The sequence below is a fragment of the Quercus robur genome, chromosome 9 (assembly GCF_932294415.1).
Source record: "Quercus robur chromosome 9, dhQueRobu3.1, whole genome shotgun sequence".
NCBI classification, from domain to species: domain Eukaryota; kingdom Viridiplantae; phylum Streptophyta; class Magnoliopsida; order Fagales; family Fagaceae; genus Quercus; species Quercus robur.
This window is the reverse complement of record NC_065542.1, coordinates 25,588,247-25,732,425: the sequence shown is the minus strand read 5'-3', so window position 1 is coordinate 25,732,425 and position 144,179 is coordinate 25,588,247. Positions and strand designations below refer to the sequence as shown.

At 33.6% G+C, this 144,179-nt stretch overlaps 5 protein-coding genes, 1 non-coding gene and 1 pseudogene across 7 annotated transcripts; 3 read left to right on the top strand and 4 right to left on the bottom strand.

Moving 5' to 3' along the window:
- Positions 1-27,868: 27,868 nt before the first annotated feature.
- On the bottom strand, positions 27,869-53,391 carry LOC126700066 (uncharacterized). Of its 2 annotated transcripts, none has more exons than XM_050398045.1 (18): positions 52,959-53,391; positions 48,722-48,780; positions 48,514-48,645; positions 46,814-46,954; positions 46,022-46,078; positions 45,529-45,623; positions 45,052-45,184; positions 44,740-44,916; positions 44,146-44,336; positions 43,888-43,954; positions 40,887-41,020; positions 40,534-40,600; positions 37,686-37,748; positions 37,349-37,593; positions 37,141-37,270; positions 33,359-33,451; positions 29,324-29,509; positions 27,869-28,400 (listed from the first exon to the last, which is right to left on the bottom strand). In XM_050398045.1, exons 1-18 carry the CDS (start codon positions 53,278-53,280, stop codon positions 28,107-28,109), a joined length of 2,586 nt encoding a protein of 861 aa, XP_050254002.1. In that variant the 5' UTR covers positions 53,281-53,391; the 3' UTR covers positions 27,869-28,106. The 2 variants fall into 2 exon arrangements, with proteins under 2 accessions (XP_050254002.1, XP_050254003.1); XM_050398046.1 differs by having other exon boundaries at positions 48,514-48,649; positions 52,959-53,049.
- A 217-nt stretch (positions 53,392-53,608) lies between these two features.
- Positions 53,609-53,682, bottom strand: TRNAT-AGU (transfer RNA threonine (anticodon AGU)). Its single transcript has one exon. It is a non-coding gene; the product is annotated as a tRNA-Thr (tRNA).
- A 1,370-nt stretch (positions 53,683-55,052) lies between these two features.
- Positions 55,053-63,266, bottom strand: LOC126700065 (uncharacterized). Its single transcript, XM_050398044.1, has 7 exons — positions 62,979-63,266; positions 60,982-61,072; positions 57,991-58,106; positions 57,548-57,607; positions 57,399-57,464; positions 55,427-55,626; positions 55,053-55,346 (listed from the first exon to the last, which is right to left on the bottom strand). The coding sequence occupies exons 1-6, from the start codon at positions 63,033-63,035 to the stop codon at positions 55,435-55,437; spliced, it is 582 nt and encodes a 193-aa protein (XP_050254001.1). The 5' UTR covers positions 63,036-63,266; the 3' UTR covers positions 55,053-55,346; positions 55,427-55,434.
- Positions 63,267-72,445: 9,179 nt separating this feature from the next.
- LOC126700880 (myrcene synthase, chloroplastic-like) lies at positions 72,446-85,709 on the top strand (annotated as a pseudogene).
- A 3,112-nt stretch (positions 85,710-88,821) lies between these two features.
- Positions 88,822-92,156, top strand: LOC126700062 (anthocyanidin 3-O-glucosyltransferase UFGT-like). The gene is made up of 2 exons (XM_050398042.1): positions 88,822-89,416; positions 91,095-92,156. Exons 1-2 carry the CDS (start codon positions 88,915-88,917, stop codon positions 91,991-91,993), a joined length of 1,401 nt encoding a protein of 466 aa, XP_050253999.1. The 5' UTR covers positions 88,822-88,914; the 3' UTR covers positions 91,994-92,156.
- A 2,482-nt stretch (positions 92,157-94,638) lies between these two features.
- On the bottom strand, positions 94,639-115,235 carry LOC126700061 (protein EXPORTIN 1A). The gene is made up of 32 exons (XM_050398041.1): positions 114,925-115,235; positions 113,262-113,378; positions 109,470-109,562; positions 109,278-109,349; positions 108,535-108,642; positions 108,376-108,458; positions 107,787-107,925; positions 107,629-107,697; positions 107,457-107,534; positions 107,218-107,280; positions 107,086-107,130; positions 106,274-106,381; positions 106,072-106,173; positions 105,065-105,268; positions 104,400-104,459; positions 103,077-103,187; positions 102,391-102,488; positions 101,976-102,084; positions 100,620-100,685; positions 100,341-100,439; positions 100,175-100,255; positions 99,952-100,041; positions 98,490-98,575; positions 98,328-98,408; positions 98,060-98,242; positions 97,487-97,553; positions 96,875-96,985; positions 96,560-96,667; positions 96,342-96,479; positions 96,095-96,232; positions 95,875-95,979; positions 94,639-95,224 (listed from the first exon to the last, which is right to left on the bottom strand). Exons 1-32 carry the CDS (start codon positions 115,021-115,023, stop codon positions 95,102-95,104), a joined length of 3,234 nt encoding a protein of 1,077 aa, XP_050253998.1. The 5' UTR covers positions 115,024-115,235; the 3' UTR covers positions 94,639-95,101.
- Positions 115,236-131,135: 15,900 nt separating this feature from the next.
- LOC126700059 (ER lumen protein-retaining receptor B-like) lies at positions 131,136-141,868 on the top strand. The gene is made up of 6 exons (XM_050398038.1): positions 131,136-131,338; positions 136,226-136,491; positions 138,474-138,589; positions 141,176-141,249; positions 141,341-141,404; positions 141,566-141,868. Exons 1-6 carry the CDS (start codon positions 131,245-131,247, stop codon positions 141,600-141,602), a joined length of 651 nt encoding a protein of 216 aa, XP_050253995.1. The 5' UTR covers positions 131,136-131,244; the 3' UTR covers positions 141,603-141,868.
- Positions 141,869-144,179: the final 2,311 nt, after the last annotated feature.

The window sequence follows — 144,179 nt, the reverse complement described above, 5'->3', positions numbered from 1 at the left end:
TTATTTTCAATCCACTCCAATTTCTAATCCTTCAATTTCACTTTTCTTTCGCAAATTCAAAATCCCCAATTTTTTTTTCCCTAGGGTTTTCGGTTTTTTCTTAATTGGAAAATGGAAGGGAACAAAGACGACGCTTTGAAATACTTGAGAATCAGTAAACAAGCTATGGAAGCTGGAGATCGAAGCCAAGCCTTGAAATTCATCTCCAAAGCTCGTCGTCTCAATCCCGCTCTTCCGGTCGTCTCTCTCTCTTATAGTCTTTGTTTGGTTGCTCAGAAAATTTTGAATTCTAATTTTACTTTTTGGATGTCATATGATTGACTGAGGTGGTGCTAACTTTTGGTTTGGTTGGTCAGAAATGTGAGGAAACATTTTCATACCCATTGGTTTTTCCTCTTTTGCTAGTTTGGCTTCAAAAGAAAATTCTTTTCTGTGGTTATCTGCGTTTGACGTTTTGGGAGGATTTTGTTGATAATTAGCTTTTGTTTCCTTTTCTAGACTGAATTTGTCAATTGGTGAGTTTTTTGTTCTTTGCATGTTGTTTACTTGTGTTGTCTTGTTGAATTTGTTGTCTGGGTGTGTGTTAGATTTTGATTTTAGAGTTTGAATTCAGCTGGGTTTGTGTTAGATTTTGATTTTAGAGTTTGAATTCAGCTGGGTTTGTGTCAAATTTGGTTTTTGATTGAATTTTATCAACTGGGTATGTGTTAGATTTGGTGTTTGATTGCATTATGGTGTTTGATTCTATATGGGGATATGTCTATTTATAGAGAGGAGTGTAAATGCTATGATTAGTTCAGCCATCATCTCCTCATCCACACAGAAGCTTGAAATGACCACATATTTTAAGTGGTAATCTTCAACCCGTGTGCTCTATTAGTATTAGTGAGGAGGAACCCAGCTTTTTTATATTTCTTTCACAATTATTGGTGCAAGATCCCCTAATGCACTTATTTAAAAATTTCTGCATTAACTCTTTCTATTTCTTCGCAATGAAGCCACAAAATTAAAGTAGCATAATAGCTTAACATGGTTTACCAAAAAAAAAAAAAAAAAGCTTAACATGGGTTAATTAATCTAGTGCCCAAAAAGTAAGTCATTACTCGTATTGGCATGGAAACTTTAAGAGGAAGAAGGCATCAATTATCTTTTCCTCTTGTGGTCCTAAATTTTTTCAAACAGTAAAATGGTTTAATAGCAGGCTCCTTCCATTAATGTTGTATAATTTTTTATTTATTTATTGAATGTTGTATCATAATCACTATTCTCAATCACATTATGTTGTATCATAATTACTTTTTTTAACTAATCTTTCTCTCTCTCTCTCTTTGCAGCTGCCTACATGTCTACCACATCCTCTGCCTCAGCCCTAGCCCCAAGGCCCCCAACTAGCACGACATCAGAATCACAATCGTTGTTTGGAGAGGAAGTTGAGTCCATTCCGGTTGAGAATCCACAACAACAAGGCACTAAAAGAAGAAAAACTTCAGATGTATGGAATCATTTTAAGAAGAAGAATATTGATGGGAAAGTTAAGGCCCAATGCAACTACTGTGGAAGACTTATGGCTGGAGCAAGTACATCAGGGACGGCTCATTTAAAACTGCACATAGCAAAAAGTTGTCCAAGTGCTCCGAAGGAAGCAAGTCCTTCGAGGGAAGGAACAGATATTAGGAGGCAAGTTCTTGTCAAACAACACAATAAGGCAAGAAGTAAAGGGATCTCAAGCCCTAGTGTTTTTAATGAAGAGGATCAAAAGGCTTCGAGGAGGGACCTTGCATGAATGGTCATTTTGCATGAGTACCCTCTTGCAATTGTTGATCATGTTGGGTTTCGGGATTTTGTTGGTGGTCTTCGGTCAAATTTTAAGATAGTAGGAAGAAACACATTGAAACGAGATATCAAAAACATTTATAATGAAAAGAAGCAGAAGACTATGGTAGAAATTGACAAGAATGCAAGTAAAGTTGCAATCACAACGGACTTGTGGACTGCAACCAACAGTAAGAGGTCATTCATGGTAATCACAGCTCATTATATAAGTGACTCTTGGACTTTGGAAAGCCGGGTTATAAGGGTTTTTTTTTCTTTGAGTCATTTTGTTGTACTAGTTTTTAGAGTCTTAGGCAAGCTTATTAACTTTCTGCTTTCTTTAGTTAATCATATTTATGTTTATTTTTTTTAGGTTTATTCGTATGCCATCTCCACATGATAAGTATTCTCTTTCTAAAATCCTTTTGGAGTGTCTTTCTGATTGGAACATTGATTTGAAGTTATCTGCCATAACTGTAGATAATGCTAGCAACAATGATGGTATGATGAAACTTGTTTCGGATAAGCTTCAAGCTAGTTCACTTATTTTAGGTGGAAAATTGTTGCATGTGCGTTGTGCAGCACATATTCTGAATTTGGTTGTTCAAGAGGGTTTGAATGTAATTGGTGATGGTATTGAGAAGGTTCGAAGTAGTGTATATTTTTGGACACAATCACCAAAAAGAACAGAAATTTTTGAAAAAATATCTCGCCAATCACATATTGCAAGTACTAAGGAATTAGTACTTGATTTTAGGACTCGTTGAAACTCTACATATTTGATGCTTTCAACTGCCTTGATTTATAAAGATGTTTTTCCACGTTTACTATGTTGTGAGCCTCAATATCAGTCTGCTCCAACTAATAGGGATTGGGAGGTAGCACAAATTGTTTGTGAGAAGTTGGGTTATTTTCATAAAGTTACTGAGTTGCTTTCTGGTATTGCCTACCCTGTAGCTAATCATTATTTTCCTTCAGTCTTCCAGTTGAAGTTGGAATTAAATCAGTGGCTTTCAAGTGAAGATGAGTTGGTTAAGAAAATGGCAGCAAAGATGTTAGCTAAGTTTGATAAATATTGGAGTGACGTTCATGATATCATGAGTTTGGCTATTGTTTTAGATCCAAGATATAAATTGATGTTATTGACCTTTTATTTTAATAAAATGTATGGTAGTAAGGCTAACGAAGAAATTGACAAGGTTAAGAACCTTCTTTTTGAGTTGTTTGCGGACTATGACTTAGAAAGCATTGATAGAGGAGTCATTTATTCTCAAGCTTCATCTTCTACATCTACATCAAGTGCTGCACATGAACATGATGATACAATGAGGGACTATGATTTATTTGTTAGTAATGCGACTACTAACATAGGCCAAAGGAGTAGGGATATTATATCGGAGTTTGAACTTTATACTAGTGAGAAAGTGGCACCTAGAACTGAACAATTTGATGTTTTGGGTTGGTGGAAGCGTAATGCTAGTAAGTATCCTACCTTGCAACGCATTGCAAGGGATATTTTGGCTATTCCTATGACAACAGTTGCCTCAGAGTCGGCTTTTAGCACTAGTGGGAGATTGTTGAGTCCACATCGTAGCTGTCTTCATCATGATACCTTAGAAGCATTGATGTGTGGGCAGAATTGGTTATGGAGCAAACTTAAAAGTGTATTAAAAGATGCTACCATTCAAAACGTTCTTGATGATTATGAAGAAGATGAATTGGAGGAAAGTCATGCCATGGAGCTTTTAGACTAATGGATAGGTATTATTATCCTTGATTATCCTTGATTTTGGTCTATGTACTATATTCTTGTAATATGTTAATTGATTTGGTGGGGTATAGCTTGTAATAAGAATTGCTAGTGTTGTTTGTTTGCAAACATTGAATAATAATATACATAGCTATATATGTCTTCTTCAACATGGTAACTTGCTAGCCTTTTCAGGCTACATGGTTTATTGAAGTAATCAGGTGCATTCTTAATCAAAGTTGATTATCATGTCCTTTTAACGTTAATGATTTTCTATTGTAAACCTTTGTATTTGTTCTCTCATCTGTAAAGTTGGTTTACCTAGTTTTGTGTGCGCGCATGTGTATGGTTTTTTTTTCTCCTCCAGGTTTTGATGCTTCTAATATTTTTTTAATTGTTTCTCCAATATATTATTGGGTTCTGTTGTGACTTGCTGACATTGTCAGCAAGTTCAAGTGATGAACTAATGGTAATCACATTTTTTGTAGTGTCCCATATATATGGTTTGACCCCCCTTCCTCACTATCTACCCCACACACACACACATATATATATATATATATAGCAACAAAATTGAAAACAAGAACAATACTAATAGTCAGCTAGAGAAACTTGGGGGGAGAGAGTAGTAATAAGATAATTAAAGTACAAATTTAGCCCTTAATAATGTTTGGGATTATTTTCATGTTGACTCTTTTATATTTTAAAATTTTCATTTTGACCATTTTTTGTTTGATTATGTACTTTTCATATTGGCCCAATATTTTTATTTTGACCATTCATGTTTAATTCACTTTTTGATTTGGTCCTTCATAAATATGGAAATTTTGAAACGTAAATGGCCAATATAAAAATGGAATTTTAAAAAAAATGACCAAAATGAAAAGCCAAAATTTTAAAGGCCAATAGTATACTTTAGTCTAATTCCCGACCCAAGACAATTTGAAGCCTAAAGTGAAAATTTTTAAAGGCCATTTTTTATTTATTTAAATGATATTGAATTTATTTTTTATATTATAATATTTTTTATTTAAAAAATATTATTAATTCTTACTGTGGGGTCAGAGAATTTATGACCCCGACCCATTTTGTATTAAGGCCCAAGGCCCGAGCCGAGGTGGGATATAGCCGAGGACATATAATAAAAGTCCAAGTAACCTTGAGACATAGCCGAGGATGACTCTGTCCTCAGCATCCCCGAGGTCCTCCTGAAAAAAAGGGTAAGAACGGTATAGAAACAGTTTTAGGAAAAACCTAAAATATCTGCGTTGATAAACAAAGGACCCCTGGATAGTATGGCGACAAAGGACGAAGGGAAAGCTGCCATTACTGCCATTGAATACTCTGCACCTGACAGAACCATACTCTTCAGCTTTTACAACCACCCCCAACCACTTTGGGCATGGGCTGATGGGACAAATATCAATCCTGGAAAGTCGAACCTACATGTGGACATAGGATAAGGGATACAGGCTAATATAAAAGGAGAAGCAAGCAATCCGGAAAAAGGGGCTGGAAAAAAAGGCCAAGAACTAGAGCCTCCCAGACCGTATCGAGGAGAAAGACTCCTTGAGCGAACATGGCTTACTTTTGTATGAACACCATGTCTAACCACCGTTCGATGACCAAGGCCTAGCCTTTCAAACCCACGCTCTACAAATTACATTATTTGGGCCCTCAACATGCGAACCCAATATCATTTTGGGGTCGTCACAAATTGAGTCCTTACAATTGGCGTTGTCTGTGGGGAGGGCTTGTGTGTTGACACAGGCGGTGGGTCGAGAAAGTCCCCCCATCATTTCCAACAGCCTGTTGTAGTGTCCTAACGTAAAGTTCCACTAGGGGCTACGTTTCTTCAATAGGGGCTACGCTTCGAAGCGCTAGTAACATGGATGGTTCTAGGAGCTTGGCCGAGGAGCCAATCCCCCCAAACCAATGTCCCACACCTTGGCCGAAGGGCTAATCTCCCCAAACTTAAAAAAGCTAAGTTTTGTACAGAACCAAGGTATTGCATGGTCCTCGAACTCAAACCTATGGGGAAACCAACTACTTAAAAAAGCTAAATTTTGGACAGAACCAAGGTATTGCATGGTCCTTGGACTCAAACCTATGGGGAAACCAACTACTTAAAAAAACTAAGTTTTGGACAGAACCAATGTATTACATGGTCCTCGGACTCAAACCTATGGGGAAACCAACTACTTAAAAAAGCTAAGTTTTGGACAGAACCAAGGTATTGCATGGTCCTCAGACTTAAACCTATGGGGAAACCAACTACTTAAAAAAGCTAAGTTTGGGACAGAACCAAGGTATTGCATGGTCCTACCGTTTAAGGGGAATTCTAGATTGCTCAGACCTACGGGAAGATTATTCGCTAAAAGTCGGGTTAAGTCCCAGACGGAGTGAGGATCCCAACCTGTCCTCAGATTCTCAGTTCCAAGGGAGCTGGTGAAAACGAGCGTTGAAGTTCGGTACGATCGTACCTTGGTCCTCGGACCGGATGCCAGAAAAGACTAAGGCTATGAAGGTCATTAGGAAGGTGGTGAAGCACCCTAGTACTTGGCAACCCGCATGGGCAGTTCATTATTGGGTTACCCATCCTTGGATGATTACCTCCTGCACAACACCGAGCATTCAGCCATCATCTTGGTTAGTTTGGGGTATGCAACCCTTTTTCAGGTCGGCATTATTATGCCGGATAGTTTCAATAAACTCAAAATAATATCTGTTTCTTAATAAGGGTTTTTGCCCTAGATATCGTTTTTTCAGGTTGGCATTATTATGTCGGGTAGTTTCAATAAGCTCAGAATAATATCTGTTTCTTAATAAGGGTTTCTGCCCTAGATATCGTTTTTTCAGGTCGGCATTATTATGCCGGATAGTTTCAATAAGCTCAGAATAATATCTTTTTCTTAATAAGAGTTTCTGCCCTAGATATCGTTTTTTTAGGTCGGCATTATTATTCCGGGTAGTTTCAATAAGCTCAGAATAATATCTGTTTCTTAATAAGGGTTTCTGCCCTAGATATTGTTTTTTCAGGTCGGCATTATTATGCCGGATAGTTTCAATAAGCTCAGAATAATATCTTTTTCTTAATAAGGGTTTCTGCCCTAGATATCGTTTTTTCAGGTCGGCATTATTATGACGGGTAGTTTCAATAAGCTCAGAATAATATCTGTTTCTTAATAAGGGTTTCTGCCCTAGATATCGTTTTTTCAGGTCAGCATTATTATGCCGGATAGTTTCAATAAGCCCAGAATAGTATCTTTTTCTAAATAAGGGTTTCTGCCCTAGATATCGTTTTTTCAGGTCGGCATTATTATGCCGGGTAGTTTCAATAAGCTCAGAATAATATCTGTTTCTTAATAAAGGTTTCTGCCCTAGATATCGTTTTTTCAGGTCGACATTATTACGCCGAATAGTTTCAATAAGCACAGAGTAATATCTTTTTCTTAACAAGGGTTTCTGCCCTAAGCACCGTTCAAAATATAAAAATAAAAAGAAGTCATATGATAGCACATCTATTCATGGCATAACCATTGCAGAAAAGAAAGAATACATAGAATAAAATAATGTCAACTTTTATTAATTTGAAGAAGTAGTACAGCGTACAATGGGGGGCTTAAACAAGCCTATACAGGAAGCTAATTACAAAAGTAAAAAAAAAAAAAAAAAAAACACCAATTCTTTCTAAACTCTGCTCCAGTAGCGATCATGTATGAGAGGGTGACCCCCTTTGATGGAAGAGGAGAAGAAGAGGAAGAAGTAAAAGCACCAGGATGGATTTGGTGATGGGAAAGAAGAAGAAGGGAGGCAAAAGGAGGCACTAGTGAAGGAAGTGAAGAGGAAGCAGGGATACTTAGTCCCTGCGTCAGCTCTGACTCCTAACACGCTGGTGCCATATTAGCTATGCTCATAGGAGAGCGGGTGGTACTGATGATGAGCAACCCCAGCTCAGTTGCACCAAAAGTTTGATGCGATTAGCTTCTGCTTCGGATTTTGGCTGAAGGAGGACGAGAAATATCTTGAGTCTCTGCCAATCCTGCCCTGACCGAGCCATCATAAGCGTCGGAGGGACACGGTGCTTTTGGAAAGGATGTGGTCTCTTCACCCCCACTTCTACCTCAAACATATCACACTATAAGATTTGACTGTGCTGATAAGGAAAACTTTGAACGAAGCTGGAGGTTTAAGACTTTAGAAAGATTAAAGGGTCTCTACATAAAGGAAGTAACCTCTTGCCTGACTTTTTATATGGAAGGCGAGTTTGGTGGCATTTAATCCATATAGATTCCCCAGGGGAGCAGTAAACCAGAATATATCCACTTAACTCCCCAACGCCGTCTATAACCATCGAATCTGAATGGTCTCGTAAAGGGAATTTATTAAAGACGTGCCTCGTACACTGAAACGGCAGGAGCGCATCGTGAGTAAATCTAGAAGAATATCTCGTAACCCGGCGCATTTCCTAAGCAGATGAAGAGACACCAACATTAATGAATGGCAGAGCTAAACAAACTGTAATAAAGTCTTGGTATCTCCAAAACCCTCCTCTCCGACCAAGAGGTCAGACAGTAGGATTTTGAGGGACTATTGTGGGGTCAGAGAATTTATGACCCCGACCCATTTTGTATTAAGGCCCAAAGCCCGAGCCGAGGACATATAATAAAAGTCCAAGTAACCTTGAGACATAGCCGAGGATGACTCTGTCCTCGGCATCCCAGAGGTCCTCCTGAAAGAAAGGGTAAGAACGGTATAGAAACAGTTTTGGGAAAAATCTAAAATATTTGCGTTGATAGACAAAGGACCCCTGGATAGTATGGCGACAAAGGACGAAGGGAAAGCTGCCATTACTGCCATTGAATACTCTGCACCTGACAGAACCATGCTCTTCAGCTTCTACAACCACCCCCAACCACTTTGGGCATGGGCTGATGGGACAAGTATCAGTCTTGGAAAGTCGAACCTACACGTGGACGTAGGATAAGGGATATAGGCTAATATAAAAGGAGAAGCAAGCAATCCAGAAAAAGGGGCTGGAAAAAAAGGCCAAGAACTAGAGCCTCCCAGACCGTATCAAGGAGAAAGACTCCTCGAGCGAACATGGCTTACTTTTGTATGAACACCATGTCTAACCACTGTTCGGTGACCAAGGCCTAGCCTTTCAAACCCACACTCTACAAATTACATTGTTTGGGCCCTCAACATGCGAACCCAATATCATTTTGGGGTCGTCACAAATTGAGTCCTTACACTTACTATTTAGTATGACTCATTCAACCAGTGTAGAGTGAGCTGGTGATACTACAAATATTACTATAAAGGTTTTGCAAACTAATGTGTCACTTATAAAAAAGAAGTTATTCAAACATTCATTTATTATATTATTTAAGTTGTACCAATCATATTATTGTCATATTAGTTTGTAAGTTTTTTTGTGGTAAAATTTGTAGTAACTTTAACTTTTTTTCATTCACTTAATGATAATTGGGTTAGATTTATATTAATTCATTTTTTTTTTGGGTAAAAATGCTATAGTTACTACAAAAAATCTTACAATTTGATGTGGTAATGAGGTGACACTTCAACAAAAGAAAAAAAAAATCAAATTACTTCTTGTGATTGGTAACATATCAACTTATAATACCTTCTTTTTTAATAGATAATTTCAACCTATGACATTAATTTCTGATGAGAGCTTTTTATCATTAGACCAAGACGCCAGTTAGTTTTTAGTATAGGTGAAGATCGAACTCCAAATCTCTTATTCGATAACAATGAAATCCAATGATAAATTTGTCAAAATTCTAAACATGCTTCTTTTCAATTTATGAGACCTATGTAATAAAACTTGTAGGATTGCTAACATAGCTCTAATTTTTTGGACTTTCTTATAACTGGGGAAAAAATGTACAACCGACCTCAAATTTAAATAAATAAAACGTTACTGTCCCCCTATATATATATATATATATATATATATATGTTGAGTTCAAGTTAAACTTGGTGTAATTCTAAGTAATATTACACAACCCAATAACTAGTTAATAAATTTATATTTTGAAAATTTCACCATTGGATTACATGTTCTATATGTTCTAAACATGCATACCAATTTTTATACAAATCGGATGTTATTTACCATTCGATCCATAAACTCATCTTTTATGCATTATTTTAAACTACAAAAATTTGAATTTATACAATTGATAGATGGCATCACTATTGATCTTTTATCACCTTGAAATTTTGCAAGCATGGAAAACATACAAAGATAATGTAATCTAACGGTCGATTTATCAAAATTCACATATAGTTAAAAAATATTGATTGGTGTAACGTTATTTAGAGTTACACCAGGTGTAACTTAAACCTAATTCTCTCTCTCTCTCTCTCTCTCTCTATATATATATATATATATATATATATACAGATTTAAGTAATGTTACACCACTTAATGATTTTTTAATTAAATGTGAATTTTAACAAATAAACTGTTATATTACATTATCTTTGTATATTTTCTATGCTTGCGACATTTCAAGGTAATCAAAGGTCAATCATCATTTCATCAATCAATTGTTAAAATTAAGTCTTTATAGTTTAAAATAATGCATAAAAGATGAATTTATGGATTAAATGATAAATAACATCCGATTGACATGAAAATTAGCATGCATACTATGAACATATAAAACATGTGAAGAATCTCATGTATAATTTTAAGTAATATTATACCGCTCAATAACTTGTTATTGAATTTATATTTTAAAAAAGTCACAGATGTGTGTGCGCGCGTGTGTGTATATATATATTTTTTTTTGGATCCATCAAATTGAGTTTTTTTTTTTTTTTTTTAGCTGAATACAAATTGAGTATGTTTGATAGAGTCGAATTGAATGCACAATATATGTCCACTTGTGTGAACAAGAGAAAAGCTTAGACCTAGACGCATGGTACAGTAGTACTTTCCATATATGTACTGGAGTCTGGATCCATTGCATTTTTTTTTTTTGAAAATGATCCATTGCATTTAACCATGTGCAACGAAATGAAGGATCCAATCCAATACAAGTGATGTGCATGTGCCACACCGACCAGTTGTTTTTGCTCACATGGCAATATTAGACGTCGGTTTGGACAGTTGACACATGATTTAAGTTGTACTTAGGATCTTGACTTTATAGGTCCAAGTCCTTTATGTGGGTTTTTTTTTTTTTTTTTTTTTATAAAGAATATAATAAGAACATGCAATTTAATTGTTAGATTTTCAAAATTCACACAAATAAGAACATGCATTACTAGTTTAGAGAGAAACTCTACAAACTTCTCATATATCTCTTTTTTTTTGTGAATTTTGATAATCTAACCGTTGAATTTCATGTTCCTTATGTTCTTAACATGCATATCAAATTTTATTCAAATTGGATATTATTTACTATTCGATCAATAAACTTATTTTTTATACACAATTTTAGATCATAAAAATTTGAAATTTTAACATTTGTTTGATGAGATAACAATTGATCTCTAATCTTTTTGAAATTTTACATGCATAAAGAATATAATAAGAACATGCAATCTAACGGTTAAATTTTCAAAATTTACACTCAATAATAGAGATATATGAAGAGTTTGTAGAGTTTCTCTCCAAACTAGTTTGGAGAGAAACTTTGTTCCTTCTCACATATCTTTTTTTTTTTTTGTGAATTTAAAAAATCTAATCGTTGAATTTCATGTTCCTTATGTTCTTAACATGCATATCAAATTTCGTTCAAATTAGATATTATTTACTATTCGATCAATAAACTTATTTTTTATACATAATTTTAGATCATAAAAATTTGAAATTTTAACATTTGTTTGATGAAATAACAATTGATTTCTGATCTTTTTAAAATTTTACATGCATACAGAATATAATAAGAACATGCAATTTAACAGTTAGATTTTCAAAATTCACTCAATATAGAGATATATAAAGAGTTTGAAGAAAAACTTTGTTCTTAGTTGAATTATAGTTTAATTAGTTGGGTTTAGTTAATAGATGCGCTTTTCTTAACCAAAAAAATAAAATTGGTGCACTTTAAATATGCATTAATCATCTATTTTAATTAGGTCATACGTCTCATTTAATTTTAAATTTTGGTACCAAGTTAGTTTTTGAGTGTAAAAATTAAAAAGTCTAAATCCAATCAAATTTTAAATTCAATTTCAATTAGAGTCTAATTTTGCGTTACATGTCTATCTAATTTTTTAACTTTTGTGACAAGTGAATTATTGGGTATAAAAATCAAAGAGTCTGAATCTAATTAAATTCTAAAAAATGAGAAATTATTATATATTTTAGAAATGTATGATTTTAGAAGGGGGAATTACATGTTGCCTACTTGTAGTTTGCTCGAAAAACACTTTGTCTAACTGTGATTTAAAAATTGACACTTTACTCACCTGAGGTAAATTCTGTTTGTCTACTGTTACCCCATCTCTATTAAAAGTAAAAATAAATTTGTATTTTTGCTACCCTTTTATGTCTTTCCTCTTAAAACATAAAAATAAAAAAAATCAAGCGAAAAGAAGATCTAAAAGGTAAGTTTCTAAAAATTAAAATCTAACTTCTAGATCTTAAACATGATATTGACCCGTCACATACGATGATACCAAAGTTGGCTCGGTAAAAACTATACAACCCCCCTTGCAGGGGCGGGGGGGGGGGGTGTGGAGATGAGCACCATTGGCAAAAAAGGTACAAGAAATGCCCAAAAACAGTACTAAATCCCCCAGGCTATTCACACGTCCAATTCCACAACTCATCTAATTTAGAAATTTTGCAACTAACTGGCCACCCATTAGGCTTAAAGCAAAGAAAGTGGCCATTAGATCTTGAATTACATTCAGGGCTAGGACATATTTCAACCAGAGCCAACCCCCAATCTCTCAAAGCAACTAGGAATATCTCGTGCCGTCTCAGGTTTCAGTAATCGTTAAAAACGTGGCACCATTCCATTTCGATATAGCCGAAAACTGAAAACACTGTAGTAAAATAATTTTTAAATATATAAATAGTACCGTGGGATCAATTTTTAATGAAAAAATTGCTTAAAAGTGATGTTTGTAGGTCTCGTAAACAGTGCACAAATGCACTGTTCATGCTGAAAAGTCAACAAAATCAGCTAAAAAAAACAAACTAAAAACAAAAAACGCAGGAAATGCAATCCAAACCGCACTTGAGAATGCTATAGCAATTCAAATACAACGGGTGATTAATCTAGTCCATTGCATATCTGCAGAGTTGAATGAAACCAATGTCCCACTATAACCTTCGAAAAGCAATTGAAAATACTCACTGTCCTGGCTCAAACTCCTGAAAGCAACCTTTTTTAAAGCCATCGCATGTTCAAGATCTCACCATTTTAATAATTTATTTTATTAAAATATTAATTTATTTGCTGTAAGAAGATCTAAAAGTTAGGTTTTAATTTTTACAAAACTTATTTTTAAATCTTCTTTTCCCTTGATTTTTTTTTTTTTTTAATGTTTTGAGAGGAAAGAGACATAAAAAGATAGTAAAAATACAAATTTATCTCTACTTTTAATAGAAGTGGGCAACGTGAGACAAACAAAGCTTACCTCAAGAGATGCCAATTTTTAAACCATAGGTAAGCAAAGTATTTTTTGAGCAAATCACGTGTAGATAAAATATAATTTCCCCATTTAAAAAATATGTAAGCTAATATCATATATAATATAAACATCTTTTCAAAAAAATGTAACTTTTGAACCATGTGATTGTGAATGTGATTGTGATTGTTTTTAATTGTACTCGTGTATATGTACGAAGTTACACACTAGTAGTGATAAAAGTTGTGGACTTTTTTTTTGTTTTTTTTTTTATAAATATTTTTAGCATTTTTTTCATTTTTTTTTTAATAAACAAACGCGTTGAATTGAGCAACATGACCACGTGGAATTTAAACCTTAATAGAAACTAATTCGCCAAGGAAAATGTTAACACTAACACCTAATTAGTCTTGTGGTCAAGTCAACTGACCCCATGAGTTCAATTCTACCATGTAATTCATGGACTCTATATTTTGGGAATTGCTTATATATTTGTATAATATGTAGAAAAAAAAATTAAGGGCTAATTTATTTTTCAAAAACTAAAAGTAAATTATTGAAATAAAATTGAGACAAAAAGCTATGTAGAACTCGCAAATAGTACATCAAATTTACAAAAGAAAAATCAGCTTATATTCTAATGCCAAACAAACACTTAAATTAACAAAATTTCAGCTTGTTAGTATAAACATTGGCTGCTTTCAATGCAAGGTATATATCATTATATATATATATATATATATATAGACACACTACAAAAAACTGTAGCTATCCTGGCGATTTTAAACCACAACTATAGCCACAAAAAGCGCCGATATAGACCAAAATGCCCTATCCCGGCACTTTGTACTGCTGCCCAACAAGTGTGACAATAGGTCCGACTAACCTATACCGACGGTTTTAAACTGTCAATATAGGTCCCAACGGTTTTAAAATCCTATCCTAGTGCTTTTTTTTAAGTGTTGGGATATCCTTCATGATAGGCCAAGAATATATTGACCTATTGTGATGAATTAATCGATTAATTAGCCAAGTTTATTAATTAATCAAATTAACATGCAATATGCGCGGTAGCATAAACAAATCACCAATTAAACTAAGTATGCAGTGGAAAATAAATTGACATGATGATTTGTTTATGAATGAGAAAAATCTATATGGCAAAAACCCCACCGGGTGATTTCAAGGTCACCATTCCCGAAAATCCACTATTATCGAAACAAGAGGTTACAAGTAAAGGAATTCCTGTACCTTATACCAACCTATAGTTGAACCCTTACCCTAACATTCAATTGGACTTGTTCTGTAGTGACAATCTCCCATTTTCAATGCACGGCTCCCAGTATATGACCAACCAATTACGTGGATCCCAATACGTGACTTAATCACTAATTTGAGAAGAATGTTGGCTGCAAATTTTTTCAATTCATCACACGATGAAGATCACGAAACTCCTTGGTCAAAAAACCCTAAGGTGTACAAACACAGCAGCTTCTTCAAGAGAAAGATGAATTAGGGCATATGTCTCTGGTTCACAATTTGCTTGTGAAAAACTTTTGCATTAAGTTGCATTAGCTGTGACATATACTCACAGATTGAATGAAAAATTGAATTTCATAAACCTTGACAGATAGGCATCTATCAAGCTAGTCGAGTTTTGAGCTTTACAGTTTTTTAAACTTCGATAGATGCTAGTTGTCGAGCTTTAAAAACCTGCACTTTCTCACTTGATTCTTGGATAGACTTGAATGGCTTTAAAACTTGAACTTGAAACCTTGTTTCTTAAAGCATTAAACACATCCTAGATCTACCCAATTACAAGTAAAATGCGTTTTGTCAAAGGATTAGCTAATTATATAAAATGTTGACATATGTTCCTAACATGAATCACATATGTCCTAACACTTCATTAGCAGTTTCAAGACCTATACCGATGCTTTTTAAAAATGAAAACCGTTGTTATAGGTAAACCTATAATAGCGGTTTTAAAATTGTCATTATAGGACTTTTTATATTTTTCTCATTTCACTTATTATGTCGGTTTTCAATACCCTATACTAACACTTCTTGCTTCTTAAAACTGCTATAATAAGCCAGGCCTACACCTGCAGTTTCAAAACCACCACTATAAGAAATTCAAGGAAATAAAAATATATCTTATACCAGCGGTTTTAAAATTGCTGTAATAAACCCAACCTACACTTGTGATTTCAAAACCGCCACTATAGGGAATTTAAGGAAATAGAAATATATCATATACCAATGGTTTTAAAACCACTGTAATAGGCTCGACCTATGCCTGCGGTTTAAAAACTGCCACTATAGGGAATTTAAGGAAATAGAAATATATCATTTTCCAGGAGTTTTAAAACCGCCACTATAGGTATATATACATATTTTTTATTGTAATAGGCAATTTGAAATAAAAATAAATAAAAAATAGGTTAATCAAATATTAAAAACCCAATACTTCTAAAGTACATTTTCTATAGGCTCCAAGTCAAGAATTTTATTGGCGCCAATTCAAATGCGAAATCTTTTTTAAACAGTGGCGGCAAAAAAAAATTACTACTAAATGAAATTTTTTGCAATATTTCATTGCCTATAAAATTCTCATACGTAAGTAGAGTATTCCTAATATTCTCAGAAAAAAGGGTATTCCTAATTTCAATCCAATACTACAATCTTTTCCATTAACCTTTTGCTAATGGGTTCCATGCCAACATAAAACTCTACTTGTTGCTTTGCCTCATCTCCAACAAAAAACTCTATCCTTTTCCATTATCCTTTTTAAAAGAGTTATTATTAATGAGGCAACTAAAAAGGTTCCCCAATTAAATTTATTTTTTAAATATTTTTTGGTTTTCTTCATTTTCAAATGGTTTTGAAAATAAATTAATAATTTTAAATATTAGAAACAGGACCATATTTTGGGAAATACCAAAATGGAATAGAGGACAAACAAACTGTGACGGAGGGAGTACATATATATTTTTTGGCAAATCGAAACCCAAAAGCCAACAAGTCCTCAACCACAACAATGGCAACAACGTAGTAGTTGCATCAAAGGAGGCAACATCATTGGTGGACCCGATCCTCCACCTGCTCCAGATCATATACCCTTTAACACCTTCCTCCTCCATTCCAAAATTTTTTACCTAACAAAACCCATTAACCATCAAAACCCTCTAGCCCTTAAGGATTCATCATCATCTTCACCAAGGTATAGGAAGTGAGGCATTGAGAGGCGTAGACCAACACCATGATGGTGGTAGTTTGCAAGGAGGCTTTGCCTCGTTAGATTGAAGAGTGAGAAAGGGGATACATCAGGTTTAGAAAGAGTAGAGTGGCAGTGGTGACAAGCAACGGCCATGGTTGTTTAGATTGAGGAGAGAGAGAGAGAGAGAGAGACTGTGTTAGACTAAAAGATATAGAGAGATATTTTTTGTGATTGTGTTTTTTTGCCAAGAAAGTAAAAAGAAAATCTGGGTTCTTTCAACTTTTTTTTTTTTATGCTTACAAAATCTTGAAAATAGTTTTTTTTTTCAATTTAAATAATGACGTGGAATTTTCAATTCGGTAGCCACGTAGGCATTTTTCGGAACAAATTGATTGCAAACTGAAAATAACAATGACCAAATTAACTGCTACCAAAATGTAAGAACTAAATTGATCGTGACCCCAAAATATAGGGACCAACTATGAAATCCGTTAGCCATGTAGGCATTTTCTGTTAGTAATTGACGGTAGAGACCAAATTTATTGCAAATTGAAAATAACAAGAACTAAATTTACTGTTACTAGAATGTAGGGACTAAATTGATTGTGACTCTGAAATATAGAAACCAAAATAGTGTTTTCGCCTAAACATTACAATCCATGATTAAGTTTGCAGAACTGGGTTCTTAAAAGACGGATTTGGATCTGATGCATGGGATGCAATTACCCACTTTTCTCTCACAAAATATTTTACCACACTCACTTTTTAACTATTCTTTACTTTACTTTATTTAATGGTTGAGATTGAAAGTTGTTTTTTTAACTCTTAATCTCAACCATCTAAAGCTATTGCATTAGGGGCAATACTCTAGATCACAATCCTTAAGCCCTCGTTTGAGAGGGGGAAAATGACAAACCCTAATAAATAATCTATCATTAGAAAGGACAAAAAGTTTAATGGCTTAGGTGAGTAGTGGAACATTTGAAATGATAACCAGCTATCAAGGTTGTGACGCTAAGGTTATGGCTCACAATCTAATCAAAATCAAAGTTTGTTATGTCAAAATAGTGCTTCGGGCTCTCACATAAGGGGGTGGGCCCCAAATGTGGGTCCCTCCATGGAGCCCAACCCCAATGTGAGAGTTTGGAGCACTACCCCGGGACTATGTAAGTATTGTTCGTTCAAGTTAGGGTTTTCCTGCAAAAAAATTACACACACACACTAAACTAACCTATTTTGACCACCCTAAAAAAATATTAAACACTCTAACTTGATAATCATAAGAATTTGAGTTCAACAAAAATAATAGTAATGCATGTTCACAATATTTTCACAAATAAGTTTACAACAAATCCTATGTGGTAAGCTGACATCACTTTTTTTATAACCAATAACAGCTTGTCACATAAGATTTGTTGTGAAAATATTGTAGACGTAGCATTACTCCAAAAATAATTCTAGCCCCTAAAGGCCTAAACATAATCCTTAACCCCCTAAAAAAATGGCTTAAATAACAACAATTATTAACTCAAACAAAAACAAGACTAGGCCAAACAACAAGTGAACAAATTAATTCAACAAAAATCCTATTAAAAAAAAATACATAATCATTCAAATTTGTAACTCGTTCAACCCATTACATAAAAATAATTGTTAATTTCATTTTTCCTAAAAAAAAGGGGTAATAAGAGAAATACCGTAGTCGTGAGTTCTCCTTGACATAGCCGGCAACTATGCTATCTTTTAGCTTTGCAGTCACAGCAATTTTTCTCTCTTTAGTAATTTGACTCAATTGTAACAAGTATCATCTCTCTCTCTCTCTCTCTCTCTCTCTCTCTCTCTCTCCATTTTTTTCTTCTATATTATCATTTCATACTCTCTCACTTCATTACTTTCAACTCAACATTCTCAGTCTCTACTTTATCTCCTATCAGTCCTTTTTTTCCTTTTCTGTTTGTTAGTAGAAGGAAATTGTAATGCTTTATATATTTGCATTTTTTTGTGACGTTAATATATTTAAGTTATCTCTTTATTAAATTTTGTATCATTGAAGTATTGTGGGGCCCAATAGTTTGTGGCCTTGGCCCATTTATTCATTGGGGTCTAAAGGCCCGAGCCGAGAAGGGTTATAGCCCAGGATCGGTAATACAAGTACAAAATAGCCTTGGGACACAGCCGAGGACGATTCAGTCCTCGGCATGTCCGAGATCTCTCAAGAAGAAAGGGTAAAAATGGTACAAGAACAGTTTGGGAAAAAATCTAAAATATCTAGGTTAATAGAGAAGGGTACGCTAGATAGTATAACGACCAAGGACAAAGGGAAAGCTGCCCTTACTGCCATTCAATACTCTGCACCTGACAAAGCCATAGTCTTCAGCTTTTACAACCACCCCCAATCACTTTGGGTATAGGCTGATGGGACAAGTATCAGTCCTGGAAAATCAAACCCCACACGTGGGCGTTGGATAAGGGATACAGGCTAATATAAAAGGAAAAGTAAGCAATCCGGGGAGAGAGGCTAGGAAAAATGGCAAAAAACCAGAGCCTCCCAACCCGCCTCCAGGAGAAAGACTCCTAGGGCGAAAATGACTTAATCAAGTATGAACACCATGAAAAACCCACCGTCTGGTGACTGAGGCCTAGCCTTTCAAACCCACGCTCTACAAGTGATATTGTTTGGACCTTTTTACGTACGAACCCAATACTGTTACGAGTCGTTACGAATCGCGTCCTTACAGAAATGTTTTAATGACCACTCTAAAAACAATTTATAGAGTTATCATTGATTATAAAAAAAATATTAAAATAGTATAAATTTTTTAAAATTATTTTAATACAATAAAATCACTTTTTGAAAAAATAATTTTTAATAAGAACAGATATAAATTTAATTTTTAGAAAAAGAAACTAAATAATTTTTTTTCCCTCAGTTTCTTTTACCAACCAAAAAAAAAAAAAATACAAGCCACCAAAACAAAAACAAAAATTTTGTTCTCACCAACCAATTAGAACAAATGATTAAATATATATATATATATATATATTTTCTTTCACTTACATAGATTTTCTCCCCAACCAAGGAAGATGACTACATGGCCATGGTAAATGTGAAATTTGATTTTACGTGACACTTGAGTTTTTCAAACTTTTTTCTGATTGTCATGAAAAATTTATAGGGAGGTCAAACAAACTCAACTAGAAAAACAATTTTACTGTCAACATAGAAAATGAAAATCACACTCAAACTTACAAGTCACAATCATATATACTCTCAGATAATCAAGTTATTTGGGCTATAGTCTATGGACTTAAAAGGCACATAAAACCAAGCTTCACCTTTACCGTGGCCACGAAGTCATTTTCCTTTATCTGAGTTGTTTAGTTAAGGAGAAAATACGAGAAGGTGAAAGAAAATTTTATTTTGTTTTTAGTCATTTGTACCTAGTATCTACTTGGTTGGTGAGGAGAAAATTTTATAAAGTAATGTTCCATCCACAATAATTTCACAATAAATTCTAGGTAGCAAGTAATTACTTGTGGGTGAAAAAATGGTTTTATTGGTGGGCTTAAATTAAAACCAATAACAATTTTTTTTTTTTTTTTTTGGAGATGAAAAAACCCATAACAATTTATCACCTAATTAATTAAGATTTGTTAAGAAAATATTGTAGACATAGCATTACTAAATTCTATATTATTTTTGGTCGATTATTTATTTGATTGGTGAGAAAGTACAAGAAATTGGGAATTTTTTTTTTATAATCTTAATCTGTTACTAAAAAGGATGAAAAAGCTTAATGGAGGGACTAGTAGCCAAGTACCAAGGATGTGACGCTAAGGCTATGACGTGCAATCTGATAAAATAAACAAGCGTGTTTATTTTTCTCATGTTTATGTTTTCTATATTAGTTAGGGTAGCACGTGCAAGGCACATGCTTGACGTGGAACGAGAGTAGTAATTAAAGTCAATTCTATATTTTATTTATATTACAAAACAAAGATATAAATCATTTGATTTCTAAAGTATATAAAGATTTACATTAACCACAAGAGACATTAATATAAAGAATTTTGATAATTATGTCATAAAAAGTTAATCTCATTCGTATAAGAATTTTGATCACACGCAAAATTAGGGTAGCTATTTAACATATAAATATCTATTTTACTATAATAGATTTTTAGTACCTATTTGCTAAAGGCAATATATTCACTCACTAAAAACTTCTAAGAATGATAACAAATATCATTATCTTCCAACAATAAGCAACTGATTTTTGCTAAGAAAAGAAAAATATAACAAAAGGCATGTGTCATCAAATTTTTCATTAGATAAATTATAAGTTTCAAAAGTTTAAACCTATAAAATCAATGTTCTTTGGATAACAAATAAAAAACCTTATATTGTCATTCCAACTTTCTATGCATTACTACCATCTAAAACTCAAAATACTTGAAGAAAATTTTTGGGATGTTAAAATTTAGTGGGACTATTTTAGACATTACACAATAAAATATTTAAGAATCATAAGTTTTCATTGGGGTTTAATTGAGAGAATAACATATAGCATGTTGTATATATAAGTATATACACAAATAGGTTATAATAATGATACATAATTTTGGAGAGTATTGTTTTATAAAGATGATAAAATGAAAATTCAAGTTTTGGAATTTTCTAAGTGAAAATTCGAAATTCAGGATTTTTGATCAGTCAAAAATTTGCTCGATCAATCGAAGTGATGAGGAAAATAATCTTGGAGTTTCTGCCTGATTCGATTAGTATTCAATTCTTGTTCGATCAATTAAAAGATCGAAAAGAGCTTTCGATTGATACTCGATTTCTCTAGATCGATCGAGACTTATAAACTGAATTTTCTGCAGAATTTTCTGGTAACTATTCCGAATGTTTGAAAATGTTTCAAGGCTTGTGAATGGTTTTATGAAACATTTTAACTCTCCATACGTGCCTTTTGAAGAAATATAACCCTATGGGTATAAATAGTGGTTTATGTTCACTTGATACACATCTTTTCTCTTCCAAAATCAGTTTTTAAGAAACACAATAAATCCTGTGAGTATTCTCCAGAATTGCTATCTATAGAACCCAACAACTTGGTTGTATCTTGGGGACAAATTTATGATAACTCTTTAGTAATAATAGCGTGGGGGCAAATATTGTCTAAGGATAACAATTTTGTGCCTCCAAGTTTTCTATTTTCTATTTATCTTTTGTGTTAACTTTGTTCTTCCATAATTACCTTGTGTAATATCCCCAACATGACATATTTGCTCTTTTCCAAATATTAAGGGAAAAATTATTTGAATTTAAAGTTTAAGAATAAAATGTAAACTGTCCCAAACATAAAGAATGAAAAGTGTTTTTATCCTAAATTTTTGTTTTTGTATGTAAAACTATGTGTTTTTACTTAAAATGGTGCATAAAGAAAAAAATATACAAAAAATCAACTCAAGAAAACTGTATGTGAAATAGTGAATTTTAGCTCAACAAAGTTGACTACACCAAAAAAAAAAAAAATAATAATAATAATCTAGAAACATAACAGAATGACATAACATTTTCATTATACCTTTATAATTTTCTTATATTTTATTTTGACTTGTAGAGAATTGGCAACTCAGTAGTTTTGAAAATATTGTGACGACAACAAGATATCTTAACATTTTCACAAAAGAAATGCTATGTCCATAATATTTTCATAAAAAATCATAAATAGTAGGTTATTACAGGTTGTTATTAGTGGGCAAAACAGTAATTTCATTGGTAAGTTTAAATTAGAACCAATAACAATTTATCATCTATAATTTGTTATGAAAGTGTTGTAAAAGATGTTGTGAATATAACACTTCTTTTTTCACAATACCTTTATTTTTAGTTGCGGTTGGTTCCAGGATGATATTTTATTTTGACCTATAAGAAATTAACACCTCAACGATTGTGAAAATATTGTGCTAATTTGTTGTCTTAAAATATTTTATTATATTGTGATACAGTATGGATTGAACAAACCATAGCAAAGCTATTGTAGCTTTATGCATTCACACACAAAAAAAAAAAAAAAAAAAAAAAAAAAAAAAAAAGAACGGCCAGTGAAACAGTGCAAAATTGAACAAACCAAAGTACTTTAGCTTTACTACTGTAGCTACGGGTTGTTATTAGTGGGAAAAAAAAATAATTTTATTAGTAAGTTTAAATTAAAACTAATAACAATTTATCATCTATGATTGTTATGAAAATGTTATGAAAAATGTTGTAGATGTAGAACTTTTTTTTTCACAATACATTTATTTTTAGTTGTGGTTGGTCTTAGTATGATATTTTATTAATTTAGTTTTGATCTATAAGGACTTAAAACCTCTAACAATTGTGAAAATATTGTGGCAATTTGTTGTTTTAAGAGTTCAACTAGCGATATTAACAAAAAAAAAAAAAAAAAAAAAAAAAAAAAAAAAAAAAAAAAAAAAAAGAAGAAGAAGAAGGAAGAAGAAAGGGCCAGTGGAACAGTGCCACTTGAACAAACCAAAAGTACTGTAGCGGTAATCATTCACTCTTATTGTGGCAATTTCTTGTTTTAATAGAGTTCAACCAACGATATTAACAACAACAACACAAAAAAAGAAAAAGAAGAAGAAAGGACTAGCGGAACAGTGCCACTTGAACAAACCAAAAGTGTTTGTTTTTAGACCCCTTAAAACACAACCAAATTAACCTAGTTAATTAGTCAAATGATTACTTAGACAAATTAATCAGATCTAGGTTAACACAAATATATCATATCATTGTAAAGTGCATAAAATAAAGAACACAAAGATATGATGACCCAGGAAACCAAACCGGTAAAAACCTAGGGAGGATTTAACCTAGCGGTCTTTAAGGTAAACCTGAATCCACTATGAAAGAATTGAAGTTTACACAATAGCGACTTAGACCACTGACATCCTATTGCTACCTCGAGTAGGAAACTTACTACCACAACCACGTGACAGCTCTGTGTCCACGGACTACTTCCCAGCAATCCCAAGCACTCTCGCTTGTATATCTTTAAGCTCTTATTGCAACAACTGAATCGATCACCAAGTTTTTGACATAATCTTAAATCTTGGAAACCCTAAGTATGTGTGAAGGTAAACACCTCTTGATCTCACAAAAGATTCACACACACAGCATAAAGAGCATCCTAAAACGTGGTTAGAATTTTCCTTTTTATACTTAAGACAAAACATAAAACCCTACACGTCAAACGGGCTCGGGCTGAGTTGGAAAAAACCTGCAGAAAAACAATTTGCTCGGGCTGAGCCTAATTTTCGATCGATTGAGCCTAATTTTCGATCGATCGAGCCAGGCAGATTTACATAATAAATCTTGCAGCTACTTGATTCCAACTTTACATATAACCACATACTTTGAGCAAGTCTAAACAAGACTAAAACATTTTGATCATGGTTTACCAACAATATAAATTGAAGTTCTAATACATTTAAACCTATAGTCTTAGAACCTAACAAAAAGTACTTAATCATTCACTCTTTCTATATATAGAAGAAGAAAGCAAATGTGTCCTACTGTCCTGAATTGAGCAACGTGGGTCACGTGGAATTCAAACCTTCAAACAGAAACCTAATTTGCCAAACACAAATAAAGACTTGCATGCACCCCTAGACAATGGAAATATCATATGTCGGTTTGGACAGTAGCAAATGGCATCCAGCAGATGAGATTATTTAAATTGTACCTTTGATCTTGACTTTATAGGTCCAAGTCCTTGGAGATATATATATATATATATATATATATATATTTTTTTTTTTTTTCATATCCTAATTAAATAGAAATGATTTGTTGGGTTTTAAAGAGAAATGAGTGACAACCTTGGATAGCATTGCAATTAACTGTCAATGTTAGTGAGTCCTTAAGAGCAAATTATATCAATACATACTCTTAACTCCTTGATGAATAAATAATCTGTCCTTACAAAGGACCAAAAAGCTTAATGGACAGACCAGCTACCAAGGTAGTGATGCGAAGGCCATGACGTGCAATCTAATGAAAACCAAAATTGTCATATTTTCTGTTTTGTTTTTATTTTTTAATAAATAAACGTGTTGAAAATTAGATACAATGTTTTCTGTTTTCTCTTACTTTCTTACTAACCAAAAAGAAAATACAAACCACCAAAACAAACAAAATTTCTTCTCACCAACCAATTGGATACAAATGATTATATATATTTTACTTTCTTAGATTTCTCCCCAACCAAGGAAGATGACTCCATGGCCATGTTAAGGTGAAACTTGATTTTTTGTGCCACCTAAGCCCAAACTTGATTTTTCCATAACATTTTTATGATTGTTATGGGAGAGAGGCATTGAGTAAGAGTAATCACCTTTATGTTGTAGGAAGAACATGGAATGAATGGGAGAGAGGTGTAGAGGAAATAGTAAGAAATTTATAGGGAAAAGAAGAAGAAAAAGAAGATTTAGAAAAGGGAGATGAAAATTTGGAGGAAGAGTAATAGTAAGGTGAAGGCTAAAGAATGGTTGGAAGAATTATGAGGGGAAGAAAAACCAAGAAATTAAAATTGATTACTAAACCTCCATTATTATATATTTTATAGATATTATTATTACTTTATATGTAGTATTAAAAAAATGTTAGAAAAAAAAAAGTGATGTGACTAAAGACGTGGCACAATAGGAGTTTTGCAAAATTTAATTCAACCTTCTATTATTATAAAGATAATTTAAAAACGTTAGGAAAAAAAAGTGATGTGACTAAAGACGTGGTGCAATAGGAGTTTTGTAAAATTTAATGCAACCTTCTATTATTATATATGGTATTGATAGATGCTTGTGCATTGTGCTCGTTCATAAATGTGTATAAAACAAAGTTTGTCCATGGGTGTATGGAGACAAATGTATGTAAATTATAGATTTTGCCCACCACTAAAATTAAATCCTAAGCTATGTAGGAAAAAAATAAAGGGTCAATTCCTAGCTCTGCTTCTAATCACATCTTGTCCCCAAACAAAAATTCCTAGTTTTGCCCTTAACTGCAAGACCTTAGTAGTAAAATTTTTGCTATAACTCTAATGTTTTGTGTATTTGACACATTGCAATAAATAATACTTCAAATTTCTGAATTTATTTAGAATGGGCCATGCTTTGTAGAGTTTTTCTCCAAAAATTCTAAATTTTAACAATAGAATTTAGTAGGTAGAATTTTGAATAAAATTCTATAAAAAAAAGTAGGTAGAATTTTTGCAATATCATTCTTTAACTAAAAGACACTTTAACATTTTGAGTGTTTTGTTAAATTACAGTGAATAGGATTTTAAATTTAGGAATTTTGGTACGGCACTTTGTATTTTGACATGATTTTTTTTTTCCTTTTTAAATGAAGAAGGAAATGAGTAGATGAGAGATTATTACCACTAGTCGCACACCTGCGCCTTGTGCGTGATAATTTTTTTAGAGTTATCTCATAAATATATGTATTTATTGTTGTAGGTGCTCAAGAATTCTTTGCCTTTGACTTTGGCATTTTTGGCTTGATTGCCTAGCCTTGCCTTTGGCTTGAATTCCTTTGTCCCACATTGGAAAGATCTCTTTCCTCTTCATGCCATATAAGGCATGAACCAATGGTTGAAGAGTACCACTAGTTTGGTAAATTTTTGGCTTGATTGCCTAGCCTTGCCTTTGGCTTGAATTCCTTTGTCCCACATTGGAAAGATCTCTTTCCTCTTCATGCCATATAAGGCATGAACCAATGGTTACCAAAGATCTTTCCTCTTCATGCCATATAAGGCATGAACCAATGGTTACCAAACTAGTGGTACGTGGGACAAAGGAATTCAAGCCAAAGGCAAGGCTAGGCAATCAAGCCAAAAAATGCCAAAGCCAAAGCCAAAGAATTCTTGAGCACCTACAATTTTTATTATTGTTTTACTTTTGTCTATGTAACTTATGTAAAATTCTTATATGGTAAAATTATCCAAATTATGTTATGTAATAGAATAATATTATATATTTTTTATAATGCAATAGGATAACATTTAACAATTAAAGAGAACAAGAAAGAAAGAAACTTAAAACACAAAACTAAATTGCATCAACTCAAAGTAGAGTTCTTAAAAATACAAAAAATTAATAACCTAAAGCAGAGATGCAAGAAAAATAAAAAATCTACCAAAAAATTGAGAGAGAGAAATAACATTTTTTTGTGAGTGAAAATTATGCATAGAAATATAGAATAGAAAAGATAATGAAAAATTTATAATAAGAGGATAAGAATAAGAAGAACAAAATAAATGAAGATAAATGGAAAAATGAATAGTGATATTAAGGTAGACGATAGTGGGGAGATGAAAATGTGAAAGGAATGAGAAATGTTGAAGAAAGTGTAAATGTTAAAAAAAATGAGTACGATTTTATAAGGAAATTTTTATTTATTTGTATTTAATTAAAACATTATATGTTTAATTTTTAAAAAATTAAAAAAAAAAAGAGAGAAAATATTAATAATTTAATGATATGGAGGATATGACTGAATTTAAATGGTCAATTGTAATAGTGCTATTGATGTTAACTTGAATATATATTTTTTTTGCAACTTGAAAAATGATAAACCCTATCCATGTAACTAAATTAAAGTTACTTTATGATGTTGAGTTAACAAAACCAATTGGTGGTTACTAGAAAGCTAAGCATTTTTTTTTTTCAAAGAATAAACCTGAAAGCTGAACATGAATGGTTTTGTTTTATTGCTTGTCATTTGGGTGAAATTGAAGCCTCGCATAAATTAATGAAGCCTCATTAGACCTATCAACCATTATAGCTCTAAAGAATACCAATAACAAAAACTTAGCATATATCAATACTTACCCTTTGCAAGTCAAGAAGCTACACATACAATCTAACGTACATCATTACCCAACAATGTTTCAACTCACCACACAGCAAAGTAATCATGCAAATGAACTTTGAAATATCCATTTGGTGTTACGATCGATGGTTTGTAGCTTTTAGGAAAAAATATGTAGTAGTGGTAAATTAAACAACAATCATGTTCAACTACTCAAATTTATCACGATTTGAGGAGAACATGAATGCATTATGACCCCTTTGTTCATTATGTTACAGTTGATTTTTAATTCAAATGATTTAGATGACCTAATTAGTAGGGTATATGTTATAGGAAAATTGGAAAGAAAAATGATAATGACGTGGACGCTGATGTGGCTCAATTGGAGCGTAGCAATAATAAATACTACGTTTCAGCTTTTAGTTATATATAGATATAGATTGGTTTGTCTTGGGGGTGCTATAAATTTAACACTAGCACACAGAATCCAGGACAATAGATGCACCGGGGATTCTTCCCCTCAAATGCATAACAGCAGTAAAAATAGTTCATCAGAAAACTATATATCCAAGCATTCCAAGAATTAACGTTGAACACGAATTTTCATTCCATTACTGCTTTAGAAAATTCCATATGTACACTAAAAAATCAAGTACCTATAGAGGGCCTATTTACACTCAAAAAATAAATAAAAATATTGAGTTCTATGCCCCGCATTCTCTTGTTGAACTATCTGTATCAGAAACTATCAAATATTATGCATACTGCAAATTGGTGACAATGTTTCTTTTTCCCCTATCATCTATACTACACAATGTTATTTACATTCTAACTTCAACCACGTCCCCGTCTTTAAGCTCTGTACTGGGTAATACCAACTGGCCATTGACCAATACTAGCTTTCCATCAAGTCCTACTCTTCTAGCAGCATCTGCAGCCGTGCTACCAGTCCTCAACCTCATTATCCCACCATGGGGCCAACATACAATCACCACTTCCCCAAGGACAACCGAGCCAGGATTAACATAAGGTTTTCCACCATGCTTTGGTTGTCCTAAACTTGCTTCAGAGCGTAGTTGCTCTTCCCACCGAAGCATTGTCCTCAATAGACGCACCTAAAATTCAAAACTCAATTAGTTTACAGAACATTAATTGATATCAAGAGTCTATTTGTAACTATCTACGAAAATGTGTGCAGTGATACAGACAAATTGTATTTAAGCCCATGCTGTAATCAATAGAGAGGTGTAGTTGTAGCTAAAATGGGAGCCACTAAATAATAGGTCAAAAGTCGGGACACAATATTTGCCAATAATGCAGTCAACCAATTAACATGTCTTCACCATGAAGATTGCTTTGGGTGCCAAGATCATCCATACACCCATCTTGCAGTTCATTACAATCTAAATTCATCATGTGCAATGCCTTGTGCAACGTCAATCACTGATGTTGCGTCAGCAACTGAGAAAGAAAGCAATGGGGGCTTTGAAGATGCAGTAAAGACTCAAAATGCCCCATGGTTATATTTTGACTAGAAAACTGTTAAACCAAACAAAAACAGAACAATGTTGCCAAAAAAATAAAAGCATCGTTCTTCATAATCTGTCAAAGTTTATCATCCAGAATGTAAGAATGTAGATGCCAACTTATCCTAATTAGTTCATTAATAGAATTAACTAATGGGGGAGTTCCTCTGGCTGAACTCTGAAGAAGAGTATATGTAAAAACATTAAATCCAAAATCATTTAAAACAGTTGTAAGGGATCAGGTATTTTTGATCCCACATTTTCATAAGATCATCCCCAACATATACATAATCCTCCCAACTTTATATATGACACTCAACAAAAATAAGAAAACACCCCTCATATTATGGTCAACTTCAGCCAGGTCATTTTCTGACAGATTGAAGCATTTAGTAAATCAAGCTTGACTAGCAAGCGTGATACAAATAACATTAGATAATTTTCAACAAAGATTCACTTACTAGTAATAAACACAATTGGCTTTCAGAATAATAAGATGATTGTAGACAAACCTTCTTGTTAATGCTAGCTTCCATGGAAGTTGAAGTAATTGATTCAAAGCTTGGCCTAGATGTTACAGAATCGACCTGTCTGCCCTCAAAAACTGCAGATACAAGATCCCAGTATTCAGATTCTTCTTGCTCTGTCAAGTCAATGACTTGGATGAAGGTTGGCAGTAGGCGCCCAAATTGGTCTTGCTGCATGGTCAAAGATAGCTCAATAAATCTTGACATGTCCGATGGAGGTTTGATCATGGGGATTATTTACTAGCAAAATGATAGTAGTCACTTGAAGATTAGTAACTAAATCCCTATTTCAATCCTAGAATCCAATAAAAGTAAAAGCAAGCTGAGATTGATCCTATAAAATAAGAATGCTTGGTTTCCATTGAATATTTTGGCATACTTCTACCCTTTTGCCTTTGAACAATTGGCATAACTCTTAAAGTTTTTGTTATGCCTTCAATAATTTTTTTCATATACCTCAAATTCATAAATATTTTACTCTAAAGCATATTTATAGCTTTTATAATGTCCAAGTAAAAAAAATCAATAGAGTGAACTAGGAAACAGGAATGTCCTGGAAACAGTGAGTAATATGGAATTTCATGAAATTACTGGAAATGTATAACAGAATCTATTTAGGTCTTTAAAAAAATGTATCTAATGATTAATTGAGTTTGTTTGTGGCAAATACATCCAACCCAGTAAAGTGAAACTAATTTAAAATGGGAACTAAATCACTAGCTATAAGCCAAACATTATACATCCATCCTGTAATGTTCTTATATTTGATATAATGCTTCTTATGTGAGAGAGAGAGAGAGAGAGAGAGAGAGAGAGGAGGGGACATATTGCATCAAAGAAATGTAAATTAGCGAGAGTTGGTGTGTGGTACATACTATGTTTTGATGGAAACAAATAAAAATGTTACTTTAGTGGAAATTTAGCAAGAGCTGGGTATGTCAAAGCGCGCACTATATTTTGATGGGAAAAAAAAATTTTAATGTTAGTTCAGCATACCAGATTGTACTAAAATGGACCATTTCCAAAACATCTCAGAGTTTCAGTGTTCCATGAGTTTAGCATTTTAGGAAACAGGAAAACCTTACCTAGGATCTATGAGATGCAAACTGCAGAAAAGATTAACATAGACACACAAACACTAGATTTACATGGTTTACCTAGAAGTAGGGCAAGTCCATAGAGTTGTTATAGTTTTATTATAATTAGTCGCAGACCTACGCGATGCATGAGAATATATAACTAATTTGTAACATGGTATAATGTATAATTTATTCTATAAATTGTACTGGAGATATTATTTTTAAAATTATTTTTCATCTCTCCATCTCTACAAATATATCATTCTATTATTTTGAGTATTTTCTTTTTCTTTTTCTTTTTTGTTGGAAAACTTAGGTGCATTTGATTGATATTATTCCATTATTTATTTTGAGATAAAGATAGATGTACTATTCTTTTTTCAAGTGATTTATTTTTTTCAAACTTTTGTATAGTGTGTTATGGAGTTTTTATTTTTTTATTTTTTTATTTTTTTATTTTTTTACAACTAAAATTTTTAAGTTCCAAAATTAATTATTTGAATTTCTCATTCTAAGAAGATTATCATGATAACCAAACCTCATTACAAATTTACAGTTGATTTTACTCAAATAATTTATAGAGACATTCAAATACATAATCATCTCACTTTTAAAATATCTAAAAATTAACTCAATTCAAAACTATAAGAGCAACCCCATCAGCTCATGCAAAATCTTGCAAAATACAAAAAGAAGTCCGTTTTACACATTTTGAGCAAAAAAACACCCACATCAGTGAGTGTAAATTGTGCATAAATGCATAAGTGCTACAGTAACTCATGCATATATGTACGGTTACTGTAACTCGCGCATTTAATATTTTAGTATTTTTTGGTAGTGTTGGGTCTGTGAGAGAGAGGGGTAGTGAGTGAGGAAATAATAAAAAATTGTAAAAGAATGAATATTTTATTAAATAGATGTGTAAAATAGATAGACTAATGTGGGTGTTTTGTAAAAATGGGTTTGTAAAATAGAAAAAGTAGTTTTTTTTGTGTGCAAAATATACGGAAAGTTTGCATGAGCTGATGCAGTTGCTCTAAGAGGGATAAAGAATACATGTGATAAATAACTCATAAAAGAAAATAAAATTAAAAAGATAAAAAATTAAAATATAACCAAATCATACCAACCTAAAGTAGAGTTAAACATAAAAATTCATCAATCTAGAGAATTAAACATCCACCAAAAGAAAGAATATATATATATATATATATATATAGAGAGAGAGAGAGAGAGAGAGAGAGAGAGTATTCACTTTTTTGTGTGAGCAAAATATGGATTTGGTGGAAGAGAAAATAAAAAAAATTTATAGTAAAAAAAATGGGAGAACAAGGGTCAAAATAAAAGGAAGATGAAGGGATGGAGAAATTAATATAGAGTAGTGGGGAGATACAAATGTAAATGTTGGAGAATGTGTAATTGTAAAGTGGCAAATTAATAATGAGAAAAATAATTTAAAATGAGAGAGAAAATATTGAAAAAAGGTTGATATAGCTCAGCAGGAGTGCAGCAACATTAAACTCTACATTTCAGCTTTTAGATACATATAGACAAGTACAAAATAAGCCACAAGTATTAATATCATTAGCATGTATATACATACACCTTAATACTTTGGGCTTAAGGCAACTAATGTATTAAAAAATACTGGAAATACCCACAATAATTGTATGGGCACAAAGCTTGTGCAATCCAAAGCCATAAAGCCCACACAAAGATCCTCACATTGCATCATTGTGTTTGTCCCCCATGAAGTAGCATCTTTTTCTTTAAAAACTATTTCCTAACAACTTAAATTTTTGGGATAATTAGTAATTTACTATGGTATCAAAGTCGGTAGTCATGAGTTTGAACCATGTCTCCACCCTACCTCCCACTGAAAAAGTTAAAATCTCTCATGTTGGATCCCATTTATTAAGGGGGATTCTAGGCCTTCATGTGAAGAGGAGCGTTAAAATTATAGTTAATTAATTAAACTCATTATTTCCCAGCAATTTAAACTTTTGCAATAGTTGGTAATTTATCATATATATATATAGAGTTTAGAGAATTCTCATATCAGCTTTCACATACAACAAATCACAAGAAATAAATACAAGACAAATATATAGGCCCAGAAGCCAAATGTTCCAAAGTAAGAAGTTAATGATAATTAAAAGAAGACTTATGGGCATGGATCTCATGCAATTGCATGGTGCTTTGGTTTTGTAACCACTCCATTCGAGGTTAATTAAAATGATTGTGCTTCCCTATTCCAAAAAATCAAAGCAAGGGGGAGGTTGGGAGGAAGCGGGGGTTGAGAGAGAGAGAGAGAGAGAATCACAAAGATGAAGGATTTAAAAGGCACAACTAGACAGAAAACTAGATTTTAATGGTATTGAAACTGTTATTGACAGTATATTGTCACTTTCATGGAAATTTGAAGCATGAAACTCTGTAGAGAATGAAGAGGGGCCAGGATCTCCTCTCAACAGTGCTTCTTGAGGCTCCACTCTCCCTTCCCCCCTGAATAAGTAAGACCCCACCATGTCAAGACTGTTAAAGTTACATACTTCTCTAAAGAAAATATTTTCTCATCATCTTTCAGGAATTTATGGAATGGAGGAAAACTTGCACTACCAAGGCAAAGCTTTCTGTTGCAATTGTACTCTACAGTTTTAAGAGATTTCACATAGATAACACTATATACATTGAGACCTCTCCACTAATCACATAAGATCATCCAGAACTCACAGATAAACCCATAGCAGACACTATTACCATATTGAATGGACTCAACATTCATATTTCCAACACCACTCCTTCAGAGGAAAACACAACCATTGTGTATAAAATAACTTTTACACACAATTAAAAGAATAAACTTTCAGATTGAAAGTCACCAAGATATTGAAATTTGAAAGACAGTTATATTTTTCTTAATAAGTGCATGTAAAAGTACCTTGTGGTATATACCATCTCGACAGAGTGTATACTTCTCTAGACAAGTACACCAATCTCCATGTCCTGGTTTACACCACCACTCATCGGACACCTGGAATGCCAAGTCAGTGGCAGTAAATAAAAAAGTTCGTTTGAATTACCATATTAAATGTTACTTGGTCAAAATCCAACCAATACGAACAACTTTGAGCGTTACTTAAAATCTCTAAAAGAATGATCAATCAATATAATGTTTCCATCGCTTCATCAGCACTTAGCATTTTAGCACAATAGCATCGTTACATTAAAGCATGAAATCAAGTGCCCAAATGGTCAGGTTGTGATGATACTATGTGACCTGGGACAGGTGATCCTATGTGAGAGAGGCAAATGTATTTAAGGTGCCTAACTAAGCCCAAGTTGATGATGTCATTGATACATTTTTGAGATATAAGTTTGCCTGGCTTGGAAGAAAATATAAAAAGTATGGTTTAAGTGAAAAGAGTAAATCATGACATTTGTGGGAGGCCTAGAGTTTCCTTTTGTTCCATCACCAAAAACAAACTATGAGAAACAAGCTCATTGCATGCAGCAGAGAAATTATTTAAAATAATGTCATTTCATAATGAAAATTTCAGAAAATTTCTTTACAAAATAATATGGCTGAAATTAATTTTAAAACTTACCATGAGCATTATCATTATCTTCATACAAAATAATGCTTCTAATTCTTACATGGAATAAACAGAAAGAAAAGGACGTTGATCATTATGGATCCAATAAACTTATAATAAAAAATCCACTTGGACTCAATCAATATTAAACAAGGATAGAATCATCATCAATTATAACTTATTCCTGCCATAAGCTAATTCATCCATATTTATGACCTCTCTCTCTCTCTCTCACATATATTCCTGGTCATCAACCATAACTTGTGTCACATACAAACCCTACCTTGGTTGGAAAGGTTTCATAACTTTTGAGGTCCTAAAGTTATCATATATATATATAAAATATTGTCGCCCTTAACATTCCTAAAATTAGTCATTGTACACCACAAAGGTTTTATTTTTATTTTTATAAGTGTAAACCACAAAGCTAACTTGCACAATTATTCCACTAAATAGTACAGTAAAAAATAATTAATACTAACACTAAACATGAAAAAAAAAATGTAGATAGAAACTGCAGGATTTCCTAATCATAACTTTGATTAAAAATTACAATGAACCTTTTGGGCAACCACAGCCATAGGTATCAAAGTGTCATTACTAGCACTAGCTTCTTTACATGCATATGGCTCTTCTTTCTCAAATAAAAATATATTTTTAAGTTTAACCACAAGTAGTTAAAGTTTAAGTATAAAATGTGTCTTAATTTATGGAATTTGAACTTTGTACTTCACGTTTTTAAAACCTTTTTATTCAATATTTTATTTTGAGAGTATGACTTTTTGTGTGGGTGAGTGTGGGATTTTTATTGGGAGTAGAATTTGATTGACAATTTTAAATTTCTCAATTTACCTTTATGTCCTAATTTTTCTTATAGTTAAATCACTTTCAAATAGGTAATAGGGTTATTTTTGGAGGTATAGAAAAGTGGACACTTAAGAGATATGTTCCAATTATATTAATAGATAACATGAAACAAGGTTTAAAACATCAGAAACAATACAAAATCAGAAAAGACCAATACTAATAAACAACCTACTATAGAAAATTTTGTTGACTTGTGCATTATGTGTCGTTGCTGTGGTGAGACAATGAATCATTTGTTGTTAAATTGTAGAAAGGCTTATCGACTGTGGTGCTTTGTCCTTAGGATTTTTGGAATTTCATGGGTTCCCTCATGTACGGTGTCAAATTTTCTATTTAGTTGGTGGAATTGGTTGGGGAAGCTTTCATCTTACATTTGGAACTTAGTTCCGTTGCGTTTGATGTGGTGTATTTGGAAGGAATGCAATCGGCGGACGTTTGAGGATTTGGATAGATCTAAGGACCAAATGCTTGCTCTCTTTTCTGGTTCCCTGTTTGATTGGGCTAGGGCTTGGGGACTCACATCTAGTGACTCTCTTCCTCTATTCCTTAGCTCTCTTTCTTTGTAATTAATGTCTTTTTATGTTTTTTTCTTTTCCATCTTTTTTGTACTTTTGATATGCTGGTGCTAATTTGCATCTAGTAGTTTTTTGAATATATTTTTTCTTACCTATCAAAAAAATACTTGACATATAAAATCACTTCAAATTGCTCTGAAGACTTCCCATGTTAGAGATATATGAAGGTGTCAAACCATTAATATTTTGTTTGTATAATTTACAAATTCTAAAGATCTTACTTTTAAAACCATATTTTTAGGAAAATTCTTCCTTAACAACATTAGAAAAATATGTAAGGTACTTGCTTTAAGTATGCTTCACAAAAACAGAGATTTGAAGATTAGATTCATGAAAAAAAAAAAAAAAAAAAAAAAAAAAAAAAAAAAAAAAGAGAGGAGAGAAATTTTATTCCAAAAATATTTTTCAAAAAATAACCACCATGCAATGGCCATAATAGGATGCAACCACTTTCGCTGATTCTATCATAAACAACTTTTTTCTACTAATTTACAAAGAATAAAAAAACAAAAAAAGAATGAATTAGTGAAGTATGTTCTAGAAATTATTCTCCTTTGCAATGATTAGAAAATGTATTCCGTACATTGTAGAGGGAATTTTTGAAAAGCATATTAATAAATACAAAAAATGAAAAAACAAAACTTTCATAAGATACTAAGTACTAAGAATTAACTACACTGACTATCATAGAATATCACTATGATAATTCAATAACACTACATTCAAATCCTATGAGCCAAAAATAAGAACATGAAGATTTTTTCTACCAGATTTGCAAGTGTATAAAATAATAAAAATATGTTTTAGATTTATGCATGCTCTAAACTCAGTAGTTACTGACAATTTATATTGTATTTTTCAATGGTGCAAGTTATATTGTGATAAAACATATGAAATTTACAATTCAATGAAAATATATGCCGAGTTTATCACTGGAATGAACTACACTCTTAGTCACACTTTTGTTCAAACCCTATGAGCCAAAGATAAAAACATGCAGATTTTGTCTATCCAATTCGCAAGTGTATAAAATAATTAAAATAATATTACATTTATGCGTGCTCTAACTCAGTAGTTACTGACAATTTTTATTGTTTTATTTTATTTTAATTTTTTATGGCGCAATTTATACTGTTATAAAACCTGTGAAATTTACAATTCAATGAAAATATATGCAAAGTATATCATTGGAATTAACTACACTCTTAGTCACACTTTTTTTTTTTTACATAATACACATACAACCATATTTTGCCATTTAAGTTGTCTGTAAATATTAATTAAAATGAAACCAATTGAATTTAACCAAACTCTAACAGAACAAATTAAAAATTAAAAAAGGGCCTTTAAATAGCACATTTTACATGATAATTAATTTTGATTCTATGTTCACCTTAAGTCCAACCATACCAATCAATATAAGGTTATTTGCCAATAGGACCCCTATTTGAAGCTACAACCAAACGTTAGCATTCACATACACTAGACCAAAATATAGAGATTCCTTTAGAGCTTATTTCAGATTCTTATGATAACAATCTCCTTCAGAATACAATCACAGGAAATTGAAAAGAAAAAGTACATCATTCCTTTAAAAATTTAAAGAATTTTTAACTTCTTCCAATGAATAAATTTGAGACTAATTATAATAATATGATCAAGAAATTTAAGTAAAGCAACCCGACCTTTTTGTATAACCTTGCGTAGGCCTCCCATCGCTTTATTTGGAAAGAAGATCTTCTGGCGGCTACTGCTTCCGAAGCAGGTAGTCCAAAGCTCACAGCAACAAGCAGTTCTCTGCCATCATTATCTACTCTGCAAACATAATTTTGATGCAGAAGTAGAAGATATATGATACAAAGTGAGAAAATTATACACAAAGTAATTATATACCTGATAATAACAGCAGCAAGCAAGTGACTTCCTTCAACTCTAAGGACTGGATGTCCAACTTTGAGGGAACTATACTTATGAAACAAGTCATCTACCATGGAATTTTGATTGTCCATGTCTTTAGAGATATAGGAGGATGCTTCTATTTCAGATTCATCCATGCTGCTAATGGAAGGCAACTTGTTGCCAGTTTCCTTATAGAGCCAATGTGCAGCAAGTCCATGTTCAGCGTACTCGTGCATCCTCTAAAAATGTGAAAGATAATATCTCTATCAGTTAAATCTAGTACATGGACAAGTAAATTTTACCTCATACAAAATTGCTAGAAGATTTATACCTGGGTTCTTATCTGAACTTCCAAAGGTGAGCTGTCAGGACCCTGCACTGCAGTGTGTAGAGACTGCATTCAACAACGCAACTTTATGGTTTGAAGAGTGGGCTACAAGACATACTAGGTAAATGACAGTGTTCACACTAAAGTCTACTATAGCAGTATTTCATGGGTTCTATGTTTATTTAAAAGTTTTAAAACATAAAAATAAATGAAGAAAAGTTCTTTTTTTGGTTAGGCAACACTAGTCTAGCTGTGGTTATTTAAGAGGTAATTTCTATTCTTTTGGCTGCACCTGCATCAGAAAGGGGAAGAATGATGATGCAGGACAATGAATAGGCTACATGCATTACAAAGAGAAGAGAGCTATAAAAAGCCGAATGTTGATGTTGTACAGGTAGGGATCAGGACAGCCTGGGATTAGTTGTATCGAAGGCCTGCCTTTCTAGGAAGGTGGTGAGGATGAAGTGCATAAAATTTAGAAAAGAGAAATAGAAGATTTGGGTGGATCAGTAGAGAGAAAACAACCTAATTTTTGTTGAATATTAGATCAAGAAGAATTATGAGAAGTGAGCACACAGAATTTCCGCAAGAAACAAGAAAAGAATTGCTGAGAATATCAGCAGGAGAGAGAGAAGAGTAGAAACAGGAAGGGATGGTAGATTCAAAAATAAAACTCAACAATTCAACTTTCATTTCATTTCAACACAAGAAGTTACATCCTCATATAGTAGCTACTAGGATAACCTTTTTTTGTGTGTGGATAAGTTAGCTACTAGGATACTTGGATGGAAAGCAGCTGCTAGCTAAGATCAGCTGTCTTTCTTCACCTCAATTCATAGTGAAAAACTATCATCCTAAGCAACTAGCTCCTGTTTTACCTAAGTCTAGGAAATTAACACAACAAAAGTCAAATACTTGGCTGATATTAAATCTAACAAAAATCTTCAAAATAGGCTGCCAGAGTCATTTATGCTAACTGTTAGTTGTTTCTCCTGCCACTTCTTCTCATGGCTGCCATTGGCCTCCAATGAGGCATGTTTGTCCAATCTCCAATCATGTAATGGCTGCAGCATCAGAGGCTTCCCTGGTTAAGGGTTTTCTGGCAGAGGTCACACCAAACTTTTCAATAATCTTCAGATATTATGTGATCTCCATCATGATAAGCTCAGATACCTTAGAGGCAATCTTTGAATGCTAATGTTTGAAGCACTTGAGTAGGTCTATATTTATACAAAAGAAAAAAGAATTTTCATTAGAATAAAGGAAGCTCTAAAAGAGAAGATTCCTAGAAATTACAATCGAAGGTTTAAGAAATCCATGATATCAACTACAGAATTACAAGAAAAATAAACTTAAGTTCCAATATAGATCTCTCCACTCCATCCATATTAACCACATAATGAGAAGCCACAACCCACACACGACTATTATGATGCCTTCCATGCACCTCTATCAAACAAGAAAAGTCATCTATCACCTTAGACAACAACACTCAATGCAACCCAAAAATAAAAGAAAACAAAGGACCATAACTCGTAGTCAACCAGGCAATGGTGCAAAAGATGATCAACAGATTTGCCGCTCCTTTTTATAAGGCTATGTTTAAAGTCTTACCCAACCACAAGTTCACACAAAATAAACTGCCTTCTTGGGTACCATGCTGTTCCAGATACTTCTCAAGGAGAATAGGATTTTACTAGCATATCTCAATCATTCATACTACAATCAAACACTGATCATACAGGTGCTATACTACTATTAGGTCCCCAACTCATACAACCCACCCTTCCAAGAAAAGAAATTCAATAATATAAAGAATCCATCAATGATTCTACGTCCTCCAACTTCCAATCATGGAAATTACAAACGAATCTAACAAAACAATAGAACATCATGTCCTGCCCTCTAGAGCACAACAGAGAGGACACTGCAGCCTCTTTATCCTCCACAATTGGATATAAGTCTGGGTATACCTCTCTTAGTGCCCAATCACCACACCACTCATTATACCAAAATTTGATTTCCTCCCATCCTGTACTCCAATTCCTTTCTAAAGACTATCCATGTGGCCTACACACATCCAAGGTAGACTAACCAGCTCCCAGCTCCCCATATTTAGCAGCAACTAATACACCTCCAGAAATGGTCACCATCCCCCCAAACCTCCATAACCAATTACCCAACAAAGCTTGGTTCAAAGTGCTTATTTTGCCAAAACTCAACCCTTCATATCTGATGGGGGAGCACACCCAATGCCAATCCATGATGACTAGCTTTTAAGTAACTAATAACAAATAGGAAATGTATAATAATGGGTACATTGGGATTGGATAAAGTAAACCTCACCCCCAAACCTAGACCAGAACTTACCTTATTGGCTCTCTAAAAGGAAACTAAGTTCCTAACTGTATATGTATGGGTGGAAAACATATAAAACTGTTCGGTTCAAATTGGTTTTCGTTTTTGGTTTTATTATCAGACCTGTTTTGCACCTTACCTGTATCCCCCATTTTAGAATTTAACAGAGCCAAGTCATCTTTCTGCTTCTAAGGTCTTGCTCTTTTCTGGCCATATTTTAACTTTTTATCAGTTGTACTTCTTGTATGTGAAACTTTAGACAAATAAGATCGCAAATTATTTTTAAGAAAATGAAATTATAATGAAATAGTAGCATTCCATGCTAAAGCCTGCCATTTCCAGTTTAGTATTAAATATTTTATACATAAACATCGATCCACATTCACCACGCACTGCTTTACCATATTTTGTGAGAAAATTTCCAGAATTATTGCAAGTTTGTAATATGATATAAACTACATATGTGCTTCCATGCATGTAGTGGAGAAAATACCTGATAACCACTAGGCTTGGGATTAACAATGTAATCATCAAATTCACCATCAATGGGGGTCCAAAGCCTGCATGGAGAAGAAACAGAGACACAGACCATTATCAGTGCTCAAGTCTGTATGCAGTTCTATGTATAGAGAAATACCATTCCAAACTAGAGACTACAGATACACAACTGGACCAAAGAATCAGATCTATTTTCTGAGAATAGAGGACCAAAAATTGCAATGATAAATTTAAATCATAGTTAAACAAAACACAGTTAGTGAAAGGCAGTTTCATATCACCAACGTTTAAAACAAATTGATGTCATGTAAAATGAAATTTGAAGAACAGAAATTTCAATTTTTTTACTTGTGTACAATGTTGAGAAGACTGTAGCAACATTGAACAGCAGGCCCCTGTAGAGTTCCATTCTTGTCTCCAACAACTACCCTTAAAGCACGGGCATCATATACTTTACTGATGCTGACATCTTTGCGCTTCATCTGTAGCAGGTAAAGATAGAAATATGAATTTCAGTATTTGCATTAAGAATGAATTCTATCTAAATAATTTTCCAACAAATTTCAGACCAATGAAAGATAAAATGCTTCTGCAAACTTTCAACAAAATCAAAATGCAGACTTCATGTTGTGATGAGCCTACTTGGCCAATGCAGCTTCTGTTGCTCAGCCAATATATTTACATCACTTTTCTGTATTTTTCAATGAGTTTAATAAAGGAAAAGAAAATTTCAAAAGTCTAAGCAGAATTTGTGCTAAAGATAAAGGGGGGATAGGGCCTAAATATCCAAGGCATGAACCTAAAACATTTTCCTCCACTAGTGATAATTAACACTTGTTTTAAAACCTTAAATTATTAGAAAATAGTGAATTTAATCATTTAACAATAATATTCTAACACTATGCTCATGAATCACATGTGGACCCAAACTTCCCTTTAATAAATAGGGCTCCACATGGGATTTTCAACTTATTTTAAGTGGGAGGTAGATTAGAGAAGGATTAGAATTCAAGACCACTTGTTTTGATATCATCATAAATTACCACTTATCCCAAAAGTTTAAGCTGTTAGGAAATAATGAATTTAATCTTGTAACCATAATATATATATATATATATATATTGATAAATAATGGAATTTTATTAAATAAGAAACCAGGTACATCGGGGGTGTACATGACAAACAGTACATCAAACACTAAAATTACAATGATCAAGCATTTCTAAAAAATTAGAACAAGGAAAAATATTAAGTTCCAAAATAGACCGTTCCTTCCTTCAAAACACCTTGAGTTCCATTTTCTCCAAATACACCATAGGACACAATAAGGTACAGCCCTCCATAAACCAATGCTCCGATGCCCACCATAGGAACCTTGCCAACTCGAAAATAAATCAATAACACTGTGCAGCATAACCCAAAGGAGACCAAATAGAGTCCACGCCATAGACCATAACTCATAAGCAATAGGACAATGAAGATGAAGATGATTCACAAATTCCCCACTTTTTTTACCCATATAGCACCAATCTATAACTGCAACACTCTTATACCATAATATTCTAAGAAAGGAAAGTCCACATCCTTACGCGGAATCATCAAACTTTTCGAGGGGAGGAACATTCCACCCTTGAGTTGAAAGTTGAAACGGTCCTTTTTGCTTTCTTTGTTTGACTAGATGATTGCTATGGATGGTCTTTCTTTTCCTTCCCTTTTGGATTTCTTAGATTTGTGTACTTTTGCTTAATTTCTGCGATTTCCTTAGTACACTGCCTGTGTTCCAGGGGAGTAGCTTCTACTTTATTATTTCCTATAAATATAGTTTTTCTTTACCTATCAAAAAAAAAAAAAAAAAATGGGGGGCCCAAGTGGAAAACTCCATCCACCATATTTTCTTTCTTTTCTCCCTTTTCACCCCAACCAAACAATGGAAAATCGCAATATCCCCTCCCTTTTCCTTCCCACCCTTTTGCATCCTCTCCCTTTTCACCCCAACCAAACACACATAGCATAAAGAAAAGATAAAGAGGAAAAAAGAGGGGCATGGGGAGAAAAGATGACCTTCTTTGGATTAGATACAAAGTCCTCAAGCCTATCCAAAAAGTTATGAACATCAACAACCACTGTAAACTCAGCTCTATAATACACTCAAAGAAAGAATTTCTTTCTTAATTTTTGACAAAGTAATATGAGAATTTTAGAATTATGATTAAAAGATCAAATTAACTATTTCCTAATAGCTTAAGTTTTTAGGACTGTTAGAAATACGTGGTTAAATGACTAAATTTACCATCTGTCAATAATTTAAACTTTTGGGGCAATCGGTAATTTAACATGGCATTAGAGCAAAAGGTCCTGAGTTCGTTCTTTGTCTCCTCTACTCTACCTCCTATTTGAAATACAACGTGTTAGGCCTCACCAATTAAAAAGGGAATTTGAACTCACACGTGAGGGGGAATGTTAGAAGTATGAGGTTAAATAATTAAATTCACCATATCCCAAAAGTTTAAGCATTTGGGACAATTGCCATTGGTCCTCCCATTTGAAATCTCATGTGTTAGGCCTCACTTATTAAAAAGGGAATTTTAGTCCATACGTGAGAGGGAATGTTAGAAATATGTGGTTAAAAGATTAAATTTACCATATCCCAAAAGCTTAAGCATTTGGGACAATTGGTAATTTAACAGGGACAATGAGTTTATCATAGTATCAGACTAGGTGGTCACAAGTTTGAACCCTATACCCAAGCAAAATTCTCAGCCAAAAGAAATTTCACTCCATTTGAACACTTTCATGGTAAGTTTTTTCAATATTTTTCAGTAGTTTTCAATTTTATTAGTTTGATGTAGCATCTGATACTTTGACGCCAATTGTTAAATATTTTTCCAGAAGTGGGCTGAAGAGGTGGTTTATTGTGCATGAAAGAGTGTTGTTACTTCAGAATTCTTTTCTAAAGTCAAATATATGATAAAGGCATTTAATGGCAAGGTTCACATTATTTCTCATTCTGTATCTCAAAATAGACTCCCAAGTACATACTCAACTGTATGAAAGAGTAGCAACTTATACCTTCCTTCTCTAAGAAAATTCCTTTCCATTTAAAAAGCTCTACAGCACACTGAGCACGGGCATCTTAAAACAACTTTGAGATTCCTAGCACCATGATGGATTACAGAAGAAAACCCAACTATGTTCTAGGTTTTGAACTACATTGAAGCAAAGCATTTAAGTAAAATATTACGAACATAATTAACTCTTCCAATAATATATCATATCTTGTTTCATAATAGTTTACTAAGTTAAAGCATGCTTGCCTAACAGAATTGTTAAAAAGTAGACTCATACGTACCTTGCTGTAAATACCATACAAGCTTTTTAGTCGGCTAGATAAGGTTACCTCCATACCCGGAACATAACTACAAGGGGAAAAAATTAAAAACAAAAATAAAAACCCTTTAGCTGTGGACAAAGTAACAATGGTGATTCCCACATGGCACATACACCAAATGAGATATATGCATAAATAAACTAATAAATATAATAACATCTTTTAGATCATATTCAGGAAGCACAAGCAGCAAATAATAGTGTGAGAAGCAGAACATACGAAGTTGATAAAATTAACTCCCGCTCAAGTGCTTCCTCACAAACCACTAGAGATGCTAAAGCGATTCCAGCATCGCGCAAAACCTTGGGTTTTGAGTGCGTCTCCAGAGTGCTTCTGAGACTATTAAGAAATTTAGTCCTTTTTCTCCGATCTAGCAAGATATCAAAAGGAACCACAGCTTCCAAAAGATCCTGTAAGTAAAGAATAATCAACTTAAATGACTAAGAACAAAGGGACTAAATTCCAACTTCTGATTCTTTCAGAGCTAGCACACCTTGCCCCGGTTCATGTCTACCTTCTGAAAGTCAATATAAATGGTCATTCTAGATGCCTCCTTAAATAATAAGCAACTTACATATATACCATCACAAGGGTTAAAATTACAATTTTAAATAATATCTAGACCATATATTACAACAGGGGAGTGGCCAAAAGTTTAAAGTAGAAGTTACAATCTAAAATTCAAAAAGGTCAAGAAAAATGTAAGAAAGAGGCATAAGAAGGGACACTGCAAAAGGCGATTATCCAATATACTATTTCTAGTGATATAGTAAACATATAAAAGAAACATAATTTTTAGTTTAAATCCCTTACCTTCATGCTTGTGATGTCCTCATCAATTGCCATGGACCCTTTGTCCTCAGAAGCTATGTTTTTTTCATCCAACGGTAGCAAGCTGGCTCTTGCAGATATTCGTCTTGGGTTTCCTGCTCTGCTGCTAGTGGTCCACATGGAAGCTAGATCAGCTCGCATTTTACGAAAAACTTGAGGCTGCACATATGAGTGCAGGACATTGAGACATATAACTAAAGAATCAAAACTACATACCAAATAATAAGGGCATGAACAGTTGAGCACCATGGATATCATTATGATACATGACAGACAGAAAGATTATTATTAAACCTGAAGAACAGCAAAGCACAGATCTTCCATTTCAGCTTTCAATGCCCACAGACCCAATCTGGAAGCAAGTGAGCACCATATAACTAAGGTCTCTTTAGCGACAGCTTGAGCCTTTGGCAGCGGCAGGACGTAACTGTAAAATAAATCACCATCTAGAAGTTTGCTCGTATGGTGAAATTTTAAAGCATAGATTAAGGTCAGGTCAGCCATACAATTTCATTATTTAAAGCTTCACAGGATCCACAGTTTCCATATATTTATAATTTATTCAGACCAGTAAGAAAAGGCCCAGGGCAAGCTTTCATGACAAATCGTTATAAAGAAAGCAAAAAGATTTTGTAGTTAAAAAAAAAAAAAATACAAGGGAAAAGGTGGTGTTAGCTACTGAGGAATCAATTCAAAAAGAAAAATTAACACAACATAGTCACTGTTAAAAGGCATGAACTGATAATATTAACAGAAGTAGAGAGTCAATACATGGTTCTCATGTTGTGAAGACGATCTGCAAGCTTGATGAGCACTACACGTGGATCATCAACCATGCCCAATAGCATAACTCGTAAATTATTAGCCTATTAAATGAAAAGTTAAAACATGAGAATCAGAAAACTGCAGCAGCTAAAATATGGTGCTTCTCTCAGAACAAGAACTCATTAGGTTAAATTACAATGCTACGGTTAGTAGCATCTAATACAAATAAAAAGCATCCAAATCTTTTCATGCAGTAGCTAAGGTACACCAATGCATGCCCATGGGTCTCAACACAAGCTTCTACAAGCAATAGGAATATATAAGAATCAGTACCATATCAGGATATGAGATCATTTCCAATCTATATTCGGATCAATGTGATTGTTCTCATATATTAGACTTAAGGTCACTTGTGATTCGAGTATATTGATAAAATTTCAAAACTGACTTCCATAGAATGGCTTATTGCTTTTACAATTTAGCAAATTAAGTTTTATACCTCTTCAGGACCAAGGGTGTCTGGGTTAACATTTATCCTGCGGTTTCTCCGTAAAAGCTGCAAAAATATGTATAAAAATGTCAACATGAAGAACACTGCAGGAAAGGAGATGAGAAACAAAAATATTAGAATTTTGCAAAAGCCAAAATCAGGGCATTGCAAGTTTGTGATAAACACTACATGAGGAAACCATCAGAACTCATAGATTTAAATGCAATGCCTCCTAATAAACAATAATAAAGACTTTGGAACATGACCTCAATGCAGTAGGACAAAAATATGAGCACAGCAAATCAGTACATGTATGTCAACCATTTTCAGCTTCACACAAACAGCATTGTTTTTTATTCACATTCTGCCATCATGCAGGTGTCATTTATTTACTTGTACTAAGGTAGAACCAAATATTATACTAGAAATTGAAAAAAAAAATTGCATAATTGAAATTCAACTACATAAAATTGAAGTGAAAACACCCCTGCACAGAGAGAATTCTGGATTATGTTATAATAAAATTTCTAATTAACAAACCGTTTTCTAAAAGTGACAAAAGTTATTTCTCGCACTTTTGTCTCAGTTGCTCAAAAGGAAAAAAACCTGAAAATGACATGATTAGACAAGTTTCCATTGTTTCCAATTTCATAAATGAAAACCATTTCAAAAAATGTCATAAAACTTCTAAAACTTCCTAAATCAACAGGTGAAAAGACCTAATCTGCCACACGAACCTTTGCCCTTGAAAGTTGAAACCAAAAAATAATGGGTATTATTATAACAATTTGTTTATAATACCTGATTTATATGACTTATCCTGGAAACACCAGCTACCAACTTAGCTACATCATCACCAAACTCTCCTTCTATACTGTGCAAACTTTCGCATGTATCATCAATCACATCATGAAGAATCCCAGCCACAACTGTATCAACAGCCTGCAGCAGATTTTATAATCTTAATGAAGGAATTGATGGGATGCCATGTGCTTTTCAACGATGAAAGGTTTTCATAGACTACGATTAACACATGCAGCGGTATCATAAACAGACTGTAAATATTTCCAGTAATGTTTAGTCATATTGCTTTATATTAAAATTGGTCATTAATTTCATAATCACCAACGCAGGGGGGAGGGGGGGGGGGGAGAGGAGATAAAGTAATTACCCATGTATATTTTGCCCCGAAGGTTTCATAACAAAATTATCAACACAGGCATAATAAAGGATAAACAATCAAAGAGAAAGGATCAAATAAAAAGGAAAAGGAAGAAAAATAAAATATATTGAGTACTGTGAATCTCAGAAAATCATTTTCAAGCACCAGTGAACTTGAAATTGAGAAGTATTATTAATGAAGCACAAAATACTATCAAAAAGATTTTGCAGAAAAAGAAACTGAAAAATGATAAACCTAGGAATCAATACCTAGTGTTGCTTAGATACGAAAATAACCTTTACTCTAGGAAATTAAATAAAATACTAATAGCCTATTTAGCTAATAATATCTAAAATAAATTTCAATGGAACTATAGTAAAATCAAATTGACATCTAAAATTAAATAAAACTAAATTAAAAGAAAATTGTTTGCATGCTCCCTGCATCAATTATGTTACTGCACATTGTACTAGAGGTCCATTATTGATAGGGCATGTTAAGAAATAAGAACCATATACTGTCAATTCAAAAAAAAGTAGGCAATGAATGCTTCCATCTGTCGCTGTTTATAATCTTTATATGTATGCCTTGTGTACCTAAGCAATAAATGAGACACATGTTTAGATAAACCACTTGGTGCTGGAGGGTCTATCACCCAAAACTAGTACTAATCCTTTTCAAATTAAATCAGGAGCCAGGGGGGAAAAGCAAAGAACGGCCATGAAGTCTTGCATTGGCAGGTTTCCCAAACCAACACTGCTGTATTTCCAGACTATTCATTTAAGGTTTTTCTCATAAATTTGGTCGATCATGTCAAGTTCATGTTGTCCTTTATCGACATGAATAAACTAGAAAACTTAAAAAACTGCATGTCCCTACACAACCAAAAAAAAAAAAAAGCAAAAATTCAGAATGGTAAGTCATGCATGGATCACAACGGTGAAGAGTGAGATTTGCCACATCCGCATTTAGTGTTTCCTCAGTTTAATTTTCTTTTCCTATTGTGCCTTCTTCTTCTACTTTTTGCTTGAGGTTGTTCTTTATTGTATACTTCTTGCATACTTGAGTTGCACCTCCTTGGCATCTTTTGATGCAACTTACTTGTTGTAAAATCAGTCAAGAGTGATAAGTTAATACATGTCTTTTCAACAATATAGAAAATTTTGCAATGTTCTTCATCATTAAAATTTATTACAGAACATTTTGCAAACATAGAAAGGATGTCTTCTTACATTTCTGAAAAAGAGAGTAAGAAGTGATGATTATTGCAAGACTAAACGAATAAAAAATATAAATGCAAAAAACTTAAATCATAATAAGTAGAAAGAGTTTTGCATACTCGTTTGCCACTTGATGGAACCAACATTGCCAAGATTCTTCCAGTATGAATACAATGAGTTAAATAAGGATCTCCTGTCTTCCGCAATTGTCCTTGGTGAGCTTTTTTCGCAAATGCAATAGCCTTTTGCACCTGCCTTCACAGATTGAGTGTTTTAGTGGCAGCAAATGACTATATGGAATTCATGATTCAAGTAAAGATGGTAAACCTTTGCATCACAAAATATAGGACACCCAGTTACATCTACTCCCTCCAGTATAAAAGAACCTGCAGCACAATGATACGATGAATATTTAATTTAATATAAAAATAGAGAAGAAAATGAATCCACAAGTAAAAAATTCATAAGTCAACATTTTCAAGAGCAACACCTGTAAGAATCATGAGTTGGTTTTTTTTTTTTAGAGAAAATATTTTAAGAGGTACTGTTCACAAGTGTTATTCACGATGCTGTTCACATTTTCATATGTATGTATATATATATATATATATATATATATTTCTGTCTTTTTCTTTTCTTTTCAACCATAATTAAAATATTTTCTGTTTTGAACCTTAGCCCTTCTGTTGTTCTAAATCCAAAATCCACAAATTTTATACCTAAACCCACCACAACGGCACAACCACACCCACATGTAGACAAATTCCCCAATTTGCTCTACATCAGATTGCTCCTCCATATTAAATTGATCCCAGTCAAAAAGCAAAGTTTCAAGCTATTGGTTGCATCATCAATAGAAAAAAAAATGTACTACAGCTAACACCTATATTGAAAACAAGATGTAATTTATATGAGCTTAGTTTACCATCAAGTAGCTTTTACCAACCACCAATTCCACTTCCAAAAACAGTTTCACTAATGAAAATGGTCATTTTAAACACTTTTGTCTTACGCCTTAATAAAAAAATATTCATATTTCAGCCATGAGAACTACAACATCTGAGAAATTCGAAGTCTACTTGTATTACCTTTCAGGATTAAAAAAATAAAAAATAAAGAGAGTATATGGTTTCAAAAAGCAACTTTTTTAATTTCTTCCAATCTATTTGAGAACTAAAACATCCAAATCCAAAACAAACAAACAAAAAAAGTTTCTGAAAGAAAGAATTCAATCTTTTTTTTTTTTTTTTTGATAATCATGAACACAATGACATGTTTTAATTCTGAAGTCCATGACTTGTTTTTCTAAACCTTACTTGCTACACCAATATAAAGGTTTGTTATACTCGACTTTGTGTCGCTAGTGTACTACACACAGGGAAATCAGATGCCTCCATCCTGGTGAACCCATGAGTACAGAAACCATATTCTTATCGAGTGTGTGTATACGTGTGATCATAGAGCTTGAAACCACAACCCAGTGAAGTTCACTACAGTACCAACTCTTTGAGGAGGTGCCTTGGAGTCAGAAGTTATGGTCATTAACATGGACGGGTTGTTCCTAAAGGAATTTTTTTTTTGATAAGTATTGTTCCTGAAGGAATTCATGAATAAGAAGTACAGACATTCATCTATTGCGATTGTAGAGCCTAGGTAATAAGAGTTTTTGTTCTAGATTGTAAACTCTTTTTATAATGCATTGCCTTATTTGCAGTGTGTCACTCCCGTAGTAGTTTTTTTCTTTGGAGATGTTCTCCATCGATTTTCCAATTCATTACTGAAAGCATAATTTAGTGTGAAAAAACTAAAGCTTGTTAAGACCCCCAATCTTAAAATTACAGCTTAATTGCTTTTACTCTAACTTATCTAAGTGCGAAACAAGAGTAAATGAAACGCAATCACCAGAACTGCTCTCTAATAAGCCATAAGCAAGCAAGAATAAATATAAAACTTAAAGAGTAAGGAAAGAGAGATGCAAACACAAGATAACACCAAGATGTGTTATTGAAGAAGAAACCGAAGAACTCGGCGAAAAACCTCTCTGCGACCCTCCAAGTCGAAATCGATCCACTAGTGAATAAGTTGTAGTACACAAATAACAAAAGACCCTCTAATCCTAGTCTACCCAATGTACTTGAACCCTCTAAGCTCCTGCTACCAACAGACTTCTCGGAATTTTGTTTTCACTAGCTCTTCGGATCCCGCAATACTGCTTGATTGCATCCGCCAAGCCTCACTAGCTTTTTTTGGCAAATCACCAAAGCTTCCCAAGCTCCAAAATACTCTTTACACTTTGAATAGATGTGAGTTTGTGTTTGGGTACAAATCTCCTCTCAAAGTATAACAATAGGAGAGGGAATGAGAAAAGACTACAAGGATTTCTCAATCAAGGATGAGTAGCTCTCTCTCTCTCTAAAAGGTGGGTGTATTGTCAAAACCTCTCTAGGGTTTTTCTCTCTGAATAGCCTCTCTTAATTTTGTGGGTAATGAAAGTATATATAGTATGGGTGAAGGGTAAGAAAGTCACACTTAAAATCCTCCAGACAGAGAGTTTCGTGGGTACCTCACGAGATGGCCTTTCTCGTGAAATACTTGCAAAATATAGCCTGACACTTGACTCTTCAACTTCCAACATATGCTTCTCACGTGGCCTTTTCGCAGGTTCTTTTACCCGCAAGCTTCTTGCAAGCTAGTCATGAAATTGCACTGATGTTCATTGCAAGCTTGATTTTTCACCAACTTAATACTAAATCCAATATAATAAAATTCCACAAAATACAAGGAAATAATTTATTGCAATTACAATACTTTTTGTCATAGAATAAAGCCAACAAAAAACATAGTTGTAAATCACAACTTTACAATTACCAAATTTGTGTGTTCTAGTTGCTTTATCACTTTATTTACAGATTTCATATTTGTTGTGGTTGTGGTTGTGATTTAAATTGCGCTAACTGAGATCACATAATTGATTAATCAGCAATAAATTGATAAGTCCACTACATAATTAATTTGGGGTCTAAACCAGTCTTCTCATTTGGGGAGAACACTATTGTTAATTGGTGTTTCATCTATAAATCTAGTGAAGAGTGAGCAGATCATTTGTTACACGGTTTGGTTGCAAAAGAGTTGCAGTCATTAGTAGGTATTTTATTTGAGGTTCACTGGATGAGGGCTAAGGGGGTTGTCAATGTGCTTCTTTTATTGGGAAGGGATATTTGAATGCGACAAAAATAACTCTGTTTGGCATGTGCTTCCATTATGCATTATGTAAATCATTTGGAGAGAAGAATAATCAAACCTTCAGCGGTGTTAACCTCCCCTTGAATTCATTAATCTCCCTCTGTCTCTGTCATTCTGTCTATCTGTCTTGCTCTTTTTCATTGTCTAATAAGATGGCTGCTTTAGCCAAAAATCCTATTTCCTCTTTTTTTACAATTTTTTGATCTATTGAAATTCTTTCTTTCTTTTTTAAATTTTAAATTTTTTTTTTTTGAGGAAAAAAAGAATTAGGAATCATCCTTAGTTGAAACATATTCTTGTTTTCAGGAAAGAAAACAACATAAATCACATAATTAGGAATCTTCTTTTGTTTTCATTTCATTATAAGTTCCCTCCGCAACCAAATGGAGCACTAAGCTATGCTCAGACACAAGTTTGTTCTAAAACACATTACAAAAGCGTAACCAAAACTCAGTTTCTAAGAAAATGCAGGAAGTGAAAAACATATAGTAGAGTCTTTTCCTGTTCTATTGTTCTTCTTTCGTATGCAAAGTTTAACTCAACCAGCTCCAAATATAGTTGTACAAGAATCACTCAAAAAACAAACTTTTCATTTCATTATTCTGCACCAACATGTTCTTAGCAATCAAATACCCACAAATGCTATTGACAATTATTAATTCAAAATTATCTTTACTGAAAGCAACCTAGTATCAAACTTCGACTCAAATGTTAATTTTTTTTTACAAAACATAACTACATGAAACCATTCATCGAAAGTTCGAAACAAGATTTTGTTTTCAAAAAGCAATTTATCTTACAACAAGTGAACCATATTGATTGCTCCTCCACAGTAAATTGATCCCAGTCAAAAGCTTCATTAGCATCTGTCAAATAATGTACTACATCTAAATTGAAAAAAAAAAAAAGGAGGTAATTGATATGAGCCTTAGTTTAACAGAAAGTAACTTTACCATCCACCGATTCTGCTTCCGAAAACAGATACATTAGTCATTCCTAACAGAATTGTGTAACGCCTTAATCAGAAAATACTCTATATTATTATTTTCTACTCTGAGAAATTCAAAGTCAACTTATATATTCACCTATACAATTAGCAGTATTTGGTTTCGGAAAGCAACTTTTTGAAACATCCAAATCCAAAAACAAAAGCTAAAAAAGTGCTTCCAGAAGCTACTTTTAGCACCGAATTCGCATCATAAAGTTTCGCGCTAATTAAAAAAACGAAAAGCAACTTTTGTAATCGATTCCAATCTATTTGAGAACTCAAACATCAAAATCCAAAAACAAACAAAAAAAAAGTGTTTTAAAGAGAGCAGACCTGGCTGTTCCTCCTCAAGCTTGGGCCACAAGAAATCGACCTTGGTGGAGAGACAAGCGCCAGAAGCGATAGCGACGGCGGTGACAGCGACTTGAGTGATGGCGGAAGTGACGGCGCCGTGGACGGCGGAGCCGGAGGAACCGGAGGCGGCGACGATGGCATTGGCGGAGGCGAAGAGGGAGGAGGAGACGGTGAGAGCGGGGGGAAATCGGTAAGAGTAGATGCTGGTGCGGCGGTGGTGGTGGTATTTATGGGAATTGCGGAAACGGTGGTGGAGAGTGTGGAGGAATGAAGGAGGAGTCTTGTGTGCTAAGAGGGACATTATTGTGTGTGTGCGCGCTTTTTTCTTTTCTGGTGGTGGTTACTTGTTTTTGTGTTCACATTTTCTGTATGCTTTATAAAATCAAAGAGAGAGAGAGTGTGTGTGAATATGTGGTTGGGAAATGAACGGGTAGGGGAATCTACTAATGGTTATTAGAGTTAGTTGAATAACTGTGTGGGACTGTGAGAGAGAGTGAGAGTGAGAGAGAGAGTGTGTGTGTGTGTGTGTGTGACAGTTTTTGAGTATTTTACGGTAACGGTTACAATAGAAAGATGACAACAACAACAAAATTAAAAAAAAAAAATCTGATCATAGGAAAAGATGTGTGTGCTCTCGTTGAGAGTCGAACTCAAGACCTCCCGCTTACTAAACGGGTGCTCTAACCAACTGAGCTACGAGAGCTTGCTTGAAGTTCTATTTTGAATTTATTATCAAATACGGGTGGATGTATGATTAAATTAGACATGGCCAAGCTTTAACAAAATTATTGAGAATGAAAGAGTCAACAAAATTAATAAACATGAAAGAGATAATTTTGAACGAAAGACTAAAAACTAGTACAACCATTATACTATAATGGTTTGTCTGTAGCTCGAGATCGAGATGAAAATGAAGATATTGTAAAGGTGTGTGCTAGAGGTATAATGGCGTGTATTCCTATTTTTGCTGAAGCTTTTGCCACAGTTGGGTTTTGCAACTGGCTAGAGATAAAAAGTTCTAAAATATAATTGTTGAGGGCAATTCTAAGATCTTTGTTGATGCCTTAAATAACAATTTGGAAGAGTGTTGGGAGATTCTACCACAGTCAAGTGATGCATTAGTCTTGGCTAATTCAACAAAAGAGATGATAACTTTGTACCACAATCAGGTTTGTTTTGTACTCAAATATCTCTTATTTTTGTAACTGTTTGTCTTCCTTCTGCTGTCATGGAGGCTTGGGAAAGAGATGTATCTCTTTTGCCATTTTACACTTATGAAATTCAAAATGAATATTCACATTTATGAATAACAAAGTAAATGGTTATTGCAATAGCCACGAGAGAGCGACAGAGAGTTTTCCTTCTAGCAATTAAATAGACGTCACAAAAGCTGCATAAAAAAGTGATACAATATGAACTTAATTTTTGGGTGCTGGCAAAGTGGCAATGTCATCCGCAAGAAGAGATTTAGCTCTAAATAGTCTATTTAATCAGAATTTATTTCGACACCCAGTTTCCAAGACATTGACGGTGAAAACTCACGCCAATTAATTATAGGTGAAAGCTTGCACTCTCCTATATCAAATGAAAATGTTCAACTATGCCAGCACTAAAATTCTCTAGATGGAGATCTTTGCTGAGCATCCTCATGCATAATCCCCAGGAACCACATACCAAGTTCATGATAGTATCCCTGGAGAAATTATAAGGTTCTCATTGTGGATAAATGTTATGATACACCATTCCACTAAAAGACTCCCACCTATTTAAAATTGCTGAGTTAGAAATTTTTTTTAAACAAAAACTGATTACTGACTCAGTAATTTTAAACAAGTGGGAGTCTTTTAGTAAGAATGGTGAATAAGTGATATGGTCCACCAAAGGTCTGTATAATTTCTCGTATCCCAGGCAGCTTCCCTAAACCATTAAGATTTGAGCTTTTGCTTTAGAAATTCACACCAATTCAATCTCGCATTGTTCATCTCCCATAAATCATTCAGTGCATGTATAGCACAAAGCATTCCTCTGTGTGTGTGTGTGAGAGAGAGAGAGAGAGAGAGATAGAGAGAGAAATGTCATTAACCTTCTATATAGTATTTAGAATATATGCAAACAGTATTCTAGGAGACAATTCAAAGCATACATAGATCCCCAGATTGGAATTATATTTATCAAAGGCAGGGCCTGCGTCTGCAATATACATTGGAGGAAATCACATGTTTCAGTGTCAAGGCCTGATAATAAGCACCTACTAAACTTCATCAGCTTTAGAACAGCCCAAAAATTTATACAAGTCAGGATCTTCTGATGTCCAAATGGCTGACTTGTCAGCTTTATCAATTGACAGAACCAAGGCCACTTACAACCCTGCAGAAAAAGTGGATGAGAAATAAAATGGAATGGATGGCTTGCCCTCCTTTTGATGCAAGTAGGTAGAGAGTTTCAACCTGGACAATTAGAAAGATGAGGTGCCAACTGAAGAGTATCCAGCAGCTTTCATTTCCTTGAGAGTTCCAGCTAGCCAGTCCAAGCCTTCATAAAGGCCATCTCCCCTAAGGGCACAAGTCCCTTGTATATGCCATTTTCTGTTCTTGAGATCAAACAGACCAAGTCCTTCACATACTTCCATTGGTGTCATTGCTCCTTTCTGAACAGGAGAAGGAGAAAAACAGTATCAAGTAATTATATCGTTCCATTGGACTACTATATACAAAAAAGTGTGCGCTAGTCAAAGATCAATACTTCTGCAGATAAGGTTAGGAGAACATCTCCTGCTAGGGAAATATTAAACATACTTCTTCCAATGAATTTTTAGTGGCCTGCACTATATTACTTGTGTGAAGTTATTGAAGAATGAAGGCTTAAACAACCACCAAATGTCCTCGTGTTTATTCACAAACTAAAAATGTACAGCCAAATCTGACAACTAAATTGAAAAAGAAAAAAATTACAAAAGGTTAAGACATGATAAGACAAGTGAACAAGATCGGTACAGATAAAATGACCAGGAAAACCAGTTTTAACTCGTGAATTAACAGCATTCTCATTTTACACCTCCCCTTGGATTTTTGTGGCAACAGGTTTTGTTTAGTTTTGAACTCAGTTAGAAGCCCATGAATGTTTTAAGTAAATAGAAACCAAGATATGTGACAGAACTCCTTTTTTGGAAGAAAACTATTGGTTTAGAAAATATTTCAATATATGGATTCACAGAAAGCAGGTTTGGAGGCAAAGATTCTATTTTGGCAGACCTCTCCAGTCTCCAGAACACAAGAAGTCAACAGTTTGAGATCCTAATTGATATTTATAAGAAAAAAAAGCAATTTAAATTTATCTTAAACATAAGAAGAAAAATTAAACAAAAAATTCTATTTAGAGCACCAAGCTTTGACTTAATTTCAAAGTTTTAGACACAGACCAATAAAAATTACCTTGGATTTTTATGTATGTTAAGCTAGCATATATTTCTGTACACATTCCATTTCTAATATGCTGTTGTGATTCAAGCCAACCCTGAAAATCCAACTTTGTATCCTGTTTAAGGCATCAACAATACTAACTACAAAACCTAGTCATAATACTTATAATCTTCGGAAACCTTGCCAACTTAGATGACAACCTGTACATCTTACACTGTGCCTTTTCACTAGTCAAAAGGATTACTTAGAGAGAGAGAGACATTTTGTGCACATAGAAATTCTACTCCTGATCTCAAATCGATAATGTCTAAAGTCCACATCTCTCTGCAGATTTTAAAGATGATTTGCTAGGATCAAACAGGATTGCCCAATATGCTCAACCCCAGTCCATAATCCATAGAAAGTCAAACCAATATACTGCAACGTAGACTTAAAAGGTGACAGAGTGCAGTGCTACAAGGCAGTCAACCACACATGAGCTGCTGAACCCAACAGCAACTCTGCAGGCACTCCAGCCCAGTCAACAGTTGCTTTAGTTTTACAAATGATCTGAAGAAAATTCCTACTGTTCAATTATGCAGTCAAACTAAGAAGGTTTTTAGTAAACATAGATATAAAAGAGGAAAAAATATAATTTTACTGTAAAAGAGAATAAAATAATGTCTCAAATATTGACATAGATAAGTCTACACAGTCCAAAAAGAAAGTAAAAGATTTGATGCAATGCTACACTTTTCTGCTTATGTTTATCAAACCAGCTGTTCCAAAAGAACCACATTCTATTTAGACTTTCAGGCCACTTTCCAATCTTTGTCCATCTCAAATGTATCACTAGGTGAGGAGATTTGCTTTATGTCTAGGAGTCGAAGTAAAATAAAACTTTCAAAATATATTTTTCCTATGATTGACATAAAAGTATCCTACTTTATGTGTAAATGATAATACATAATTCTTCTATCATTTAGGTTCAAGAAAATCAGATATAACAAATGAAACTTACCATGTCTTGTTTATTGGCAAACACCAAGATAACACTGTTGAGCATAAATGGATCCTTGATGATGGCCTGAAAGAAGATTAGTAGGTCAACTGAGAATCCATTACCCACATGATTGTATTCAAGTTATTATACCTTTCTGAATATACAACCTGAAACTCTGCCTTTGCTTTTCCAATTCTCTCGCGATCTAAGGAATCAACAACATAGATCTGCAAAAAGACATTTTTTTTACGGATGTATGACTTCCTTTCATATGTGTGTAAGGATCAATAACAACAAAAAAAATTTCTAGCTAAGTAATAATACATTAAAAACAACTAGTTTTATCAAGACCACACCAACACAAAAGAAAAAAGAATCAGAAGATAATTATATAATTCTATGTGCCTTCAGCTTCAATGCATAACTAAGAAGCAATGACCAATAACTTGATGGAACAAAGTAAAGAAACCAAACAGACTAAGGCAATTGTGAACTAAAATGAAAAGGAAATATGTATTTTTTGTTGCTTGGTGCAAAATGAATTTGGGGAAAAAAGGGTAATGCCTCTAGAAACTAATCATAATCCAGGAATACCATTGAAGTTACTCACCAGCCCATCTGTATTGTTAAAGTAATGCCTCCAGAGTGGCCTCAATTTTTCTTGCCCTCCAACATCCCAAACAGTGAATATCACATTCTTATATTGAACTTTCTCCACATTGAAACCTACAACAAACCGGGAATATACTAGTAACTACAGGATTTTTTAAATGCAAAAACTGATTAAAGGTTTGAGAAATTATATAAGACAAGCAAAATAATTTCCAAGATGGAAAACCAATAACAAACCCACATAGACCATGTCCAACTGTCAGCTTTTTGCAGACAGTGATTCCATTTAATAAAAAGATATGAAGCTCCCTTGAAATTTTATGGAAGAAAAAATATTAATGTAGCATGATTTTCCCCTTACGAAGGAACCTAGCATTTTTTAAATTTCTAACCTCTTTCTTTCTTTCTTTTTTTCTTCATGAATGCAAACCATGTTTCTATTCAGGTGAAAAATTATCTAATTGCATTAGATCAAACAAGTACCTTTTTTATCTATTTATGTTTACTTTCATGCATTTCTTCACATAACTCCTGCATTATTGTCCTAGAATCTAGATTGTGGAAAAAGAAAGCTTTCATGGCAATATTCTCACATAATTTCTTCCTCAAAAATGTTTTATTAAAAAGCTTTGTCTAGCTTTCATACAAGACAGAAATATTGGGGAGAATGTGCTTCTAGCTCAGGAATGGTTAAGAATTACCATAGGGATAAAGACTATGTACCATCAAAGTAGATATAAACAAGCCTTATGACTCTGTGAGATGGAATTTTCTTCTGCATTGTTTGAGAGGAATTGGTACCCCTGATCAGTTTTATGCCTGGGTTAAGGAATGCATCTCTACTCCTCAATACTACATAGCTCTTAATGTGGGTTTGGTTGGGTACTTTAAGGGAAAAAGGATGCTGAGGCAGGGGGTCCTTTATCCCCATATTTGTTTGTCATAGCCGTAGAGGTATTTTCAAGTATACTGACTAAAGCTGTGAAGGAATGGAAGGAGTTTACATTGCACCCTAAATTTGCTAGAATTCAGTTATGTCACTATCACCTCTGTTTTTCAGACGACTTAATGATCTTTGCTACAGCAGATATTCCTACCATCCAAGTGAACATAAAGGTACTAGATGAGTTTCAGCTATTATTAGGTGTAGTAGATAATACCAGTAAAAGTGAGACCACTTCTTGCTTGGAAAAGTGAGGTAAAGAAAGAGCAGATTCTTTCAGCTTTGCAATTTAAGGAGGGGAAGCTTCCAGTTAGATAGCTGGGAGTCTCTTTAATCTCAGGCAGACTCACTGCTCAAGACTGCAAGCCACTGATAGAGAAGATAATCAACTCTTGGACTGCTAAACACCCATCCTTTGCTACCAAATTGTGACTCAAGTATACTGGACAGATATCTTCATTCTTCCAATCAATGTTATCAAAATAATTTAACAAAAATTAACAGATATCCTTGGAAAGGAAATGATACAGATGTTGCTAAAGCTATGGTATCTTAGGAAAGTATGTGTGCAAAAGCAAGAAGGTGGTCTCTGCTTAAAAAAAGGTGGGGAATGGAATAGTGCCGCTGCCATGAAAAAGTTTTATGCTAAAGCAGGTTCCATACAGATAGCTTCTACATACCACCTATGGTTGCAGAGGAATGCAATGCCACATGATGATCAAATAAAAATGAGGAAGGCATCCTTTAGAAAGGTTGCCTATAGGTTTTACTAGCTAGAGGTGAGTCCAAAGGGATCTTGTATCTTGGAGAAGATGGTCTGCAGCAGCCAGCTATGTTGCTGCTTGTATTTCCTTGGATTGGTCTATTTGAACTACATATAATTTTTTTTTCAAATAAAATTCTCATTCATGAAAAACAATGAAGACTTCATGTCTTTTTATTAGGCAAACTTGGAAAAGGAACAAAACAACCTTCAGTTGCCACCTACTAATAGATAAGAACATAAATAAAATAACAAAATAAAACACAATTATACTGCTCGCCAAAAGGTAAACCATAACTTACTTTATGTAAAACATATATTACAGCTGGACCCAACACGTAGAGTGTGAATTGACTGGATGGAAGAAGATTTGATTATCTAAGGGAGCAAGATTAACTCTTCTGAACAGTACATTATCCTACCTGCCAACATACTATTTGTCACTATTAACCATTCCTACTTATGTAGTAAATAGAATTGAGAAGTTGCAAAGGAATTGCCTTTGGGAGATATGTTAAGATTCATTTGGGGGAATGGAATACTGTGCACACTCCATTGAAGAATGAAGGATTGAAGGTGAGAAAATTAGGCAGCTTCAATCAAGCATAATTGGGGAAATGGTTGTGGGATTATGGAGAGGAAGAAAATAATCTTTGGAGAAGGGTGATTGGTACAAAAATGGGAATGCATGGGGCCAAAGGATTGATGAGAATGTTATAACTGCTCGTGGATGCAGTTTAAGGAAGAGTATAAGAGCATTTATGGCCTTATGGGACAAATTTGCAAGTTATATCAGTTACGCAGTTGGATATGGTACAAGGGTTAGATTCTATCATGATAGCCAGTGTGGTGACATGATTATGCACTGAAAGATATGTATAGATTTGTACTCAACTGCAACTGACAAAGATGCATCATAACGTCGTTATATTATTCTTTTGAACAGCCGGTTGGAGGAAGGCCTTCCCTATGAAATATCAAAATTGTCCATGGTTTTAACGATTGGAAACTGGAGTTAGTCGTATATTTTTTTTACATCCTTTACTCTATTAATCCACATAGAGGTAACCAACATCAATCAAAGTGGAGACCAAAAGGTCTTGTGAAAGATTTCGACACAGGAGATTCTAATTAAAAGAGGTATCACTTTGGTAAATCAATGTCGTACGGACAGATGTACTAGCAAAACTTTTGGTGCATAAAGTACCTCCACTCTCTCAATAAAATCTTATTACTTATTTATTTTTATTTTTTTAAATGTTTTTATCAGAATAGTGACTTACCAATTGTAGGAACAGTTGATAAAACTTCTCCAATGTGCAGCTTGTACAGTATAGTTGTTTTGCCAGCTGCATCCAGTCCAAGCATCACAACCTAAGGCATCTCAAATAAAAATTACAAATAAGAAAAGATGCTCCAAGTAAGCTAATAATAAATTGTGTTCATATCATGGAATAATCACTATAAGGCAGGCATATAGGAGGAAGATACTAAAACAAAAAAATTCATAATAGAAGCAACTAACAAGGGAACAAAATTAACAAAGAATACACCCCGGGTATGGCATAAACAAGGGCATAAAGAGAATGCTACCAGTAAATATTTGGTAAAAAGTATAAGCTGCAATGAAATCAGAAGAACTGGATAAAAGATTTGAGAGAGTGATTTGAGTTTCATCATGTTTCCTACTGAAAATCTCATGAAGAGGTGACAAAAATGGAATAAAGAAAAGAAAAGGAAAAGGTGAAAGATAGATGCAGCTTTAAATGCAACATCAAAATCACAACTCCCACCATGTTCCCAAAGAGAATGTTAAATTTGCACCCTTATAAACAAAATCAATAACATGGGCAACATCAACAAGGTCAGCATTAAATTGATAAAGATAGAAAATTAATTTAATCATCATCATTATTATCCTCATTTCATCAATATGTTGCCAAAAATTTAATTTAAATTTACATCAAAGGAGAATTCCAGGAAGAGCAACAAATTCAACAATGATATCTAGCCATATTGTACTATACATGAGATTTTTCTGCTGGTTTGTAGTAGCTTTGACCATATGGAGTTTAATCTTATCAGCAAAATAACCATTTATAAATAAACAGAAAAACAACAAGCAGCTTCCATTATTAATAGGCTACGGTTACGTATCAATAAATGTGTAAGATGAGGGGAAAGCCCCAATCAAAATAGTAGTAGTACTATAGCTCAAATTGTCATAATCTCCACAATTTTGTAACAATCTGTTCAGTAAGGAAGCAAAGATGTTCAAGAATGACAATTGTTCACTGGCAAACTCAAAAGAGCCACAAAAACAATATGACTGAAAAGTAAAACTAGTAAATTTCAACTTACATCCTAGATATTTATAATAGAACGTGAGGATGCACTACATTTTAACTGAGGGACCCACAAATTAAAAAACAGTTAGCACCAGGTACAAGATCTAGAACACCACTGCAACCTATATGGGTACCTAACCAGTTAGGTCACTCAATCTTTGGTCATATAAGTTTCTCCTCTAATCATTTCTACAACTATACAGCATAAATACATTCTTCAATATTTACCAACTAAAGTATACATTTCATTAATCAACTTCTTCTGACATCAACCTTAGTATGACAAACGCCAAGACTGAAGAGCCTCATAGCTCAGTGGCGTTGCCCAGTTGTAGTAAGCACACAGCTTTCTAAAAAACTGAGGCTTGGTATGATACACCATGTGATGCTTTAATTAATTCACAGACTCTGATTTTTCACCGTTAAGCCATTTGTTACCATATTTGTTTTATTACTATTAGGAAGCACAGACAATTCATTAGGGGTGCCGTACCCATGTGGTCATATGGGTGTCGTACCTGCCGTGTCATGTTATAATTTTTCAGAAATTGCTCGTGTCCCCATACCCGTGTCCGTGCTTCCTAGTTACTATATCATTACTAGGCCTAAGCAAAGCGATTGCATGCTTCTAGTCTGCAATTATTGGGCGGAGACTGAGAGCTATTAATTTAGCTATAAAACGCTAAAAGATATTAATTAACCAAGATATTGTCAAAACTTTCCCAATAATTACACTGTCCCTAAAACCAAATATGGGGGAAAAAATCACATACTTAACATGACAATAATCACATAAAATTAAACAAAAATCAAACGCTAGCTTATTCTTAAACAAACAACCCTAACAATAATCAACAAAAAATGAGCTCTAATACACATAAGATCATCATGCCCTAAATGTTTATAAAAAAAAAGTGAGTGAGTTTGTGTACCCGCATCTCGGAGTTGCCGAAGAAAGTATCGAAGAGCTTGCGAAAAGCTTGACCCATCGATGCCTCTGATCCTTTCTCTTTGGAAAATCTGCCAAAACCTAAAAGGAAAGTTCGTCGATCACAGAAAAGAAAACCAAAAGAAATGGGGTGGGTGAGTGGATTGTAATTTTGATCAACGAGGTATGCTCTATAGCTAAAACTAATATCTTGTTGATTTGGTCCGTTTGCAAAAAGGTAGCGTTTGCCTTCTTTCCTTCCGGGTTCTCTTTTGATGGCGAAAATTTTTAAAACTATAAATTTTATTTTAAAAAACAAAAAACAAAGTAGAATATTCTCTTCACTTTTTGGCAATTTATGTTTTTTTTTTTTCACACAATAATTTATGAATGATTTTAAATAGAACTTCAAAATTCAAAAAGTTTAGGGAAACAAACTTTGCTACACAGTTTATCACAACTTACATGTATCAAGTGATAATTGAAGGAAAAAATTAAAAGAACTTTTAAAACATTAGTTTATGAAATATTTTTAGAAACATTTAAGGGGGAAAAAACTGATTTTTTTCACAAGTTTTTATATTTTCAACGAAAATGGTATCAAAATTTTCCCAAAATAACTCATTAATAAATGTTCCAAGGGCATCCGTTAAATAGATTCATGATTGAATTACTTTTTACTAAGTACCAAGTTGTTGCAAGGTGTGTGGTGAAGGGTGTGCCCATATAAGAACTTCTCAAAATTAGAGCTTAAGCAACAATCACATTTTTATTTTATTTTTTAACAATCTATATAATATCTAAAAGTTGAATCATAACTTTATTCTTGCTACGTGCTTTCTGAGGTATGTCTTATAACATTTTGGTCAATTTGGTCCAATTCAATCCACTAGGTCCATCTTGTACATTTAGTTCACTTTAGTTCATTTTCGTCTACTTTGGTCTAATTTGGTTCATTTAATTCACTTCAATCCATTTCTATCTATTCAGTCTAATTTGGACTAATTGGAACTTAAATTGATTCTTTTTGTAGATTACCTTTTTACTTTTGGACTCAAAAATTCTTCTTCATTTTTTTTAAAAAAATTTAAGTTAAAAAGTATATAATTTTATTTTATTTGGATCAAACCCTTTAGTTTTGGACTAAAAAACACAAACAAAATAGATATTAGAATTTAGAGATATTAGTTCTTGACCCATGTTTCGCATGGTTTTTTTCCTTATGAATATTATAAGTGGACTTGTTTTAAGAAAGTATTTGTTATTAAAAAAAAAAAAAAAAAGGTACTATTTGTATAAAGAAGTTTTTTATTATTGTTACCAAAAGTTTTTTATTATTATTTTATGTTGTCCATTTTTAATTTGTGGTTGAATTTGATTAGAATGTTATAACTGTTTTTCCTTAATATGTTGATCCAAGCTGATCACCTAATCATTCATTAAAAAAATAAAAATAAAATAAAGAACTTCACCACGTGATCATCAAGTTAGTCTTGGAAAAGGAAAAAAAAAGGAGTCATACTTTTAAGTTTTAACCGTATGTTGCTATCATATTCGTTATTTATTATTTTACACAATAATGCATTATTATTATTATTATATAGTTGTAATTAACATATAATATAGATTATTATAGGTTTTAATATTAGTATTTATTCCATAGAGATGTTACTGCTATTAAAATTAACTAGTAAATTGTCTGTGCGATGCACGGATAATGTCACAATGTTTTATGTCATATTATTTTGGAGAATGTTGTATATATATTTTAGCATAATTGTTATAGAACTTTATTAGTAATGAGTTCATCATAAAAAATAATTATAAATTGCACACATATATTCATTATAATTATTTTGTTGAAGTAATGGGCAATTAAATACACAACTTAAAAGGAATACACAGCATGTGCACTTTAGTACTCCATCAAATTCCACACACTACCTCAATTTTATAAACAAACCCAAATGGATCTCAATCAATGCCTTTCATAATAATTGCGCGATGTACAGATAATTTATGATTTTTTTACGTAAGATGGTTTTGGAAAATGTTATACATATATTATAAAGAAAAAGTAAACTAAAGTAAAGTAAAAAAAAAAATAACATATCCATTTTGAGATATTAAAAATTAGTTTAGTAGTTTCACTTCACATTTGTAGCCTTCTTAAGGTAAAATTAATTTTTAATAAAAAAATCATGAAAATCAACAAATTTGTGTTGTGTACACAAATTGCATACCATAAAATGAAAGTATACCCAACTCTCTCACTGTCTTTCACTCATTGATAGTGTGACATTAAGACACGGTGTGGACAAATGTGTATGTATGTGTCTTCTAGATGATTTAAAATAATCTTAAATATGACTTTATATTGCGCATCAAATACTCTCTCTACCTATATACCCAAAACAAAAACTATCCAATAAAATTACCCAAACCCAAATCATATTTACGCCCTTAATTTTTTTTTTTTTTTTTTTAAGAAAAAAATTACCGATAGGGATTTCGGCGGATTGATGGTAGTGGGACTTGGGAGGCCAATATGATGGAGGCCCCTCAGGTTCCTTTTTTCTCTCTTTTACAAATACTTTGTTAATCTCAAGTCTTTTATTTTGGTAATAATGAAATAGTGTATTTCATTTAATAATCCACAACATTTTGTGTCTCTCTATCTCTTCCTAGGGCCTTATCTGGTTAGTTATTATTATTAGTCTTTTTTTTTTTGTTGCTTTCATTTTTAATACTAGAACGGTGGGTATGCTAAAAGACACGAAGAAGAGAGAAATGTGTGGTGTAAGCTTAAATAATTAATTAGAAATTAATGAGATAACAGTAAAAATAAATTAATGTAAACATTTAGGTAACAGTAAAAAAAACTTAATGAAAAGAGGTAAAAAAGACTAAATGCAAAATTAGAGTGCTGTATGGTAGGACTTCATGCACTCCAGCATGAGGTCTCTGCTTTTATATATATATATATATTGATGATTGGTAATAGTGGCATGATTTTCTAATAAGGCAATATTTATTATTTCTTTAAGAACCGTAAATGCATGGGGGGTCCAGCATTAATGTGAGAGGATGAAGCACAATTTCTTCATACTCCAAGAGTACCTAAAAATTCTCCAAATATATTTTTCTTAGCCTTTTGTCTAAGGTCAAGGTGTAATTGCTATCTCTTAAGACAAATTGCCATTGTTGTCACAATTTATGTTGTTGTAACAGTTGTGTCAAATCACCCTTATTTTTAAAAATATGTTCTTTCTCTTTTGTGGCATTAGTTTATTTTCTTGTATTTTCATGACAAAAAGTGCTGTAATTGCATTAGTTTATTTTCTTGTATTTTGTGGCATTTAATTGTAATGGGTTTAGTATTAAGTTGGTGAAGATTGCTCAAGACAATTGATCTTGCGACTTGGCTCAGGACTCAGCACCCGCAAAAGGCAATGTGAGGAGCACATGTGAAAGTTCAAGAGTCAGCATATCTCGCAAGTAACTCCCAACTTGGCTAACTTGCGAGATGACTCGCAAGATGCACTGACAATTGAGATTTTAAGTGTGACTCTTATTTCCTTCACACATACTATATATACTCTCATTATCTACAAAATTGTAAAGAGACGATTCAGAAGAAAACCCTAGAGAGGTTTTTACAATACCCACCTTGTTAGAGAGAGCTACACATCTTCAAGAGAGAAATCCTTGTAGTCTCTTCTCCTATCCTCTCCTCTCTCCCCTCCCCTTCCCTCCCATTGTTATACCCTGAGAGGAGATTTATACTCAAACACAACTCACACTTATTCAGAGTATAGAGAGTGTTTTGGAGCTTAGTAAGCATTGAGTATTTGCCAAAATAAGTCGGTGAGGCTTGGCGGTGCAATCAGGCGGTATTGCAAACCTAGGAAACTAGTGAACACAAGACTCCAAGAAATCTGTTGGTTGCTAGAGCTTGGAGGACTGAAGTACTTTGGGTAGATTAGGCTTGGAGGGTCTTTTTGGTATCCTTGTACTCCAACTTATTCACTAGTGGATCATTTCGGCTTGGAGGGTCGCAGAGAGGTTTTTATGCCTAGTTCTTCGGTTTTCCTTTTCGATAACATATCGTCGTGTTATCTTGTGTTTGCTATTCTTTTGCTTACTGCCCTTTCCATTTTAGCATTGCTCTTATTTGTTCATCCATGCAATTGTTGAATGTTTAGATTGATTAATTTGCTAATCAAGTATATTCTGCATTAAGTGTGTTAAGCATAAAATTAATCAAGCTATAATTGAAATTGGGGATCTAAACTAGCTATAGTGGCTTACACTTTCGAGCTTTCATAATTAAAAGAAGTTTACCTTAGGAAGATTGCTATAAACTTCTTTATAAATAGTGTTTTTTGTGTAAGATTATCATAGTTCTCTAAACTTATCTTGAGATGATGGACAATGCCTACCCAATTTGGATATATAAAATTCAAAGATACATTATTAGGTAAATGAGTTTAGTTAAGACTGATTCAAAACTAATATAATTGATTACCTTAGGAAGATTGTTAAAACATTTTGTTAACACTTTTAGTCCTTTAGCAGATGTTTTTCCTGAGAAAATTACATGGAGCTTAATCAACACTCTCTTAGAGTATTTTCTACTGCAAATGGAATTCAATCCAACGTGTAATTGGTAATATATATTGTGCAAGCATGGAGGATATAAAAAAATGTAATCTAATGATTAATTTGTCAAATTTCGCATTCAATAAAAAAGATATCAAACGGTATAGCATTGCTTAAAGTTACACCAAGTGTAACTTGAACTTATCATTAATCTATATATCTATTTCTTTATAAATCTAAAAGCTAAAGCATAGCGTTTATTGTTGCTACGCTGCTATTGAGCCACATCAATGGCCACATCATCCTCCCATCTTCAACATTTTCTCTCTTATTTTTAATTCATTTTTTTTCTTATTAATTTTCCAACTCATTGTTATACTTTCTCTAACTTTTCCCCTCACCTTTTCCTTTTTATCTCCCCAATACTATCTACCTTAATATCACATTTCATCTATCCCTTTGTCTTCCTTTAATTTTTGTTTTTCTTCTTGCTATAAATTTACAATTATCTTTTCCATTCTATTCATTGTTTTTTTATACACCAAATGTTTTTCTCTCTCTTTTTCTCTCTCTCATTTTCCACACACAAAAGGTTATTTCTCTCTCTCATTTTTTTTTTCATTTTTGGTGGATTTTTTAAAATATTTTTCTTTCATCTCTACTTTAGGTTGATAAGTTTTTGTATTATTTGGAACTCTACTTTGGGTTAATGTGATTAAGTTTTGTGTTTTTAAGTTGTTATCTTTTTATTCTCTTTGATTTCATAAATGTTATCATATTGCATTATAAAGATAGTATATAAGAATATAATGTTATTTTTATTACATAACATGACTTGAATAATTTGGTGTTTATTACTATATTTTTTATTTTTACTTTTTTTCTTATATGATTTTTTATAAATTTCTTATAATTTGGTGGTCATTCTATTTCTTTTGATTTTTTATTATTTTTTTCAACTCTACTTTATATTGATGAATCATTGTGATTTTTAAAATTCTATTTTCGGTTCATACATTTTGGTGTTATATTTTTTATTTATCCATCATAAATGATCTCTCTCTCTATGTGGTGGGCCTTTTTTGTGTCTTGGGTTGGATTACTCCTGTTGTACCACAACCCTGTGATTTTGGGGTAGGAGAGTTAGGAATAACCTAACTGAAACACATCTTAGGTCAGCTTGTGCGCAAGTTGGGCCCTTCTTATGCTGACGTGCCTTGGCAGGAGTCTTGAGCATGTCACGTGCTCATGGCGGGAAAGACTGTTACAAAATGTTATAGCAGGAAAACAATGCAGTAGGATAACTAAAATATTCTTAACTAAGACATCTTCTACTAAGAACAATAATACGTGAACTGTTTCATGAAGAAAGATATCACAACGTGATTAGAGCAAATAAAGATTAATAGCAAGATGTCAGGTGAGTCATTAATCAACCAAGACAAGAGGAAGAGAAGATTAGTCTGCTAAAAGAATGGGCTTGGCTCTTTAGCAAATTCAAGTCCAAAAAGGAACCAATCTCTAGTGTGGGTAACCTTAGAGGGGAATCCTGCAGTAGAAGTTACACACTTTGGAAAAAGGACCTAGATGGCTTAATCTTGGGTTCTTGATTCATTAGAGAGTGGGCTATTGAAAGGGAGAGAAGTGGGTAGCCTACTAATGCATGCTTTTACTCCTATCACTCATACTTTTCCTTTACTTTGGGTTTTCTCTATTCTTTCTTTCTTTCTCTCTGTTTTTCTATATCTCTTGTTTACCATTTTTCTCTTCCTTTTTTCCTCTCCCTTTCCATTGTGCACGTCTATGACCTTTTATACTGCCTGTCGTGACAGGATTTGTCGTTTTTACCCCTCAACCGCTTTTGGCCTTTTGTGGGTGTCCTTCCAAGACTGTCCATTGGTCTGCCAGTTGCCCAGCTACCACCACTATACTGTGTTGGCCATGCCACGCCTCATCCCCAAACAAAAGTGGTTTTGTTTTGTCTTTTATTCCCCTTGGCACTCTCATCCAGATAAGGGTTAAATCCCTCCCTTACCAACCTCTGTAGCATGCATCTAGTGATGCCAGTTTATGTTTAACTCTTTTGGATGAGATGTCATCCTAGCAAGACATTTTCCCCAAAAGAGTTTGAGCGGGAACCCTAAAATAGGCTCCCCCTTCTTCCCACAGCTAGACCATACCCTCTCATACCTCTGACTCGTGGCCTCCTCCCTTATATTGGCTAGGTACAGGTAGGTGGTACCTAAGCCTTGTGGCATGCTCCACTTTCGCATGAGTCTGTTGCTTTCTGGCTCTCACACATTTGTCATTGCCTACAGGTTTGTCTGATTCTGCTACACGCTCTGGTGCTCGTTTAACTCTTGCAACGTGAATGAGTCTTTGAGCTTTCATTCTTTGCATCACATCCCTTCTTTGGGCTGGGCATTGCTTGGGTATGGGCTTTCTCTTCTTTAACTTGGCCTATGTCCCTTTTCATTCCACATCCGTGGGCTGATTGGTGTTCCTGTCATGTCACTGTACTGCTCCTGCTGTGATATCACTTATCTTTTGCCTTGTTGTTACCTCTGGGCTTACGAGCTGAAGCACCTGCCATGTCAATTTCTTACCTTATTCCTTCTTTTGTTCTTTACTGCCCAACATTCCTGTTGGGCCAATCCATTCTGTAACTTGGGCTTCCTCGGTCCATTTTGTTCCTTGGGCATCCTTGGCCCGTTTCATCATTTCCTATCTCTTTCATTCTCATGGGCTTTTGCTAAATTCTTTAGGCTTCCATGGCCCAATTACCACATCCTTACCTTTGGGCTAATTGGCCTTTGAGACAACCCCATTTACTAATTCCTTTCTTTGGGCTTCCCCGACCCATTTTTACTTTCTTTTCATCTCTTACAATTCCCATAGGCCTACTACTTCAATCCTTAGGACTTCCTTGGCCCATTTGCTTTCTCTCAGGCCAATTATTATTTTAGTGAGCCTGTTGACCATTATTCCTGTCATTCTGGCCCAATAGTCTTTGTTTTACTACTCTTTTTTTCTATCTTTTTCATATTGTTAGGTTTCTTCTACTATTGGGCCATTTTTGTCAAAAATGGGCATCAACACTCTACAATAAAATTTATAAAATAAATTATACATATTCAATATAAGTTTGATATGAGTTTTAATTATCATGATAATCTCTTTTAAGAAAATGAATAATTTGAATATTTTATTTAAATAAAATTATACATACATACATATATGTATATATTTATTTATTTTTCTTAAATGTATAATCAATCTCATGTAATTCATTTAAAAGTAACAATGTTAAAACAAATGAATAATTGTCCTAAAGATTACATTTTTATATTCATAGCTTTTATGTTTAAAAATACTTTCACTTAAATTAGTCGTACCGAAGTAGACTAAAATGCTATGTTAATGTGGCTCAACAAAAACATAGCAACAATAAATACTATTATTAAGATTTTAGATATTTCGAGTTTGAGATTTATATATATATATATATAAATTTGGATATAGATTAGATGCTTTCAACCCAAAAATATCTTTTCCCATTATGTAAGTGCACAAAAATATATTGAAGTGGACCAAAATGAACCAAAGTGATCCAGATGGACCGAATTGGACCAAATGGAACAAAGTGGATAGAATAGGACCGAATTGACCAAATAAGAACGAATGGACAGAACGGGAACAAATTGGACCGAATAGGACTGAATTGGACAAACTGGACCAAAGTAGATCGAATAGAACCAATGTGGACTGACTGGACTGAATAGAACCAAAGTGAACAAAATGGACCGAATAGGACCAAATTTGACCGAATGACCCGAATAGGACTGAAGTGAATCAAAGTGGATAGAATGGACCGAATAGAACCAATGTGGACAAAATGGACAGAATAGGACGAAAGTGGATCAAATAGCCTGAATAGGATTGAAGTGGATCAAAGTGGACAGAATAGACCGAATAGGACCAATAGAACCAAAGTAGATAGAATGGACTGAAGAGAACCGAAGGGAACAGAATAGGACCAATGTGGACCGAATAGAACCAATGTGGACTAAATGGACCGGTTGGACCGAAGTAAACTGAATAAGACCGAATGGACTGAATAGAACTTTAGTGGACAGAATGGACCAAATAGGACCGAATGGACCGAATAGAACCAATGTGGACAGAATAAGACTTTTGAATATTTATAATTTTTATTGCATTTTTAGAGCTTATATTTCTAATCTCTAATGTCTATTTTAGTATTTTCTTAGTATTTTTTAACTCATAACTAAAGAATTTAGCCCAAATATAATAAAATTTCATACTTTTCAACCCAAAAGTTAAGAAAAAAATTAATTTTTGAGCTAAAATTGAAAAAAAAAAAAAAAAAAAACCTACAAAAAGAATTGATTTTAGGCCTAATTAGTCTAAAATGGACTAAAAGGAGACCGAAATTAACCGAATAGACCAAATTGGACCGAAGTAGATCTAATTGGACCAAATGAGACCAAAGTAGACTTAATTAGACCAAATATAAATTTTTTAATTTTTAAGGAGAACAAATTACCTTTAAAAAATTTAGATAAAAAAATTATACATTATATTACAATATAATATTAATTATTTATTCACAAGCATCACGTAGATTTGCAACTAGTAATTATAATAACCCATTCAATCCAAAAAACCATATTAAAGAGGTGGATGTCTCTTATATATATATAACCTACCTTCTTTACTCTCTACTTGTAATTTCAAGAGAGTAGAACCAACCCCTATCTGCGATTTCACGAGTACCTCCCCCATCTAAAGCTACCGTCTCACTTGAAAAATCCAGCAGTGGCATTGTACCTCGTTATTGAGCAACACATGGCAGCTAGCAAAATTTCAAGTAGTCCCATTATTGTTTGGCGATCAACAAATTACCACCCTTCCATTTGGCACTATAATTACATTCAGTCACTAAGAAACGAATATGTGATACATTTTGTTTTTGTTTTGAATTGTTAGTTTTACTCGGTGCTTGTAACTATATATTACTTGGGAGTTGACTGGCCCCTTGTTAATAATAAAATTGTGATGTAGGGAGAAACTGGCACTGGACAAAATAATATGTTGAAGGAACCTGTGAGGATGATGATTCACAAAGTGGTGGATCCTTTAGAGCAACTAGAGCTGATAGATACCTTGCAAAGACTAGGATTGTCTTATCACTTTGAGAGTGAAATGAAGAGAATCTTGGAAGGTCTATACAACAATGATCATTGTGGTGATACATGGAAGGAGGAGAATTTATATGTCACAACTCTTAAATTTCACCTGCTTAGACAACATGGATATAAGGCGTCCGAAGGTAATTTTGGGGAAAAATTCACATTTGGATATTTAAACAGAACAAGATCTGAAGATCGAGAGAGTATGTTTCATGGTTTAGATTTTATTTCTTAAATCCAATAGTGTACAAACTACCATAATATAATTAATGATTGTCACGGGTTGGTCATTGCAGGAGTTTTCAATATTTTCAAGGATGAGAGAGGGAATTTCAATGCATGCCTTTGTGAGGATACCAAGGGTATGCTATCCTTGTATGAAGCCTCATTCCTTTTGACAGAATGTGAGAATAGCTTGGAGAGAGCAAGAGATTTTTCAAACAAGCACCTTGAAGAATACATCAAGAAAAATAAAGATAAAATCTTTTTGCTATAGTGAGCCATGCCTTAGAGCTTCCACTGCATTGGAGGGGAACAAGGACCGAAACAAGGTGATTCACTAATTTATATAGAAGCAAAGAAGACATGAACCCTATCTTTCTTGAGCTTGCAGAAATAGATTTCAATATGTTGCAACCAGTCCACCAAGAAGATTTAAAACAAGTGTCAAGATTAAAAAAGCTTTTTAGTCTTCACATTAAGTTGAACTTCAATTGACACATAATTAATAGTTTGGGTTCAAATTACACATAGTGTAACTCTAAGTACTCTTATACTTCCCAATAACTTATTATTAAATTCATATTTTGAAAATTTCATTGTTGGATTATATATTATGTTTTTAAAATACATGGCACTTTTCTTGCCAATCGGATGTTATTTATCATTCAATCCTTAAACTCATCTTTTATGCATTATTTTAAACTACAAAAACTTGAATTTAAACAATTGATTGATGACATGACTATTAATCTTTGATCACCTTAAAATTTTGCAAGTATGAAAAATATATGAAAATAATGTAATCCAATTGTGGAATTGTCACAATTTGCATCCAAATAAAAAAATATTGAGTTGTGTAACATTTCTTAAAATTTCATCAGATGTAACTTGTATCCAACTCATAATTAATACATTAATTACTTATTATTGACGACCCTTGAAGGATTATATAGATTCTCTATCAAAGATTTATAGTGTAGAATGATGAATACTAAAATTAAAATCAAATCTCATGGCCACATGAACAAATAATCAAGTTTATTATAGGCTAAAATTTAAAGTTAAAAAAAAAATGATATATATTCTCTTGTCTGATTCATAAAAGGTGATGGAGGAACATTGCGCTTGGAGAAAAATTGACCAAGGGATAGACTAATATGGAGTATTTATTCTTGTTAGTGGATCTGATATGAACCTCAGTTTGGATATAGTAGGATAGTCTTTGAAGGGAATTACTACGAAATTCTCAAACCTGTGAGAAACAAAATAGAGAAAAACACATGCCAAAGAAAAATAATCACACGCACAAGACAATATTTATGTGATTCGGCAATTTTCCTACGTCCACGGAATTGTAGGGATTTTACTATTATCAGGGAAAAATACAAAGTGAGCTATACAATTTTTCTCTCTCAAAAAAAAACTACAACAAGAAACCCTAAGCCTCAGAAAATCTCCCATTAAAAACCATGCAACATTATTTCGGATAAGGTCGTCATCTGGATCAAACACAACTAGGCTCCACAAAACCCAACAAATCTCCCAATTATCAGCCCAAACCTCCGCTCCATGGACTAAGCCTCAGAAAATCTCCAATTAAAAACCACACAACATTATTTTGGGTCGGATCATCATCTGGATCAAACACAACTAGGCTCCATAAAGCCCAACAAATCTCCCACTTGGAGACTAGTTCAATCACCAACATCAACCGCAATCCTCCCAAAACAATCTCTCATCCCTGCAACTCATCCTCCTATCCTCAAGCTAGAAGACTAAGTGAAGTTGCACACAACTTCAGCTTCTCCATAGTGACACCCTTAGTCAACACGTCTGTCGGGTTCTTAGACCCATAAATCTTCTCAAGTATTACCAGCTTATCTTTAGCAAGGTAACGGATAAAGTGGTATTTTGTCTGTATATGCTTCGATTTTGAATGAAAAGCCGAGTTTTTAGAAAGAAAATTCGCACTCTAACTGTCATTGTGTAAAATGCCCATCTCTTGCTTCTTACCCAATTCATCTAAGAAGCCATATAGCCAAATCATCTCCTTTCCAACTTCAATTGCTGCAACATACTCAGCTTCTGTAGTAGACAAGGTAACAATCTTTTGTAGATTTGAAGCCTATGATATAGCTGTACCACCCAGAGTAAAAACAAACCCAGTAGTACTCTTTCTACTATCAATATCACTAGGAAAATCAGCATCTACATAACCCTACAGTTTCAAACTTGCACTTGTGAAGCAAATACATGTATCTGATGAACCCCTCAGATATCTCAGAATCCACTTAATTGCCTCCCAATGCTGCTTTCTAGGCCTACTCATGAATCTGCTCACAACTCCTACTGCATGTGCAATGTCTGGCCTTATACACACCATAGCATACATCAAACTGCCAATAGCTAAGGCATAGGGCACCTTGATCATATACTCCCTTTCTTCTTCTATCTTTGGTGACTGTTCTTTACTTAGTTTGAAATGACTACCCAAAGGTGTGCTCACTGGTTTAGCTTCATTCAAGTTGAACCTACTGAGAATTTTCTTTACATACTCTGACTGTGAAAGCTTCAATGTACCATTAGTCTTGTCTCTAATGATTCTTATACCAAGGATTTGCTTTGCAGCTCTCGAATCATTGCAAACTGTTTTGACAGTTGCTTCTTTAGATTATTAATCTCCTCAATGCTAGACCCTGCAATGAGCATATTATCCACATACAATAGTAAAATGATGTAAGAATTGCCAAAGAACTTGACATAGCAACAGTGATCAGCTTCACATCATTCTATGCATAAAACTATCAAATTTCTTGTACCACTGTCTTGGTGCTTGTTTTAGGCCATACAAGCACTTTCTCAGTTTACAGACTAGATTCTCTTGTCCCTGAACAATGAACCCTTCTAGCTAGATCATGTAAATGTCTTCCTCCAAGTCACCATTGATGAGCCCATAAAAACCATTAAGGTCGTCCATCTTAATGGATGATCATTGCGTCATTAGTACGCCATCAAAGATAGACGAGTAACCATCCAACACATTCAATAATAACCATCAAATCTCTTAAACTCTCTCGTCAAGACAAAGAACGTTACAATCAGGGTAATAATCACCCTATTTATGTCCAACAGCTAAAAGTTGTGAAAATTCCATCTACATCACAAATGCCGAGTTTAACTCTTGTAAATTAGGGGTTATACAAATCCAACAAAGAAGAGCTCTATAAGTAAGAGTTCAATAACAAAGAGTTAGTCAAGAAGACTACAATGATGAAAAGGCCGAGGTATGTACAAAATAGTGTTGAGATTCAAGGTCTTCTATTGAGATAAATCATTTCTTTCTTTCTTTTTATCCATGAGATCATTTTATTGAAACTAAATAAATATCAAGCTTGCATGATTATTACAAATGTGTATGTAGAACATGTTGAAAATATTGCTATAAAATTGTTACAATTATCACAATCAATATGACTATATTATTAGTAGCATATGTTTCATCGTCATGAATCTAAGAAGTTCTATTAAGTTTCCTAAACTTAAAATGCTAGATGATCGTGTTCACAATATGCTCATGAATTTAAGTCTCAATAAATTTCCGCTATCTCCATCAACTCACCAAAATCTTCTTAAATTGCTCTAAAAATCATATACGGTGCAAGCACCTAACAAAGACTAGTTTAAAGAAGCATATCGTCAAATAGCTTCAATTTTTATACTTCTCTATGGTTCATATAGAATGCACTTCGTCTTGTATAGCATGCAATTGCACATTTGTACATCGTCATGCCGCTAGCACTATTGAAGTGACTTAAGCGTACAATTAAAGAAGAAGGAAGAGGAAATTGCTATTACAAACGACAATGACCATATTCGACAAAGCACACCAAAAAAAGAAAAAAAAAAGGGTTTCAATCGTGATAGACCATTCCTCTAGTAATCAACAAACGAGAATCGTGCTTTTCATGTTTGAACGGGGGCAAAATCGTGGCCTAGTTTTTACGCCTTCAAAAAATTGAAGCAAAAGAGATCTAGGCCTTAGACATGAAGTATCATGTTGATCTTAAAAAAAATCTTGAAAAGAGAAGAGCTCGTCATCTTAAAAAGGGAAGAACTTGTCAAGAAGATCCCAGCAATAAAAAGATCAAGGTACGTGAATAAGAAAAAGGTCCTCCTAGGCTATTGGTAACTTATTATTTATATATGAATTGTTCTAAAATTCTTGTTTAATCAAGTCTTGGCAAGTGCTTGTGCTACTCAATACAGGTACCAACATGGCCTCAAGAAGGTCCAAAATGACATAGCGTCAAGGAATCTTTCCAGGAACAAGTGACAAGATTCCTTAAATAGATGTAAGTCACCAAAAAAAAAAAAAAAAAAAGGACAAGATTCCGCTAGACCAATGTAAATTGTTGACGAAGCTCTGTAACTGGATGTAAGTCACCTAAAAGTGGCTAAGTGACTAGATACCTTGGACAAGTACAAGCAAACGAGGATTCTCACACAAACGCAAGTCACACGTAAATCAAGAATATCAAACGTGACAACTAGAAGATGAATAAAAGAAGAAGCATCGAAGTGATCAAAAATGGTTGTCCAAAGAAATTAGCTTACTCTTCAGCAGTGATAAAAATTATTGTCCAAAGAAATTAGCTCACTTTCAAGATCAAGTTATGATCCCTTGAACGCCCAAAAAGACCTTCAAAAGGCAGATACTAAGAAGTCATCACAAAAATACTACCATTCCCGAAGAAGAAAGTAGTTGAAGATAAAGAAGTTTGAATCTAAACAAGTCAAGAACATTCCCTAAGCCTGATCAACATAAAGCAAAATCAGACTTGGGAATGGGGGGCAACTGATGAGCCCATAAAAACCATTAAGGTCGTCCATCTTAGTGGACGATCATTGCGTCATTAGTACGCCATCAAAGATAGACGAGTAACCATCCAACACATTCAATAACGACCATCAAAGGTCTTAAACTCTCTCATCAAGACAAAGAACATTACAATTAGGGTAATAATCACCCTATTTATGTCCAACAGCAACCTAAGTCACCTATAAAAGGGACAATCTGTCCATTTGCTAAGGTATGTCAAAAATACTACAAAAACACTATCTGTATAGGAAATATATGGGCTGATACTAACTTAAGTATCGGAGGCTCCCCCACCGAACACAACTCGATGGTGTCTTCAATCTATTTCTCCTTTATCTTGCAGGCCCTATAAGATCGTCTAGTGCTCTGGATTGAACGAGTGACCTAACTGACAATTTTGGCATCATTAACCATGAAGGAATGCCATCTTCACATCTAACTACTCAAGATGTAAATTTTCTACAGCCACCATTCCCAGTACCAGTCTAATTGTTGACATTTTCACAACTAGAGAAAATATTTCTGAGTAGTCAATGCCCTTCTTTTGCTGGAACCCTGTGATAACTAATCTGGCCTTGTAACGCTTGCTACCATCATGCTTATTCTTTATTCTATATACCCACTTGTTGTGCAAAACCTTCTTTCCTACTAGCAATTCAGTCAATTCCCATGTCTGATTCCCCAACAAGGAATCCATCTCATTCTTTATAGATAACTCCCACTTGCTTGAATTTTCATCCTGCAAGGCTTCATCATAACATTCTGGTCACCACCATTAGTCAAAAACAGATAATTTAGAGTGGGTGAATAACGCTATAAAGGTCTAATAGTCTTGGAAGATCTACGGACTCCAGCTACAAGTGTACTCTGATCTACCTGTGAATCTACATTCTCCTTATCTTCTTCACCCCATTTCTGAATAGTACTTTCAGTCAATTCATCTAAGTTGACAAACTCAAATTTCTTTTAATCTATCTCTGTAACATCTGGCACTACAATTGACATGTCCTTATACATAACCTGTTCATTGAATATCACATTTTTACTTCTGATGATTTTTCTGTTTTGTTCGTCCCAAAACCAATAGCCAAATTTCTCATCACCATAGCCAATGAAAAAAAATATTTTAGACTTTGCATCAAGTTTACTACAAGCAACAAAATCAATATGACCATAAGAAATACAATAAAAAACTTTTTAATGGAAAAACTTTACCTCTTTACTGCTCCAAACCTCTTCAGGAAGTCTGAACTCCATGGGAACTAATGGTCCTCGGTTTATCAGGTAAGCTACAGTACTAACAACATCAGCCCAAAAAGTTTTTGGTAATCTAGCATGCAACCTCATACTCCTAGCATGCTCATTGAGAGTTTTGTCCATGCGCTCAGCCACACCATTCTACTGTGGTTTCCCAAGAATAGTCTTCTCCATTCTAATTCCATGTGCAGCACAATACTCACTGAACCCTCCATCTATGTACTCTCCTCCATTGTCTGACCTTAAACATTTTACTTTCAGACCTGTTTCTATCTCAACCATAGCCTTCCACTTCTTAAAAGTCTCAAATACATCAGATTTATTTTTCAAAAAACAAATCCATACCTTTCTGCTTGAGTCATTAATGAAAGTGATGGAATATCTTGAACCTCCAAAGGATGCAACTAAAAAAGGCCCCCATAAATCAGTGTGTACTAACTCCAATTTTTCAGCCTTCGGTATCCTATCAATTTTCAAGAAACTCACATTTTTCTGCTTTCCTAAGATGCAGCTTTCACACATATCAAAATCAACGGACTTCAATTCTGGTAGTTTCTCTTTTGACAACAACATCTTCATCCCTTTCTCACTCATGTGACCAAGTCTATGGTGTTATAGGCTTGTATCAGTACTTGTTCAGCAACTGAAATTGTGTCTCTTGGACTTGAGGTTATATATAGAGTACTAATCTTCTTTCCACCAGCCAATACTCTAACTCCCTGTGTAACCTTCCAAGTACCACCAACAAACAGTATGGCATGCCCTTCATCATCAAGTTGTCCAACAGAAATCAGATTCCTCCTCAGATCAGGAATATGTCGAACCTTCTCCAATAACCAAACAGACCATTGTGCAACAATATCCAGGCGTCTCCCATACCCACAACATCCAAGGTTGTACCATTAGCCAAATACACCTTACCAAAATCACCTGCAACATAGTTCTGTATGATTTCTTGGTGTGAAGTGGTATGAAACGAAGCTCCTGAGCCCAAAACTCAATCATCAAGTGGACTGTCTACTTTAAGAAGTAATGTATCTTATACCTCTTCTGTTACAGCGTTAGTAGAATCATATTTATTCTTCTTCTTAGGACTTTTGCATTGCCTCTTAAAGTGACCTGTTTTCCCACAGTTCCAGCATTGTACTTGTTGGCCTAATCTAGATTTACTTTTGTTCCGATTAGAATTTCTGGATTTTGATCTGCCCCAATTTGAATTTCTGTCATTACCTCTACCTCTTGTCTCAAGGTTTAGGGCAAAACCAGATCCTGAGGTTTCACTTGTATCTCTTCTGCAAATCTCTTTAACCAGAATTAAATCTCGTATGTCATTGTACTTTAGCTTTTCCTTTCCTGTAGAATTACTTACTGCCATCCTCATTGCCTCCCAATTGTTTGGTAAAGAAGGCAAAACAATCAATGCACGGATCTCATCATCAAAATCAATTTCTACATACGACAATTGATTTGTGGTAGTGTTAAATTCGTTCAGATGTGCTACTGATGCATTTTCTACCATCTTCAAATTGAATAGTTTCTTTATCAGACGCACCTTGTTGTTTGCTAACGGCTTTTCATACATACCAGAAAAAGCCTTCATCAGATCTACTGTAGTCTTCTCCTTTACAACATTGTGTGCAACAGACCTAGACAAAGTTAACCTGATAACTCTCAATACCTGTCTGTCAAGAAGAGCCCATTTCTCATCCTTCATAGTTGCAAGTTTTTCCCCTAGAAGCGGCAAATGCAACTTCTTCACATAAAGATAATCCTCGATTTGCATCCTCCAAAATCCAAAGTCTATGCCATCGAACTTTCTATTCCAGATGCCTTTCCTACTTCCTCTGTCATTGCTCCCACTCAAACCTAACCTTAGGCTCTGATACTAGTCGAAGGGAATTAACACAAAATTCCCAAACCTGTGATAAACAAAATAGAGAAAAATACACGCCAAAGAAAAATAATTACACGCACAAAACAGTATTTACGTGGTTCAGCAATTTGCCTACGTCCATGAAGTTGTAGGGATTTCACTATTATTAGGGAAAAATACAAAGTGCGACCATACAGTTTTTCTCTCTCTAAAAAAAACTACAACAAGAAACCCTAATCACCAAAACAACGATTTCTATATCCCTCTCTATGGTTTAAGCCTCAGAAAATCTCCCATGAAAAACCATGCAACATTATTTCGGGTCAGGTCATCATCTGAATCAAACACAACTAGACTCCACAAAACCCAACAGTTTTAACAAAGGTGAGTGCGCTATATAGTAATGACAGTCGCTAATGTTTATGATGTATATGTAACTTTTGATGAACTTGAGCTCTTCACAGATGTCATTGAGAGGTTTGTATAAATAGTGTTACACCTCAAACCCTTTAAAGCTATCTTTGACATAAAGACTTAAATGTACTCTTTAATTTCTTTGTGATTCTAGATGGGAGATCAATGCAATTGATTGACTTTCAGATTATATGAAGATATATTTTCTCATTATCTACAATTCAGTTATGAAATGGTTTTTGATCCCTTTAAGGAACAAGAATTTCACATCATTCGATACCTTAAAAAAGTAACATTTTCTCAAGGACATGATGATTTTAATTCCTCTAATTCATGGTCCCACTATAATTATTTCAGTGGCTAGATTTATGTAGATCTTATTTGCTAGAGGCAACGCTATAATGGATATATACCAAGCCTTGAAGAATACCTTGAGAATGCATGGATTTTGAAAGCTCAAATTTGTGTGAAACACACGAGCTTGTTTAGACCCCCAAAAATAATTTACGGCTTAATTACTTTTACTCTAACTTATCTAAGTGCGGAACAAGAGTAAATGAAGCGCAGTCACCAGATCTACTCTCTAAGCCATAAGCAACAATAAATATAAAACTTAAAGAGTAAGGGAAAAGAGATGCAAATACAAGACAACACCAAGACGTGTTATCAAAGAGGAAACCGAAGAACTCAGTGAAAAACCTCTCCGCGTCCCTCCAAGTCGAAATCAATCCACTAGAGAATAAAGTTGGAGTACACGAATAACAAAAGACCCTCTAAGCCTAGTCTAGCCAATGTACTTAAGCTTTCCAAGCTCCTGCTACCAATGGACTTCTCGAAATTATGTCTTCTTTAACTTAATGGATCCCCCAATACCGCTCGATTGGGAACTTTTCGGGGTTTGGTAGTGTACCCACTCTAAGAGCATCCACAGCAATGGAGCTATTTTTTTAGCTATTTGGCACTACAAAAAACTATTTTACCTATTCATTTTATAAAATATCCAACAACAATGGATCTATTTTAGTTTTCAATACAATAAAATAATATAAACATCACAATAAAATAATATATCTACTACAATAAAATAATACATCCCACTACTAAAAAAAACACCACAAACCGATCAATGGCACAATCCACAACCACTGCCAACCAAGAACAACCACCCAACAACAACGAAACCCAGAGAAATCCAGAGCTTGGATCGACGATGAAACCCACAAAATCTAGAGAAACCTAGGCTTGTCGACGTTGGGTGAGCGGTGAGATGGAGGACTGGGCGGAGACATGGATTAGCGGCTTGGGGCTTGAGTCGACTTAGGACTTCAACGGAGTGGGTTAGCAGTGGGCCGATGACATTGAGGCCATCGGCAGTGAGACAGAGAGGTGAGAGTCCAAAGGGAGTTGAGACACGGGCTGGAGAGTTTAAAGGGAGTTGTGAGTGAGTCACGGTTGGATAAAAAGAATAGAAAAAAAAATCAACAAACAAATAGTATTTTAATTGGATAGATAATAATAATAAAATAAAATAAAAATTAGTTCTCAACTACAGTGCACAGCCATATATAGCTATGCACTGTAGCAAGGTAGGTAAAAAAATATACCTATACCTTCACTGCTACAACACTCTTTTTAATATATAGTGGTGCTAAAAATAGCTTTTTAGCACCACTATTGTGGATGCTCTAATAAAGCCCTTTTATTCACTCTGACATTTTTATTTTTTATATTTTTTGGAAATATTTTCCTACTTGAACTTGGAGAGCTTGTAACAATTTTTTTAATGCTCCTACTTGAACTCTTTTCCAGTTCTGAACTCCAAATAGTTATATCATGAGAGGTACCAATGGTCCAATACACATGAGACATGAGACTTGAGGGGCAATTGGTTTTGTCCCTTTCTGTACTAGTGTATCCTATGCACTTATATGCATGAGAGGTACCAATGGTCCAAGATACCTAAGGGGCAGGGGCTATTATTGATTTTCCAAGAAGAGGCAGTTGGTTTTGTAATTGTTAAACTGACTTAGCTAAGTTTTTTTAATGTAATTTATATTTTCTTCCAAAAAATTAGTTTGGGTGGCATGTGCAAAACTCGTGCTATCTCTTGAATGAGAAAATTAAGATTAAATGTTTATTTAAAGAAATATGAAACTATATATATATATATATATATATAAATGTATGTCATACAAAGTTAATCTCATTCGTATAAGAATTTTGATCAAACATAAAGATAGGGTAGCTATTTAACATATGAATATCTATTTTACTATAATAATTTCTTAGTATCTATTTGCTAAATGCAATACATCCACTCACTAAAAACTTCTAAGAATGATAACTGAAAGCTTAAATTTGTGCTTAAACACAAGAGTTTGTTCAAACCCCCAAATAAAAATTACGGCTAGATTTCTGTTACTCTACTTAAACTAAGTGAGGTACAAGAGTAAATAAGCGCAATGAACCGATAACTCTACCCTAAGCCATATTCATCCATAATCAACAATAAAATGAAAGCTTAAATAGTAGGAAAGAAAGATACAAACACAAGATAACACCAAGACGTGTTATCGAATAGGAAACCAAAGAACTCGGCAAGAAAACCTCTCCGCGACCCTTCAAGTCGAAATCAATCCACTAGAGAATAAAGTTGGAGTACACGAATAACAAAAGACCCTCCAAGCCTAGTCTACCCCATGTACTTGAGCCCTCCAAGCTCCTGCTACCAACAGACTTCTTGGAGTCTTGTCTTCTCTAGCTTTCTAGATCCCACAATTCAGCCCGATTGCATCTGCCAATGAATGGCTCCTTCCAATACTTCCCAACAGCACCAAAATTCACTTAACAATCAGAATGGGTGTGGTAAGTGTTTGGGCTAACAACCTCTCAAGACTCTAAAGATGGAGAGGTAGGAGTTTGAGGAAAATCACAAGGAAATGTGTAGATGATTGTGGGTATAACAATCTCCAACTCTCAAATGTATTTGCTAGGATTTTCTCTCTAAAAAGCACTCCTTACAATTCATAGGTAATGAGAGTATATATAGTGTGGGTAAATAATTTGTTAAAGCAAATAAACTTTTTGCCAAACAGAGAGTTTCATGGGTACTTCACGGGATGGCCCTTCTCGCGAAACACTCACGAACTTGACAGCCTAGCATGGCTCTTCAATTTCTAGTCATATGCTTCACACGTGGCCTTTTCGCTGGTTGCTTCTCGCGAGTGACTCGCGAATTCCACTGATTCATCTTTTGAAACTTGATTTTTCACCAATCTCTCACACTCATCCCTTACAAATAAACCCACATACATACAAGGAAATTATTAAAGAAATTACAATCAAATTTGGCACAGAATTAAAGCCAACAAGCTAGTTGGAAATTACAACTTTAAACCTAGAAAATCAATATTCTTTAGGTAATAAATAAAAACACCTTACTATCATCATTCTAATTTTCCAAGCATTACTACCATCTAAAACTCAAAATACGTGAATTTTTATTTTTGGAATGTTAAAATTTAGTGGGAGTATTTTAGACATTACACAATGAAATATTTTAAGAATCATAAGCTTTCATTAGGATTTAATTGAAAGAACAACAATATGACATATTTTCACTTTTCCAAAATATTAAGGGGAAAATTGCTTGATTTTTAAGTTTAAAGGAGGAATTGTGAACTACCCTAAATATAAATGATGAAAAGTGTTTTTATCATGGGTTTTTGTTTTTGTTTTTGGTTTTTTTTTTTCTTTTTTTAACTATGTGTTTTTACTTAAAATTGTGCGTTTAAAAAAAAAAAGTTAACCCAAGAAAATTGTATGTGAAATAAAGAATTTTGGCTCAACAAAGTTGACCAAATCAAAAAAAAAAAATTCTAAAAACTCAACATTTTCATAATACATTTATAATTTTGTAATATTTTATTTTGACTTATAAAGAATTGACACCTCAGCAGTTGTGAAAATATTGTAGCGACAACAAGATGTCTTAACATTTTCTCAAGAGAAATGCTATATCCACAACATTTTCATAATAAATCATAAGTAGTAAGTTGTTACAGCTTGTTATTGGTGGGCAAAAAAGTAATTCCATTGGTAAGTTTAAATTAAAACTAATAACAATTTACCAATTATGATTTGTTATAAAAGTATTGTAAAAAAATGTTATGGATGTAGCACTTTTTTTAGGGGTTTTCCAACCAAACAAAGGCTTGTCTTATTGGAACTAGTGATGTTCGGCAACGTAGCCCCAGCAGCGATGCTAGGCAATGATTGTGGAGGTTTGGAGGAGAGAGAATTTTGATTTTACAAAAAGGGGAAATATGTGTTGTTAATGGCTGGGCTTCGAAATTTTTAGGGGGCATTTTTGTCTTTTTATTTTAAGTGACCTGAGTATGCTGATCTGTCATTTTAATACATGTGTCAATTTATTATTAGACTTAGAAACACCACATGAATGCTGAGTTAGAGATCCAAAAACAAAGCATATACTTTCTTGTGCTATACAATAAGAGAATAAACATATCTCATATTAAAATTCATTTTACCCATAATCCAAAACACGCCAGGGCTCACTTACAAAATGTTGTTTGGGAAGTTTTTTAAGTCTTTTTTTTATTGCTGAAAATTGAGGGGTTGTTTGGTAAGGTATTTTAAACAGCGATTTTCAGTATTTAAACAATATTATATATATTTTTACACAATCATACATATGTATTTCTGAAAAATACAAACAAAAAACATTACTAAACACCCTTGAATTTCGAGAAATTATAAAATTCACATGGTGGACAAGTAATCTGGTCCACCATTTCACTAAAAAACTTCCACTTGTTTAAAATTATTTGTTAGAAAATTTTTTTAAACAAAAATTAATTACTGACTCAGCAATTTTAAATAAATGAAAATTTTTTAGTGGAATGGTGGACAAGTAACTTAGTCCACACAGGACTCCATAATTTCTCCTAAATTTCAGTGGCATTGTTGTTATTTTGGTGACTTTATGGGACCATGTGCAGTGAGTTGTCCCGTCAGACCCACTGCACATTGATAATACCGTCGGCATTTTTCATTCCATTTCTTCTTTCTCCATTTCACTTTACTCTTCCCAACGTCCATTGTGGATGTGTGTGTTTCTCAAAAAAAAGAAAAAAAAAAAAAGAAAAGGAAAATCCAACGCATAACAAAAGAGAAAGTTAGAGCATCTCTAATAGAAGGGTTAAACACAAAATATTCTTTATTTTAGAGAGTAAACTCACAAAATAAGTAACTATTTATTTTTCAAATGTTTTTTTCTATTATAATAATAAGTTATTGAATAAAAAAAATATTGAAAAATATGTAGTTGTTAAAAAAAGAATAAATAATGAATGAAGAAATAATATTTAAATAAAATAAAAAATTTATAGAAAAATATATTTAAAAAAAAGTAGGTAATTAAAAGATAAAAACTACTAATTATCCTCTAAATAATACAAAAATTTACCTATGGAGATGCTCTTACACGGCTAATAAAAGCTACAGATGGGAAGGGATGCGTAAGAAGAAAATAAATAGGTGGTCCTGAACATGAACAGTCATTCTAAGAGAACAATTGATGTCCTATCCAACTCCAAATTAGTGAATTGTCCAAATGGCCCAACCTGTCTATTCACTTGGGTCCTGACTGAGTCCAGAGTCCATCGAAGAGGTCCAAAACAGGCCACGTTAGCTTGACTTTCAAAAGAAACAAATCTATAAATAAACAACTAATCCAAGTACTTACCGTTCTTCATGAAAAAGGTATAAAATGATTGAAAGTTAAGACTAACACGTGGAGTTTGAAAGCTAAGGCTAACCCACCATTCTTCAGCTTGGCATGACAATAAGAATCACGAGCAGTTTGATTTCTTATCAACCAACCCACCATTCTTCTTGAGAGAAATTTCTAAGCTTTACAATTATTATTTCGGTGGCTGCAGACTTAGCACTAATTAATGAGAAATTGATATTGAGAAATTCCTAGCACCTGCAACTTTTGTCATAGCTCTTGACGTGATAGGTTGTATGTAAAGAGAAAAATTAGTAGATTTGTCACATTTTACAATCAACCGATTTAACAAATTATGATAAAAGCTTATTGCAGGTTTGAATTTGGGGACATCCTTTTAAAGTTGGAATGAGGTGTTGATTTTGGAAAATAATAGTTACTTCTCAATTTAAGAAATAATTATTATAAAGAATAACTATAGTTATTAAAAAGCAAATCTTATTGTAAATTGATTTAATATTTATTTATTTCAGTTTATCAAAAAAAATTTATTTATTTTATATTATGTAACGTAGATAGTAAGATTCACAGACATCTAAAAAATATAGATATACATATAAAGCATATATTCATTACAAATTTGAAATATATTCAACTAATGATTAGTTTAATAATTATTTATGTAATAATATTCAATAAAACTAATTAAATAAATCAAATTAACATGTGTTTGTAATATTCACGTTCAAATTAATTAAACCCAAAAGTGTAATATATAACATATGAGCCAAAATAATAATTTATTTGTCATCATCTTTATCATTTTATCTAATCAATTTCATCTAAGTCAATATTATTATCATATTCATCATCTTGCAAAATTAACTCTTCATTAACACTTTCTTCCTCATCATCAATAATTACTACCTCTCTTCTTCTTTTTTTCTTTTTTCTTTTCTTGGCATTCAAGCTTCTTAGAACCAAAAACAAAAAGTAATTTTATTGTCATTTAATACTTTTTTTTTTCCGAAGATTGTCATGCAATATGTTACCCATAGTAAAGAAAATAAATTTGTATGATTGTAAAGTGTCAAGTATTTGGTCCAAATTTTTTAGTATTATTTATTTATTTAGTAAACGAAAAACTAAGTAAAAGGTTAGATTGTGAGATGGACCTCTCTCTATCTCTCTCTCTCTCGTACAAATCTTGTGTATTGTTTTTTGAGTTTTATTTTATAATCTATCAATTGTGGTATATCAATGTAGAGAAAGAAGAATACAAATTCTCTGTACCACTTTTTATACTACATTTTATGTCCCATCAATTGTAGTATGTCATTTTAAAAAGTGGAATACAAATCATCTATACTATTTCTTGTGTTCCATTTTATGCTCCACCAATTATAACCGATAGAGCATAAAGTAAAACAATTGGTAGAGTAAAATGCGGTGCATAGTATTTGCATTCCTCTTTCTCTCACTGTGGAGCCGCAGTTAGTGGCATTTTAATTTTAATTAATGTAACGGTCCCCATATTTTTTTGCTTGAATTACAATCCCCACCTTTCGAAAATGTCCACGAATATTATGGTGACCTGAGCACTTCAAAAAAGCATATAAATTCCCATGACTCCATTGCTATATATCCTATCAAAAAGACACAACATGCACCATATATTCCACCAACTTGTAGTCAACTTTGTCCAATCACAGTAACATCAAACCAACCATGTCCTCTTCCTCGACCAATAATACTGACCCTCACATAGCAGTCTTAGCCTTTCCGTTCGGCACTCACGCCGCCCCACTCCTCACCATCATCCACCGTTTAGCCACTGCTTCTCCAAAAACCCACTTCTCATTCTTCAGCACCTCAACATCCAACGCCAAAATCTTTCCCACCTCCAAACATGGTGGTGAACTGCTTAACGTTAAGGCCTATGATGTGTGGAATGGTGTGCCTGAGGGCTATGTGCAAGTGGGAAAGCCACAGGAAGATATTGAGCTTTTTGTAAAGGCGGCGCCGGAGAGCTTTCGGAAGGGGATAAAGGCGGCGGTGGCAGAGTTGGGGAGGGAGGTGAGTTGCTTGGTCAGTGATGCTTTCTTCTGGTTTGCGGCGGAGATGGCGGAGGAGATGGGTGTGCCTTGGGTGCCATTTTGGACTGCAGGGCCTCACTCACTATCAGCTCACGTTCACACTGAACTCATCAGAGAGACAATTGGAGTTGGAGGTAGTTTTCTCATTTATTAACTGTAATAGTGGTTATAGATGGTGGACCTATGAGATTAAATGCGTGATTATACATATGTCTTGGTTTCGACCTTGCACTTGAAACTTTATTGTTGTGGTTAAAAGTTTGTGGATTAAGATCGAGGCTATTGTACAATACAATAATTGCGACTGAGGTTGAAGGTTAAAAATTTTACTTTTTTACTTTCACTCTTGAATTAGAAAATCAATTTAACTTTTTACACACACACATATATATATATATATATATATATATATATATTAAAGATGCTATCATGGTTTTAAAACTGGCATGGTCAAAGAATCGGTTTTGGTCTAGTTGTCGATTTTACCAAGTTTTTGACCGCTTTTGGAGCTTTTTATCTAGACTGGATTGGTGCTCGGTTCAACTAGTCGGTCCGGTCCAATTTTTAAAACTATGGATGCAATTGCACAATACAATAATCTTATCTATTGCATCGAATTCATATCCAAAATTTTGTTGCTTACTTCTTCTTATATGAAGAATTTGGATTCAAATCATCATTTCTCATTTATTATAAATTCAAAATATATACTATTATTAAGTTAAAGTATACATCACTACTATAAATTTGACATGTATGTCCTTATAAAAATAATGAACGTTATTAAGTCAATTGATTGGAGATTCTAAACCTTATAGGATACATTTCCAACTTTATAGGTTGTGTTTTAAAACTTGATTCCATGATCTAAGAGGCTGTCCAAGAAGGAAGAGGTTTTCATTCAGTGTATTGGAGTATTGGATAGGACATAAGACCAATAAATGGTCAATTTTAGACACATGTCATGTTTGTGTTGCGTCCAGTGCTCAAATGCACTAGACAAAAGCCAAACTCATTTGGGAATTAATTTGTTAAAGAAAAATGCTAAAATTGCTACAAAAAGCTTTAGGTTGATGTAGTCATAAATGTGATTAATAGACTTTAATAACATAGTAAATATATAAATGTTTAATTAATTTATAGTAATTAGTGATACTAAAAGGTTCATGTTGTAAAATTGTATATCCTTAACATTATTCTTTCACAAACTGAGCTCTTTCGGATTTTTGTGGCTTAAATTAATGCTTATACCAAGTGTCAAGTCATGGGTTTAACTGTTTAAGAGAGCTTGTGAGAGAGATCAATGAGAGAAGGTGAGGGGAAAAAAAGAATGGTTTTGAATTACAGGAAAGCAGTAGACCATCATGAATAAGGAATATTATTGTGGTGTCCTAAAAACTTGAAGGAGAAGAATGGTGTCCACGTTTCTCTATATATTATGTTCCAACGTAATATATCCCAGTTTTAAAGTGTAGGATTACTATCTTGGACTCCACGTCACTGGTCAATGAGTCAATGGCTACAACATTTTAGTGATAGGGTAAAGAATGGATCCGGTGCTTTAGTGCACTAGACAGATCACAATTATAACATATATTCATTTTTGGACATGTCTATTTTTGGTCATGTATCTTGATCTTGATGAGTCTAGTGCACTAGAGCACTAGACCCAAACCAAGTCATCTAGGGAATAAGGTCTACATTAGGACGTTAGATGATGAAAATATTAGCTAGGCAATGCCCGTCTAGTCCTCATTTCATTTGTATTTTTCAGTCTCATACATTGGATTGACAACACCCATCTATGTGCAGGAATTGAAGGCCGTGAAAACCAAACTCTCAAATTCATCCCAGGAATGTCCCAAATACGAGTCCGTGACTTGCCTGAAGGAGTAGTTTTTGGGAATCTCGAGTCAGTCTTCTCGCGCATGCTGCACCAGATGGGCCAAATGCTACCACTAGCAACCGCAGTTTTCATAAACTCCTTCGAAGAATTGGACCTCACCACAACAAATCATTTCAAGTCCAAGTTCAACAAATTTCTTAATATCGGTCCTTTCAACCTAGTATCACCACAAGTTTCACAACCAACTTCAGATACAAGTGGTTGCCTCTCTTGGCTTGAGAAACGTAGGACAGCATCAGTGGCATACGTTAGCTTTGGCTCAGTGGCAACTCCACCTCCAAACGAGCTTTTTGCACTAGCTGAGGCCTTAGAAGCTAGTGGGGTACCATTCATTTGGTCACTTAGGGACAATTCAAAGGTCCATTTGCCGAATGGTTTCCTAGAAAAAACAAAAGTAAATGGATTGATTGTACCTTGGGCTCCCCAATTGGACATCCTAGCACACAGTGCAGTTGGAGTGTTTATAACACATTGTGGTTGGAACTCATTGCTAGAGAGTATTTCAGGAGGTGTGCCTATGATTTGTAGGCCATTCTTTGGTGATCAAAGGCTAAATGGACAATTGATAGAGGCCGTGTTGGAAGTGGGCCTGAAAGTTGAGGGTGGGATCCTCACAAAGAATGGAGTGATAAGTAGCTTGGATGTCATTTTATATAAAGAAAAAGGGAAGAAAATGAGGGAGAAGATGAAAGCCCTTAAAGAATTTGCCAAAGAAGCAGTCGGACCTGAAGGGAGCTCAGCTCGAAATTTTGAGTCGTTGCTGCAGATAGTATCGAAGCCAAAAACAAATGCAGCAAAGGAATGAAATTTACACTATTCAAAACAAATGTGTTTTGTTCTCCAAAAACAAATTGATGCCTTATGATGCTGTTGTCCAATAACAGGCGTTTTGTATGGAAAATAACGTACCTTCAAGTTTAACTATACTCTACTGAGCAATTTATATCTACCAAGTTGGGTTATGTGTCTGACCCTGCACTGCCTCTCCCACTTACTAGAATTGAATGGGTCTAGTTTCAAGTGAGAATGTGAGATACTAGCATTAAAGATACTCTAATGAAATTTTAGTAGTGTTGGGAAACCCAACTTTTGCAGCAATTTTATGAAACTGAAAAGAAGTATTAGAGCGCATTTGCCTTGAGATTTTGTGGGAAAAATGAAAAAATCAGTGTTTTTAAATAACAATGAGAAGAAAGCTGGCATTTCGCTTTCTTATTTAAAGAAAATTGCATTTTAAAACTCAGGTAAACACTGAATCTTCAAATCATATCTCACATGTTGCTTTTTCAAAAACATTTTTAAAAGCATAATTGCGTTTTCATTTTACATTTTTTCACCGGTATGGTACTTTTTCACATATTTATCAAACTCTCAATTACTTTTTTTTTTAATTAAAAAAAATCACATTCTCAAATCACTAAATATTTTCAAAAAGCTAACAAACACGTCTATTGTGGCGTTAGTGGAAACAAGACTATGGAGCGAGAGCGAAAAGAATCAGCAACTATCTCTCTTAGCTTTGAATATGTTTGCCGCTAGAATGTTGTTGGCTTCATGGGAGGAATTTGGCCCGTGTTAAAGTGGAATCCAAATTGATTTGGAGCTGAATACAACTGGTCTCTTACCTACTCTCCCTAACTTTACTAATGCTTTTTTCATTCCCCTACTTAAGGCTGTCCAACAGGTCTAAGACCCGATCAAACCGCCCGAATCCGACCTACGCAAAGCCCAACGAGTTAGCCCAAAGCCCTTGGCAAGTCGAATTTAGGTCCTTCTCTCATAAAACCCGACTCTTCAGTTCAGGTAGCAGGTTAAGGGTTTAAAAACCCATATAACTCGACCCGACCGAAGTATTAGAGAAAAAAAAAATTACAATATTAGATTAAATCACCATCTACCATCTAGTCACATGTGAACTGAGTATGATAAGACTGAGCACTGCACGACGCCATCTACCATCTAGAGTCTTCCTTCCACGCAAAAGCAGAGATCAAATCACCAAAGCAAAACATCAGATCACTTGAACTTTAGAAAAATCAAAACGGCTAAAAGCCTAAAATTGAAATGGCCTCAGTGTTCAATCCCATCAGACTTCTCCCTATACTCAGTAATTCAAACAATATCAGTATCTCGCAATCACAGCTCTCTCATATTTCAAAATCTCACTCTCAATATCAATCTCCGTTCTCTCTACTCTCAATCTCAACTCTCAAGTCTCTCTAGTCTCAATCTCTGTCTCCTTTCTCTCTGCTCTCAATCTCAAGTTTCTAGTCTCAACTCTCAACCTCTCACTCCATACCCTCCACCTCCACGGATACACTCCTTTCCAAACCCTAGTTGGCCGCCACCTCATCACCATTCCACAGTCACGGGCTCACGGCTTCGCCTCACTTTCCACCTTGGGTTAAAGCCTTCTCATACTCAGTTGCTCACAGATCAGCTTTTTAGTCTCAAGACTCTCAGCCTCAGATATATTTTCTTCCTTTTTCATCTATCTTTTTCTCTATTTTGAGATATGGGCATTTCATCTTGTTTAATTTTTGAGATATGGGTTTTTAATCTTGTTCAATTTATTGAAAATTAGGAGTTCATCTTGTTCAACTTATAGATTGCTTAGCCGTACTGCCCTAGAGTTGCATGTGCTTGATTCTATACTATTCTATTTGATTCAAAGATTAGGGGATCAAAACAGACCAAGTGATTGGATTCAAATATGAAACCCTAATTGTCTTGATTTGATTTGTTGGATCAAAGATGAGTTAAAAAAAAATTCATTCAAATTCACAAATTTAGCCCAATTCGAAACCCAAACCCGCCTACCAGAGGAATTCGACCCGTTCAACCAATGACTCGAACCGCCAGATCTGACCCATATAACGGGTCGGTTGCAGGTCACACTTTTGGTAACCTGATCCAATCAGTCGAGTCCGGGTCAGGCCCAAACCCGAGCCAACCCGACCCGTGGACAGCCCTACCCCTACTTTTCAGAGGTTGCTTCTTCACCGTCCAACCTATCTATTATATTTTGTTCCTGGCTTAAACCTCTAAACATTTCTTTTAACTCCCATAGTCCACGGTCTCTCCTCTCCATTTCCACCTAGGGTATAAATTTTCTTCTCAGGCTGAATGATAGGAACTACTCAGAACCACAAAGACACTGAGTTTTTATAAATAATAATAACGAAACAGCATGCCAAATATTTAACTGACATTTAGTCCTTCAGAGTTCCAATCTGCTTGAATTTCTGTGACTACATACACCAGTTATTGAATTGACAGATTTAAGGCATAGACATTTGAAGAACTCTAGAGTCCAGACTAATATTAATGTCAAAAAAAAAACCCCAAATTAATATGATAAAATCAGAAGCAATAGAATGCCATACATTAAGTGCAATCAGTACTTGGGAGTTCACTAAAAACTTTTAAATAGTAGGGAGAAAGAAGCCCTTAAACCAAACACCAAAACATATCACATTCTATCAATAAAAACCGATTGAATTTCTACACAACCCCCCAGGGTTAGTATACGTTACACCTAAAGATGAATCATCAATACTTGAAAATGAGCCATTTAAACTGTCTGCATCTCATCCTGCCAATACAAATATTAAGCTGGATCCAGCAAAACCCGTATAATGACTCTTTTTATCCCCCTACCATTAGTAACTAAATAACCTACACACAGCCACCAATAGGCGGTATCGCCGGCAGCCCAACCATTGCACCCAGGTACCTTACTGATTTATACAAGGTTCAACAAGAAAACTCTGGGGAACAGGAGGGACACATAGGGAAAATTGCTCTTTTCTGCTCTTATCCACAGAATCTGGTAAAAATGAATCAAGGTGCCCACTTGCAACTCTTGAGTTATAGAAGTCCATGACATTAGATTCACATCAGCGTCAGCCATTTATGAGTCCAACATCTCATCTTGTATCTCATTGGGTGCAATCAGCCCTGGAATGGAAAGCATCCGCTGTCGCTCTCTTTCTCTCTGAGCAGCAGCCTCCTCTGCATAAAGGTCTTTGTTGTCCTGCACGAAAATAAGCATTCACAGAACACACACCCATTGTCAGTACAATTTGAAGTAAAAAATATTGCTAGGACAAAGAAGTCAAATTGTTCACAGCAAAACATACCAGATCACAAATCCAAACACCAAGTAAACTACAAAGCCTATTATATATTTCAAACAGCCTTACTCTGGACTTTTAAAAAATAAAAACCCAAATATGACCCCTACACTTAATTGTTCCATTTTAACATTATGGATGTTTTAACCATCCACTAGTGAGTAAATTATGTTATTTTACTCAAAACCAAATTCACACAAGGCTATTATTCGCTTAAGGTAACAACTAAGAACCACATCACTTGGTTTAAAAAATAAAGCAACATTTGTAATGCACAAACTATTTTCCTGAGTTGAACCTTTTTGGTTAACTAATTTGGTCCCTCATACCATTGAGACTGACTTAACTTTTTGAAATTTCCACAATTTCCATTATAACCTTTTATAGTTTATATTATATAAACCTATCGTTTGATCATAAGCTTTAAAATTAGAAATAAGCACTGCCTCAAGTGACTTGTGCAAAAATGAAACTCTCAATCACCACACGAAAACTAATATTGTCTTAATCTTTAAAAGGACGAATATAGCAGAGAAGAACAGATCCTTACCTGAGCTGAAAACTCTTTTGACTGCACAAGAAAGTCTCTTATATGATTTTTAAATGCAGAGAGCTCATTTCTTGACTCAAACAGTCCATTCACAAATTGCGTGACCTGAAAGTTCCCTTTCAAATTAGTCATATGCAATCGAGGGAAAAAGGAACCCCGCGCCGGGGGGGGGGGGGGGGGGGGGGGGGGTGGGGGGGAATCAAACTTCTTTACGATATACCTCTGCTGCAGTCATGTTGGGGAATGAAGTGCTCAGAAGTTTTATTGTGTACTCACGAACAAACATCGTGTTGTTTGGATATGGATAAGGAACTGTGGCAACATCCCACAACGGCTCCGTCAGCCCACCAGACTCCACCTGAAGAAAAGAAAAGAAAAGAAAAAAAAGGTGGGGGGGGGGGGGGGGGGGGAATCAATCATAGTAACTGTATGCTTCTCAACTATTTAAGGCATTATGAGATAATTACCAGGCAAAACAAGTGTTGTAGCACCAAGACATGCAACTTGAAACCGGGTTTATGAAAGGTGTCCGTCAATACAGCAAATATTTCTTGCTCAATTTGCAAAAAGTATGACTGGTAGAATTGATTACAAAACTCGGAATTCTGAAAATTTACCAAAAATACTATTAGCATCCCGCAGTATAAAACATTAGCAGGTTTCCAATAAAATAAGTAAACAACACCTGAAAGTTCTTTAGCATCTCCAATAAAAGATTCAGCCCAGTTTCAGCAATATTCCTTTCTGTGTGCCGAAATGCCCATATAATGGAATCCATGACAAGCTTCAGTTGCTGGACAACAAAGAGAGAGAGAGAGAGAGAGAGAAACAAGAATAAGTTAGCTCATTTGAATGAGTTAAAACAACATAATAACATGAAACGAAAAAAATAAGCAAAAAAATTATGTACACAGGAAACCTCATAAAAGAGATACTAATCATATCAGGGATTCAAAAACAATGTGAAAAGACGGATACACAAGAAAATTTTAACACAAACCTGACTTGATAAACGAATCAATGCAGGAAAACAATGTGTAGCAATTGCACGAAGTAACGAAAAAAACTTGAGCCGATGCTCTGGGTAATCTTCAAAATTTTTTGTGATCATCTGTGGCACAAAGATCCTTAGCATGTTAGCCAAACAACTGAAGCACGACATACAGTTTAAAATTAAATTTACACATAATGGTTTCAAATAATTTGCACTATGATACATATCACCAACGCACAAAGGACTTTAGAAACAACACGTCAGTCGCCACATAGCCTAGTGCAAGTAAAACATGCAAAAGTATTTCTTTACAGTTGGTAAGACATTTAATATTAAGGTTGCATAAACTCTAAAATATATAAATAAATAAATAACCAATATAAAAACAAAATGGTGAGAAAAACCAATATCAGGATATTACATGAGAGAACTTGCAACATTTTAAAGCTTTTTTTTTAATACAGTCCAAAATGTTCAACCAGTTTATGTAGTAAAGTAATTACCACATACACTGGTTGGACATCTTGGTCTGTGTTGAAAAGTGTGATCAACACCGAGCTCTAAAAGGGCCCCACAAAAGATATATTAAACAAGAAAATATATTAGCTATATCCTGACCTCCAATGTGCATTGGAAAACTGCTTCAAATATGCGAGGCACATCATCAATCATTGCAGCTTTATACCTACATATGAAGGATGGGGAGAATGAAACATTAAGATAAGAAACGATCTCTGCCTCCCAGTAAGGCAACAAGGGATCAGAATAAAGTGAAAATATTGCAAGGGTGATGGAATGTCAATTTATCCCTATAACAAGAAGATCAGAAGATCTAGAACAAGAAATAAAACACAGAAATCCTTAGTGCTGAAGTTCAGTTGACATAAGGCTTAAAATAGGAAAAGGAAATTTGAATGTACAACAGAATTAAGAATTACGCTATTCTCTGAACATGTACACCAATATCTCTACCTCCAAATTCTATTGGAAGGGGGCGTGTTAATATAAAAAAAAAATTATTTATCCAACTCAAAATAGTGCATATATGCCATCATTAATTGTAGTCAAGTAAATTGTCATTTGCAAGTGAAACACATTTGCGTCTCCCTAACAAAATACAAGAAAAGTTATCTAAAAAACAAAATACAAGGAAAGTTGCATAATCAACACCATGAGAAGAAGATTGCGTACTTATTTATTATTGTGGCAAAAAGTGAGAGAACTTCTGATTCCCTAGCATCTGGCAAGTTCCTAGCATAGTCACCAAGAACGGGATCCATCATTGGGGGCACAAATTGTTTTCCAATTTGTGGTTGATCTTCTGCCTTGTCCAAGAATGTCTCAATAAGCTTAAGAGTCTCTCTTTTAACCGACCTGATTCATGGATCATATTGAAGATAAGATAAACAAGATATGTGCCTTACATGGCAAACTAAAGGAGAATCAACATAAATGTTACCGTAAAAGTTTCACATAGGATGTTTTAGATGCATAGGGCCCTCCTTCTGCAATGCTACTTGATATAAGCTCACTGTACATTCTGTTACAAATATTTAAACACTCGTTAGATAATACCAGCAATAAAACCAACTTTTATAAACATAAATGTAGATAACTATACCTGTAAACATTAAGCATGTCCAAAAAGATCAGAGAAATTTGAGATAAAAAATACGTTCCAAGTGAATTGGCAACGCTAGTATTTGTCTGCAAAGCAACAATGACTTCTTCAAAACACACTCCACAAGAGGCACTTTAAAAAACAAAAAAGCTGTCAGACAAACGCCACAGTAACAAATTAAACACTCAGTTGAATGGACACGAAAAGTTCTTCAGAGAAGGCTCTTCAACACGAAAAATTCTTCAGAGAAGGCTCTTAATAGAAACAATAACAAGGTAATTTGCAACAAAAATTAGTACAATATATTTTTCTCAATAGGGTTGTGTATAAATTCACAGCTTCTTAGATGCATCTTAAAAACGGTCATATAGGAGCATTTGAAATTTGAAAAGTACGAAATAAGACATTATCCATCAGACAATGAACTTACCAACAATTAAACAAACTGGTAAGTGAGAAAAACAGGTTAAACCTTAAAAGTCAAAGAATGAAACGTGGCACTAGAGGAAGACAGAAGAATACTTCGAGAACGATGGGAAGATTTCTGCAAGAGAAGTTACCCCATTCATGGACATGGAGTCCTATTGTGCATTACTGTAATACAGCAAGGAGAACATGCCACTTCCCACAGCATTTAGAGTTTACAACCACATCCAGAGTGGCGCATCATTTCAAAACCCACTTAATATTACCCACAACCAAGCCACCCGGTATACCCACCAATCCTCACCCTGCCCATACCTAAAAAGCCAAGACTAGTAAAAACAACACTCAAACATAACTTTCTATTCCACAATTTCCAAAGAGCCCAACAGAAACCGCACTTCTCATTGAATTTTTTTTTTTTTTTTTTTTTGGTTAAAATTGGTGTCCAGGACTCTTAAGAGGGCCTTGACTTATACCCCAGGCAAGTGTAGCTCCCCCATTACACACACACCTCATGGATCGCATGAGGCCAGCAAGACAAACCTCTTCAGTTTGACACTGACATTATAAAATAAAGAAAACCAAAAACTATTTTGGGGGGGGGGGGGAGGGACCCCATACTGGTTCCACAAGAAACTCATACATGACTGAATCAAATAAAATTTTGCACAATAAAACTAGCCCAATCTCACACATGCACACAAGGGTATGAACAGAGATTTTAAAACCAGCGTCAATCAAGTATATTTCAGATGCACCCCCTTAACCGTTCCCTTGTCCCACAACCAAGACAGGCTTTACTCTCAAGCTGTATACCTGCCATTCCCTGATTAAGACTCCTCCAAACATTCCGATCAGCTAGGGGCAGGGCCCAATCGAAAGAGTGGAATTGCCATTACTAAAATTTAATCTGAAGCACCAATGAGCCTCTTAAAGCCATTAAAAAACTTCATAGATTAGTTTATATGTGTATCTTACATACAACAACAATCAAATAGATCTAATGGAAGTTTCAAGGTTGATTAGAAAGCAACACCTGCAATATATTAAGCACAGTCCGGATTACGTCTTGATCCTTCAGGAAATCAACACTTTGACGCGCCTTCCCTATGATCTCAACCCATTTCTGCATCAAAAGAAATGGCATGCAATAGCTTAAGCAACAAGCTAGGAAGACATCTTGTGCAAATTGTATGAGTGTATCTGTGTGTGTGTGCAAGAGAGAGAGTTGGACAAGCAAATTCCAAATCAAAACAAACCTGATTTGGGAGCTCCATCAACCTCTGAAGGTATTCATCCCGCTTCTGGGGATCAGATTCCGCTTGTATCATGTGACCAACCTGAAAATAAAAAATAGAAAGAAACAGTAAAATTTAGCATAAATCCTCTGTTAACAGATTTAGTAAGGACATATAAAATACATACAGATTCATAGAACGTATGAATCTGGTGTGGCTCAAGATCAGCTATGGTTGTCGGAAGGCCTGTTAGAAGTTCAGAGACAAATGGTTCATTCTCTCCAACCTGAGAATAAGAGACACATATCATCAATGTGTAGTAAGTTTCCACTCCCCCCCCCCCTCTCCTTTGTGCAAGCGCATGGGGGGAGCACAGTGCCAAATAGAAACACATGGGTCACCGTACCAGAAATAAACAAGGTTTTCAACACCAACTGAAATTAGAAAATTCTAAAGCAAATGTTACCTGTACAATTACAAACTTCCGCTTGCACTTCTGAACAATTTTCAAGAATGTGTCACAGGCCATATCCTGAAATGAATTCAATACATGGATTTATAAAGCAAGAACATGCAAAAAAAAAAAAAACACACAAATAAAATAATAACATATAATTTTATATAAAAATAGAAAAAAGGGGGGGGGGGGGGGGGGGATATAGGACAGATTGAAAATTGGGCATATCTTTGAAAATGTTTGTGTTCAAAAAGGGAATCCCCAACTCATTAACATAAGTTTAATTTTAAATTAGACAATTCAGAAATCAGACACAGCACAGACACACCACAAATTGCAAATATTTGGTATTAAGGAAAGTTTTAAGGGGAATCCATGCAATTTATATATATATATATATATATATGGCAACATTAATTCAGTCCAAAGCTTTCAATCTAATAAGACCATTGTTATACAAAATGGTAATAGAAGGGTGGAGATAGAAAAGAAACAGTAAATCTTCTACTTTTAGACTGTACTTCAGGAATCATTTTCTATTTTGTCGAATAAATTAGGACATAATTTTTATGCGACATTACTATCCACAGAGACATTCTACATTATGTACAAGTACAATATTTATGCAGACACATCTGGGACAAGGATACAAATACAGACATACACGCAGTCAAACTGTCATATATAGTGGATATAGGCATTGTTCACATACAAAATCCCCACAGCTCATTTAACACATAGATATAGACTTAATACATAATTTCTTGACAACAACCACCCCCCGCCCCCCGAAAAAAAAAAAAAAAAGCCAAAAACAGCAATAAATTTAAAAATGTATATCTTTCATGGCTTTCAAAGATTTAAAGAATGTATGCAGAACCTCCCATTCATTTACTTCTAGCCCCTGGCTTAGCATCTTATACCAGAACATGAAACTTTACAATTATCAAGAACTCAAAGCAAAACCATACTTAAGCGTAAGAGAACATTAGAGGAACTGAAAACATAACATGGGTAAACACTGCAAAATTGCAGATACATGCTGATACTAGTGCTTACTTTAGTTATGCCTTAGGAATCAATGCAATTCTATCATTATTTGTCATATATAATTTACCTTAACATTTACTCAAGGCATCATATTTAACATAAAGAACAATACTCCTTCCAAAAAAAGCTTCCATATCTAAAAATTTTAAGAGTTAAAAATGGGACATGTAACTTTCACAAATTTTAAACAAGTATGACCACATTAAATTCCAAATCTTATTGTTGACATCTGAGCTGATATATTACACAATTTCTCATCTTATTAGGTGCAACAACATCTAGATCCTGATATTAAAAATCATAAAATAAAATCACCTGAACTCCTGGATGAGTCTCATGCATGAACTCAAACAACTTATTCACAACAGTTTTCAAGAATTTCCAATGGGCTCTTAAAAACCTTGGGTACTGCCCAACAACATACCTGCCAAGAAAACCGGCAATTACAAATCTGAAACAGGCAACAACAAATACCAAAAATATAGAACATAATCCCTACAATCAGTTTGTCCTTGGTTCCCCCAATTACCGATCAAGGCATACCATGCCATTGTACTCAGAAACTTCACTATTACCCTAATGGACAAGTAACTAAGAGATTTCATTTAAAAAAATTACTCTAATAGCATGATGGAAGCACCAAAATGTGGTATGCCTAATGGGTAACTGTAGGAGCTGTGGAGGAGCCAGTTGCAGATGCCCAATAAACTTTTGCACCAGGAATACTTACATAATGTTACTAGCAATAACAGCTTTATTATCTTTCCCTTTTGTGATTTCACATAAATTCAATAAATCACGAATGACCATCACCAAGAATCTGTTTTCCTGCCAATATAGTGAAGGTGTCAGAAATGTCAAGACATATTTAGAACCCATACAAATATTGTGGAAGAAAAGGACCATGTTTGATGGATAAATGTAACAACAAAATGGAAACAGCATTTGCATCAGAAAAATCAATGGCTCTTGTATGCATGTTTTTCTAGCATAGGAAAAGTTTGACAGAAATAATAGATCAACGAGTTTATTTCCTATATTATGCCAAGCCCAAAGTTAGACTATAAGGTACATGCTCTCCTCATGCCACACTAGTCAAATATCAACTTGAACAGACTAGGAGATATTTCGTCCATTAAATTTATCCAAGTATACAACATTTTTGAAAAACAACAGATGGTTATAGGTTGAAATGTTACCATAAACCATTCTACCAGTGTATAATGGATAGTTCACAAAATCCAATGGTAGCATTCACAAAATACAGGTACCATAGAAAGAATATGGGCAGGGTTACCATAACACATTACTACCAAAAGAGAGGAGCAAGATTTCATTTCAAACAAACAATTCTCATACATCATAACAAATCCAGAACCAATCTCTTCTTTTCTAGGAACGTGGAGTAAATCATACCTGTTCCTCCATCATGGAGCCAGATATAGATCCTATTGCCCAGCATAATGTGTTCAAGTTGTTCCAAGTCCAATCCTCGCCACTCAATTGCTTACTTAGTTTCTTCAACATCTGTGTATACAAGAACAAAGAGAGAAGCACCAACATTAGTGTATCATAAAGGAGGTTATTCACAGTCAAATGCACCAGTTTTTGGGTTACATCTTAACCACTCGATCAAAACGGTCTTACCCCTGTGTAGGACTCGACTTTTTATTAAGGGGAGTGACGGATGATTAGTGGCTCATGGTGGGGAGATGTTGAAGATAATTATACAATAATAATAATTTAATAAATGAAATAATACATATTTTGATTAATACATTCAGTTGCTGGTCCATAAAATATTTTTTCCTATTACAGATCGGAAACAATTGTGGTGCGGACACCACACGATGACACATCTGTGGAGATTATCTTTATCATTTATGTTATCTTTATTTGGGTTTATCTTTAGTATTGGATCAGTATTTGAGATTGTTAGGATTATCGTACTAGTATTTGAGATTGTTTAGGATTTGTTTAGAAGAGTTTATCTTTATCATTATGATTCCTGGAAGCTGCATATAAAGCTTCAGACGGTTCCTTTTGTATTTTACAGATTATTATTATTATTGAGATTATTTTCATTGAATTGTTTGGTGGTGATTCCAAACACCTTAGGTGGGAAGCCTAAGGTTTTACGGTAGGACTAATCTAGGTGGGAAGCCTAGGTTGTCCTGCATCAACTTGGTATCAGAGCCCAAACCCGATCTCTCCTCTCAGCAACCAAAATCACGACTGACATCCCACACCCACACTCACCATCAACAAACACCTTAGGTGGGAAGCCTAAGGTATTACGGTAGGACTAATCTAGGTGGGAAGCCTAGGTTGTCCTGCATCAAATTGCCTATTCAACAATATGACTAACTGGAAACCAGCTAGATCATGATTCATTCTCATCATTGGACCGCAAAAAAGGATAATATGTTCACAGCTGTTTAAGGATACAATTCCATGCTGTTACCACCACCATTATGGTTCAGAGAGACACAGCATAACAGTATCTGTGTCTTATGATTCAGAGAGAGATAGAAATTACAACTGCCATTAGCAACATACGAGTGGTTTAATGCAATTGACAATGTCTCCTCTTTGTTTTGTAGGTTTCCTCAATGATATCCAATTTTATTTATTTAGAAGATTTCTTCATATACAACTTGTATAATTAGGTTTCACCTCTTTCTAATAAAATTTTACTGATAGCAAATTAGAATAACAGCTGCCATCATAATACTTTACCTGCTTTTCAGTGTCCTCATGATCAAGATGAGACAAATAGATAAGAGTCTCCCTCATTATCTGCACCAGAGAACTTTGATTAACCATAGAAACAGATATTTTAATATGCATAATGATTAATCCAATGTACAAGCCACTATAACTTAAAACGTTAAATTAATATTTATTTTCTTCAACTACTTTATTCAACTAATATTCTCATGGTGAAAAGCCAGGGTGTCAACATCTTGACCCCTGCAAAGTGAACCAATAAGATACAGAAATATCCATATGATTGATTATTATTACAAGTCAAAGCATGTACATTTAATATATATATCAATAGATATCTTAAGGGGCAACATATTTCTTTGTGTTTAGTAATAGAACTATACTCTGTCTTCCTATATGCACCGAACATAACATAAAGATTCCATTGCCTAATACTTGTGCAGGACCATAGTTCTTGACAAGCTAGAACTTCTTATTCATCCAAAATGCATCATAACAAGAATGCACATCATTTCAGTTTTATATTTTTTTTCCAAGAGGAAGGGTGGGGGAGATGGGTAGCAGCTAGGCTATTGCAAAGCATGGGGTTCAAATAAATGGAGATGCACATCCATATCCAGAGCCTATATATATCAAAGTCTATATTCAGATACCAGCAAAAAGTGGTTTATTACCTTGTATTGAACAAGAACATCATTGTCCTTCATGGTCTCACGAACAATATTCCCATTTTCATCTTCAACTATGAGAACCTCTTCAGGCTTAGCCATTCGACAAATCATAAGCATTCTTAACTTTGACATTGGAATGGCAAAAAGCTGCCGCCTCTGAAGAATTTGTGAACCAATGCCATCAACCATACCAGGAAGCATCGGCATCTGATTGATTAATTACAAATAAACCAATAAGGCTTTATATGACCCATGATAGTGAGAGAAAGATTGGCTTGTGTCGCATACAAAAGAATTCTAGTTATATAACTGTATGAGTTCACAAGACTGGCAATAATGTTTGCATAAACACGCATATTACAGAAAAAATGAACATGAAACCTCCTACAGGAAAGAAAATCAGGAACAAGCTTCTCCTCCCAGACCAATTTAGGGTTCTGAAATTTTAAGCCGGACTTTAGAAACCCATGGATAACAAATCTGCTAGTGAATTTCCCAAAAAGAAAAGAATAATTATGGTTTGCATCAATCCCGAGATGAGAAGAAGAATTCTAAGTACTAATATTACATGTCAGTGGACAAATCTTCTTCTCAACATCTTGTTACTAAAAAATTGGGCACAGTCCACCTTCCTCCTAACACACAGATCACCCCGTTATTTCACATTGAATGTGAACAAGAAAAGTAAAAGAGGAGAAGTGAGAAGGACAAACCATTAAAAAGGCTCATAAGCAAATAAAAAAAGGGGCCACATAAGAAGAAAAAAAAAACGCATGTATGAGAAGGTGAACACACCACAAGTGTTAAAAGAAGAAAATAAACTAAGATTTAACTTTGTGATAGTACAACAACCCAGCCCAAGTCCCAAAACTTTTAGGTCAACTATATATCCTCAACAAACTAATCATGGTCGGCCACATGTAACTTCATAATAGTTTTTCCAAATTTTCAAGCAGGATCCCTCTTATGCCAAAGGGACAAACAAAATCATCTGAACATATCATTAATACCTGCAGTCCCATCATATTTGCAGCTGCTACTGCAGGATTATCAATGTTATGGTGTGACTCAAACAGTTCCAAAACCAAGGAATTCCAGTAATCCAAGCAAACCTGTTCAATCATATGGTATGGTGGAAACAATATCATAACCTTGCAAATTTAGTGAGCATGTGAGAGAGAGAGAGAGAGAGAGAGAGAGAGAAACACATACCTTAAAAACCTCAGTGTCGTCCACATACGAGATGTTAGTAAGATATTCAAGACCCATTAGCAAAGCAGTTATATTCTCTTGAGTAGCTTCTAGCACTCGAATATGAAACTGCATAAAGTGAAGGTCATCAGCTGCATAGTTCTCAAATGCAAGTAGGCAACATGGTAATCAAAGGCTCAAGGAATAATCATGGTTAGAAGTGATGACGGCATGCCAATGTATTCAATTCAACCTAACAGATTTCAGTGAAGCAATAACTCTAAACAACAGAGTGATGATGGCCTGATGCAATCATATAAACAGTTGGAAGTCAGCCAAGAAATGCAGATGAAATAATATTAACACCAAACAAAGAAAATAAACATGAAACAAAAAAAAAATCCTAGAATTTAGATACAAACAAACAATCATGTGTGCATACATAGTGTTCAAAAAGCACACAAACATGCACGCTCACCTTTTCCATTGTGCACTTGATTTGCACAGTTCGAGGCAAAGCACATTTTCATGATTACATGTAAAGTTAAACATAATTGTAAATAATTATATAGCAAGTGTTTCCTAACTATATGGATTTCCTTTTGGTAAGTAAAGAAAATCTCGAGTGCAGTCCTATGCCTCTCTAAATTACATGAAAAACTAAGAATAAATGGCCCAATATGCTTTTTTTTTTTTTTAAGTTAATGGCCTGATATGCAACTGGCAAGGTAAGAACTGTCAAGATACAGCCCAAATTTCAGATGCACTCATGTAAAAATGGCTTAAATTTTATTATAAATATAGTCCCACGTGACCGGGGAAAAGAAACTTACCTTGTAAAATGAAGTGAAAAACAGTGCCAAGTTCTGAATAAATGCCTGAAGTTACAACAAAAAAATATATATATACTTTAGTTACGAGCACAGGAAAATTAGACTTCGAGCTCTAAAATTAGAAGCACTCACTTGTTCCTCACTACTTCCATGTGCATAAGCCTCAGGGATGTTTGTAGTAGAGGGGAGAATAACCTGTACAACATCAAAAAGACCCAAGAATTCAAGCTAACAAAAATAGAAAACAGAAGAACAATTGAAGTTAAAAATTAAAAAACTAGAAGAATAAAATGTTTAGTATATCTACAAATCTTAATTGTCAAACATTCATTTGCAGATAAAACCGTAGAAGTAATTATGCTCAGACACACCTGTAACTGCACCATGAAGATACTATACATCTTAACATACTGCACATTGTAGAAGTCCCCAAAATTAAGGGCTGCAACCTGCAAAAACAAAAAAATAAACAGAGGCTGCTCAACAATTCCAAATAAAAAACTATAATTACTTGTATATAATTACAGTCGAACAACAACACACCTCAGTTAAGCATTGAAGGGTAAGATTCCGATACGCTGGCACAGGGAAGAATTTTAGGAGTGTCTCAAGCTAAGACACAGACACAACATGGGAGGTAAGTTCCAGTATAATTTTCTTACATAGGGAAAAGGTCAACTACGCAAGAAGATTGTACATACCAATGGTGATTCAAAAATATAACCCAAGGGAATCCATGAAAGGAAAGCATGCAATGTGGACAATGTAGCACGTATAAGCTCAGTTCTTTGAGATGCCGATAGAACATATAAGCATAACTCATGAATGAGTTGAAACTCACTATAAACAAACAAAAACACATTTGTCAATAAGAGATGGATAGACATATAAAGTGAGTTGCATATTTAAAGGTACTATATCAAAAACAAAAAAGATAAGCTCAATGAAATCAAGAAATTGACATTTAATGGTCTTTCTGCACATATAACACTGTCAATGGATACAGTGTACACTGTTAATGGATATGGTGTCTTTTGATGAGATATTGATAGTACTTTGAAAGCTCAACCTGAAGATATAGGGCATTAAAGAACAGGCTGATCTAAAAATAACTGACTTCTGACAATTCAATTACAAAATATTCAAAAAATTCCCCAAATATGCAGAACTTGTCAAGTTCGAGATATATTGGCCCTCACAACTTACAAAGCAGTAGATGCAAAGGAGACAGAAACCCAGAGAAACAACAACCTAAAATACCACTTCACAATATAGCCATCTAGCAATTACCTGTTCAATGATTGCTTAAGATCTTTGATCTTCTGTTGAGTCATCTCCCCCCTCGAGAAATCAAAAACCTCTTCACTTAGAAGCTGTAAGACAACAGCCAAAGTTACTTGCATATTCCACAACCAAATTAAATGAATAAGAATAGATCAATAGACTTACTTTTAATATAGCCATGCAATTCTCACAAATTGTTTCACTAGTTTTAGCTGCTGCAACAAGATCAGGAATAAAGCTTCGCCATCTAACTGGCCACTCATGCTTCAAAATCTGTATATTGAGTACACATTATTACTAGAACATGAACTAGAATCAATTTATATTCATATAAAAAAAAGCTAGAATTAATTAAACAGAGAATTTGTGAAGGAAAAATTATAATGCAAGGTCACAACATCTACAACTCAATTAGAAGTGTCTGAATTATAGTTAAATGATTAAATTCACCATTTCCTAACAGGTTAAGCTTTTGGGATAATCAATAATTTAACATAGTATCAGAGCAAGAGGTCCTAGGTACGATCCCTAACTCCACTCTACCTCCCATTTAAAATGTTAAAAATCCAACGTGGGCCTCACTTATTAAGGGGGAGTTTAGACCCACACATGAGTGGGAGTATTAGAATTATAGTTAAATGATTAAGTTCACCAATTCCTAACAACTAAAGTTGTTGAAACAAGTGGTAATTTAACAAAAAGATGACTGCAAAGGAGCACGCAGTCACTATTGCTCAGCTTCAGCTACAAACAAGCAAAACATGCCTCCATCCAAAAAAATAAAATAAAATAAGCATCCCCCAGATGTCATAAACCATCATGCATGCTTGCTACAACAAATTACAAAATACCAAGGGCTACAGTTATCATCCGTTAAACAAAACTTAGGGGGATAAAGCAGATTCTACCTGAACCAATATAACATTGAGTTTGTTGACATACAGTCGTTCAATTCGAAAAGAGGCCTCATTACTAGAAAGCTGTGCAAGAAAAATTAAAAAGTAAGAAGAAATATAGTTGTGAAAGCATGTGATGCCAACAGATGCAAACTAACGAAACTCCTCTCCTGGGGAGAAAAAATATCACTATATGAGCTGCACCTGCACAATGACATCAGATATGTAATTTTTCATTCCATCTCGCTGTTCAACAGGCAATGCATTCCACCGATACTTAATAACTCCTTCTAGGACCTGGTATAGAAGCACAGAAATACATACTTTGATCAGCATTCAGAATAATAATTGCAAATTCAAGAGGAAATATTCTAACACCCTTTCGAACAACTAAAATTCAAGAGGAAATATTCTCTCTCAAGTAGAATGCATTAGTTTTTCAGAAACAAAAGCAAAAACCATTACTTAGCCAGTTGAATGCATATGCAACAAATTAAAAACGTCGATGCAATTGTGCCAAGAGTCACTAAGTAGATGATATGAAGACACAGAAGTGATCTTAGAATCATCAACATTAACAATTAAGCCTGTATAGGCTCTACAGAGACTTTATATGAGATCTTATTGCCCCGTGTGGGTTTGCAAGACCAATCTGTACATGTGTCAGAAGGCCTTTTGGCCAAGGGTAGAGTCAAAGATCTCGAGTCCAAGGCTAGTATTTTGAACATCTAAGATGCCTTTTAAGTATTTTCTATCATGCACAAGGACTGTGGAATCTTTTTGGATTCAGGCAAGCCTATGAGCTATTTCATTTAGCTACATACACTATATGTGAAATTCAAATGCATAAATCCGATAGACCTAATAGCAATTTATTTCCAAGCAGATGGCATACATTATTTTCCATGAAGCTTTACCCAACAAATAAATTTACAGGTAGATACAAATACACATTACTGAGATTGATCCATGACCCCATCCCCACACGCCTTTATCTATGAGGGGAGGTGCCATTTGGTCCAAGGCCCATATGCCACGTCACACAGAGAAAACTTATAAGATAAAGTTTTACAAAACTAGAAATATCAACAAAACTACCAACAGATCTAAGAAAAATACTGATGAAGCACTACTCCATGTGCAGAAGGAATCCATTGATAGGTTGTGGAAAGATTGAACACAGACGCAACAACAAAATCGAAGAACAGAAAATAAAAGATAAAAAAATACCTAGACACCTAAGGTTGGTTAAACTTAACACCAGACCATTGGAAAATTTCCATGAGCTATTTTATTAATCAATTAAACTGTAAAATAAAACTAAACCCTGGGTTCCTTAAATAGAGTTGCAATCTTCTTATCCTAGTAGGAATAGAAAATAATTTTACTACCCTAGTAAGAAAAGGAATTAAACTCCTAAGCCAAATAGGAAAAGAAAATAAACCAATTAAATAAATAAATCCTAAACATTTAATTAATCAGGCTTAGGTCTTAAGGCCCAATTAGTAGCAAGCTCCATCCATAATGCCGTAGGTGGAGTTGTCTACTCCCTCTTTTTTTAATAGATACAATAGGAATTTCAAACCTATGGCATCCAGTCCATCATGATTTCTCTTGCAAAGCGGCCAAAACACCAATGAGATTCTTTACCAATTGAGCTAACTGAAACCACGTTGGTCAAACCGTCTTCTTTTTAGGTCTACATCCATAAGGTTGTGTAATTGGAAGCCTATATCTTGTATCCACATCACTACCTTTCTAACAAAATATAGATCAGCTATTTTCTGGCTAATTTAAACCAAAGCAATTGGATATTCTACCAAGCCCATACAACATGTCCAATCAATAGAAATAGTCAGCACCCCACCATTGTCATATATGATATATTCCACACCAACATCATATTCATAGTTAGCACATTCATCATAGATAAAAGCTCTAGCTCCATATCAAAGTCACAGTAACCACAATAACGATAAACAGGGAAGAAGAGGCAAGGAAATTGAATTTTGACAAAAAGACCCACACCCAGTTTCTCTAACTTTGGCTCCACTATCGTGATCATGATATTCCTATTCAAAAGTCCTTCCCTATGTTGATGGATAAAAGAAAGTTTATTTTCAAAAGGTAGAAAAAGGTGAATTCTTTCTTTCTCAAGCAAAATTAAAATTACGAAAGTATAAAAACTGATGTGCTTACAAACAAAAAAAGTAAGAAATCTGAGTATCTAGGCTCTTAGCCCTCTCTCGTATGATTCAATCCAGTTCCCATTTGTCAAAATAAAAACCAAATAGCCAAAACATCAACCAATTAATTTCCCAAAACCAATGCTCTCACAGGACCTCATCTTTTCTCAAAAATAGTAACATATTGCCATGCCAGCCAGCATTTGGAAAAGACCATGTTTGAATTAGAAGTACAAAACCATCATTTCACTCTAATTATGCAAGCAAAAAGATGTATAAAAAAAAGAAAAAGGCAAAGCATGAAAATGCTGAAAAATGCATAACTTATATTCACACACATGTCCTTCAAAAAATATATACCAAATAAGGGCACGTTTGGTACACTGTAATGATTATTATATGGGAATAAGAATAAGTATTACAAGGAATACATTAAGTTGGAATGTAATAAGTATTACTATTCATTAGTTTGGTGACCATTTAGGAATAGAATTCTGAATATGCATTCACAATTTAGTAAAGTATAAAAAAAATGTGTAATTAAATCATTTTTAAGTCAAATTTCCTAAAATACACTTATTTTAGGGTGTTCAAAATAAAGCTAATAATTAACAAGGAAAATTTATTTCCTTTCCTTTTGAAGATATCGCAACTAATGGCTTTTTGGGAAATTTTTTTTAAAAGTTATTACATAAGGTGAACGAATAGATATTCAGTGCTTTTGATAAGGAATAGTTATTCCTCATTTTGAAAAATAGCTATTTATAAGAAATAGCTATTCATTGTAATAAAAACATAACCAAACAACTAAATAGTTATGCCATAAGAATATCTATTACATTACAATGTCTATTACAGTATACCAAACGTGCCCTAAGTGATAGCTTTTATGCCCCCCCCCCTCCCCTCCAAAAAAATATCCAGCACACAGCATCAAAGTGTTAAAAGAACGTTTCTTTCTTGGTTCATCTATAAAACTTCTTACAACTTATAGTAACAAGAAGCTTGTTAACCATTAATTTGCAAAATCCAATGCTCAACATGCAGTTCTCCGGAAGCTAACATTACTGATACAAGCATTCCATTGGTATAAAACTAAAATTTTGAGATGACTCACACTGCACAAGCCTAAGTATTAATTGATTACCACTAAAGTTCCTTGACAATCATTTCTAGGGGTTATCATTTCCAATAGCAAGAGCTTTCGTCCCACTTATTAATTCTATTCTGTGCACTGATACAACTCCATAGATCCAACTAAGTTAACATTCAGCCACCATTTCTGAATCCTGGGAGCTAACTAACTAACACAACCTAAAGACCAGACTGCTTTTTTTTTTTCCACAATCTTCGCAAGACTGTCGAAATGGAGCTAGAGTACTGTCCAACAACCACAGGATGCAAAAGAATAATAAATAACAAATAACATATCAAATTAACCAGGGGACTCATTTCATCTCACATGATAGGGTTTTCAGAAATCTAGGCAAGTGTTCCAATAGAGACACTCATGGCTAAACAATTAGAAACAGGAGTTATTTCAAAGATATTGGTATTGACCAGGAACAAGCTGTTCTTCCTGAGTCACATATATTACAAACACATGATCCATGGTTACTAAAAGAGATACGATCATGCCAGTGAATTATGCCGATATATCTAATCATTTTAATCTCACCTAATGACCTAAAACGTATGGCACTCCGTAGAATGCCTTTGACCTACAATAGATGCTTATGATTGAGAATATTCAAATTTAAGCAATAAAAGCATTACTGGTACAAGTTGTTATTGCAATAAGTCAACTAACCTGCAGGGCAAAGAACTTGGTGTTTAGGTTCTTTGTATTTTGAAGAATGTGCATAACCTGGAGCCACATATCTGGATTGTTTTGCAAATCACGCAAAATCTGGTCTGCTGCAGTCCTCTGGTCACCAACATAGAGTGTGAAGGGCATAAAAAATTAATGAAAAAAAATATACACACAATAAAAAAAACGCATAGTGAAAATACAAAATTAAGCCTATATTTCACTCCAATATCCATATATCAAAAAACCATGCATTCAGATTAAAGACCAATATACCAGCAGAAATAACATTCCAGATTTGAGTAAATGATAGTTCTACAATGATTGCAACTGAAGAAAAATTTACCAATTGACATAAATGTTGTGATTGAGCCCAAGACATTAACATTCAGTTTAGCAAGCAAACCAAAAAGGTGTAAAAGAATAATGTAAGTTTGTCAAGGCATCACATCACACTTCATTTATAAAAATATGGATGCATAAATCTTAAGCCAATTAATTGCAACAGTTCCCGCCAAAAAGAACTCATAAGTGAAAAATGATTCCTTGAACATAATCAAGTAGAAGAAAATCTTTCAAAATATTTCTTTTTTTTATATATAAGTAATCGAGATTTTATTTCACATGAAAGGAATTACTCTATGTTCACGACAGAAAACATAAAGCACCTTAAAGAATAAATCAGTCAAAATATTTCTTTTAAAAGAGTCCTTCTCAAAAATCAAAAATCATTAACAGAGTTTATCAATATACATATTAATCATCATTTGCTATGTTAAGGCCAGTTTGCTTAACCGGCTGTTCTTATTTGTAAACACTACTAAAGGCATAGGTTCACCTACTTGACTTATGAAAGATAATGATAATGGGTTATTAAAAAAGGAACGCGCTACTTTGCCCTACATTAGTATAAGTAAGTGGCTTAGAAATTAAAAGTCAGAATTCCTCGTATTCAGAGAAGGCGTTGTTTAGTCACTATTTTAAGAACTACGAAAAACCAGGACCAAAAATAAAAAAAGACGCAATGTAATTTCCCACAGGTTACATTTCTTAGCAGCCAAACAGTGAGCAAGAAAATGAAAGCACAACAATAACACCAACTATGTTAAGTCCGATTAATTCAATTGCATTTTCCACAATAATTCGTACAGACTAAATGTACTTTCTATATTCTAAAGAACAAAATAGTAGAACAATTACTACATTCCAATCATTGTTTCCCTAATTTATGGGCAACATAACACAGGGTTTGAGAAGGCAAAACAATACAACCTCAATATGCAGAAATTGAACCACAAAGCCCAGATCACAATGCCTCTCACTAGGAGTTAAAACCCTAATTTATTTCCCGAGAAAACACACCCAAACTTAACCCTAAATACACTGGTAGCAAAGGTTTATAAGTATTAAACCCTAAAGAATTGAAAAATGAAAATTTCCCTCCATTTCCCCTAACTTTCATACGAGCCAAACAGAGAGAGTAACTAAAAAGAGAGTGAGTGACTGTTTCAAATAACTCCTTTGAAGTAAACTCTTTAACACAGTTTAAACCCTAGAACTCTCTAGAGTTTAACTTTTTCCCTCGAATTTTCCTGCGAACCAAACAGAGAGAGCAGAACGAGAAAAAGGCAAAAAAGAAAAAAAGAAAAAAGCAATCTCTCACCTCTTCCTTAGATCCAGTGCCATAGAAGGCCGCGACGGTGGCATCTAGCAAAGCCACATCGATCGGCTGGCTCAAATCCCTAAGCTTCTCGGCCGCCATCGCCGAAAAACCACCACACAACACAAATTCACAGATAAACCCTAGAGAAGAAAACGTACGTTCCGAGCAGTGCCAAAGCACCGAAGACGAAAACCCTAGAAAATAGAGAGAGAAGAAGAAGAAGATTCTAGAAAGAGATAAAGGGAAAGAGGTTCAAAAAAGAGTTTAAAGGAGAGGAAGAGAAAGAGAGAAAGTGAGGCTGGGGTTTTATAAGAGAGAGAGATATATATATACACATACATATAAAAGACAGCTTGAAAATGAAGCAGAGTTTTAAGAGAGCGACTTTAAAATAATTGGGTATTTTTTTATTTTTTTTATTTTAAAAAAAATGGACGCTTTGTCTAATTTTCTTTCCCTCCTGTTTGCGAGTGATGACGAGTGAGAGTGAACTGTGTGTGCGTGAGAGAGAGAGCGACTTTGGGGCCCTAGAGTGTAGAAATGGCTTAAATGGTTTGCACTATTGGTTGTCTTTTTAAAAAGGGGTTTAAGAAGAAGATGGGCTTTTGTTGGTCAACAAGTTGTCATGGAATAATGGTTTTATGGAATTTTTACTACTTTATGAGAGAGTACTACTCCGTATGTGTACAATGAGGAGGAGACTGAAGAATAAACTATTGGATGGGATTGGGAGAGGCATGCCACTATGACAACGAGGTATTATGTATGGCTTTTTTTTTTTTTTTCTTTTTTCTTTTTTTTACCTCGAGGTTTAGAGAAATGAAATATCTACCACGATATTTTCACAACAAATTTTAAATAGTAGTTTGTTATTAGCAGTTATCGGTAGACAAAAAAGAGTCATTTCAATAATGGATTCAAATTAGAACCATAAATAACTTACTACTTATAAATTTTTTGTAAAAATATTATAGACACAACATTTTCTCTCAAGTTATTTCTTAAAAAAAACACTTCTCTCAAGTTTGTGTTATGACTTTTTTGCTTAGATTTTAACATTATTTTGTTTATTTTAAACCTCACTTTTCTAAAAGTATAAGTATATTTTAGTCTACTTTCGAAAAAATAGCAATTAGCAAAAAGTCCATAAGCTGATGCCAAAAACATACACTTTCTAAGATCGTCTTTTGCCTTCTTTTAAATCAATATAAATAAAAATAAATAAATATCTTGCCTCTTGTATTATGTTTATGTGAGTTTTTTTTTTTTTTTTTTTTTTTGGAGTGATGTTTAGAATGTCCTACTTGATACCCAAACATCTCCCCTCCCCTTCAACCATACTAGTACCTAGGGAGGTACCATTAAATTATCTAAATGGCCGGCAATAGCAAGATCAGTTGAGGTAGTTAAAACTAGGGATATGTTATGTATTATAGGCTGACTCATATTATGTATTTGATATTTGTTATGAACTTGTTTAAGTCTCTTACACTTTATTTTATAACAATGTTTAAAAATAATAATAATAGAACAATTCTATCATAGAAAGTAAATTAAGGTTCCGTTTGTTTCGATAAAAATCATATTCTAAAAAATTATTTTTTCCCTTTTTTTTTAATTTGATTGTATGTCGAAAATGAATATATATATTATTTGGCTTGTATGAAAAAAAAAAGTATTGATTTTCTAATAATTCCAAATATCGATATGGTCAACAACTTTTACTTAGCATATCCTAAGTGGAAACGTATTTTTTATATTTTTAGCCATTTGAGAAACTCCTCAATGAATAAAATAGATCTAAGGGTGGTAAAATTAACCCAAACTCATTTGCCCACCCAAACCCGCTCACTTAAATGAGACCCAAACCCATCCAATTATTAATTGGGTTAAATAGGTATTAACCCAATTAAACCCAATTAACATTAATGTTTATTGGGTTTTAATTGGGTAACCAATTATGATCCAACTATCATTTCTACAAATCACCCAACTCTAAAATGCCCCCAAAACCATTAAAATTACCAAAATACCCCTTCAACCTAGAAAATGACCAAAATAACATCTAAACCTAAAAATGACCAAAATACTCCTAAAACCTAAAAAAAGACCAAAATACCCCTTAAACTTAAAAAAATGACCAAAATACTCCCAAAACCTAAAAATTACCAAAATAACCCCAAAACCTACAAAATGACCAAAATACCCCTGAAAACCATAAAATGACCAAAATATCCCTCGAAACCCAAAAAATGACCAAAATACCCCCCAAAACCTAAAAATGACCAAAATACTCCCTAAAACCCAATAAAATGACCAAAATACCTCGTACCCCAAAAAATGACCAAAATACCCTCGAAACCTAAAAATTACCAAAATACCTCCAAAACCTACAAAATACCCCCGAAATCCATAAAATGACCAAAATACCCCTCAAAACCTAAAAATGACCAAAATACCCAAAAACCTAAAAAATGACCAAAATACCCCCAAAACCCAAAAAATTACCAAAATACCTTTGAAACCTAAAAATTACCAAAATACCCTTAAAATCCAAAAAATGACCAAAATACCTCCCAAACTTAAAAATGACCAAAATACCCTCGAAACTTAAAAATTACCAAAATTCATCTAAAACCTAAAAAATGGCTAAAATAACCCCAAAACCTAAAAAATGACCAAAATAATCCCAAAACCTAAAAAATGACCAAAATACCCCCGAAACCTAAAAAATGGCCAAAATAACCCCGAAGCCTAAAAAGTTGATCAAAATAGTCTAGAAACCTAAAAATGACCAAAATGCCCCCCGAAACCTAAAAAATAACCAAAATACCCATGAAACCTAAAAAATGACCAAAATACTCTCAAACCTATAAAGTGACGAAAATACCCCTAAACCTTCGAAATGCCCCAAATAAACCCAAAACCTCTAAAATGGCCACAAACAACCTAAAACCTCTAAAATTACCAAAAATACCATGAAACCCCTAAAACGACCAAAATACCTCTAAACCTATAAAACGACCAAAATACCCCTCAAAATATCTAAAATGACCAACATACCACTAATCCTATAAGATGAACAAAATACACCCGAAGCCTCTAAAATTACAAAAATAGGGGTTTGGGGTATTTTGGATGTTTCGAGGGTATTTTCGTTAAGTTAAAGGTTCTAAGAGTATTTCAGTCATTTTGTAGGTTTTGAGGGAATGTCACTATTTTTTTAGGTTTTAGGGGTGTTTCATTAACTTTTAGATTTTGGGGCCATTTTTTGTAATTTTCTAGGTTTTGGAGGTCGTTTAATAACTTTTTATGTTTTGGGGATATTTCAATCATTCTTTAGGTTTCCGAGGTATCTTACCCATTTTTAGGTTTAGGGGGTATTTTGGTCATTTTTTATGTTTAGAGAGTATTTTGGTCATTTTTTAGTTTTAAGGGGGATTTGCGTAATTTTTTAGGTTTAGGGTGTATTTTTATCGACTTATAGGTTTAAGGGGCATTTTTGTCATTTTATAGGTTTTGGGGTATTTTGGTCATTTTTTAGGTTTCAAGGATATTTTGATCATTTTAAGGTTTAGGGGTTATTTTGGTCGTATTTAGGTTTCAGGGGTACTTTGGTCATTTTTTAGGTTTCAAGGGGCATTTCAGTTAATTTTTAGGTTTCAAGGATATTTCGATCATTTTTTAGGTTTTGAGGGTATTTTGATCATTTTTTGGTTTCTAGGTTATTTTGGTCAATTTTTAGTCTTCGGGGTTATTTTGGCCATTTTTAAGGTTTCGGGGGTATTTTGGTTATTTTTAGATTTCAGTGTTCTTTTGTTTAATTTTTAGGCTTCAAGATTATTTTGGTAATTTTTTAGGTTTCAGGGGTATTTTGGACATTTTTTGGGTTTTGGGGGTATTTTGGTCATTTTTAGGTTTCGGGGTATTTTGGTCATTTTTTGGGTTTCAGGGGTATTTTGGTCATTTTTTATGTTTCGGGGGTATTTTGGTAAATTTATTGTTTCGGGGATATTTTGGTCATTTTATGAATTTTGGGGGTATTTTGGTAATTTTTAGGTTTCAGGGATATATTTTGGTCATTTTTTGGATTCCTAGGGGTATTTGGTCATTTTGTAGGTTTTGTGATTATTTTGGTCATTTTTAGGTTTCAGGGGTATTTTGGTCATTTTTTGGGTTCTGGGGGGTATTTTGGTGATTTTGTAGGTTTCATGATTATTTTGGTAATTTTTAGGTTTTGAGGGTATTTTGGTCATTTTTTAGGTTTTAGGGGTATTTTGATCATTTTTTGGGATTTGGGGGGTATTTTGGTCATTTTTTGGGTTTTAGGGTATTTTGGTAAATTTTAGGTTTCGGGGGTATGTTGGTCATTTTTTGGGTTTTAGGGTATTTTGGTAAATTTTAGGTTTCGGGGGTATGTTGGTCATTTTTTGGGTTTCAGGAGTATATTAGTAATTTTTTGGATTTCAGAGGTATTTTGGTCATTTTTTAGGTTTTAGTGGTATTTTGATCATTTTTTGGGTTTTGGGGGGTATTTTGGTCATTTTTTTTATTTCAAGGTATTTTGGTAAATTTTAGGTTTCGGGGGTATGTTGGTCATTTTTTGGATTTCAGGGGTATTTTGGTAATTTTTTGGATTTCAGAGGTATTTTAATCATTTTTTGGGTTTTGAGAGTATTTTGGTAATTTTTTGGGTTTTTGGGGTATTTTGGTAATTTTTTGGATTTCGGGAGTATTTTGGTTATTTTTTGGGTTTCAAAGGTATTTTTGGTAATTTTTTAGGTTTTGAGGGTATTTTGGTCATTTTTTGGGTTCTAAGGTATTTTGGTAATTTTTAGGTTTCGAGAGTATTTTGGTCATTTTTTAGGTTTCAGGGGTATTTTGGTCATTTTTTGGGTTTCAGGGGTATTTTGGTCATTTCTTGAAGATTGTAGAGTACTTTGGTCATTTTCACTTTAGTGGCATTTGGGTAATTTTGATAATTGGGTAATTGGGTGGGTTGGGGTTTACCCATAAAAATTGGGTTGGGTTGAATTTGGGTTAGAAGCAATTAGTTAAATGGATTGTAATGGGTAAATGAGTTTTATATATCTAACACAATTATACTCACCCCGAGGCCCAAACCCACCCATTTGCCACCCCTAAATAGATCTAAATTCGGACTCTACACCCAAGAAAACCTAAGTGAGAAAATGACTTATTTCAACAAAATAGGTCATTTAGGGGAAAAAATGGTAAACGGTTAGTTAACGGCAATCAACGGTCTCTATGGAGAAAGGGGAAAAGAAAAGAGCAAAGAGAAAGAAGTTACCATTGTGAGTGATTTTTATAGATTCTTTTGAATTAAGTTTGTTTGAAACAAAATCAACACCAGACATTTCCAAGTCTGTTTTAACATTACCATTTTTATGGAAAATTAATAATTTTCTAAAAAATTATCTCATTTTTTTATGTTTGGTAGCAACTTTAAATTGAGTTGGAAAATTATATCTTGAATTCCCTTATTTAGTTTTGTGTGCGATAGAATTATTTTCCAAAAAAAAAAAATGTAGAAAACAACTCTATCTCATACCAAGCTAAATAAGGGAAATTAAGATAAAATTTTCATTTTACCATTTTTTTACACTACCAAACACATGAAAAAAAAAAAAAAAAAAACCTTCACTTTTGTATTCTACCAAACTCTTCATACAAATACAATATTAGGGTTTTCTAAACTATCATACATTCTCTTAATTTTAAAATTTGCATATTGCGTTAACAATGATGCTAATCTTTATATTATATTTTTCATCCCCATGGAGCTTAGGATCTCTTCCAAGAAAGAATGTATATCAATATGCACTTTCATGAAAAGAAATGAACTTCATATTTAGTTGGTTGCACGAGGAGAGAGGACCCCATAACCATGTGGGACCCACATGTTGTGAGATGGATGGCATACGATACCTTTTTGAGAGTAAGAAGGAACTTGTGAGTGAAAGATAGGCCTAAAGAGAACCCAATCAAGATCAATAATGCCATATGTTTATGTGGTTGTGTAGATATGGAAATCATGAGATTGAAACTTAGAGCCTATTTGGTACATGAGTCCAAACAACAATTTTCAGTGTTTAAACACTAAAAATTATAAGTCAACAAAAAAATTTATGTGTGACAAGAGTGTGTTAATTAAGAGTGTTTGAGTCATGGTTCTCAATTTAAAGTGTTTAACACTATATTTTGAAAACACATTATGAACAGTTTTTAGTTTTTAAGTAACATTGCTTAATGGCATTGTTGTAACCCACACATACTGACACAAATCATAAAATGACTCTCTCTCTCTCTCTCTCTCTCTCTCTCTCTCTCTCTCTCTCTTTGTTTTTTCACTTTATGGGTTTCTCATTGGTTTGAGTTGTTTCTATTAAATTCAAAAATAGATGAGCTCAAAACAATGAGACTTTAAAACCCATAAAGCCCACACATAAAACCCATCTCTCTCTAATTTTGTTGTAATTTTATTTTTAGATAATATTAGGTTTTTTGTTTTGGCTGGGGTTATTTGATGGTGATTTGATATTGAGCTCAATATTTGGTATTGTAATTGTTCGAAGTACAATGAGGGAGATGGAAGAAGATACAAAACAAAAAGGAAAAGTTGTTAGCCTGTTAGGCATGGGAGTCACTCTCTCTCTCTCTCTCTTCAAAAAAAAAAAGTTCATTGTTCATGTTAGAAAAGTTAAACACTTTTTCTAAAAACACACACCCATACCAAATAACCAATTGTGTTTCTTCAGTTTTGAAAATATATATTATTAGCAGTGGTGGCTCCAATAATTTTGTTTGGAGGGTCATTAAAAAACTTAAATTAAAAAAAAATTAATAAAAAGAGAACTTGAATATATCAAGTTATCAACAAACAAAAAAAGTTTTACAATTTCCTTCTACAGGTTTTCAAATTTTGAATTGTTACATGATAGTTCATTATGAGTATTTATTGCCAATGTGGATAGCTATGACCATTTTATTTTGTTAAGTTTGTCTAACATTTTTATTTTTATGCAGTTGTTATTATCTATTAATTTGTCATTGTTTTTTATAAAAATATTTTAAACTAAATGAATAAACTTAACTTATTGGCTTTGTATTAATTATTGACGCACACAACCACACTCATTCATACATAAAATAATATAATATGTGTCTACTTAACCAATTAAATGCTTCAATAATCACTAACTTTACAATTTTTCTTCTTGAATTTTTTTGACTTTATAACAAAAAGTTATTATAACATGATAACAATACACACACATGTAATAAACCCTTTCGATTTCCTAATTATTAAATTATATAAAGTTATATTATATTTATACTGTACACACAAATATCCACACACATTATTATTCACACAAATAACATTATAACAAAAGTAATGCACACAATTAATATTATACACACTCACACACATATAATATAAATTTATAATAAAGAGTGATACTTACAGTTCATAAATATTTACTCGTACTCTTAGAGTTGAAAATACTTGTAGTAAAGGTGTTTGAAATTTAAATTAAGGTGTGCAAAAATATTTTTAAGAATAAATTAAAGTATTAAACTAACCAAAAAATTATAAATATATATATATATATATTTTTTTTTTTTTGAAGTCAGGGGGTTCATTTGAACCCCCCTGAACAAAGGGTAGAGCTGCCATTTAAACACGTATTATGAAAATATGTGTTTAAAGTATTCATAATGCCATATATATATTGGCATTATGAGTACTTTAAACACATATTTTGAAAACTAATACGTAAACATCGTTACCAAACATAACCTTAATTTCAAAAGTAATGATATAGGTGTTGTCCTTGTTGAAAAATATATATATATTTTGGCATTATGAGTACTTTAAACACATATTTTCAAAATACTTTTTAAATCACAGTTTTCACATTATTTTGAAAACTAATACGTAAACACTGTTACCAAACATAACCTTAATTTCAAATGTAATGATTTAGGTGTTGTCTTTGTTGAAAAATAGGGCATGGCTGCATATTAAGTTTACATTGATTTTAACTAAGTTTCTAAGTAGCATATAATAAATTTGTGACTTTGTGTATATATATATTGGCATTATGAGTATTTTAAGCACGTATTTTCATAATACTTTTTAAATCACAGTTTTCACATTATTTTGAAAACCAATACATAAACACTGTTACCAAACATAACCTTAATTTCAAATGTAATGATTTAGGTGTTGTTTTTGTTGAAATATAGGGCATGGCTGCATCTTAAGTTTACATTGATTTTAACTAAGTTTCTAAGTAGCATATAATAAATTTGTGACTTCGTGTGTGTGTGTATATATATATATATCTTTTGGCATTATGAGTACTTTAAACACATATTTTCATAATACTTTTTAAATCACAGTTTTCACATTATTTTGAAAACCAATATGTAAACACTACTACCAAACATAACCTTAATTTCAAATGTGATAATTTAGGTGTTGTCTTTGTTGAAAAATAGGGCATGGCTGCATCTTAAGTTTACATTGATTTTAACTAAGTTTCTAAGTAGCATATGATAAATTTGTGACTTTGTGTATATATATATTAGTATTATGAGTACTTTAAACACGTATTTTCATAATACTTTTTAAATCACAGTTTTCACATTATTTTGAAAACTAATACGTAAACACCTTTACCAAACATAACCTTAATTTCAAATGTAATGATTTAGGTGTTGTCTTTGTTGAAAAATAGGGCATGACTGCATCTTAAGTTTACATTGAATTTAACTAAGTTTCTAAGTAGCATATAATAAATTTGTGACTTTGTAATATACTAGGGGTGGAAACTAGTAGCATTTAAAACAAGAAATGCCTCCATATACACCCAAAATGAAACTCTAGTGCATCTGATTTGGAGAAAAGAATTCATAAATAAAATGAATTTTTTTTATCATGCTCAAAATCAGTTGTTACATGTTTCATTTGGAATCTAGAAGACCTATAAAGATCAAAAAAAGCTAAGAGTTGATAATGGTGTTGTGTCTGCCAAAGTTACTTTGATGCTATTAAGTCAACACTCACAAATAATGTGATATTTCAAAAATAGACAATGTCTATTAGTGTTCTCACACTCCTTGATATGCACATAGATGGATGTATATACCGGGTGTTCCAACCTTTCCCCATGTTTTTCCCCCTTGTCATGCCAACATGGTTTGTTGACTAATGATTTTGGATCGCTATACGGTCAAGCTGGGATGAATGGACAAATTGGTAGCCATTAAGGGGGTGTTTGGTTCATCAATTTCCATAACTCATATCTCTGTTTCCATAACTCATAACTCAAAAATGGTGAAACCCATAACTAGAAGTCCATTTGGCACCACCATAACTCTGTTTCCATCACTCAATTCTCTGATTTTTGAGTTATGAGTTATGGGAACTGAAAACATATTTTAGTTGTTTTTAGTTTTCAAAAGTCATAACTCAATGACATTTCCGTAAATAACACTACATGGAGGGACCCACTGTCAGACTTTAGCCGTAACTTTTGACCATCTTTTTTTTTTTTTTTTTTTCTTTTTTCATTAGGTTCAGTGCGTGCGTTTCTTCATCTTCTTTTTTTTCTTTTTCCTTTCACACTAGGTGGCTTATTCTTCTTCTTCATTCACTGGGCTCGGTGATCTGATATGGGTTTTTTTTTTTTTTTTTCCTTCTTCTTTCACTGGGTTCGGTGATCTGATCTGGGTTTTTTTTTTTTCTTCTTCTTCTTCTTTCACTGGATTCGGTGATCTGATCTGGGTTTCTTTTTTTTCTTCTTCTTCTTTCACTGGGTTCGGTGATCTGATTTGGTTTTTTTTATCTTTTTTTTTTCCACTGGGTTCGGTGATACTGAAACAAAAAAAAAAAAAAAAACAAAAAACAAAAACTACATCGAGTGACAGGTATGGGGCCCACAAATAGTGTGAAAAATATTGAGTGATGACAAGTGAGTGATGGTGCTAAACAGGTAGGGTATTTTGAGTGATGAGTGATGAGTAATGAAAATTGAGTGATGAAAAAAAGAGATCCAAACACTGCTTAAGTTTCATACAAGTTGACGGCCCACATTTCCCTCTATCAGTGTGTTAATCAAATATGGCTAGTTTATATCTTTCTGCCCTATATTCTCTCTCCCATTTGTCAACAAGCTTGACTCATGTTTAAAGATTCTAAAATTAAATTTTGAATATTTGCATGCTTATTTCCTATGAGGGTCTAATATAATAAAATGTAAACATAATTACTACCGTTGGTAAAAACTTCAAGGAGATAAATATGTTGAAAAAATATTATTTCTCAAAAAAAAATTGATATATGGTTGTACAAAATGGATACTGTCTTTTTTTTTTAGTTAAATTTATTATCTTTATTTTTGAAGATATGGCAAACTATAAGATATTAAAAAAAACTACTATAATTAAAATTGAATTACGAAATATGTGTATAAACTTAAAAAGTTTCATTATTTATTTTAAATTATTTAAGTCATTTATCATAAAGTTTTTGTTGTATTAATAAAAGTTGTGTCTTACATGTCAAGTTTTGTTTTGTTTTTTTGTTTTTGTTTTTGTTTTTTGTTTTTTTCTTTTTTCTTCTTTCTGGAAGCATACAATGTGCTTTCACCACGTAGCAGACTATTAACACACTAATAATGCGGTATAATAAAACTATAACATTCTATTACAAATATTTTAGTAGGAAGAAATAGAATTGGTGTAAGAAAACACTCATTTTTTTTTTTTTTTGAGATAGTTATAATATGCTGTTAATTGTGCAACTCAAACTTTTTTCCCCTAGACCTCCAAGCACTTTGTACATGGAGAAATGCCAATTAAGCTACAAGACTCTTGGCCTCATTAGGGACGGTAATTTTGCTCCACCTCGCTTAACCGGCCCCTCCCCATGTGGGTTTTCCCCGTCCCCAAAGGTGGTAGGGTGGGGATGGAGTGAGATTTTATCCTTGTATCACAAGGCGGGGCAGGGATGGATTTAGACTTTTTAGACCCACCCTGCCTTGCTCTGCCCCATCTCCACCCCGCCCCCGCCTTGCTTCACTCCACGTTGATAAATGTTATAATTGTAAATTTTTCTTATCTTAAAACTTGTTGACACATCATTTTGCAACCTGCATTTAACCTCACATGGAGGGTAAAAGGGTAATTTCACCTTGGAAATATGCATCTTAATTTTGGTCACTAGATCCTTAACCTCATTTCACCAAAATGATCTTAATATTCTAACAATCAAATTGACTGGTCATAAGCCCTAATCGAACCATCAGATTGAAAGTTATAATCAAATTAAGTTCTAATGGCCGAGATGCACAATCACAAATTGAGTCCGACTATATGTGATTATGAATAATTGATTTCAATTTATTATAAGTATAATCGATTTGAGAACGATGATGTGTCATAATTTGATTGGTTAGGACTACATTATATGGTAGAGTTGCACACACCTAATTAACTAGATAGTTAAACATTAATTATTCAATGAGTAATTTATGCAATTATCTTTTAATTAGAGTAAATTTGGAATCATTTAAGTCTGAAATGAGAGTGATTGGAGCCATTTAATGTTAATTGAGAGCTAATTTGGGAGCTAATTTGGGACCTATTAATGTTAATTGTGCTGAAACTATTTTCTAACAAATGACATCTGCTTATTATTTCATCAATATCTCTCAGAATATTTTGAATCTGTGAATGGGGTTAATTTTCCCGTAAACTAGACATCTGGGGCTTCAATTTGAGCATAAGAATGAGACAATTCCGATCAGAATTGAGTCAGATATGATTTTTCAAAATTGGTTCTACAGACTGTTACAGCAGCTACGGGAAAACCGAACTTTGCTTGCTCCTCACTCTCATCTATCTTCACATTTAATGCACCAAATTTTCCTAAAGGCTGGAATGAGGTCTAGATTCATGATTCTTTGTCAACCCTCATTAAATGGTCTTCCATTCATATTTTCTCTACTACTACTATATAAACCCTTCATCTCCTTCATTTCAAAGACACAAAAAACCCCCTCTCTTCTCTTCTCTTGAGTTCTAGTAAAGTTGAGTAGTCTTGTCATATCTTAGTCTTCCTGAGACTTAAGGTATTGAGTGAGACTCACTCTCCCTCTCCTAACTCTTCTTTTCCTCTACCCTTAGGACCTTCATCAAGAATCCCCTCATCCATTATATCAATATTAGCTTATTTGATTTTACCCAATGCGGCTCTCTGTTTCTATTTTGTTATTTGTTATACTTTGAGATTTTTGTTTTTGTTGTGATATTAACTTGTTAAACATGCACTTGGATAATATTATACAGTTTTTGGTAAAAATTTATTTGATTTGATAGGATAAATTTAGTTGTAATTTTAAGTATATTTTTATTAACAAAACATGTTTTATTAAAAAAATTGTAATATTTGTGGGGCAAATTAACAAAAAGTAAAGTTTTACAAGGCTGGAGCAAGATTTTAGCCTTGCACCATGGGGTGGGGCAGGGATGAGTTTAGACTTTTTAGACCCATCCTACCCTACTTTGCCCTATCCTTTCCCTGCTCCCACCCTACTCCGCTCCGCGTTGATAAATGTTATAATTATAAATTTTTTATACCCTAAACTCTATTATTTAAACAAGCATATCAATATTAGCTTATTTGACTTTACCCAACGTTGCTATCTGCCTCTATTTTGTTATTTGTTATACTTTGAAATTTTTATTTTTGTTGTGATTTATCTTGTTAAATATGCACTCGGATAATATTATACAGTTTTTGTTAAAAATTAGTTTGATTTGATAAGATAAATTTAGTTGTAATTTCAAGTATATTTTTATTAATGAAACATGTTTTATTAAAAAATTGTAATATTTGTGGGGCAAATTAACAAAAAGTAGAGTTTTACGGGGTGGGGCGGGGCTTCACGAGACCCCAAAGGGTGGGGAGGAGCAAGAAAATTTTTCATGTCATACAGGGAGGGACGAGTATGGGGCAAGACAAAATCATGTGGGGCAAGGGTGAAGGATCCCATCCTTTGGCCACGCCCCACCCCACCCCATTGCCATCCCTAAGCCTCATTCCTCTATATTCCCTTAAATCATTAAATTTTCATTCCCCAAAAATTGGAAGGAATCTAAGAGAATGAAATTAAGTTTAATAAAATTTTCACTAAAACTTTTAAAATACTCTCATACATTCAACAATTTATTTTAAAATAAGGGTCTAATATTAATATTGTCATAAAATTATGTAATTCATTTCCTTCTATGTTACTCCCAAATAAAGTTATGTATCTCCCATTCCATTTCATTTTTTTTTAATATTTTATTTTATGAACTTCCAAATGAAGTGTCGAAGTTTGCCATTTATGCTTTCCACCTTAAGTTTGATAGTTAAGATAATTTCTAATAGTGTATTATGACTAAATCCATTCAAGTGTGTTGGGTTGGAGGTGTTTTAGGGAATAGGGGAAGAAAAAGATGAGAGAAAATGTTATTTTCTTTTGTTTGATATGGAAGAAAATAGGGTGAAAGGAAATTGGGGTTAAGGGAGTTTTTCTCCTTAGGCCTACAAAAATATGTCTTTTCAAAATGAAGAAAAAACACATGGAGAAAACTTAAAGGAGGTAAATATCATGATTATCCCCAACTTTTCCATCCTTATACTTTAATAATAAGGTCATAATAGTAATTAAGTCTATATCATTCTTTTTTGTTGAGAACCGACTTTATAGCATTCTACTTTTTCCATTATCTCTACCAAACACACAGGGTGGAAAACATAAATGTTTTATATTCTCACACTTTTCTATCATCCCGACCAAAAGGAGCCTTAGTCCGACCAACATTTTCTTTAGGAGTTTCAGTTAGTTTTGTGGCTTAGTAATTCAATAATTGGGAGTGGAAGATTTGAACATGGGACGTCTTTGTTGAAATTATCAGCGATATTTCAATTAAGTTACAATATTCTTGGCACCAACCTTTTATTTAAGAACTTATAAAATTTATTTTTATTTTTATTTTTTTTTGGATAATTATAATGGGGGAGTGAGATTTTTGAACCCTGAATATCCTTAAGGCTCTTTACTATCAAATTTTGGTATTTCTTCCGGGTTTTGGTTAATTTTGTGATTTGTATAGGCAATCTCATGAATTGAATAGCATTTTCTTTAAGGACACACAAAAAATTTGACCATCTTTCAAAGCTTGGTTTACTTTAATAACTGAAATCATCTATTATAATATTTTCTCCAAAAAAAAAAAAAAAAAAAACTACCATAGCCTAAGACTCTTCTCAAAAAATAAAATAAAATCTTAGACTACGTCGTTAACCAAGAGCCACTTTTGATTTAGTGTGTGTTTGGCAAAAATTATTTTTGCCAACTTATTTTACTATTTAGCTTATTTTTGCTACTATTTATGGGTCTTACTACACTTTTTGATACTATTCATAGGTACTACAGTACTATTTCAGCTAACTTTTACCTTTATCTACAGTATTTTCAGTAAAAAGTTTTTAGTTTTAGCAAAATAACTAAATCTCAAACAGACCCTTAGTATGCGTTTGACATTGGCTTAGAAAGTTACATTTTTTTTGCTACTATTTAACTTATTTTTAGTACTATTAATAGGTTCTATTGCATTTTTTGTTACTATTCATGAGTCTCATTGTACTATTTATCTATCTTTTAGCTTTATCTACAGTACTTTTAGTTAGAGTTTTCAATTTCAATTAAATAAGCTGTTAGAGAACTTGCAGCAGTGGAGCTATATAGCTATTTTAGATCCACCAAACACAAAAAAAAAACCCATACAGCAGTGAGCTATACCTAATTTTTTTAGCTCCATTGCTACAGTGCACATCTATAAATAGATGTGCATTGTAGCTGAGAGCTGAAAAAAATAATATATTTTATTAAATTTCTCTCTCTTCTTTCATTTAAAAAATATTTTCTCTTTCTTTCTTTTTCTCTCTCCAGCTTCTCTTCTTTCTTCCTTTTTCCTTCTCATTTTTTTTTTCTCTCCCTTAACTACTCTCTGCTTCGCCAAAAACTGTTGAGTCTCGCAACTCTGAAGTTGATCAGATCAGGAAATGTACTCCTCGTGCTTTTCTTTGGTTTGCTAAAGAAATATTGACTGTACGATCAAAGTTCAAAAAACAAAGTGCGATAATGATGATCGTGATGAAAGTGCAGTTTGATCGATCATACCGGAGAGAAGGGAACCAAAGCCACAGATGGAGACAAGGCCGTTGGAAGAGATGATTTTTTTGAAATCGGACTCGTTGGCGAGTTCTTCACTCGGTTTCGATAAAGGAGCTTGGGGGTGGTGATCAGAGGACATGGCCGTCGAAGATCGAGATCGTCGTTGGAGATCGATTCGGAGAGGAGAGTGAGGTAGAGGAGTGAGGCTGAATTTCATGGTAGCTGAGTTTCGTGGGTTAGTGGTGGTGTGGTTGTGTTGGTGGTGATTTTTGGCTAATTTGGATTTTTGGCAGTGGTTGTGGGTGGTTGTTCTTGGCTTGCTAGTTGTTGTTGGGTGGTTGTTTTTGGTTGGCCGTGGTGGTGAATCGGTTTGCGGTGTTTTTATTGCAGTGAGATGGATTATTTTATTGTAGTGAGATGAATTATTTTATTGTGATATTTATATTATTTTATTGTGTTGAAAGTTAAAATAGATCCACTGCTACAACATGTATATAGGTAAAATAGATAAAATAACTTTTGATGGAGTTAAATAGCTAAATTTGTACCTCCACTGTTGTGGATGCTCGTACAAAGATATTTAAATTTTAAAATAAAAAAATTTAAAGACTACACACGGACGCATTGCTATTCAGCTAAAAAAAAAAAAAAAAAAAAAAAAAAAAAAAAAACATGGACGCATTGCTAATGCCAAGAGCCACATTTGTCGTTGTCAAACTCACCATTGGACTATTCAGCAAAAAAAAAAAAAAAAACTCACCATTGGACTGTTCCTCAAAAAAATAAAAAACTCACCGTTGGACTCGTTTGATATGGCAAGGTGTGGAATTCGTGGGTATAAAGATTAGTTACTGGTTAGAACTTAGAACAAGGTTAGTCTCTGACACGCGCTGCAGATCCGCGCGTTACAATGGGTCAACGTTAAAAAATTCCAAAGTAAACAGAACTGACTTGGGGAAAAAAAAAAGAACAGTAGTCAAGAAAGACTCTGTGAGAGTCTCACAACCACAACCACAACCAAAGAAAGGAAGAGAAAACATTGGAATTGAGAGAGTGAGCAGCAATGATGAACTTATTCAGATTATTGGGGGACATGACCCATCTCCTTTGCATTGTGTTCCTCCTTCTCAAGATTCGCACCATGAAATCCTGTGCTGGTACATACTTTGTTCTTGCTCAATTGCCTCTTCTTTCTTTTTTTCTCTTTTGCCTTTTCAAGTCAATGCGGCTTGACTTTTTTGTTCTTGTATGGTGCTTATTTGGTTCCAATTAATGCTACAGTAAATAATAGTTGGTGGTTGTTTGCAAAGTATAACACTTTTGGCTTTGCAACTTGGTTTGAAAATTATTTTCCTTCTTATAATCTCGAATGCCCATTTCTTGTTTTCTAATTTTTTACCTGAATTTTAAGTGCCCATTTTTGTAGGTTCCAGTTTGGTTACTGTTTCTTTAAGAATTACTACTTGATAGCCGATAGGAGAGTGAGTGCAGTTTGTCATCTGAAAATTTCTGAATTTTGTGGGGATTTTGATTTAATACACAGTTTCCTAAATTTTGTAAGTACACAATTTTTTTTTTTTGAAAAAGAGCTTCTAGCTTGCACTTGATACAACCTACATGAATGGATGAAGCTGATAGTTTTGGGACTTTTTGTAGAAGTAACCCAGTTTTGTAAACAAACTTTAGTGCCAGTTCCATGTGCGCTTTGGTGCTGATATGATTTTTATGCAGTCAAAAACTGGTGATTGTTTGAAGAATGCAAACGATAGAATGGAAGATTTGTATTTTTGAGAAATGATTATGAACAATTTTTCACTCCATTTTCTGTTCTGAATTTCTTTCCTCAAGAATAAGAGTATGTTGGTAGTTTTTCAAATTTCAAGTCCTCCAAGGAATGAAGGGGGTTTCATTTATAGTTGTATTTCGGAAACTTCAACTGGAACCCAGATAAAAAAAATCTAAAATTATCTTTTTGTCTGAATTTTTTTGAAAGTTGCTTAAAAGGTAGTGCTTCATTTAATTTCTCTTTACTTACATATATAAAACAAGGTAATGCTTCATAGAAGAATGAGTAGGTTTTCTGGTTGGAAAGTTGTGCCATTTGCTCTTATAAAATTAAATAATTATTTTCCTGGAATCTTTGCACTCCTGTTTCTCATACACAATAATTATCATAAAGTACTGTTTGATGGAAGAACGAGACAGTTTGTTAATTTATAGTTGCATTCTTGCACAGAAGCCTATTGCGAAATCACTGGATGCTCATTCTTCTTTCCACTTGCCATTCTTCTGCTACTACTCTCTGTCATTTACTCTAGTTTATAATTTGTAAATTTAGAACCTTGATTCAAGTGTCACCTTAACAAAAGGTGCTTAATAAAAAAAATGCAACTTTTATTATTTTGTTATTATTATTATTTTTTTCGCTTTGAAAGTTAATTTAGCATTTATTCCATATCTCTTTGCACTGTTTGTTATTAATTTTTTTTTTTAAGTATAATCTTTATTGAAAGAGAAGATTACTTCATGTTCATGATGATGAACACAAAGTATCTTAATAAATTACAAAGAATCAAGCAGAACATTAAAGTGAGTCTTGGAACTCAAAAATAGAATTACAAAGTGTAAAACCCCATGCGTGAGACCAATCAAACAAGGTACGACTCTTTGCACTGGTTATGGATGGACTAGTTAAATTGATTAAGAAGACTTCCCTTGGTATATGCTTTTTGTAGATGATATAGTTTTAGTAAATGAAACTAGATGTGGAGTTAATGTTAAGTAAGAAATTTAGAGAGATACTTTAGAATCTAAAGGCTTTTGGGCTGGTTGGACTAAAACAGAGTACATGGAATTTAAGTTTAGTAAAGCAGAAACAAAGATGAAAGGGTGTAAGATTCGGGTGGAGCTGCGTTGGTGACTGGGAGGGCCAAACGTTTTTAAAATTGTTTAGAGTAGATAAAACTGGAGACTTGGACCATTTTTGTAAGAACTGTCCCCCTCCCCCCCTAAAAACAATTTGCCCCTCCCCCACCACCCCCCACTTGTCCACGTTAGTGTTCCTTTCAAACTTACTTTTCACCTTTTAATATTTTCACTCATTTATTATTAGTATTTACTATTGGAACTCCTTCACATGTCAGACCATTGGCTTGATTTAGAAGTTTTACCTTTCTCTGTTGCAAGCTGATATTGTTGTCTTGACCTGTTGTGACTTTCTGTTGTTGTTTTCCTGCTCTGTTTTTTCTGATCTATTTTCCTGTGGCCATTCTTTTGGCTTTGTATTCTTTCTTTTATTTGAATAAAATTTATACCTTTATCTCAAAAAAGAGAGTGTTGAGCTTATTTGAAACTAGCAAAAATTACTTCAAAATATTGAGAGGTACTAAATTCTTCTTCTCCTTTTTTTATTAAACCAATTGATAAGCTTTATTCAGAATTTCAGTTTTGGCTTCTATTCTACTCAGCCAAATATGAAAGTCATCTTGTATTTTTATTTATAATTTCATATTGGCTTATAATTATTTTGTTATATTTAATTTCTAAAAATATTATATCTTCTTGTAGACGTAGTTGTTATATTTATATATTGAATTTCTTGAATGGTATGGACTTATGGTTGTTAAAAGGAAAAAGAGAAACTTAGGAGGGAAAATGAACTTAAGATACTTAATTGGTCATTTAGTTTTGTTAAGTGCTAATAAGAATTACATTGATTAAACCAATGCACAAAGACATATATGTAGTATTTTGAATTTTTCTTGAATTGTGACTCAATACAAGATAGTTTAAGCTCCTTTCAAACAAAATTCTTGGCTCCGCCCTTGGTAAGACTTTATGGTCAAGAGGTACCAAAGAATGAGTGCTTTCGGTATCATGGATTAAAATTGATAAAGATGGGAAGATTAAAGAGAATGTGAATTATAGGATAAGAGAAGAGTAGATGAAGTGGAAAAGGGCATCAAGAGTATTGTGTAATCGAAGAATACCTATTAAGTTAAAGGAAAAATCTTATGAGAGTATTATATGACTAGTTGTGCTTTTTGGTACTAAGTGTTGATCTATTAAGAAACAACATGTTTATAAAATGAGTGTAGTCTAAATGAGAATGTTAAAGTGAATAAGCGGAAATATAGGATTTGAAATGAAGGAATCCCCTTAAAGATAAGGTTGACCATTATTGATGAACAAAGTGGGGGAGTTGTTGTAGAGGAGATTAAAACATCAATGAGGAAAAGTGTGTTGATTCAAGTTGTAAGAATGAAAAAAAGGTAGAGGCAGACCTAAAAACCATTACTAGTTGTAAAATGGGCATGTCTATTAAGGAGATGATGGAGGGTATGATGTTGGATAGGATAGAACGGAGGAAAAGAATATAAGTGACTAACCTTGATTAGTTTGTTGAGGATCCATAGTTGGCTTTAGAGTTTTGGGAAGAAGGTTTGGTTGTTGTTTTTTGTTGTTACTTTGAAACTTAATTAAAAAGCTACTTCTATAGCCACTCTTGTTCTTTTCCTGAGGACAATGAAAGAAATTCATTTAGGTGGATATGATGATAGTAACTTTCTCCAATTGAAAATATGGTCAGAATCAAGTATGTAGGATTGGATTTGATTGAGTTCTCTTTGGTACTGTTCACAATAAAAAGGTGATCGCTGTTGTATCTAGGGGACAATGAAAATCCTTTTTGGGCGTAAGAAAATACTTGTTAACTTTTAGTTCTGTTGTACTCTGCTATATTTGAGTTGTTTATGATTGCATTTGTGAGGGGTAGAGTTGATCCGTATTTTTTCATTGTATAGTTTATGTGGGGAGCTGTTCACTTAATTTTTATTCAAATAAATATATTCACCAACCAAAAAGGGTCTTCTTTTAACCCTCAACATTGTTGTTGTTTGGTGCACATATAGTTCTAAATTTCTAATTTTTATTAGAAGTTTTGATTCATGGTAGGTAGGTTGCTCATTTAAAAAGTCTTACTTATGTAACATTGATACAAAAACTCACTTCTCAAAAGGATTGTTATTTCTGAAAAGTTTATTTATTTATTTTTTATTGAAAAACTTTAATTTTGAATGCCTGCGCTTTTGGAGCTTTGATCTAACTCTAAGTAACAATTTTCCTGAAGCCTTTTGTTGCTTTAATTAGCTCTTGGTAGTTTGTTACTAGTTTCACAGATCTAACTTTTTTGGAACTATAAAATTCTTTTTCCCCTGAATAACTAAATATTTGTTTTCAAATTGTTCTTCCTGTTCTTCTATTCTATTATTCTTCATTACTACTGCTGAGGGGAATAGTGGTGGACTTCATGAACATTTCGTATTTATAAATACAATTTTTTTGACAAGAGATTCCAAAAGTTCTTCCATTAATTAATGCTCAATAGTTTGTTAGCAATGAAATATTTGTGCATGTATGTCATCATATACATGTATATTGAAAGCCTTTCTTGGAAGGACCCTTTTTCTTGAAATTACTAAGCACGCAATATCCTTACTTCTTGTTGCTCATGATGTTCTTTTAATTTGTTCTTCATGCTATCATTGAGTTTTGATGAAATTCTATTCTTTTATTAGTAAAAAAAAATGCATTAGGTATTAAGATTCTTTATTGTTGACTAAAATCCCTAAAATTACAAATAACTTATAGATAGAACTTTTCAGTACTGCTCAGGAGTTTTTGGATTTTATACCGGCTGAATATTGTCTGGTTCTAGGTGACCTTTTTGGAACAGGACTGAGATGGTATATAAATGAGAGGAAGATAAGGTTGCATAATTGTAATTCTATGGGATTTATCCTTCAGAAATCAGGACTTGAAATAGATGAACAACTTGCAATTTACATTCTTGCATATATGCTTCAATCTAGGGAACCTGGTTAAGGGATTCTGTGACTTGGTGGGATCTTAATGCAAGCAAGAGGCACAAATATAAATTTTCCCCTTTTTAAAAAATATATAGATTTACAAAATTTTTGGACTTTCATTTATGTGAATATTCTTTTGCCTCTCTTAAGTCTTACATTACTTTTTACTTGCCCCAGGAATTTCGCTTAAGACTCAAGAACTGTATGTCATAGTGTTTCTCACTCGGTACCTAGACTTGTTCACAATGTATAACTCTCTCTATCAAATTGCGATGAAGCTAGTCTTTGTTGGAACTTCTATTGGTATTGTTTGGTATATGAGGTACCACAAAGTAGTGAAGCAAACATACAGCAAGGATGAAGATACCTTTAGACATTACTTTCTTATACTCCCATGCTTTGTGCTGGCTCTTTTCGTCCACCGTGATTTTACTGTAGTTGAGGTAAGGAAAATTTTGTCTTTATTTTTTTGGTTTGTTTTTTCTTAGATTTAATTTTTTTTTTATGAAGAAACTTACCTAAAGAGGATCATATATCAACTATTATTTGATAACATATTTTTAAAAAAAGGATGTGCCTAGTGCACAAAGCTTCCACTTTAGAGTCTGAGAGAGACCGTGGTAGACAGCCTTGCCTCCAATTTCTTGGAGAGGCTGATTCCTAGACTCAAGCTTGTGATTTGTTGCTTTGATAGCATATGCTACAAATAATTGTCAAGAAGTGTTGACCTTTGAACTAAGGTCAAACATGGTGCTTTAACCCACAACTTGGGTCTGACCTTTCTTTGTTATTTGAAATATGACATTTTAGTGTTATAGTTCTTCTTTCAGCAACTAGCAACTAAATATTTGCTTTTCAATTATAGAGGCCACATTTGAATATCAGAGGATTAGTATGTTTAAAATGTGTTGAAAAAACTGCCTTACCAGACCACATTCACAGAAATGATTTAAGATTGGGAAAGACATCCATCAGGAAAATAGTATTATGCAGTTCGCCAAAGTGTTTCTCCAGATATGGGAATCATCAAATTAGTTTCGTTCTAGCACTCCTACATGGTTTAAAAGAAAAAGAATACATACATGGTTAAATTTTCTAGACAGAATCAACAAATAACAATTGTGGTTTCAAGGCCCTCCCATGAAAATTTGATGAGAGCGCAAGTGCAATTATGTAGATTGAGTCAATATTTTTTAAAAAGTTAGACTGACCCACAGATCTTATAATGTTTTTTCTTGAATATACGGAAAATGAGATGACTGCAAAGGAACATATGGAACTCAAAAAGAGGGACAAATCTAGGCTGATAGCATTTTAACTGAATAAAAAATTTCACTCCACACTGTGAAGCACAAATTTTTTTCAATACCCCAAAGAAATTTCTCTCCCTTTTTTCTTCTTTAGGAGTTTTTACAAAATTTTTGTATAAAATAGCTCCAATACGTCCCTTATTGGGATATAAAGATCTCTTATGTAACACTATTCATTGGGATGAAAAATGGCTTCCTTTTTCCTTCAACAGTTTCTTACACAACTCTCTGGTCAGAGTGGTAGAACATTAAAGTTTAAACAGAATAAGGCACTAGGCAGGACAAGTAATGTACCTAAATAAGCACAAGTAAGGCATTAAAGTTCATCTGGTTTTAAAAAATATAGTCACCCCCGTATCATATAATTAAAGTATAAGGAGGCTCTAGTTCTAACCTTATCATCATAAAAATGATACCTAACCTGGTGGCAGTGTTTGGATATAAATAAAGGGGAAATAATTATAAATTTCAACAAAAAAAAAAAAAAACGAATATAAATATTCTGTTCACAAAATATCATCAAATGAAGCAGGTTCCATGAGTTACCATAAAGAATGTTACAATTTCAAGGGAAGGGGCTAACGGCTGTGATGTTTGCTCTTGTAAGAGGCTTAAACCATCTCATGCGACAACATCAAGGGAGGAAAGATACTTTACAATCATATGGGTTTGGCTTATTATTCTTAGTATTATTAGTAATCTCATCTTCTACCTTGCTCTTACAAGAGAAAGAACTGACGTTGAGCTAGAACTCATTGGCTCATATAGGTTTTGTTTTAAGAAAGAGTTTCTTCAACCTAATTATTATTGAAAAATGTACTAGTCAAGGGCTGCAGCCACAAGCAGTTATATAGCTTATGAATGTGTTTTGACTTTTCTTTCTTGCTTCAGAAATGTTTGATTGACCTACAAATTGTTCTTTTTTTTTTTGGATAAGTAAATGATATTAAAACTATATAACAATCACACATCTTTCATGTTGTTACTAATCATTTATGGTATTTCTACTTTGTTTAATCTATTCTGGTTCTTAATTAAATGAATCTATTAGATTTTATATTACCTTCTTTGTAAATTGAATATAATTTCTGATGGAAACTTGACTTAATTTGGAGGTTCTGTGGTCATTTTCGCTATACCTTGAAGCTGTAGCAATCTTACCGCAATTGGTATTACTACAAAGGTCAAGGAACATTGACACCTTAACGGGGGACTACGTATTTCTTCTTGGGTATGCCACCTTTATTATTTCGTAGAAGCTGGGCTACATTCTTTCTGTCCTATTGACCTTGCTGCTTTGATTGAATTTAGTTTAATCAAATATCATATTGTTCTGCTTCGGATTAATTATTGTCATTCTACATACACCGACTTTTTCTTTTTTGTGGATTGTTTATGTTTTATATTGTTAGACAGTATCACTCCAACTTTAGTGTGTGTCTACCCAAATGCTTGTGCATAAACTCTCAGATAACCTTATTATTTTCATGATGTAAGTAATAGGTAGTTTTGTTAGGTTTAATTACCTGGTTAGTAGGCTATGAAGTTCCTGGAAAAAATATATTTTTGTGATATTATCTGTTTAGACTGCAATAGTAACCCTTGAAAATACTATTATGATATATTTTAGGGTTTGTAATTTCTGCATTTACATCTCTCAATCAGGATTGTGAGATAATGATGTAAGCAAATCAGCTCCAGTTAAAAGAAATATGTTTGTGATGTTGTCGTATTGGAATAATGTTTCTCTTTGATATTTCTATCAGAATTATAATTTTAAAGGGACAAGTTGAAAGGCACCTGGCGGAAAATGGGATGAAGAGATTGTTGGGCATGGGATCATTTTGAAAAGGAAAATGATAGAAAAATGAGGATTTTGAGGTTTAGTTTGTCACGCAATGGTGAATAAAGTAAATTTTCTGGTGAGATTTAATAATTGACAGTAGTTTGGGATTTTTTTTATGGCACTTGGAGGGAGCTTTAGAAATTTGATTAGTTCAGTGCACTAGTAAAATTGAGAAAGTATATTTAATTTAAGATCTCTTTCTCTCTCTCTCTCTTGTTTGGTGCCCTAGGCTGGGGTTTAACCCAATATCTTTCCCAGTCCTACTCTTCTACCTGAGAAGCCAAGTCCTAATCACCTGATGAAAAGGTTTCTAATGAATGACAAAATATTTATCCCCTTTAGGACTCAAGGGATTTTAGGCAAAGTGTGAAAGATATATTTGATTGGACCACCTCTAAATTTTCATGGTGGTGACTAGATGGACCCATGTTGATTTTGCACAAGTTTATGGAAATCAAATGAATGTTATGGCACAACCATTCTGGGGGAAGTTGCAGTACTCTATGTGGTTATGTCAATATTTCAGGGCGTTGTAAGATTATTCCTGGGAAGTTACAGTGCTCTTTGTGGTTATGTCAATATTTCAGGATGTTGTAAGATTATTCCTCAAATCATTATTTTAATGATGCTTATAGTGTCTTCAATTTCATGAATAATTAGTGTAGTATATGTGTATTTCTGCTATTGAGGTGGCTGGAGAACTCAGTTGAGTCATTTGGGTTGACATAGTTATGTTCTTTGTCAATAGTGGAGTCAGAGGGGGTGGTCACCATGCTGTTGAGGATGTGGATTATCACGGTTAGAATGACTGGGGAAGCAGCAGTGTTGGTGCTATTATATAGAGAGATATATGATGGTTGTGTTGGTTTTATTGGGAAACTAGTGGTGGAGGTGATGGTGGTCAGTCTCTAGAAGTATTACCGGTCTTCATGTTAGTATGGTCCCCACGGTGCTGCTCTTTTGGTTGTTTGATGATGGTGAAGAAGATTTCTGGTGGTATTATTTTGGGGATTGAAACTGGTATCATGAATGGTTAGAAAATAACACTTGAAATTTATATTGGGACAAAAATGATTATGCTTTTAGCCATAAGTCCTTGGTAATTATCTCAAGCATCTAAATAGTTGTTAGTATGTAGATTACCTTTATCTGCCAGCACCTAATAACACGTACAAGAAACATCTTTAATTTTAGTCTTCTTTACTAACAGCTATGGAAAATAAAGACTTTCTCTACTAGTGCTGCTATTCCAATGCTTTTTAGTCTATGGAAGATTGATTAACTAGTTTCTTACATAAACAACATGTTCTGATGGAGTCAAAGTTGCATGCACATATTTGTGGTCATAACCATAATTCATAACTTTTTTTATTCGGGTGAAAGAGCCTTATAGAACTCTATTTTCTTAACTTCCATAGTGTGGCAAAATAAATATTCCACTTAGCTACATGGCTGTTGTTGGATGAATACGATTTTGAATGATCTGTTATGAACTTCAAAATTTTTTTTAGGAAATAGAGAAAGCTATTAAATTCATTTTGAGAATCTCAATGTGCTAAAGATTACATTGTCCTCATATGCCTTGATGTCACTCCCATGATGTTGATCAACCATTTCTATAGAAAGTAAATTAATTTGTTGCATCTGACTTGGCATTTCCAAAGTATTTGGTAGCATAGTACAGATGTACCGAATTAATAAATTTATTTTGCTTGGTTTCTGAACACTTTTGCACAGTGATTTCAATAATTGAATTGGTCCAAACTTAATATGTTGCATACGAATATTTAGTTTTTTGAAAGATGGAGGGACCGCTGAATAAATGAAGCTATATGACTTTTGGCCGAACTTTTATGTCACATATTAACTGAATTATCTTGGATTTGAAAGTAGTAAATATGGCTTCCTTTATGTTTGATTGCCATGCATATGGTTTTGTTTGGTGATATTTTCTGTCCTATAATCTTGCAGCGTTTACCGAGTTTTATATCTCCTCAATTGGGTTTACCGCTTCTTTATGGAGATTCACCAAATACGCTGGATACGTAAGTTTGCCTTTGCTTACATTTTAATTATAGTCCAGCTCATTTTATAGTAATATTTTATTAATGAGCTCTTGTCAAATGCTAAACACAGCTTGGGTTTCGGGCTTGATTCAGACAGCTCTTTATGCTGACTTTTTCTACTACTATATCAAGAGGTACTTTCCATTCCGATGCTGTTAAATAAGTTTGTAACACTCACTACTATTTCTTTTCCTCCCTGCTGGGAAATAAGTCGGTAACAGTTACATAGAAACAAACTTGGAAAAACTTTCTTCTGTAGGTTGCTTTCTTACTAACTTATATGATTTGTGTTCAGCTGGAAGAACCGTGAGAAGCTTAAGCTTCCTGCTTGAAGTTGATCTTTCTTGCTTGACCTATTGAGAGAATTTTACTGACAGAAGAATAAAGTTACCTCAGGGTGTTAACTCACAGGCTTTCATTTCTTTCTTTTTTTGCTTTTTGATGAATATTTTCTTGTTTTTGGACAGCTTTTATATTCGCTACAAAAATGTTCTTTGAAGTTTGAACTAGAGAAAAATGACAAGAATCACCATAGTTGAATTCCTGTCCTGGTTACACCAATGATAATAATAATAATAAAACTGTACTAGTTAATGGATGGTGTAATTTGCAAACTGCTGCTAGTAGCACTGCTGGCTTGGTAGAATTCTGCTTCTGCAGCCTGTAAGCATATCTTGTCCCATCATCTCTGCGAGGTGAAATTATTTAGTGCATTGGTATATTACGCCTTCCTCTCATCTAAAGTCTCACCTGTAGATTCCGCACATGAGCCACACCCCTTATTTGTGAGCGAGGCAATGAGGCATATTACACTATTACACTGAGTGTACAGAATAATCTTTCCTTGAAAGGTGCCTTCTTAACATGAGATTTTGAAAGGACAAATCTTGTATGGGCACTGACTAGATTCATCTTTTGAAAATCCCAATTGTGAAGGTCCCAAAACAGTCAAATTATATGCCAGTTCATTCTTGCGCTGTGCCATGTTGCAGTTTGCAGGTCATATGGATAATTGGCCTATGCCTTTAAAGTTTTATAGGGCTGTGATTCTGTGGGCTATTTGGATAGATTCCGATCCTTAGTACTTTTTTTTTTTTTAATAAATAGTTGGAAGTGAGGAAATTTAAACTTTAGATATCTCTGTTTAAAACACCTGAATATGTCAATTAGTTGAATTATATGGCTGTTAGCATTTGACCTTTATTGGAATCGTCCAATGGGTTTGGACTCTTTTCATGTAAGAATAGTCCACCCTTCACATGCATCTAATTTTATGTCTAACTAGTTGCAAACCCACACTATTAGTGGGAAAATATAATATAATTATTTTATAAGAATAAAATGTAAAATTTGTAGGTCAAATAGTGAATGTATTATTTAAAAGTATTTTATATTTTTATAAGTTTTATGTATTGGAACTTGTAATGTATTTTGCATTCAACAATAATACATAGTGATATATATATATATATATATGTATGTATGTATGTATGTATGTATGTAATAAAAAAATTTAAATTACATAATTATAATATTGTTTTATATAAACGAAGAAGATGTTATTAAAATGATATATATATGTATGTATGTATGTATACCACAGTCAACTAATTGATTTGAACATATACAAGAATATGGGAAAAAAAATGTAACAATAAGTTTAAATTATTATATAAGTTTAAAATTGTAGATTTTTTTTTTCTTTTCAAATATAAGTATATAATGTCTATATTATTGAAACTTGAATTTCAAGGTAATCTTTTGGATACTTATCATATTTATTGTTGTTTTAGGCTCTACATCTCTAATTTCTAATGTCTATTTTGTTTGTATTTTTAGCAAAAAACTAAAGAAAAACCTAAATTGAATAAAATTTCATACTTTTTAACCCAAAAATTAAGGAAAAAAAAAAAAAAGAATAAATTTTTAGCTCAAAATTGAAAAGGCAATCTACAAAAAAGAATTAATATAAGGCTCAATTAGCCCAAAATGGACTGAGTGGACTGAAATAGACTGAATTGAACTGAAATACTGAAGTGGACCAAATGGACCTAATTGGACTGAATGGATCGAATTGGAACGAAATACTATATTGATGTGGCAAAAAAAGATCTTTAAAATAATGCATCTTATGAATGTTTTCATTTAAATTTTTAATAGTAAAAAAGAACATTTATACGATATTGTTTACTAACTAAAAAAAATTTACAAAGTGACATGATTGGTTAGTTTCACATCAACAACACAATAAACAAATTCCTAATTATTTTTTAGTGATACTATATATAATTAGTACAAATTTTACTACACATATTTAAGACTTACAAATCTATATAATATCTAAAAGTTAAAATGTAGCATTTATAGTAATCTAACATTTTCTTTATAGTTGTCAAACTTAGAAGGGAAAAAGAACAAGATGAAATATCAATAATTGAGAAGACCTTGATTCCAGATATGATGGAACCTTCGTGTGTGAGAAGGGAAAATGGATAACTACTTCCATTCTTGAGATATATCATTATAGCGCCTATTAGGGTCATAATTTTATATAATTGACTAATCTTTTGATAAAATGCACTTTACTTGTAATTGGATAGATCTAAGTTGGGTTTAATACATTAAAAAATATGTAGTTCAAGCATACCAAGTGTTCGTATTAAAGACATGAAGATTGATTCAAAAAACAAGTGAAGAAAAACTATTTCATTAAATCTCAACAGATATTGCTATTGAGACTAAATGAGAAGCTCAATCTATCGATAATTACGACTTTCAATTTTCCAGATCTAAAATTTGGCCCAAGTTTATACATTTGTTTAGGGTTTTTTTTCTCACAACTCTAAACATATATAAGGCTTATTTTAAGAATTGTCACACGTGGATATAGAGACAAAAATAGATTATTT

Bases quoted from the DNA above. Each gene is read 5' to 3' on its own strand.
- LOC126700061 (XM_050398041.1), bottom strand. From the start codon at position 115,023: ATGGCGGCCGAGAAGCTTAGGGATTTGAGCCAGCCGATCGATGTGGCT. The intron at 104,460-105,064 runs GTAATAAACCAC...TCTCTGGTGCAG, and splicing joins ATGTTCTTGTTCAATACAAG to ATAATGAGGGAGACTCTTAT. The intron at 96,986-97,486 runs GTCAGGATATAG...TTTGTGCCACAG, and splicing joins TTTTCCAATGCACATTGGAG to ATGATCACAAAAAATTTTGA.
- LOC126700065 (XM_050398044.1), bottom strand. From the start codon at position 63,035: ATGGGTCAAGCTTTTCGCAAGCTCTTCGATACTTTCTTCGGCAACTCC. The intron at 57,608-57,990 runs GTGAGTAACTTC...GTCTTTTTGCAG, and splicing joins TTAACAATACAGATGGGCTG to ATCTATGTTGTTGATTCCTT. The intron at 57,465-57,547 runs GTTGTATATTCA...ATCTTCTTTCAG, and splicing joins AAGCAAAGGCAGAGTTTCAG to GCCATCATCAAGGATCCATT.
- LOC126700062 (XM_050398042.1), top strand. From the start codon at position 88,915: ATGTCCTCTTCCTCGACCAATAATACTGACCCTCACATAGCAGTCTTA. The intron at 89,417-91,094 runs GTAGTTTTCTCA...ATCTATGTGCAG, and splicing joins AGAGACAATTGGAGTTGGAG to GAATTGAAGGCCGTGAAAAC.
- LOC126700066 (XM_050398045.1), bottom strand. From the start codon at position 53,280: ATGTCCCTCTTAGCACACAAGACTCCTCCTTCATTCCTCCACACTCTC. The intron at 45,624-46,021 runs GTATAAAACTTA...TTCATTTAATAG, and splicing joins ACACCCTTGGTCCTGAAGAG to GCTAATAATTTACGAGTTAT. The intron at 44,337-44,739 runs GTAAGGGATTTA...CTTTACTTACAG, and splicing joins AGGACATCACAAGCATGAAG to GATCTTTTGGAAGCTGTGGT.
- LOC126700059 (XM_050398038.1), top strand. From the start codon at position 131,245: ATGATGAACTTATTCAGATTATTGGGGGACATGACCCATCTCCTTTGC. The intron at 138,590-141,175 runs GTATGCCACCTT...ATAATCTTGCAG, and splicing joins GACTACGTATTTCTTCTTGG to CGTTTACCGAGTTTTATATC. The intron at 141,250-141,340 runs GTAAGTTTGCCT...TGCTAAACACAG, and splicing joins TCACCAAATACGCTGGATAC to CTTGGGTTTCGGGCTTGATT.